The sequence below is a fragment of the Pleurodeles waltl genome, chromosome 4_2 (genome assembly GCF_031143425.1).
Source record: "Pleurodeles waltl isolate 20211129_DDA chromosome 4_2, aPleWal1.hap1.20221129, whole genome shotgun sequence".
In the NCBI taxonomy this organism is placed as follows: Eukaryota; Metazoa; Chordata; class Amphibia; order Caudata; family Salamandridae; genus Pleurodeles; species Pleurodeles waltl.
Genome location: NC_090443.1, coordinates 327930972 through 328075150, shown reverse-complemented (window position 1 = coordinate 328075150; position 144179 = coordinate 327930972). Strand labels below are relative to the sequence as shown.

The window sequence follows — 144179 nt, the reverse complement described above, 5'->3', positions numbered from 1 at the left end:
TCCTCAGGAGTTCTTGGTCCTTTTAGATGCAGGGTAGTCCTCTGAGGCTTCAGAGGTCGCTGGACCCTGTGGAACGCGTCGCTGTTGCAGTTTTTCTTGAAGTGGGGAGACAGGCCGGTAGAGCTGGGGCCAAAGCAGTTGGTGTCTCCGTCTTCTCTGCAGGGCTTTCAGGTCAGCAGTCCTTCTTCATCTTAGGTTGCAGGAATCTATCTTGCTAGGTTCTGGGAGCCTCTAAATACTCAATTTAGGGGTGTGTTTAGGTCTGGGGGGTTAGTAGCCAATGGCTACTAGCCCTGAGGGTGGCTACACCCTCTTTGTGCCTCCTCCCTGAGGGGAGGGGGCACATCCCTAATCCTATTGGGGGAATCCTCCATCTGCAAGATGGAGGATTTCTAAAAGTCAGAGTCACCTCAGCTCAGGACACATTAGGGGCTGTCCTGACTGGCCAGTGACTCCTCCTTGTTTTTCTCATTATCTCCTCCGGCCTTGCAGCCAAAAGTGGGGCTGTGGGCGGAGGGGGCGGGCATCTCCACTACCTGGAGTGCCCTGGGGCACTGTAACAAAGGGGGTGAGCCTTTGAGGCTCACAGCCAGGTGTTACCGTTCCTGCAGGGGGAGGTGAGAAGCACCCCCACCCAGTACAGGCTTTGTTACTAGCCACAGAGTGACAAAGGCACTCTCCCCATCTGGCCAGCAATATGTCTGGTGTGTGGCAGGCTGGTAAAACTAGTCAGCCCACACTGGAAGTCGGGTATGTTTTCAGGGGGCATCTCTAAGATGCCCTCTGGGGTGTATTTCACAATAAAATGTACACTGGCATCAGTGTGCATTTATTGTGCTGAGAAGTTTGATACCAAATTTCCCAGTTTTCAGTGTAGCCATTATGGTGCTGTGGAGTTCGTGTATGACAGACTCCCAGACCATATACTCTTATGGCTACCCTGCACTTACAATGTCTAAGGTTTTGCTTAGACACTGTAGGGGCATAGTGCTCATGCACCTATGCCCTCACCTATGGTATAGTGCACCCTGCCTTAGGGCTGTAAGGCCTGCTAGAGGGGTGACTTATCTATGCCATAGGCAGTGTGAGGTTGGCATGGCACCCTGAGGGGAGTGCCATGTCGACTTAGTCATTTTCTCCCCACCAGCACACACAAGCTGGCAAGTAGTATGTCTGTGCTGAGTGAGGGGTCTCCAGGTGGCATAAGACATGCTACAGCCCTTAGAGACCTTCCCTGGCATCAGGGCCCTTGGTACCAGGGGTACCAGTTACAAGGGACTTACCTAGAGGAGTCAATCTTCCCAATAGACTCTATGTGTTCCAGTGATTTTTCCTTTGGACTCTTCAGCAGCTTGCTGCCTAAGGCCTTCAAGAGAGGGACAGGTTTCTTGCCCCTTACACAACTGTTTCCTTGTGGGTCCCCCTGGGCCTAGGAGCTCAACCTGATAAGGTTCTAACTCCATGGGCTCAGTTCCCTCAGAGGGCAGAACTTCTTCCCGGGAAGAGAGGTTCTCTTTCTCTTGTTGTGTTGAAGCTGGTTCCCCTGTCTTCTTTCCTTTTCTCTTGGAGGGTTGGGCCCTTTTACCAGGCTCCAACACCACTTTTTCACCCTGAGCCTTGCACTGTGCCCTTGTCTTGACACACACCAGTTCAGGGATACCCAGCATGGCTGCATGGGTTTTGAGTTCTACCTCAGCCCATGCTGAGGGCTCAAGGTCATTTCCAAGCAAACAGTCTACAGGGATATTTGAGGAGACCACCACCTGTTTCAGGCCATTGACCCCTCCCCACTCTAAAGTTACCATAGCCATGGGATGTACTTTAGTCTGATTGTCAGCGTTGGTGACTGGATAAGTTTGTCCAGCCAGGTATTGACCAGGGGAAACCAGTTTCTCTGTCACCATGGTGACACTGCACCTGTATCCCTCAGGCCTTCTACACTAGTCCCATTAATTAAAAGTTGCTGCCTGTATTTTTGCATATTAGGGGGCCAGGCAGCCAGTGTGGCTAAATCCACCCACCCTCAGAGACTAATGTAGCTTCAGTTTGAACCCTGATTTGCTCTGGGCACACTGTTGATCCCACTTGGAGACTGGCCATTCCAGTGTTAGCTGGAGTAGAGTTAGAAGTGGAACCTTTCTTGGGACAGGCCTTGTCTCCAGTTTGGTGTCCCTGCTGATTACAGCTACGACACCAGGCCTTTTTGGGATTTAAGTTTTTACCCTTGTACGAAAAATTGGATTGTGAAGAGGCTTTGGACCCTCCCTCCTGAGCAGGTTTTTGGGGCCCTGTAGAAGACTCTTTACTTTTTCCCTTGCATGTCTCAACACTCTTCCCCTGGGGAGTCTTTGTGACCCCTTTCTTTTGGTCACCCCCTGTGGAAGTCTTGGTCACCCTAGTCTTGACCCAATGGTCCGCCTTCTTTCCCAATTCTTGGGGAGAAATTGGTCCTAGGTCTAGCAGATGCTGGTGCAGTTTATCATTGAAACAATTACTTAACAGGTGTTCTTTCACAAATAAATTGTACAGCCCATCATAATCATTTACACCACTGCAATGAATCCAACCATCCAGTGTTTTAACTGAGTAGTTAACAAAATCAACCCAGGTCTGGCTCGAGGATTTTTGAGCCCCCCTGAACCTAATCCTGTACTCCTCAGTTGAGAATCCAAAGCCCTCAATCAGGGTAGCCTTCATGAGGTCATAGGATTCTGCATCTTTTCCAGAGAGTGTGAGGAGTCTATCCCTACACTTTCCAGTGAACATTTCCCAAAGGAGAGCACCCCAGTGAGATCTGTTTACTTTTCTGGTTGCACAAGCCTTCTCAAAAGCTGTGAACCATTTGGTGATGTCATCACCATCTTCATATTTAGTTACAATCCCTTTAGGGATTTTCAACATGTCAGGAGAATCTCTGACCCTATTTATGTTGCTGCCACCATTGATGGGACCTAGGCCCATCTCTTGTCTTTCCCTTTCTATGGCTAGGATCTGTCTTTCCAAAGCCAATCTTTTGGCCATCCTGGCTAACAGGAGGTCATCTTTATTGAGGCTGCCCTCAATGCTTCCAGAGTTGCTGGGCTCTCCTGTGAGAGAAGCAGCATCTCTGTCTATCACTTGTGGAGTCAGGGTTGGAGGAACCCTGGTCTCCATAACTAGGAGTGGGGGTGGGAAATCCTCCACATCACTAGCTTCTCCCTCTGGGAAGGTATCATCTCCTGGAGCTGTACTTTGGTAGGGTTTGAACCAGTCTTTATCTTTTTTATTTTGCAGAGAGACCTTAACTCTGACATCCTAAGATGCAGGTAAGGGGTGAGGTGAGTTCCATCACTATCTCTTCTGCAGCAGACATTATGGTGGTCATTACAACCCTGGCGGACGGTGTTAAAGCGGCGGTAAGACCACCAACAGGCCGGCGGGAAAAAAATGGGAATATGACCGTGGCGGAAACCGTCAACAAAGACAGCCACTTTAACACTCCGATCACCACAGCGGTACAGACAAACAGCGCGGCGGTCACCGCCAACAGACAGGCGGGAGACAAAGTACCGCCCACAGTATCACAACCTACCAATTCGCCACCTTTTCAGGGGCGGATTCACCGCGGATAAAAACACGGCGGAAACAGGAATTTCAAAGGGAAAACGCTCACCTCTACACACGCCACGAGAAACGACGACACCATGGAGCCGGAACTCCATATTCTTCCTGCGCTAGTCTTCCTGCTCCTATACGACGATCATCAACGCCGGCGGCGAAGACAACGGTGAGTACTGCACCTACGACATAGGGGAGGGGGAGGCAAAAGACAGGGACACACATACGCAACACCCCCACCCCCACCCCGACCCTCACCCACTACAACACACACACCAATGCATATCCAAACATTACAGTAACAACCCCCAACCCCCCGGAAGAATTTAAAGACAAAAGGAAATGAGTGGAACCATTGTAATATATCAAAATATAGAAACCAAATAAATACATATATATATATACACATTAAACAAAATATACACCACGATTAGTAGTGCAGGTAATGCACCATTCATTGTCCGTGAACCACTGGGCCCAAAATGCATGGGCGAGGCCCACACTAGATACCTGATCAAAACAGAGAAAACACTGCTGGGGCATCAGATAGAAATACAACAGGCACCTCAGGGGGAAGGGAAGGGGGGGCACCTCAGCCGGATGAGTGCACCACGCCAGATCCACGAGGGGGCTCCATGCCCATTGATGTATCCTGGGGAGTGCAAAGACACAGTCTCTCAAGTCTCTACAGTGGGTGGTTTGCCCACTGTACCATCCTGGGGAGTGCAAAGCCACAGTCTCTCAAGTCTCTACAGTGGGTGGTTTGCACACTGTACCATCCTGGGGAGTGCAAAGCCACAGTCTCTCAAGTGGATAACAGTCTCCACAGGTTCTGGAGGGGGACTGGTGCCCAGAGTGCTTCATCCTGTGAAGGACAGAGGTAGTGGATGCATGTCTCCACTGGTTCTGGAGGGGGACTGGTGCCCAGAGTGCTTCATCCTGTGAAGGACAGAGGTAGTGGATGCATGTCTCCACTGGTTCTGGAGGGGGACTGGTGCCCAGAGTGCATCACTCACCCCGTGACGGTCCCAGTTGCATCACTGCCCCTGCCGCCCATGGGCTAGCGGGGCTTGATTTGGCGGTCTTTGCCCTGTTCAGCGGTGCTTGAGTTTGCAGTTTCTGACCTGTTCAGCGGTGCTTGTCCTGTTCAGCGGTGCTTGCCATGGCGGTCTTTGCCCTGTTCAGGGGTGCTTGAGTTTGCAGTTTCTGACCTGTTCAGCGGTGCTTGCCCTGTTCAGCGGTGTTTAAGTTTGCAGTTTCTGACCTGTTCAGCGGTGCTTGCCCTGTTCAGCGGTGCTTGCCATGGCGGTCTTTGCCCTGTTCAGCGGTGCTTGAGTTTGCAGTTTCTGACCTGTTCAGCGGTGCTTGCCCTGTTCAGCGGAGCTTGCCATGGCGGTCCTTCATTGCCCAGCTGGGCTGGGGCTGGTGGTACTTCATTGGGCAGCTTGGCTGTGGCTGCCGGGGCCCTCCTGAGCAGCTGGGCTGTGGCTGGCGGTGGCCTCCTGGGCACTGACTCTGGCGGTGGCCTCCTGGCCAGTGACGATTGGGCTGCCCTCCTGGGCGCTGACTCTGGCGTTGGCCTCCTGGCCACTGACGATCGGGCTGCCCTCCTGGGCACTGACTCTGGCGGTGGCCTCCTGGCCAGTGACGATCAGGCTGCCCTCCTGGGCACTGACTCTGGGGGTGGCCTCCTGGCCACTGACGATCAGGCCGCCCTCCTGGGCACTTGGCCTCCTGGCCACTGACGATCGGGCTGCCCTCCTGGGCACTGACTCTGGCGGTGGCCTCCTGGCCACTGACGATTGGGCTGGCGATGGCCTCCTTGGCAGCGGGGATGATGGCGGTCGTCTCCGCCGTGCTGCTCCTCCCAGACTTTGGCGATTTCTTCTGCCCCTTCCCCACCTTGGGAGGAGTCACAGCTGAGTCAACACTCCCCCCAGGACCCTTGTGAGCGGCTTTGCTGGCTGGAGTCTTCACCCTCTCCCGCCGGGCACTGTCCAACTTCTGGTGCTTCACGGGGGGACTGGCTGTGCTGTGGCTCCATGTCACACTGGCTGCCCTGGTGCCCGGTGCACTCCACATACCTGTAACAACAGGCACCACTGGTCCCAGAGATTTTTTGGCTGAGGTGCTAGTACGGGACCTATGAATTGGAGGGGGGGGTGGGAAAGAGGTCAAGCTTGGTCAGGAAAAGTTTCTTAGGAACACTGGGACGGGTAGCTGGAGGGGGTTTGGGAGTGGAGGAAGAGGTAGTGGTTGTAGGAGGTGTACATTTGGTGACTTTGGGTGAAGGTGCATGCGCTGGAGGCTGTTGTGAGGTGGATGGCTGTTGGGTGGGTGTGTGCCTGCGTTTGTGTACTTTGGGAGGGGGCATCACAGACACACTGGGAGAGGACACAGGGGACGTGTAAATGGTAGTGGGGGTGGTGAGTGCACGTGAGCGGGGTGTGGTGGTAGGTGTGCTGGTGCGGGACGTAGTGGCTGTAGTGGTAGTGCATGCAGGTGAGAGTGTAGACGAGACTGGGAGGGTGGAGGGAGATGACGAGGAGGGGGACACAGTGGAGGCAGTGGATGTTGCTGTGTTTGTATGTGTGTGATGCTTGCGTGAGTGCCTGTGGGATGTGTGGTGCTTATGTTTGCCTGAGCTTCCCTTGTGTGTTGACGTGTGTGCAGGCTGGTCTGATGGTGTGCTTGGGATAGGCTGGGGTACAGGGGATTGGGTCTGCGTGAAGGAAGTTGGAGTGGGGAGGCTAGACACAGGGACAATGGCTGCCATCAGTGCTGAGGCCAGAGTTTGCAGGGTTCGATGAAGGGCAGCCTGACCAGAATGAATGCCCTCCAGGAATGCATTTGTGTGTTGCAATTCCCTTTCTACACCCTGGATGGCATTCAAAATGGTAGACTGCCCAACAGTGAGTGACCTGAGGAGGGCAATGGCCTCCTCACTGAGGGCAGCAGAGGTGACAGGGGCAGGGGCTGAGGTGCCTGGGGCGAAGGTGATGCCCACCCTCCTGTGACCGCCGTGAAGCTCCCCTCGCCCTCCATCCCACTGGTGTATTACGAGTCTGTGGTGTGGCCCTCCATGGCCATGTGGGATGCAGCTCCCTCGTGCTCCAGTGCCACTGTACCTCCGCCTGATGATGCTGTTGCACACAAGAACAGGGAGACCACAAAAAGGGGGGGACGACAAAAGAAAGACAGGTTGAGTGCATGGCTTACCACTACCGTTGGCGGACAATACAGACACAGCAGCCCCCTGCACTACGCCGCGCTCTTGGGCTCTACAGATGCAATTCCTGGGATATGGCCTACATGGCTATGGTCGACATCTGCACACATAGATGACACAGGGGCATGTATACCTGTACTTGGCACTCTACAGAGTTGGGGTGTGGTGACACATTGCCTGCATTATGGAGGGGCCTAGCCTACAGAACTCTCCCTGGCCTAGGGAAACACACAGCCCTCCTCCCCCACCCAGACACCTTCACTGCGCGCAAAGTCCGCTGAATGATGTTGTACTCACCCCCTTGTGTCTGCTGTGATGCCCTCAAGCGCCCATCCAACTCAGGGTAGGCCACAGCCAGGATCTGGAACTTCAGGGGGGGTCATGGTTCGACGGGCACCCCTCCCACGTTGGGAGGCCATCCCCAGCTGAGCCTCCGCCCTTTTCTTGCTCCAGCGGCGAATGTCCTCCCATCTTTTACGGCAGTGGGTGCTCCGTCTCTGGTGGACCCCCAGGGTCTGGACGTCCTTGGCGATGGCACGCCAAATATCCTTCTTCTGGTGGGCACTGACCTACATGAAATGTACAGGGGAAGAAGAGAAGTCATTAGCAACTGCACCTTCGAAGTGAGTGGCCCACATCCCTAGCCTTGCCATGTGGCACATGCATTCACAGTCCTTCATGCACGCAGAACTGTGCCCCCTTCCTTCTTACAACCAGCCCTCTCCACACAGGCATAGCCCATACAAAGTGCTCCCTGTGTACTTACCTGTTGGTCTGGAGGACCGTAGAGTAGCGTGTACTGGGGGAGGACCCCGTCCACGAGCTTCTCCAACTCCTCTGCAGTGAAGGCAGGGGCCCTTTCCCCAGATGCACGAGCCATTGTCTCTTCCAGACCGAGGTCGCAGAAGCACTTGCAGTGTAGGTCCTCTCCTGTTGAAAATCAGGTATTGAGTGATTGAACAGCTAGAAAATGGCGGTCACATCCGCGGCAGTCACGTCCGTGGCGGTGCATAGCATCACCGCCGGCGTACATCGTCATTGGCTCCTGGGACCCATAGGGTCCAACGTTAACCAATGCAGCATTGCGCCGCGGTTTTCGACCGCCTACCGCGACGGTGTACAACGCCGGCGCAGTTACCTCACATCCCATTGTCCCACTTTAGAGGTCAGGCAGCCGCCATTTCAGGGTCCCACATGGCCTAATTACCAACTGCGTCACACAGACCTAGGCCTTGTCGCACAACACAAATACAGGCCAGATTCTGTGTATGAATGGTGTTCTGTGTAGACTGGGGGTACATACCTCTGAGTTGTTTGACTCTGTGGTCGCTGTTGTCCTTCATAGGCACCGTCCGCTGGGACATGTGAGGAGATGGCAGAATCCTCCGTTGTACTGACCGCTGGTGGACCTGTTGACAATGGAGGAGCGACATTTGATCATCACCTACAGGTTTGACCGTGCCACAATCCAGGAACTGTGTACCCAGTTGGAGCCAGACCTGATGTCAGCAATCCGCCATCCCACAGGGATCCCCCCTCAAGTGCAGGTGCTATCAGTGCTCCATTTCCTTGTAAGTGGGTCATTTCAAACAACAGTGGCCATGGCATCAGGGATGTCCCAGCCTATGTTTTTCAACGTGTTGTTCAGAGTGTTGTCTGCCCTGCTGAAACACATGCGGAGCTACATCGTTTTCCCTCAGGTGGAGGATTTGCCTACAGTGAAAGGTGACTTCTATGCCCTTGGACATATCCCCAGCATCATAGGTGCCATTGATGGGACACATGTAGCTCTGGTCCCCCCCACAGGAGTGAACAGTTGTACAGGAACCGGAAGAGTTATCATTCCATGAATGTACAGATGGTATGTTTGGCAAACCAGTACATCTCCCAGGTAAATGCTCTGTTCCCTGGCTCTGTGCATGACGCCTACATCCTGCGGAATAGCAGCATCCCTTTTGTGATGGGTCAACTCCAGAGGCACCGGGTGTGGCTATTAGGGGACTCTGGTTACCCCAACCTGTAATGGCTACTGACCCCAGTGAGGAATCCCAGGACCAGGGCAGAGGAACACTACAATGAGGCCCATGGGCGGACTAGGATGGTGATCGTACGCACCTTCGGCCTCCTGAAGGCCAGGTTTAGGTGCCTCCATATGACAGGTGGATCCCTATTCTACTCACCAAAGAAGGTGTGCCAGATCATCGTGGCCTGCTGTATGCTTCACAATTTGGCTTTGCGATGACAGGTGCCTTGTCTGCAGGACGATGGTCCAGATGACGGTGTGGTGCCAGCTGTGGAGCCTGTGGACAGTGATGAGGAGGAAGAAGAGGAAGAAGACATTGACAACAGGGACTCAGTTATCCAGCAATATTTCCAGTGACACACAGGTGAAAATACATTCCTGCCTACTACAAGTACTTTCATACTTCTACCTCTATCCTGTCTGTCGATTTCAACCAGTATATGGTAACTGAGTTGTACATTTCCATTACGGTTTCACAGGTGTGTTTCCAACGTGTGTTATCTGCTTATATTCCTCATGGACTTGAGATGTGTGACATAGGTATGTTGACATTACATTTGAGAACGCATTTTGTCACTGTCATTGCTAATACACATTTTCAAAATCACAGACTGACTCCAGATTGTTTTGTGCTTCAAGGGTGTTTATTGCAGTGCTCAATATTGGAGGGAGGTTGTAAAATGGTGAGGGGTGATGGTGGAGGAATGTCCATGGCAGAGTCCAGTCTATTAGTCTCACAGGTGCATTGCCAATATGGGCATAGGAAGTGGAGCTGGGGCAGTTTCAATATGGACAGGGTTACAAAGTGGGGCAGTAGGATGACAATCAGGGTGGTCTCATTTCTTGGCGGAGGTCTTGGCATCGTGCTCTGTCTTGTTCCTGGATCTCAGGGACCGTTTGTGGGGTGGTTCTCCATCTGCAGGGGGTGGGGTGCTGGTGTGGTGGTCCTGTGGCGGGGCGTCCTGTCCACTAGCGCCGGCGGAGGTCGTGGGCAGTTCATCGTTCATGCTAGTGTCAGGGGTCCCTTGGAGTGCCACAGTGTCCCTCCTGGTGTTAAGTATCTCCTTCAGCACCCCTACGATGGTGCCCAGGGCGGTGCTGATGGTTCTGAGTTCCTCCCTGAAGCCCAAATACTGTCCCTCCTGCAGGCGCTGGGTCTCCTGAAACTTGCCCAGTACCGTTGCCATCGTCTCCTGGGAGTGGTGGTATGCTCCCATGATGGAGGAGAGGGCCCCTTGGAGAGTGGGTTCCCTTGGCCTGTCCGCCCCCTGTCGCACAGCAGCCCTCCCAGTTCCCCTGTGTTCCTGCGCCTCCGTCCCCTGGACTGTGTGCCCACTACCACTGCCCCCAGGTCCCTGTTGTTGTTGGGGTGGTGGGTTATCCTGGGTTCCCTGTAGTGGTGGACACACAGCTGATTGACGTGTCCTGGGCACAGAGGTATGGGCCCGCTGGGTGGGTGCTGTGCTGGTGATACCAGAGGGTGGAAGGTCTGTGGTGGCCTATGACTGGGTGTGGGGAACCGACGGTCCCGAGGCCCACGATGGTCCGGGCTGGTCAGCTGGATCCAGTTGGACAGAGCTGCTGTCATCACTGTGGGCCTCTTCTGTGGGTGGGGTGGAGATGTCTGGACCCTCCTGTCTGGTGACGTTGAGTAGTGGTCCTGCAGGGGTGCAAAGGCATGATTATTGCATCTGTGTGTGTCATGGTGTGCAATGGGTGGGTGAGCGTGTACCCCAGTGCTAGCATTCCTGTGTGGGGGCTTGTGTGATGATGGTTGAGGGGGGTGTTATGGGTATGTGCATTGGGCATGCTTTAGTGATGGGTGTCCATGCTTTGTTGTGTCATGCAGGGCTTGGTGTTGGGATGACTGGTTTGTGTTATTAGTACATTAGTGAGGAGTTGGAGTGATAGGGGAGGGGGCAAGGGTGGGGGTCTGTGATAGCATGCAGGTAGGGTGGGGGATATGATAGTTAAGATTTGACTTACCAGAGTCCATTCCTCCACCGACTCCTGCGAGGCCCTCAGGATGCAGAATAGTCAACACCTGCTCCTCCCATGTTGTTAGTTGTGGGGGAGGAGGTGGGGTTCCGCCGCCAGTCCGCTGTACCGCGATGTTGTGTCTGGAGACCACGGAACGCACCTTCCCCCGTAGGTCGTTCCACCTCTTCCTGATTTCGTCCATATTTCTTGGGTGCTGTCCCACTGCGTTGACCCTGTCGACTATTCTTTGCCATAACTCCATCTTCCTAGCTATGGAGGTGTGCTGCAACTGTGATCCAAATAGCTGTGGCTCTACCCGTACGATTTCCTCCACCATGACCCTGAACTCCTCCTCCGAGAACCTGGGGTGTCTTTGCCGTGCCATGGGGTGGTGTAGGTGATGTGTGGGGTGGTGTATGTGGTGATAAGTGTGGTGATATGTAGTGGTGTGTGGTGTTTTGTGCGTGGAAGTAGTGTGGGTGATGGTGTTGAGTGCCTGTGGCTGCTAGTTTGTGGATGGTGGTGTCTCTGGCCTTCTTTCAGATTTTTTTGTCGTAGGGGTTTGTGGGTGATGTGGGTGTGTGTTTTATATAGTATTGAGTGTGTGGGAGTGGTATGTGTATGTGTATCAGGTGTGTGTCTTTCGAATTGTCCAATGTGGTGGTGTTTTGGAGACGTGTGTGTATTTTGAGCGTGGCGGTGTGTACCGCCAATGGAATACCGCGGTTGAAAGACCGCCGCGTGGATTAGTGGGTCGTGATAACATGGGCGTATTTCTGTTGGCGTGACGGTGGAGGTTTTGTTTTCGCCAGTTTATCACTGACCTTTGGTGTGGCGGACTTGTGTGGGTGTCTGAATTTTGTCGGATTTCGGGATGTGGGTCATAATAGCTGTGGTGGATTTCCGCGGCCACGGCCGTGTGTTGGCGGTCTTCTGCACGGCGGTAAGCGGCTTTTACCGCCAATGTTGTAATGACCCCCTATGTTTCTAAAAGTTGGAATACTTTTTAAGAATCTAAAACTATCTCTAGAACTTAATTCAAACTTTTATAAAACTTTTAAACTCTAAAAGAAATGCTAACAGGGACTAACACAAGGCCCTAGCAGGACTTTTAAAAATTTTGAAAAATAGCTCACATTTCAAAAATCAGTTTCTAATGACAATTTTTGGAATTTAGTAGTCTGATCAGGTATTGGCTGAGTAGTCCAGCAAATGCAAACTCTTGTACCCCACCGTTGATCCACCAATGTAGGAAGTTGGCTCTGTATGTACTATTTCAAAGTAAGAAATAGCATGGACAGAGTCCAAGGGTTCCCCTTAGAGGTAAGATAGTGGCAAAAAGAGACAATTCTAATGCTCTATTTTGTGGTAGTGTGGTCGAGCAGTAGGCTTATCAGAGGGTAGTGTTAAGCATTTGTTGTACACACACAGGCAATAAATGAGGAACACACACTCAAAGACAATTCCAGGCCAATAGGTTTTTATATAGAAAAATATATTTTCTTAGTTTATTTTAAGGACCACAGGTTCAAGATTTACAAGTAATACTTAAAATGAAAGGTATTTCACTTAGGTACTTTAGGGACTTTGAATTAGCAAAATAGCATGTACAGATTTCACAAAAATGGCAATAAGCTATTTTAAAACTAGACAGTGCAATTTTCAACAGTTCCTGGGGGAGGTAAGTGTTTGTTAGTTTTGCAGGTAAGTAAACCACCTACGGGGTTCAAAGTTGGGTCCAATGTAGCCCACCGTTGGGGGTTCAGGGCAACCCCAAAGTTACCACACCAGCAGCTCAGGGCCGGTCAGGTGCAGAGGTCAAAGTGGTGCCCATAACACATGGGCTTCAATGGAGAAGGGGGTGCCCCGCTTCCAGTCTGCCAGCAGGTAAGTACCCGCGTCTTCAGAGGGCAGACCAGGGGGCTTTGTAGGGCACCGGGGGACACACAAGTGAGCACAAAAAGTACACCCTCAGCGGCACGGGGCGGCCGGGTGCAGAGTGCAAACATGCGTCGGGTTTACAATAAAGTTCAATGGAAGACCCAGGGGTCTCTTCAGCAAAGCAGGCAGGCAATGGGGGGCTCCTCGGGGTAGCCACCACCTGGGCAAGGGAGAGGGCCACCTGGGGGTCGCTTCTGCACTGGAGGTCGGATCCTTCAGGTCCTGGGGGCTGCGGATGCAGTGTTTTTACCAGGCATCGGGTTCTTAGATGCAGGCAGTCGCGGTCAGGGGGAGCCTCTCGATTCCCCCTGCAGGCGTCGCTGGGGGGGGCTCAGGGGGGTCAACTCTGGCTACTCACAGGGTCGTAGTCGCCGGGGAGTCCTCCCTGTAGGGTTGTTTCTCCGCAGGTCGAGCCGGGGGCGTCGGGTGCAGAGTGCAAAGTCTCACGCTTCCGGCGGGAAAAGTGTTGTCTTTAAAAGTTGCTTCTTTGTTGCAAAGATGTTTCTTCTTTGGAGCAGAGCCGCTGTCCTCTGGAGTTCTTGGTCCTTTTAGATGCAGGGTAGAGCTCTGAGGTTTCAGAGGTCGCTGGACCCTGGGAGATGCGTCGCTGGTGCAGTTTTTCTTGAAGTGGGAGACAGGCCGGTAGGGCTGGGGCCAAAGCAGTTGGTGCCTCCGTCTTCTCTGCAGGGCTTTCAGGTCAGCAGTCCTTCTTCGTCTTCAGGTTGCAGGAATCTATCTTGATAGGTTCTGGGAGCCCCTAAATACTCAATTTAGGGTGTGTTTAGGTCTGGGGGGTTAGTAGCCAATGGCTACTAGTCCTGAGGGTGGAAACCCCCTCTTTGTGCCTCCTCCCTGAGGGGAGGGGGGCACATCCCTAATCCTATTGGGGGAATCCTCCATCTGCAAGATGGAGGATTTCTAAACGTCAGAGTCACCTCAGCTCAGGACACCTTAGGGGCTGTCCTGACTGGCCAGTGACTCCTCCTTGTTTTTCTCATTATCTCCTCCGGCCTTGCCGCCAAAAGTGGGGCTGTGGCCAGAGGGGGTGGGCATCTCCACTAGCTGGAGTGCCTTGGGGCGCTGTAACAAAGGCGTAAGCCTTTGAGGCTCCCCGCCAGGTGTTACAGTTCCTGCAGGGGGAGGTGAGAAGCACCTCCACCCAGTAAGGCTTTGTTACTAGCCATAGAGTGACAAAAGCACTCTCCCCATGTGGCCAGCAACATGTCTGGCGTGTGGCAGGCTGGTAAAACTAGTCAGCCCACACTGGAAGTCGGATATGTTTTCAGGGGGCATCTGTAAGATGCCCTCTGGGCTGTATATCACAATAAAATGTACACTGGCATCAGTGTGCATTTATTGTGCTGAGAAGTTTGATACCAAACTTCCCAGTTTTCAGTGTAGCCAATATGGTGCTGTGGAGTTCGTGTATGACAGACTCCCAGACCATGTACTCTTATGGCTAACCTGCACTTACAATGTCTAAGGTTTTGCTTAGACACTGTAGGGACATAGTGCTCATGCACTTATGCCCTCACCTATGGTATAGTGCACCCTGCCTTAGGGCTGTAAGGCCTGCTAGAGGGGTGACTTACCTATGCCATATGCAGTGTGAGGTTGGCATGGCACCCTGAGGGGAGTGCCATGTCGACTTAGTCATTTTCTCCCCACCAGCACACACAAGCTGGCAAGCAGTGTGTCTGTGCTGAGTGAGGGGTCCCCAGGGTGGCATAAGGCATGCTGCAGCCCTTAAAGACCTTCCCTGGCATCAGGGCCCTTGGTACCAGGGGTGCCAGTTACAAGGTACTTACCTGGATGCCAGAGTGTGCCAATTGTGTAAACAAAGGTACAGGTTTAGGGAAAGAACACTGGTGCTGGGGCCTGGTTATCAGGCCTCAGCACACTTTCAAATCATAACTTGGCATCAGCAAAGGCAAAAAGTCAGGGGGTAACCATGCCAAGGAGGCATTTCCTTACAGTCATCATGTAGGTGTGCACTGTGTAGGCACTGGAAGGGACAGAGGGTATATTGAGTAACTGAGCCATCTGACATCAGCATGCCATCAATGCACCAGTGTACAGAGGGAAATTACCTAGTAGGTATCCTTCACCAAACTCCCCAGCTAGCAGTCTTGTGTGAATGCCGCTGTGGCGAAAGATGTATGAATCATGGGTGCTCCCTGGGTACCTGGCCACGAGATCAGTTATGATGTATGAGTCATTGCATATCACCTGTATATTCATTGAATGTTGGTATTTACGGTTGCGGTACACATACTCTGTGGCTGATGGTGGACAGATTGCAACATGTGTCCCATCTATGGCACCTAGGACATGGGGGAACTGTGCTATCTGGTAAAAATCGCTTTTTGTCTGCTGTTTTTCCTGTGGGGTGTGGGGGAATCTGATGTACTGGTGTATTCTGCTCAGCATGGCGTTAATAAATGTATTGAAAAATCTAGAGAGGGTACTCTGTGAGACCCCTCCAGCTGCTTCTATGACCCCTTGATAGCTCCCTCAGGCAAGTAGGTGGAGGGAGCATAATACCTGCACATGGGTGGGGATGCTATGAGTCCTATGTGTTCTGCGCTGCAGTATGGGTTGTAGCTCAGCTATCAGATCAAGTATCATGGCTGAGTTCAACCTATACCTCTCAAATATTTCCTCCTCACTCTGGTCAAAAAGTGTAATTCGCACTCTGAAAATGCCCTCCAGTCTCCTCCTCCCTCTCCTCAAACCTGCCAAGATCCTCATCCTCCTCGCCATTACGTAGAGTGCAGCCATTGTGGAAAAGAGTCTCAGGAACTCTGGGCCTCTTTATATAGGTTGCACGGGGTTACCACCTGGTCTCACTTAGTGGTATTTTGCATGTGTAAAATGCCATTCTGCGAAAAATCGCAATTTTGCGATTTTTTGATGCATCGATTTGCGACTTGGATTTTGTGAATCGCATTTTGCGCCTCGCAGTTTCCTACTTGAAATACTGAATCGCAAAATGCGACTCGCAAAAACAGGCCGCAACGCAAAAAAGCGCAATTTTTGCGATTTCTTATTTTTGGGCTGCGAATGCCTTTCATGCATCGCAGACCACGTTTTTGCATTCGCAAACGGCCGAATTTTGCGATTCGCACCGTTTGCGAATGCAAAAAAGTTTCATACATCTGGCCCAAAGTATGAAAACTGCTATTCCATTGGATGAAGCTCACAATTTGTTAGATGCTCCACTGACAATTTCAGTACGAAATAAAATAATTCACCTTGCTTCAGCTGACAAGCGAGTAATAATGACCTTCCTAATTAATCAGACAGGGCAGAGAATAAAAGATGTGCTGGAGGTGGTTCGTGAGCTGGAGAGCTTGGAGACTGGAATACACCTGAGAGAGCCTCAGGTCTGAGGGTCGCATAGATAATAACAGAGTATCTAGGAGAGGCATGTTTATTGCATTACTGAAGGAAGGTGTCACCAAGGAGAAGATTGATGGAATAGATACTAAAAGCTTGGGGGAGATGTACCGCAAGAGAAGGCTGGACCGAAAAGAGGGCAGTAGAAAGGTAAACCAGCAGGATAATAAACAAGTAAATTAGGACAGACACAGAAGGATCAAAAAGAAATGTTTCTTCAAGAGGGAATTAGGAGGATGATTTGGACAGCAAGTGGTTAATTGCTGACAGCAGGGAAGGAGGAGAATCTACTAGCAGATATGAAAGCATATACCCAGACCTGACTTGGACAAAAGTTGACAGGTTTAAATCAGATTAGGAAACAGACCAAGGCCCAGTACAAGAATGGGCTTGTGAAGATAACAGATCCCATATTGATTTAGAAATACACTGGAAACACAAAAATGTTCAAAGAGTCCGAGCATTAGTTGACACTGGAGTGGAGACGTCTTTAATTTATGGAAATCCAAAAATGTTTACTGGTCAGTATTGCACCATCACAGGGTTAGGTGGAAAAGAAACCCCTGCCATGTAGACTACCATTCAGATAAAAATAGGTAGAACACCAAAAAGAGAATATAGTGTTTTGATTGTGCCCCTCCTAGAATATATACTGGGAATTGACATTCTAAAGGGGGTGACCTTATATTTGGATCAAAGAGATACATTTCAGTGGCAGCCATGAGGGTGGGCCATCTGACGATATCCCCAATGAAAGTGTAACCGGCAACCAAGGTAATTCACTTGAAGCAATACCGCATTCCAGGAGGGCATGAGTAAATAAGTAAAACTATACAAGAACTTATTGAGGCTAGTGTGATAGTTTCAACCACCACTGAAGGGAATGATCCTATGTGGCCTGTGCACAAACCAGACAGGTGCTATAAAATGACGGCTGATTACCACGAGCTGAATAAATATACACCCCGTTTGACAGCCGCGGTCCCCGACACCATCTCTTTGATTGAAAGAATACAAAAGCATAGAGGGACCTGGTATACAACCACTGATATTGCTAATGCTTTCTTTTCAATACCATTGGCCCCTGAGTGTCACTAACAATTTGCTTTCTCACATTGAGGGAGACAATTTAAGATGCTATCTTTGCCTACGGGGCATATACATAGCCCCACCATTTGTCACCGGCTGGTGGCAAAGCACCTGGATGAAGTCTCTGTCATTCCAGGGGTGCAATTGACAAATTAAATTGATGATGTGATGATTCAAGGAGAGACACAAGTACAGGTGCAGACTCAGTTGGAGTGGGTTTTTGAACTCTTGCAGAGTAAAGAGTGGATGATTAATCCAGACAAGACACAGGGAGCCTCTCAACATGTGATGTTTCCAGGAATTCAGTGGAATCAGGGACAGAGAGGTGTTGTCGCAGGCAAACCAAAAGATTTTAGAGTTTGCTACTCCCCCCACTAAGTAGGAAACATAGCGATTTATTGGACTGTGTGGTTTTTGGAGACAGCATATCCCTCACTTGAGCCAGATTTTGGCCCCTTTGTAGAAAGTGATACGAAAGAAACTTGAGTTTGAATGGGGTGCACAGAAGAAGTGTGCTTTTGACTTGGCAAAGGAGGCGATTCAACAGACTTATAGCCAGCACAGGAAGGAACATTGAGTTGCATGGAACCGTTCAGGGGCAATATGCCAATTGGAGCATGTGGCAAGAAAAGGGAAGAACGAGGGTGCCCCTGGGTTTCTGGGCTAAAAAGCTACCTGGTGCTGGAGAATGATGTACTCCTTTTGAGAAACAGTGCTTGCTTGCTACTGGGCTCTAGTGGATACTGAGCAAATGACCCTAGGTCATAATGTGATTCTGAGACCTGAGATTCCAATAATGCACTGGGTGATGAGCTCACCTAAAACTCACCGTATAGGACATGCACAAGAAGCTAGTATCATATGTCAGTAATGGTACATACAGGAGAGGGCCCGAGTGGGACCATCAGGGACAGCCGCTCTTCATGACGTCCTAGGAATGCAGCGATCTTTCTGCCCCAGTTTGAGGCAGTGGAAAGAAAGTCTTCAGCACTATTGGCTCGTTGATGTGTTAGTCAGATGGCACTCTGGAAATACATTTTGGGTTTGTTCGTAGGATGACTTAATCATCTGTAAACTTCATGAAAGGCTCCTGGATGGTAAAAGCTTGGATCTCGCTTACTCTACGAGCAGATGTTACAGCTAAGAAGTGCGCTACCTTACAGGTAAGAAACTTAGGCCCTCATTACAACCCTGGCGGTAAATCCCGTTTACTGCCGTGCTGAAGGCCGGCAACATACCGCTACAGGTATTACGACCCACATCTCGTAATCCGCCACTATACAGACACCCACACAAGTCCGCCACACCAAAGGTCAGTGATAAACTGGCGATACCAAAAACCACACCGTCACGCCAACAAGAATACACCCACAGTATCACGACCCACAAATCAACACAGCGGTCTTTCAACTGCGGTAATCCATTGGCGGTACACACCGCCGCGCTTAAAAGACACACACACACTTACAGAACACAACCACATTGGACAAATCAAAATACACACACCTGATACACATACACACACCACACCCACACACTCACAACACTATAAAACACACACCCACATTACCCACAAACCCTTACAACAACATTTTTGTGAAGATGCACAGAGAGAGAATAGCTAACACTACACCAGCATCCACTAGCACACCACACCATCATGCATACAACATCCACGCACCTCAAACAACACAAACCAACACAACATTTCACACAGCACAACAAACATCACCTCACACCTCACCCACACCACATCATAGCACCTCAAAGACACCTCATGTTTTATGAGGAGGAGCTCAGGGTCATGGTGGAGGAAATCATCCGGGTAGAACCACAGATTTTCAGATCACAGGTGCAGCACACCTCCATTGCTAGGAAGATGGAGCTATGGCGGAGAATCGTCGACAGGGTCAACGCAGTGGGACAGCATTCAAGAACACGGGATGAAATCAGGAAGAGGTGGAACGACCTACAGGGGAAGGTATGTTCTGTGGTATCCAGACACCAGATTGCTGTACAGAGGACTGGCGGTGGACCCCCACCGCCTCCCCCACAACTAACAACATGGCAGGAGCAAGTCTTGGCAATACTGCATCCTGAGGGCCTCGCAGGAGTAGCAGGAAGACTGGACTCTGGTAAGTCATATCATTATTACCATATCCCCCACCCCACCCCACCTGCATACCATCAAATACCCCCACCCTCACCCTCACCCCATCACTCCAACATCTCACATATGCCCCACTATCAGAACCCATCCATCCCAATACCAAGCCCTGCATGCCACATCAAAGCATGTCCAGTACAAACACCCACACAGACCCCAAAACACTAATCACACAACGGCAAACACAACAAGGCAAGCACAGGAGTAGAGGGTAACTCACCCTATGCACACGATGGCACACACAGATACTGAAACTATGCATTTACACCCCAACGGGACCCATACCCAACGTCACTGGACAGGAGGTGCCAGACATATCCAGTCCCGCCACAGAAGAGGCCCACAGTGACGACAGCAGCTCTGCACGCCTGGATCAAGATGACCAGCCCGGCCCATCAGGTACCTCTGGACAGTCGGTTCCCCTGCCACAGTCACACGCCACCACAGAGCCTCCAGCCTCAGGAGACACCACCACAGCTCCCACCCAGCGGGCCCATCCCTCTGTGCCCAGGACACATCAATCAGCAGTGTGTCCACCACTACAGGGACCCCAGGCAAACTCACCAACCCAAAACAACCAGGGACCGGGGGTCAGTGGCAGTGGGCACACGGTTCAGGGGACAGAGGCACCTGATAACAGGGAAACTGGGAGGACTGCTGTGCGACAGGAGGAGGACAGGCCCAGGGAACCCACTCTACACGAGGCACTCTCCAACTTCATGGGAGCATACCATCATTCCCAGGAGACCATGGACACGGTACTGGCCAAGTTTCAGGAGACCCTGCGGCTGCAGGAGGAACACTACCTGCGGATCAGGGAGGACTTGAAGTCCATCAACACCACCTGGGTCACCATTGCAGGGGTGCTGGCAGACCTGGCCAACACCATGAGGGACACAGTGGCACACAAACGGGCCCCTGACACTAGCCTAAACGATGAACAGTCCTCCACCTCTGCCGGCGCTAGTGGACAGGAGACCCCGCCACAGGACCAACAAGCCACCTGCACCCCACCCCCTGCAGAAGGAGAACCAGCGCGCCAATGGTCCCTGAGATCCAGGAACAAGACAGAGAACATTACCAAGACCCCCACCAGGAAATAACACTCTCCTGAGTGTCACCCTTCTGTCCCACTTTGTCACCCTGTCCACCTTAAACTGCCATTGCTCCCCTTCCTATGCCCACTTGGACAATGCACCTGTGAGACCAAGAGACTGAACTCTACCATGGACATTCCTCCACCATCACCCCAGCCCATTGCACACCCCCCTCCACTTATTAGCACAGAAATAAACACCCTTGAATCACAAATCAATCTGGAGTCAGTCTGTACTTTTACAAATGTGTTATTGCAACCTTTCGGAAACCTTTCGAAAATATAGCAATGTCAATGTAACACAGTTGTTGGGCAGCAGTAAACATAGCAGAGGGCACAAAGTGGGACCCAGATCTGTGAAATGGAAAGCCAAAGTGACACGTCAGGGTCCATACCATACACAGAGGTAAAAAAGCAGAATTATGCTATGTCCTACAGTAGTATGAGATGTGAGAAGCAGTGCCATCCTCTTACCTGTGTCTCACTGGAAATATTGCATGATGATGTTGTTTCGGTTATCTATATCTTCTTCTTCTGCCTCGTCTTCTTCACTGTCCACAGGCTCCACAGCTGCCACAAGACCAGCATCAGGCCCATCCTCCTGCAGAAAAGGCACCTGGCGTCGCAAAGCCAGGTTGTGTAACATACAGCATGCCACGATGATCTGGCACACCTTCTTCGGTGAGTAGTATAGGGAGCCAACTGTCAGATGGAGGCACCAGAACCTGGCCTTCAGGAGGCAGAAGGTGCGCTCTATTATCCTCCTAGTTCGCCCATGTGCCTCATTGTAGTGTTCCTCTGCCCTTGTCCTGGGGTTCCGCACTGGGGTCATTAGCCATGACAGGTTGGGGTAACCAGAGTCACCTGCAAATATCGAGGGACAACTGTTAGACGTCCTCCAAACATTAGGGACTCTCCCATACCCAGACACCTATTTAAACTGTGTGGGGACCTTGGGCTCACCTATTAGCCACACCCGGTGCCTCTGGAGTTGCCCCATCACATAAGGGATGCTGCTATTCCTCAAAATGTAAGCGTCATGCACAGAGCCAGGATACTTGGCATTCACATGGGACATGTACTGATCTGCCAAACACACCATCTGCACATTCATAGAATGGTAGCTTTTGCGGTTTCTGTACACCTGTTCATTCTGTGGGGGGACAAATGCCACATGTGTACCATCAATGGCACCAATGATGTTGGGGATATGTCCCAGGGCATAGATGTCACCTTTCACTGTGGGCAAATCCTCCACCTGAGGGAAAACGATGTAGCTGCGCATGTGTTTCAGCAGGGCAGATAACACTCTGGACAACACGTTAGAGAACATTGGCTGTGACATCCCTGATGCTATGGCCACTGTTGTTTGAAAGGAGCCACTGGCCAGGAAATGGAGTACTGACTGCTCCTGCACTAGAGAGGGGATTCCTGTGGGATTGCGGATAGCTGACATCAGGTCTGGCTCCAAATGGGCACACAGTTCCTAGATTGTGGCACGATCAAGTCTGTAAGTGATAATGATGTGTCTGTCTTCCATTGTCGACAGGTCCACCAGGGGTCTGTACACCGGAGGATGCCACCATCTCATCACCTGCCCCAGCGGACGTGCCCTATGGAGGGGAAGGGTGAGCAGAGGGTCATACACTACATAGGTTTCACAAGGCTGTTTAGCACAATAGTGAACTATTCTTTGTGTGCCTTTGTCTGTCCATATTCATGGCCAAAAGTGCTGTGACGCAGTTAGTTGGCCTGCCATGTGGCCACCTGAAATGACGGCTGTCTGACCTGTAAGGAGGGACAAGGGGAAATGAGGTAACTGCGCTGGCATTGTGCTGCGTTGCGGTAGGCGGTCGAAGACTGCTGCGCTATTCAGTATTGGTTATCATTGGGCCCTATGAGTTCCAGGAGCCAATGATAATATTCGCCGGCGGTGCCGGTACGCACCGCCGTGGACGTGACCGCCATTTTCTATCTGTTCACTCACTTGATACCTGACCTTCAACAGGAGAGGACCTACACTGCAAGTGCTGCTGTGAAGCGACAATGACTACAGTGTCTGGGGAAAGGGACCCTGCCTTCACTGCAGAGGAGTTGGAGAAACTGGTGGATGGGGTCCTCCCCCAGTACACGCAACTCTACGGTCCACCAGACAAACAGGTGAGTACACTGTGTGCATGGTGGATGGCACATGATTGTATGGAGTGTCGTGGATGGAAGAGACAGGGGGTGCACAGGCCAGCATGTGAGGATGGTGAGTGTATGTTTTTCTGGGCCAGGGTGGGAGGTTTGTGGCCAATGAGTGAGTAGAACTGGACGGGGGAGTAACATCCATTTTTACTTCACTATTCCTCTGGGTCAGCGTCCACCAGAAGAAGGGTATTTGGCGTGCCATCACCAAGGAAGTGCAGACCCTGGGGGTCTACCATATACGGAGCACCCACTTCCGGAAAAGATGGGAGGACCTGCGCCGCTGGAGCAAGAAGATGGTGGAGGCCCAGCTGGAGATGGCCTCCCAACGTGGAAGGGGTGCCCGTCACACCGTTACCCCCTGATGTACAGGATCCTGGCGGTGGCATATCCTGAGTTGGATGGGGCTTGAGGGCATCACAGCAGCCACAAGGGGGTGAGTACAGTCTTATTCAGCTGACTCAGCGCACTTGAAGAGGTGTCTGGGTGGGGGCGGTGGGCTGTGCGTTCCCCTAGGGCAGGGCAGACGCGCCAAGGTACATCCATTGTTTTGCAGGCTCAGTGCCACTCCAACCCCAAAGGTGGTAGTTGCCCTCTACACCTAGTCAGGCTCCTAGGGGTGCCAGCTGTGCATTAAATGGGTCTAGGCAGAGTTCCCCATGGGCATGTGCTTTTCCCCTGCACTGTTAGTGCATGCGCTAGTGCATAGGGCTGCTCCCTGTGTGTTGTGTCCGCCAACGGTAGTGGTGTCGCAGGCATTTCCCCCCCCTTTTTGTTTAGTCACCCTGTCCCCGTGTGCATTAGCATCATCTGGCGGAGGACCATTTGCACTGGAGCAGGAGGTAGCTGCAACCCACATGGCCCTGGAGGGTGAATTTACAGAGTCTGAAGGCACCAGTGGGAAGAAGGCTGAGGGGAGCTCCACGCAATGCTACCTGTACCCAGGCAATCTCGTGGCACACACACCCAGGTGAAGGGATGGGACCTGCCACACTGCTTGTGAAGCACTCTGAGCACCTAGCCCCCTCCAGAACCAGTGGAGTAAAGCATCCACTACCCCAGTCCTTGGCAGGATGAAGCACTCTGGGCACCAAGCCCCCTCCGGAACCAGTGGAAAAAAGCATCCACTCCCCCAGTCCTTGGCAGGATGAAGCACTCTGGGCACAAAGCCCCCCCCAGAACCAGTGGAGAAAAGCATCCACTCCCCCTGTCCTTGGCAGGATGAAGCACTCTGGGCGCAAAGCCCCCTCCAGAACCAGTGGAGAAAAACATCCAATACCCCAGTCCTTGGCAAGATGAAGCACTCTGGGCACCAAGCCCCCTCCAGAACCAATGAAGTAAAGCATCCACTACCCCAGTCCTTGACAGGATGAAGCACTCTGGGCACAAAGCCCCCTCCAGAACCAGTGGAACATGTCAACAACTTGAGAGACTGTGGCTTTGCACTCCCCAGGATAATGCAGTGGGCAAACCACCCACTTGAGAGACTGTGGCTTTGCACTCCCCAGGATAAAGCAGTGGGCATAGGGCCCCCTCGTGGAGCAGTGGCATCGTCTGTTCATCCAGCTGAGGTGCCCCCCTCCCCTTCCCCCTGAGGTGCCTGTTTATTTTCGATCTGATGCCCCAGCAGTGTTCTCTCCGTTTCAAGTCAGGTATCATGTGTGGGCTTTGCCCGGCATTTTGGGACCACTGGTCCACGGACAATGATTGGCACACTATCCGGACTTGTGTAGTTGCTGTACATATTTGTATATACTGATGATTTAAAGTTATCTTGGCCTATCTGAATTTTCGATAATTACACTTGTTACAATCATTTTGTTTTGTCATTGCGTTCTTCTAGGGGGTGACGGGGTGTAAATTTAATGTTGCTGCATGTATTTGTGTATATGTTGTTGTGGGTGAGGGTGGGGGTGGGGGTGTTGCGTGTGTGTGTGTGTGTGTCACTCTCTCTTTCCTCCCCCCCTCCCCTGTGTGCTAGGTGCAGTACTCACCGTGGTCGTCGCCGGCGTCTTTGCTGCTCCTGGTAGAAGAGGAAGTAGACCAACATGGGCAGGACCTGTAACTCGGGCTCCATGGCGTCCTGGTTCCTCAATGGGTGTTGAGAGGTGAGTGGTTTCCGTTCAAAGTCCGCTTTTGATTGCGTTGGTACCGCCCCGGAAAAGGTGGCAGATAGGCCTGTTGTAATACAGTGGGCGGTACATTGTGTTCCGTCTGTCTGTTGGCGGTTAACGCTGCGGTGTTTGTTTCTACCGCCGTGGCAGTTGGAGTGTTAAAGTGGCTGTCTATGTTGGTGGTTTCCGCAATGGTCGTGATTCCATTTTTTTTTAACCGCTGGCCTGTTGGCGGTATTACCGCTGTGTTAACACCGACCGCCAGGGTTGTAATGAGGACCTTAATGTCTGATTCATGAATAGGCTTGAATGGCTCCTTCATCAACTGACTCAGGACTGTATTGAGCTGCCAAGACTGAGGAGGCCGTTTGGCTGAAGGAAAAGATCGGAACAAACCTTTCATAAACTGCTTGATAAGCCGATGAGACCAGAGGGATGGTCCTTTGGATAGCCGTCTATATCTGGAGATGGCAGCCAGGTGCACCTTAATGGATGCATGTGCGAGACCAGACCTCGCCAGGTAGAGAAGGCAAGACCTGCTCTGGAGCAGATGTAAGCAGATGAATGTCATTTGCAGTAACCATAAACAAAACCTCTTCCATTTTAAGGTACAATCTTATTGGTACTATCTGCACGTGCTTTGACTAAAATGGTTTGACAGTCAACGGGAATATCTAGATGGCCGAATTAATTGAACTCAGGAGCCATGCACATAATCTGAGAGTCTTGGGATCCGGATGCCTCACTTGGCCCTGGCTGATGGTGAGCAGGTCCAGTATAGGTGCTAACCTGATGGGAGGACACAAAGACAGCAACAGAAGCTCTGTGTACCACGGTTGACGTGGCCAGGCTGGAGCAATTAGAATTATCTGGCAGGGCTCCGATTTGATCTTGCTGATGACCTGTGGAAGAAGAGGTGTCGGAGGAAAGGTGTAAGCATAAATTCCTGACCATGCTATCGAAAGGGCATTTCCCCATGACCCTGGTTGGTGATGCCAGCTTGCATAAATCCGGCATTTTGCATTCTGAGATGTCGCGAAGAGATCCAGGTTCGGTGTTCCCCATTTGCGAAATACTGTGTCCAGTGTTGTCTGGTTCAGCTCCCACTCGTGTGAAGATGTGCTGAGCCTGCTTAGTGAGTCTGCTGTGGTGTTGCTGACTCCCGGGAGATGATCCGCCCGTATGTGCACCGAATTCTGAATGCACCAGGTCCAAATGACTTGAGCTTCTGTGGAAAGCAAGCGAGACTGAGTTCCGCCCTGTTTGTTTATGTAGTGCATGGTGGTCATATTGTCCGTCCGGACAAGCACCGACAAACCTCGGATCCTCAGTAGAAAAGCTTGCAGTGCAAGGTACACAGCTCTGAGTTCGAGGAGGTTGATGTGCAGGGTTGCATGAGAATGGGGCCACCTGCCACTGACTTGAAGATCCTGGAGACATGCTCCCCATCCCTCCATCGAAGCATCCATTGTGATCGTAAATGGAGGGACGTGAGCCAGGAATTCTAGACCTTCTGAGATGTTTGCAGGTGTTGACCACCAGTGGAGGGAGTCGACCATCCTTGTCGTTATCTGAATGATGTCACCGACGGAACCTTGCATCTGCTTCCACTGTTTGTCGAGCTGTTCCTGAAGAGGGCGCATCCGAAGGCAACAGTGCAGAACTAGATTGATACAGGAGGACATCATCCCCAGTAATTACTTGAACCTTCGAACTGAAAGAGACTTTTTTCTTCTAACTGAGTCCGCCAGGGTCAGAAGCTTGAGTTGGCATTCCTCGGCTGGGAAGGCTTTTACAAGAATCGTGTCCAATATAGCACCCAGAAACACTATCCTTCTGGTAGGTTGAAGCTGTGACTTGTCTCTGTTGAGAGTGAGACCTAGTTGCTGGAAGAGACTTAGGGGGTCATTACAACCCTGGCGGACGGTGTTAAAGCGGCAGTAAGACCGCCAACAGGCTGGCGGTCTTTGTTTGGAGTATTATGACCATTGCGGTTACCGCCATGGTCATCCGCCGCTTCACTGTTCCGCCCGCCAGGGCGGAGACGACCGCTGGGCTGGAGACGACCGCTGGGCTGGAGACCTGGGTCTCCAGCCCGGCGGGCGTCACAATACCGCCGCCGGTATTTCAACCCGGCTTACCGCTGTGGATTTCCAGCTGTAGGAACCGCCATGAAATCCATGGCAGTAAGCCCTATCAGTGCCAGGGAATTCCTTCCCTGGCACTGATAGGGGTCTCCCCCACCCCGACTCCCTCCCCTACACCCCCCACCACCCCTGCCACCACCCAAAGGTGGCAGGGCCCCCCTCCCCACCCCGACCCCCAACATCACATAACTCACACACGACACGCACGCAGGCACCACCAACACACATACACGCATACACACCAACATACATGCCTACATCCACAAGGTCAGACACGCACACACATATACAGACATACACGCACACATCCATACAGACATACATACACTCATTCCCAAAACACGCAACACACCCGCAAGCATACACGCACTCACACCCCCCTCTACATACACAGACGCACACCCCCATGCACCCACACAACACCCCCCACCCCCCTCCCCTAACGAACGATCGGCTTACCTTGTCCGTCAATCCTCCGGGAGGGGACGGGAGCCATGGGGGCTGCTCCGCCGATACCACACCGCCAACAGAACACCGCCGCGCCGAATCACAGGACGTGATTCTCTGGGCGGTGTTCTGTTGGCGTGGCAGTGGAGGTGGAGCAACCTCCACTTCCCCGCCGCCCACCAGTATGGCTGTTGGCGGCTCTCCATCGTAAAAAGGACGGAGAGCAGCCAACAGTCATAATACGCCGAGTGGCAAACCGCCACTACTGGCGGTCTTCCGCACGGTGGTCCCTCGGCGGTCTTGTTAAAAGACCGCTGAGGTTGTAATGACCCCCTTAATGTGGTCCTGAGAGAGTGGCGTAGGGTAGAGATGTCTGGAGCCTTTAGCAACCAGTCGTCCAGAAATGGGAATATCTGGTGTTTGAGGCATCTCAGATATGCTGCAACTAGGGCTAAGCATTTCGTGAAAATCCGGGGGGCGGATTTGAGTCCGAAGGGTGGCACTTTGAACTGAAAGTGCCGGCCGGCTACCATGAATCTCAAAAATCTTCTGTGTTTGGGATGAATGGGTATGTGGAAGCAGGCATCCTGCAGATCTAGGGAAGCCATGAAATCTCCTCTGTTGGGAAGCTGTAAGACATCCTTCAATGTTACCATACGAAAGGATTGCCTTTTGAGATATTTGTTGAGCTGCCACAGATCCAGGATGGGTCTCCACAAACAGGACTTCTTTCTGAAGAGGAAGAACCGCTTCCTCGTTGCGAAGAGGGGACCACCTCTATCGCCCCTTTGGATAACATGCCCTCTATCTCCAGGAGGACAAGATGTAGATGTTGTTGATGCTCCCGGGAAGGTGGAGTTTCAGGAGGCCTGCAAGTGAATTCTAGCAGGTGGCCATAAGTTATGATATTCAGAACCCACTTGTTGGTTTTGATCTACCTCCAACGTTGCAAGTGATGAGTCAAGGAGGGAGAGGTAGCCGGCCCCTGGAGGTTGTCATTGCCTGCGCGAGGCGTCCTTAGACTTAGTCTTCCCGATCTTCCTCTAGGAGGAGGCCTGCTGTATACTGCCACCGGAGGCTGCCTCTGATGTTACTGGGGTCTGGATGATTGGTACTGGGAGGAGTAGGCTGGATAGCGAAAAGATTGGTAACCACCCTGAAAGGGGGAATGGCCTCTATCCCTGGCTCCTCGAAAGCGAGTACGCTTGTACTGTAGGGACCCCAAAGACCTGGCAGTATCAGTATCAGATTTAAGCGCCTGAAGAGCATCGTTGACATGCTTGCAAACAGGTCTTGACCATCGTACAGGAGGTCCAGGATCTTGGTTTGGACGTCCGGTCTGAAATTTGTGGCCTTCAGCCATCCCTGGTGCCTTAGGAAGGCAGAACCAGCCAGAAGCCGAAATCCCATGGCTGCAATGTCCAGGGCGCAGTCAATCACTTCTGCAGAGGTCCGCTGACCCTCCATAAGGATCTTTTTTTGCTTCCGACTTGCTGGAATCCGGAAGGTCATCCACAGAGTGCGAGATGTCGGACCACAGCTGCCTATCGTACCAGCCCAGGAGCGCCAAGGAATTCGCAGCACAGACTACAATCTCAGACATAGATGAGAACCTCTTTCCGATATTGTCAAGGCGCCTTCCGTCTTTGTCAGGAGGGGCCGATAAAGGTGCTAAAGGGTTCTTAGAGCACCTCTGGGCAGCCTGAGAAACCACTGAGGGCCTGATTCTAACTTTGGAGGACGGTGTTAAACCGTCCCAAAAGTGGCGGATATACCACCTACCGTATTACGAGTTCCATAGGATATAATGGACTCGTAATACGGTAGGTGGTATATCCGCCACTTTTGGGACGGTTTAACACCGTCCTCCAAAGTTAGAATCAGGCCCTGAGTCTGGTTTTGGGTGGCCCACCAGACATGCAGGAGCATCCTTTGTCGCCTTATATCTTATATTTTTTGTCCAGCTTTGGTAACAGCGCTGGTATTGTCGCTGGGTTCTTCATTATCTTAAGCCCTTGATTCGAGACATGGTCAATAATCGGTATAGCCCTGACCGATTTTCTGTGCGGCTCTTTGAAATCATATAGAAAGCAGTCCTGCTGCGTAGATGTCATCTGCAGCTCAAACCTCGCCGCAGCTTTTTCCAACAGGTTATGAAAAGAGCCTATATCCTCAAGAGGAGACTCGACTGCCATTGGTTCTGGTGAAGGGGGTACTGGGAGTACATACTCATCCCATTCGTCCTGGTCTGAGAGAACCTCCCCTTCTTCTGCCGCCTCATCCGAAGAGGCCTGGACCTGGGGACTCTGTGGAGCCTGAAGAGGAATTTGTGGCGTCGCAGGAAAACTGGCAGAGGTGCCGGAGCATCTGGTGCAGTCACTGTTGGCGTGGGGTTCTTCCCCGGCTGAGGGTAGAAGCGCTCTCTATAATCTGCCAGCATAGCCTGTGATCGAACACAAGACCGGAGGGCAAAGATACTGTTCCCTGTTGTTGTGGTACTGGGTCATAATACTGCTGACCATAATATTAATCGTCATCCAAATATTCCTGGCATTTGACGTGCAACTGCGAAGGACTCCTAGCCACTCCAAACAGTGCATCCTGATCTGAGTCCTCATCATCATCATTGCCATCCAAAAACCTAGATGGCAAGAGCCTTGATATCTTGCTTGGTGACGTGATAGAAGGTGTCAAATGAGTCTTAGAGAGCCTATAGAGAGGAGTATGCTGTGCAGATTGACTCAAAGGCAATGTAGATGGTCTTTGCCTCTTCTTTGGCAACAATTTAGCAGTTGAAGACAAGAAACCAGCTGTCGTCGATGGGGGAATTGACAATATAGTTGTCGCTGGAAACATTGTAGCTGACGATAGTTGAACCACCGGCGAGATAGTTGTCGACGGAGGTGTCATCGACAAGAGCGTTGTTGACGAGGGCATCATCGACTGGGGTGCGGTTGACGGGAGTGAGGTAAGATCAATCGTCGCCGGGAGTGTCGTCGGCAAGAAAATTGACGACGAGATGGGGCGCGCCATCGACGAGGACGACAATGTCATCATTGAAGATCCTGCAGCCGCTGCCGTCGACATGGAGTTAGTTACTACCACTGGTGTCACCGATGAGACAGTCGTCGATGAGGGTACCGACTACGATGGCGTCGTCGACGGAGCTGAACCAGGCTTCTTAAACTTGTGAAGCACTTTAGGAAGAGGAGTAGCCGGTTCCAAAGCAATTTTCTTTCCTTTCTTGAGGGATTCTGCGCCCGCTTTCTTTTTCTGTGGAGAGCCATGGCTCCTAGCAGAGGCCTCTGCTGTCTTTTGTGCCATTTTTCTAGGTGACTCTTGAACTTCAGAGCTTTCCTGTTTTCTTTTCACAGGTGTTTTAGGGGCAGAAATAGAAGAAGAGGCACTGTCCTCATCAGAGGCAGAGTGTCCAGTCTTACCTCTTTGAAGCCACAACAGAAGGCGACCCTCCCTGTCCTTCAGGGTCTTTGTAGAAAATGTTCTGAAGATTTTGCAGTCCTTAGTCTTGTGGCTGGGGTACAGGCAATAAATACACTCCTCATGTGGGTCCTCCACATATAACCTTTTCTTTAAACATGAGGCACAGTATCTGAAAAGGCCTTTTTTGGTGTCTCTTACATGGCAGCCAGTTTGAATCACCAGAGTACAACATAAATGTCCAAAAGCTGTAGAAACAGATCTTCTGAGAGAATATCTTGAGCAGAGCTCAAAGGAGACTCCTCAGCACAATGTGCAGTGGAAAATCTGAGGGAAGGCAGCTCCTCACAGGAGGTTCTAAAGGGGTGAGGCAATCTAATTGGTTCAAGCTTGAGATTGGGTCTATTTTATAAAAACGACTATGATGGGTTATTATTCTGAGGCCTAGTCTATGTATTGTGTGCATACATCTTCAGGTCTGATTTTATATTCCACCGGGGACTCTCATCTCGACGACAGGGAAGTATTCAAACATGTGAATCTATGAAAGTTCCAATACTGGAGTAAATTAAAATAATTCTTCTGAATAGTGGAGGCACTGACTTGATAATACAATCTGGAGGCCGAATTGCACAGTTTCTGATTATCCCAGTGTATGGAGGAATCGTGAAAAGGGAGACTGCGCCAGCCCTTCTTACAGTACGTGGGAAGGGAGGTTTTGGTTTAACTGACAAAAACCCTTGTGCTAAGGTGTTAGTACAATCCAGAATCGTCCTCCTGAACCAGTAGAAATCATAGCGAAAGGCCAGGAGAACATACTCCTAGTCATGAAACCGGGAAACGAAAAGTGGGAATACATACCAGCTGGCAAATGTTATTTGCAAGAATGATCATACTATGAGGTGTCTGTGTGCTAGTTGTGCTACGGTGTCTCCTTTCGGGTGCATGCGTGTGGGATCAGGAGGGACTGAAAACCCGCAGATCCAAAATAATTGATCGACCACGCCGATCGATATCTTTACTGCACCAGACTGAAAATGTCTGGACACTTCTGGCACAAGTCGTACTGAACAGGTTGGACTTTTGTATGGGAGCTATGCAAAGTATGGTGGACGTCATATCCACCTGCCGAGTGGCAATCCCAACGCCTGCAAAAGTTTTATTAGAGATATTCAACTTCACCAACAAAGATAAAGATGTCCAAGAAAGTGACATATTAACCAATTTTAGTCCCTACGAGTCCTGTAGGTTTTGCCAAGAAACAACTGATGAAAAATGGCATAATTTAACCCAGGTGATTACTTACAATATCAGCACCAGTAAATGTCATGTAACTCTCACGTTATCTGAAAATGCGCTCAGCTGCGCCTAGAGGCAACAATGGGGTCTCCTCTATGTCACTACCGAACAGATAAACATTGCAAAAGGATGACAAATTACATGTCCTGTCTCCACATTGTGACTGCTACTAGTCACATCAAGCATGTCAAACTACCAGTAGGATGGTTATTCTCTTGTGGAAATACCACCTTGACATACATTCCTGCTAATATAACTGGTGGACCATGTACATTTACATGATTAGGACTCATGATGTTTTCATTTCATTCTGTACATTCTCGCTGTCCAAGAGAAACAGTTCCATTGAGCGGGGAGTGTAAGGAATCTGTGCTAGATAGAGGCCCTCATTACAACCCTGGCGGTAAATCCCGCTTACCGCCACGCTGACAGCTGCCAACATACCACTGCGGTGGCGGATATTCGTTCACCTTATGTAGGAAGTTGGCTCTGTATATACTATTTCAAAGTAAGAAATAGTGTGCACAGAGTCCAAGGGTTCCCCTTAGAGGTAAGATAGTGGCAAAAAGAGATAATTATAATGCTTTATTTTGTGGTAGTGTGGTCGAGGAGTAGGCTTATCAGAAGGTAGTGTTAAGCATTTGTTGTACACACACAGGCAATAAATGAGGAACACACACTCAAAGACTTACTTGAGGCCAATAGGTTTTTATATAGAAAAATATATTTTCTTAATTTATTTTAAGAACCACAGGTTCAAGATTTACAAGTAATACTTCAAATGAAAGGTATTTCACTCAGGTATTCTAGGAACTTTGAATAATCACAATAGCATGTACATTTTTGACAACAATGGCAATAAGCTATTTTAAAAGTGGACATAGTGCAAAAATCAACAGTTCCTGGGGGAGGTAAGTATTTGTTAAGTTCACAGGTAAGTAAAACACTTACAGGGTTCAAAGTTGGGTCCAAGGTAGCCCACCGTTGGGGGTTCAAGGCAACCCCAAAGTTACCACACCAGCAGCTCAGGGCCGGTCAGGTGCAGAGGTCAAAGTGGTGCCCAAAACACATAGGCTCCAAAGGAAATAGGGGTGCCCCGGTTCCAGTCTGCCAGCAGGTAAGTACCCGTGTCGTCGGAGGGCAGACCAGTGGGGTTTTGTAGGGCACCAGGGGGGACACAAGAATGCACAGAAAGTACACCCTCAGCGGCACAGGGGCGGCCGGGTGCAGAGTGCAAACAGGCATCGGGTTTCTGATAGGAATCAATGGGGAGACCTGGGGGTTTCTTCAACGATGCAGGCAGGCACGGGGGGCTCCTTGGGGTAGCCACCACCTGGGTTAGGCAGAGGGTCACCTGGGGGTCGCTCCTGCACTGGAGTTCGGTTCCTTCAGGTCCTTGGGGCTGCAGGTGCAGTGCTGGTTCCAGGCGTCGGGTTCCTTGTTACAGGCAGTCGTGGTCAGCGGAAGCCTCTAGATTCCCTCTGCAGGCGTTGTTGTGGGGGCTCAAGGGGTGTGACATTTGGCTATTCACGGGCTCGCAGTCTCCGGGGAGTCCTCCCTGTAGTGTTAGTTTTCCGCAGGTCGAGCCGGGGGTGTTGGATGCAGAGTGAAAAGTCTCACGCTTCCGGCGGGAAACGTGTGGTCTTTAAAAGTTGCTTCTTTGTTGCAGAAAGTTGCAGTTTGTTGAACAGGGCTGCTATTCTCAGGAGCTTCTTGGTCCTTTAGATGCAGGGTAGTCCTCTGAGGCTTCAGAGGTTGGTGGACCCTGTTGGATGCGTCGCTGTTGCAGTTTTCTTCGAAGTAGGGAGACAGGCCGGTGGGGCTGGGGCCAAATCAGTTGTCGTCTCCGTCTTCACTGCAGGGCTTCAGGTCAGCAGTCCTTTCTCTTCTTTAGGTTGCAAGAATCTATCTTCCTCGGTTCTGGAAGCCCCTAAATACTGAATGTAGGGGTGTGTTTAGGTCTGGGAGGGCAGTAGCCAATGGCTACTGTCCTTGAGGGTGGCTACACCCTCTTTGTGCCTTCTCCCAGTGGGGAGGGGGGCACATCCCTTATCCTAATAGGGGAATCCTCCTTCTACAAGATGGAGGATTTCTAAAAGTAAGAGTCACCTCAGCTCAGGACACCTTAGGGGCTGTCCTGGCTGGGGGGTGACTACTCCTTGTTTTCCTCATTATCTCCTCCAGCCTTGCCACCAAAAGTGGAGGCAGTGGCCGGAGGTGCGGGCATCTCCACTAGCTGGGATGCCCTGTGGCGCTGTAACAAAGGGGGTGAGCCTTTGAGGCTCACCGCCAGGTGTTATAGTTCCTGCAGGGGGAGGTGAGAAGCACCTCCACCCAGTACAGGCTTTGTTCCTGGCCACAGAGTGACAAAGCCACTCTCCCCATGTGGCCAGCAGCATGTCTGGTGTGTGGCAGGCTGGCAGAAACTAGTCAGCCCACACTGGAAGTCGGGTATGTTTTCAGGGGGCATCTCTAAGATGCCCTCTGGGTGTAATTTACAATAAAGTGCACACTGGTATCAGTGTGCATTTAATGTGCTGAGAAGTTTGATACCAAACTTCCCAGTTTTCAGTGTAGCCATTATGGTGCTATGGAGTTCGTGTCTGACAGACTCCCAGACCATATACTCTCATAGCTACCATGCACTTACAATGTCTAAGGTTTTGCTTAGACACTGTAGGGGCATAGTGCCCATGCACACATGCCCTCACCTGTGGTATAGTGCACCCTGCCTTAGGGCTGTAAGGCCTGCTAGAGGGGTGACTTACCTATGCCACAGGCAGTGTGAGGTTGGCATGGCACCCTGAGGGGAGTGCCATGTCTACTTAGTCATTTTCTCCCCACCAGCACACACAAGCTGGCAAGCAGTGTGTCTGTGCTGACTGAGGGGTCTCCAGGGTGGCATAAGACATGCTGCAGCCCTTAGAGACCTTCCCTGGCATCAGGGCCCTTGGTACCAGGGGTACCAGTTTCAAGGGACTTACCTGGATGCCAGGGTGTGCCAATTGTGGAAACAAAGGTACAGGTTAGGGAAAGAACACTGGTGCTGGGGCCTGATTAGCAGGCCTCAGCACACTTTCAAATCATGACTTGGCATCAGCAAAGGCAAAACGTCAGGGGGTAACCATGCCAAGGAGGCATTTCCTTACACCTTATTATGACACACACACGCCAATCTGACCGAATACAGCCACATACACAAATCCGTCAGCCCAAAGGTCAGTGATAAAGTGGCGGTCCCAAAACCCATACCGTTATGCCAACAAAACAACACCCATCACATTATGATCCACGAATCACCACGGTGGACATTCAACAGTGGTAAACCATTGGCCATACATACCTCTGCGCTCAGAATGGACACCCACATACAAAACAACACTACATTGACAGTACCAAAAACACACACCTCACACTCATACACATACCACACCCACACCACTATAGAATACACACCCAAATTACCCACAACTCCTTACGAACAACAATTGCCACCAGGAGACTGAGAAGAGGAACACAGAGACAACTAGATACACACACCACTTACACACATACACCCCTCACACACTCAACATCACACATCCCACCACATCACCCAACATACCCTTCCCAACACACATCACACATCACACAACACCCATGGCACCACAAAGGCACCCCCGTTTCACTGAGGAGGAGTTCAGGGTCATGGTGGAGGAAATTGTCAGGGTAGAGCCACAGCTCTTTGGAGCACAGGTAGAGCAGGTATCTATAGCAAGTAAGATGGAGCTATTGCGTAGAATCGTGGACAGGGTCAACGTCGTGGGACAGCACCCAAGAACAAGGGACGACATCAGGAAGAGGTGGAACAACCTACTGGGGAAGGTACATTCCATCTGCAGCAAGACACTAGCTCGCTATATAGCGGACTGGCGGTGGACCCCCACCTCCTCCCCCACAGCTCACAGCATGGGAGGAGTAGGTACTGGCAATACTGCATCCTGAGGGACTCGCTGGAGCTGCCGGAGGACTGGCCACTGGAAAGTCAATATTTACTACCTATCACCCCACGCAATACCTGCATGCCATCTCACACCCACACCCTCACTCCCATCACTCCATCCCACACACTGCACATACACATCTCACTAACCCCAATGCCGTGCCCTGCATACCATACCAATGCATGGACAGCCCTCCCAGCCCTACATGGACACCCATCACTAAAGCATGCACAGCATAAGGAAACTAACAATCCCACAAAACATCACCATACACAAGCAAGAGCTAGCAGGGCAACACCAACCATAGAGGGGAAGCCAGGAAAGTACAACTGGCATACACTTGAAGCATAATACATCATTTACATGCCCACTGGTACCCCAGCCAATGTCAGTGGAGAGGAGGTGCCAACACTATCCAGTCCCCCAACAGAAGAGGCCCCCAGTGATGATGGTAACTCTGGACATCTGGATCTGAAGGACCTACCTGGCCCATCAGGGACCACTGGACAGCCGGTCACCCAAGCCCACTCACAGACCACCACAGAGCCTCCCCCATCAGTATTCAACACCACAGCACCCACCCACCGTACCCACACCTCTGTCCCCAAGACACATCAATCAGCAGTGTGCCCACCTGTACAGGGATCCCAGGCCACACCTCGCCCCCAAGACAATCAGGGACCTGGGGTCAGTGGCAGTGGGCACACCATTCAGGGGACAGAGGCACAGGCCAACAGGGACACTGGGAGGACTGCTGTGCACCAGGGGGAGGACAGGACCAGGGAAACGACTCTCCAGGAGGCATTCTCCGAGATCCTGGGAGCCTACCAACATTCCCAGGATATGATGGGCCAGATCCTTGACAATGTGCAGGAGAACAGGTGCTGCAGGAGGGACAGTATGAGGGGATCAGGGAGGACTTGCAGGTCATTAACAACACCCTGATCTCCATAGCAGGGGTGCTAGCAGACATGGCCAACATCATGAGGAAGGCAACAGCACACCAGCGGGCCCCTACCACTAGCAAGTCCATTGACCAGCCCTCCACTTTCGCTGCCGCTAGTGGCCAGGAGACCCCGTCGCAGGACCCACAGGCCACCAGCATCCCTCCCCCTGCAGACTGTGAACCACCCCACAAATGTTCCCTGCGACCCAGACAGAAGCCAGAGACACTTGCCAAGACCACCGCAAGGAAATGAGACTCTCCTGATTGTACTCCTTGTGTCCCACTCAGTCACCTTGTCCACCTTGAACTGCCATTGCTCCCCTTCCTATGTTCCCTTTGGACACCGTACCTGTGCTACAAACAGACTGGAACAATACCCTGGTCTTTTCTCCATCATCACCCCATTCCATTTCACTTTCACCTAAATTTATTAGCACTACAATAAACACCCTTGGATAAAACTCGACTACTAGTATTTCATGTATAGCAAATTTGTATTGAATGAAACAGGTACAACCATTGCAAATGAGCTGTACATAGTGGGAGCATAGAATGAATGACCTGTTGCTGGCTGTAGCGATCACATCAGGACATTGTTGTCCTATCACCAACATTTGTAAAATGATAATCCATAGGTGACAGTAAGTAGAGGTAACAAATGGGTAATGCCAGCATGCCACTGCCACACAGAATACAACTATAGTCATAGATATATTAAGTTGCACTCTCTCACCTTTGTGTCATTGGATGTACTGACGGATCACTAATGTTCTGTTGTCCACATCCTCATCCTCACTGTCCTCAGGGTCCACTGCTGCTACAGGGGCATCTCCAGTCTCCTCCTCCTGCAGAAAAGGTACATGTTGTATGAGGGCCAGGTTGTGCAACATGCAGCATGCCACTACTATCTGGCAGACCTTCTCGGATGAGTAGCACAGGGATCCACCTGTCAGATGGAGGCACCTGAACCTGGCCTTCAGAAGGCCGAAGGTCTTCTCAATAATCCTTCTGGTTCGCCCATGTACCTCATTATAACGTTCTTCATCCCTTGTCCTGACATTCCTCACAGGGGTCAGCAGCCACAATAGTTTTGGGTCGCCAGAGTCACCTGTAACCACTGAGGGACAAAATTTAGCCACACACTATCCTATTTGGCTAACAGCAGAGGCATACACTAACACACACTGGGTGGGGACCAAGGCTCACCTATACGCCACACCCTGTGTCTCTGTAGTTGGGCCATCACATTTGGGATGCTGCTATTCCTCAGAACAAAGGTATCATGCACCAACCCAGGATACTTAACATTGATGTGGGAGATGTACTGGTCCGCCACGAACACCATCTGCACATTCATGGAGTGGAAACTCTTACAATTATTGTACATCTGTTCGTTCTGCTGGGGGGGGGGGGACACAACGCAATATGTGTCCGGTCAGTCGCACCAATGATATTGGGGATATGTCTCATTGCATAGAATCCAGCCTTCACTGTGGCCAAATCTTCCCCCTGGGGGAAAGCAATGTAGTTGCACATGTGTTTTGCCAGGGCAGACAACACTCTTGCCAGCACGATTGAGAACATTGGCTGTGGCATTCCTGCTGCCATGCCCACTGTCACTTGGAAAGAACCTGTTGCCAGGAAATGGAGCACTGATAGAACCTGCACAAGAGGGGGGATCCCAGTCGGATGACGGATAGCTGAGATCAGGGCAGGCTCCAACTGGGCACACAGCTCTGTGATTGTGGCCCTGTCCAGTATAGAGGGTGTATAGGTGAGTATTATGTGCCTGTCCTCCAGTGTAGCTAAGTCCAACAGGGGTCTGTACACGGGGGTATGTGTCCATCTCCTATTCATCCACAGCGGTAGGTATCGAAGGGGCACAACAGCAGTCCACATCGTGCATTCATGTATTGGGACAGTGTAATTTTCAAAGTATGTGCCTATTTATCCTGTGACGAAGCAATTATCGATAGGCCTGTTCCCGCCCCCGAAATGGCGACCGCCTGTCCTGTGTGGAGGATAGGTGGAAGTGAGGTAATTCCACCGACGTTGTGCGTCGTGGCGGTAGGTGGTCGAGAACCGCCATGCAATTCCTCATTGGATAATATTGGGCCCTATGGGGTACAGTGGCCAATGGAGATATACGCCGGCGGTGATGGTGTACACCTCCGTGGACGTGACCGCCATTTTCTCAATCTTTCCTTACTTGTTTCCTGACCCCCACAGGAGAAGACCTACATTGCATGTGCCGCTGTGACCTGTGCCTGGAGCATACCATGTCCCGTGTGACCGGGGAAAGGGCCTCAGCCTTCACTTCTGAGGAGTTGAAGCGACTGGTGGATGGGGTCCTAGCCCAGTACGGACTGCTGTATGGGCCTCCAGACCAACAGGTGAGTACACTGTGGGCACGATACATGTGGCATGGATGCATGGGGATATGTGTGAAGGCATTGTGTAAGGGTGGGGGGGATTATCTGTTGGTGGTGTACATGTCGTGCGCTGGGCAATGTGTGTGCCATTGGTGATGGAAACAGGCATGGTGGGCCATGTGTGTGACAGCCTGGACTATTAGTTTAATGGTGTTTTCCTGTCTTTATTGCTTCTGCAGGTCAGCGCCCATGAAAAGAAGGGAATATGGCGTGCCATCGCCAAGGAGGTGCGGACCCTGGGGGTCTATGGCAGGCGGAGCACCTACTGTCGGAAACGGTGGGAGTGTCACGGTTGACTCGTTGCTTACCAGATTTATCTGCAGGACGGCCTTGCTGCTTGTAGGACCTGCCTTGGCCGAGATACGGGCGACCATTTCTGGTAGCCACGGTGCTGCTGACAAGTGGACGTCAGGGCAGTTCGTGCCTTCCAAAAGGAGTCTCTGAGGAAAAACCTGAAGAAAAAAACCTCAAAGGCTGGAACGCCCTAAAACAACAAAAAGAAAAAGACACAGGCAAGATAAGTTTTCAATAACAAAATATCACTGGAAGTGCCGGAAAAAGGGTACCAAAAGCTGGAAAAAATGGAGCGAGATCACCACCAAAGGAAATGTTGCAGCGTAAGAAGATCAAGTGTCAGACCTTATATACCCAAGAACAGGAAGTGACCCTCAGGAAGAGGAAAGACGCCATGTTAGTTTGGGAAAAACTACCATAGGAATGTAGAAGAATTCACCATGTTAGATAGGAATCCTGATGTATGCAGGGAAGAGAAGGACATGCTGGGGAAAAACAGAGCAAAAACCTGGCTCCACCCAAAAGAGACAGGAAATAAAAGAAGGAGAGAAAACAGAAGAGAAAAGAACAGAAGAGAACAAAAACCAGGTAAGTGTTAATGTGGGGGGAAGGTCCCGTCACTAGCTCCCAGGCCGCGCCGCACCAGCACTCGCTGAGGCCTGAGAAAACCCCAGGGCCTCGGGCAAGGAATACACAAAAAGGGAGCGCGGCACGACCGGTGGACCAGAAGCTGAACTGCGGCCGCCACGACCTGACTCGCAGCCTCCGAGCGCCCGGCGGCAGCCCGTGGCGCAACAGTAGGTCCCCCCCCCCCCCGGATGCAGACGGAAAAATTGATGAATCAAAATGGGGGCGTGAACAGAGGAGGCATCTTCCCAAGAACATTCGCTCAAAGGGTAGCCCTTCCAATAGATAAGGTACTGGAGGCAATTGCGGAACAGACGAGAATCACAAATTTCTTGGACCTCATATTCAGGTTCATTGTTCATCAAAAGGGGAGGAGGACAGGTGAATTGTCTGCCAAAAGGATCAGATCTATACGGCTTCAGTTGCGAGACATGAAAGACAGGATGAATCCTCCAAGTCCGAGGCAAACGCAGCCGAAAAGAAACTGGATTGATCTTTTGAAGGATAGAAAAGGGTCCATAATAACGGGGCTTGAATTTGTTTTGTGTTAAGCGTAGAGGTAAAAACCGGGAGGAAACCCAAACTTTGTCTTGTACTTTATAGGATGGAGCCTCACAGCGTCTCCTGTCAGCCATCCTTTTCATCTGTTGCTTGGTAACTAGAAGGTTAGAATGGATGAGGCGTTGAATAGTGCGTAATCTTCGAGTAAAGGAAGTAACCGTAGGAAGTGTAGAATCTCTCATTGCAGAAGCAAAAGACTTGGGATGAAAACCGTATGAACAGAAAGAACAAGTTACTTACCTTCGGTAATGAGGTATCTGGTAGAGACTCTATCTAGCTGCAGATTCCTTACCTTAGAATTCTCTGGCGTCAGCTTTGAATCCGGAGTTTTTTCTGAGCAGTACCCTGCGCATGCCGTCGGGCGGTGTCGTTCAGATCCACGTGCGTCGACCAGCTCCGTGTGCGTCTTCAGCTTCTGTTCAGTATAGGGAAAGATGCGGAAGACATTGTAACGCGAAGGGTTAATTAGCTTGAGCAGTGTAGATGAGTGTAATGCCTGTTGAAACCCCCTCCCAAACATCGTGGAAAAGTTCATGATATTATTTTCAAGCTTGTTTGTGTAGAAGACTCCGCCTCAACCTTGAGAACAAGAGTACAGGGAGAAGATGGAATGAAAATAAAGGCTGGAGAAGGGCAGAGCAGCCAAGTACTGATAACATAGCTAGAAAATGCCAGAATGAGATACAATCCAAGCTTCGAGTTATTTAAGCACTGAAGTGTGGGTGAGGGATTTGGAAGCTCATGTGGAAGCTGCCATGGCCCAGCGCTGCCTCCCTGTTTGCTTGTGGTGCTTGAGGGGGAGAGAGGTCCAAGCAGGCGGTAGAGGGCTTCCCAGCATGTCGTGGACTAAGTTAAGTTTCCACACAGGGATGAAAGGCCTTTGTTTCTCTGCTCTATTATTATGACTGATTATTTATGCTTGCACTGTGTTTATAACCTGAAGTATTCAGCTCATTTATATTTTGCTTTCTAAACCTCTTAGTGTGAACTGCTACAATAACTGAAACATGCATTTTGGTGTGCAGTAAATCAAAGCTTATCTGAAGTATTCAGTTTGTTTATATTTTGTCTCCTGGACATCGTAGTGAGAGCCTGCTGCAGTGATTGAAACATGCATTTTGGTGTGCAGTAAATCAAAGCTTATCTGAAGTATTCAACTCAATTATATTCTGCTTCCCGAATATCGTAGTGTGATGCATTTTAGTATACAGTTAATCAAAACTTATATCTGTCAATCAACTCTTTGCTTATATATATATGTATATATATATATATATACATACATACATAGATGCTCCTTGTAGTGTACTTATATATAAATATATGCTTTTCATTGCTATTCTTATTCTACTATTGTTAATGTGCTAAATGCATTTTACCTGCAATTCTAAAGCTAAATTGTATTTATAATTGGCGTGTGGTCCTTCATTGAGCGTCCTTATTGACTTATACCGAACAGGTGTCAACCAGTCACCTAGATAAGACAGCTTTGTTGGAGCCGTCTATGACGTCACGGTTGTCTATATAGATGCCGTCTCGGCGCGTACGTCAGTTCTTTTCCACAACTTCCCACGCCAGAAGCGCAGAGTCATGGAAGAACCAACAGTTATGGATTTGACCTCTTTGACTGTTTGAAGTAATAATTCTTTCATGCCTTTAAGAAAGGCAAAAATGCCAAAATCATATATATAATATGTATATATCTAAATATATATATATAGCTGTATAAAAAAATATCCGCAGAGCGGGGAGGCTTGGGTGGGTGTAAGGAATCTGCAGCTAGATAGAGTCTCCACCAGATACCTTGTTACCGAAGGTAAGTAACTTGTTCATCTGATAGAGACTTCTAGCTGCAGCTTCCTTACCTTAGAATAGATACCCAAGCTATAACCCCTGGCAGTGGATCTGAAGGAGATTTTTACATTAGGAAGTCCTGCAAAACAGACCGGGCAAAATGCCCCTCCCTTCTCACCTGGCTATCCAGGCAGTTGTGTTTTGCAAACGTGTGCATAGAAGCCCACGTTGCAGCCTGACAGATGTCCAGCTCCGGTACGCCACGTGCTAACGCAGTGGTAGCAGCTTTCCCCCTAGTAGAATGAGCTATCAAGCCCGCAGGAGGCTGCTTCTTTGCCAAAGCTTAGAAGATCTTTATACAGAGAACGACCCAGCGCAAAATGGATCGTTTCTGCACCGCCCGACCCTTCTTTGCACCAACGTACCCCACAAAGAGTTGGTCGTCCACCCGGAACTCATTAGTGCGGTCAAGGTAGAACGATAATGCTCTTTTTGGGTCCAACGGATGGAGACGCTCCTCTTCCTTAGAGGGATGCAGTGGTGCAAAGAAGGTGGGCAGGGTGATATTTTGACCCAGATGGAAAGGGGTCACCACCTTGGGGAGGAGAGAGGCACAAGTTCTTAATACTACCTTGTCAGGATATATCGTGAGAAACAGTGGCTTTGAAGATAAAGCCTGCAGCTCACTCACTCTCCTGGCAGATGTAATTGCCACCAAAAAGGCTGTTTTAATAGTGAGCAGTCGGAGAGGACAGTTATGTAAGGGCTCGAAGGGAGCCCACATAAGGAAGGTAAGAACCAGATTAAGATCTCACTGGGGCATAACGAAAGGCACAGGCGGGAACAGATGCACAAGCCCTTTCAAAAACCTCTGTACTATAGATGATTTAAACAGAATGGTTGATCGGGCAACTGAAGAAAAGCCGATAAGGCTGAAAGATAGCCCTTGCGAGTCCCCAAGGAGGAACCCTGCTGGGCGAGAGACAATATAAACAAAAGGATGTTAGACAGAGAAGAAGAAAGAGGATCAATAGACCTCTCTGTACAATATGAAACAAAACGTTTCCAACGGCAGGCGTAGATCGACTTAGTAGAGGGACCCCTGGCTGCCAGAATGACATCACAGACCTCAGGAGGGAGGTCATAAACCATCAACTGTCGCAGCTCAATCTCAACGCATGAAGGCCCAGAGTTGACAGGTTCGGGTGGAGAACATTCCCCTGCTGCTGCGACAGAAGATCCTCCTGAAAAGGGAGCCTGGTTGGAAGACCGATGCTCATTTTGAGAAGCTCTGGATACCAAACTCTCCATGCCCAATCCGGAGCCACTAGGATTACTTGGGCCCGGTCGTTCTTGATTTTCTTGAGAACTCTGGGCAGAAGTGGTATAGGCGGAAAGGCGTACAGGAGGCCTGAACTCCACTCGCGACGAAAAGCGTCGCCTAGCGATAGCCCCCTTAGAAACTCCAACGCGCAAAACTGCTGACATCGCGAGTTCTCAACGGAGGCGAACAGATCTAACCAAGGCTCTCCCCACTGCTGAAAGAGTCCTTGCGCCACCTCCGGATGGAGACACCATTCGTGATCCTCAAAGCATTTTCGGCTGAGCTCGTCTGCCCTGGCGTTCAGAGAACCTGCCAGGTGTTGAACCACCAGGGTCATGCCCTGCTGTACCAGCCATGTCCAGAGACGTAAATCCTCTTGACAAAGGGTCCACCCCACATCGCCCTGCTTGTTACAGTACCACATTGCCGTAGTGTTGTCCATGAACACCTGCACCACCTTCCCTTTCACAACAGGAAGAAATGCTTTTAATGTTAGCCGGATCGCCCGAAGCTCCAGCAAGTTGATGTGGAGCCCGGATTCCGCTGGAGACCAGTGACCTCTGACCCCCACCTCCCCCAGATTGCCGCCCCATCCCAGAAGTGACGCATCTGTCACTACCGTTAGATCTGGTTGGGGAAGGGAAAGGAGTCTGCCTTTGACCCAATCGCAGTTCACTAACCACCACTGCAGATCTTTTGCAGTCCCCTCCGAGATCTGAACCACTTCGGTAAGATTTCCCTGATGCTGTGCCCATTGGAACTTCAGGTCCCACTGCAGAGCCCTCATGCACCATCTGGCATGCTTGACCAATAGGATGCAGGAAGCCATGAGTCCCAAAAGCCTCAGCGTCTGTCTCACCGAAATCCAGGATAGAGGCCGAAACATCGGTATCATAACCTGAATATCCTGGACCCGCTGTTCGGGAGGATAAGCCCGATATTGCACTGTGTCCAGAACAGCTAAGTTGAAAGTGAGCTTCTGAGAGGGAGTCAGGTGTGACTTCGGCACATTTATAGTGAACCCCAGTGAATGCAGGAGGTCCGCTGTTGTCTGAAGGTGGGTGACAAGAGCCTGGGGCGTAGAAGCCTTCAACAGCCAATCGTCCAGGTAGAAGAAGACTGAAATCCCTGACCTGCGCAGATGAGCTGCCACCACCGCCATCACCTTTGTGAACACCCGAGGGGCACTGGTGAGACCAAAAGGAAGCATGGTAAACTGAAAGTGCTCGTGGCCCACCTTGAACCGCAGGTAACACCTGTGGGCTGGCAGGATAGGAATGTGGAAATACGCATCCTGCAAATCCAACGCTACCATCCAGTCTCCTTGGTTTAGGGTATACAAAACCTGAGCAAGAGTGAGCATCTTGAATTTCTCCTTCTTGAGGAAGAGATTGACGTCCCTTAAATCCAAGAAAGGGCGAAGGCCTTTGTTCTTTTTGGGAATCAGAAAGTAGCGGGAATAACAACCACTGCCTATTTCTATCGGGACTCTTTCTATGGCTCCCTTGGCCAAGAGAGCCAAACTGCCTTGCGGAGAAAAGCTAGATGGTCCTCCATCAGCCATTCCTTTGTCGGAGGGATAGAAGGAGGGAAAGACTGGAAGGGAAGGGAGTAGCCCTTCCGTATGATCTGCAGGACCCACTTGTTTGTGGTGATGGAAAGCCAGTGAGGTAGATGAAAACGAATCCTAGACGGACGTGATCCCGCAGAGCCATACTAGGAGGGCATGGGTGCAGTGGAGGGAGGCTGTGTGGCGGCCGACCTCTGGCCAGACCCTCTGGGTCTGATGGTACCACGACCACGTCCTCTTCCGGGATGCTGTGAAGCCTGAGGACGGTGGCTGAACTGTGGCTGGCGTGGTACCACACCCCTTCCGAAGCCTCGAAAGGGGCGAAAGACAGACTGCTGTCGTGCTGGCTCTGAAAGGCCCAGGGATCTGGCCGTGGCTCCAGAATCCTTGAACCTCTCAAGCACAGAGTCTGCCTTTTCGCCAAAAAGGCGAGAGCCATCAAAGGGCATGTCCATCAAGCTGGACTGGACATCCCCTGAGAAACCAGTAGAACGTAGCCAGGTGTAGCGACGTAGGACCACTGACGATGAAATCGCTCTGCCCAGCGAGTCGGTCGTGTCCAAACCACACCGGATCGTAAACTTGGCTGCATCTCTCCCATCCTTGACAGCCTGGGTGAGAGTGTCCCGTACGCCCTCCGGGACCTGGGGCAGCACCTGTGCCATCGTATCCCATAAAGTATGGGAATAACGGCCCAATAGGCAAGAGGTGTTTACGGACCTCAATGCCAGGCTGGTGGAAGAAAACATCTTCTTCCCAAGCTGATCCAGCCTCTTGGATTCCCTATCCGGGAGAGCAGAAGGGAAGGCACCAAGGGAAGTAGAGGCTTGGACAACCAAGCTCTCAGGAGTGGGATGTTGTGTCAGGAAACTGGGGTCGATCGGAGCGGGCCTATGGCGGCGGCCAACTGTCCTATTCACAGGAGCGCCTGTGCTGTGTTTGGACCACGTACCCAGAAGGACGTCTGTAAGAGCCTCATTGAAAGGCAACATCGGCTCTGATGTTGTCACCCCCGGCTGAAGCACTTCTGTTAGGAAATTCGTCCTGACTGGCACCGTAGGCAAATCTAGGTCCAAGACCTTAGCTGCCCTACGCACCACCATAGCAAAAGAAGCACCCTCCTCCGTAGCACATTAGAAGGAGAGAGCATACCAGTATCTGGAGACGTATCCAGTCTACTGGCCTCCCCTAGATCCTCATACCAGTCCTGTTGTAATCCACATCTCAAGGGTCCTCAGACCCCTCCCATTCCTCTCCTGAGTCTGGCTGATCTAAATAATGCTCAGACAATGATCTGGGCCGAATTGGCTCAGTAGAAGTCAGAGTCGACGTCGTATGACGTCGCTCCGGCTCCGGATCATCCGGATCATCCGGAATAAGGATGGGGCTGCCACTGGTGGGCGCCGGTGGCAGAATCGTCGACGTCGGACCCGGCACCGAGGCTGAAGCCGCCAGTGTTAAATCCGAAGGGGCCCCTGGTGACCGCGCGGGGCCTTAGACCCATCCCAGGGTGCAGGCCGCTCAAAAACGAGATGCATGGCCTCGTAAAACTCTTTTATATGAGTGGGGGTCGATCCGGTCCCCAGAAAGGGGGGAAGACGCGGAGTCGACCCTGGCGACGGCTCCGCGGAACCGCGCTCGGAAGGTCGACGTTCCCTAGATACCTCGTTGGCCAACAGGCGTGGCGAAGACGAAGTCCGCTTGGACTTCTTCTTTTTCTTGTGCCTTACCTTCGGATGACCTCGAATGCGAGGAAGAGGACTTGGGGCTCCAGGAGCGATGCCACGACCTCCTCCTGCTGCGGGACCGTGACCTCCGCAGAGTCCAGAGACGATTGTCGGGCTGCAAGAAGCTTAAGGGAGCTCTCCCTCAAGACCTTCGGCGCCATGGCCCGACAGTCGGAGCACGAGGTGGAATCGTGGTCCTTCTCCAGGCACCAAAGATAAACACGGTGCAGGTCCGTCACCGACATGGTGCGATGACACGCACCACACGGCTTGAACCCTGTCTTTCTCAAAGACATGACTTCAAACAGTCAAAAAAGCCTCGACAAACTGTCGAAGAAGGGTAGCTCTTTCCAGAACTGTGCTTAACCGGCTCGGAAGGAAAAGAACTGATGTATGCGCGCCGAGACGGCGTCTATATAGACAACTGTGATGTCATAGATGGTTCCAACGACGTTGACGACGCACGCGGAGCTGGTCGACGCACGCAGATCCGAACGATGCCGCCCGACTGAGCGCGCAGGGTACTGCTCAGAAAAAACTCCAGATTCGGAGCTGACGCCAGGGAATTCTAAGGTAAGGAAGCTGCAGCTAGAAGTCTCTATCAGATAAGGGAGTATTCTTTGAGGTGCTGTGTATTGTGTTGTTGTAGGAAAATTCATCCATAGGTAAATATGCGGACCAATTACTCTGAGTTGTGTTACAGAAGCAACGTAGGTATTGTTCTAGTCCTTGATTTAGACGTTCTGTCTGGCCATTTGTCTGAGGGTGGAAACAAGAAGACAAGGCTTTCTCAATCTGTAAAGTCTTGCAGCAATACTTCCAAAAACTTGATATGTATTGCGGACCACGATCGGAGAGGATAACATGAGGGAGACCATGGAGACGAAATATGTCCTGTATAAATATTTGACTTAATTCTTGTGAAGTTGGTAGTTTCTTCAAGGCGGTAAAATGAGCCATTTTAGTGAAGGAATCCACAGTCACCATTATCACCCGGTTACCTGCGGAAGGTGGTAAGGAACACATAAAATCCGTTGATATTGTGTGCCAAGGAGCGGGTGGCACAGGTAATGGATTAAGTAATCCTGCGGGTTTGGTATGAGGTGTCTTAGCTTGGGCACAGATGGGACAAGATGCCACATAACTTTCAGTATCTTTTTTAAGCGTGGACCACCAGTAGGAACGAAGAAGTAGTTCTTGCGTGGCCATAATTCCACGATGACCTGCTATAGGGGAATCATCACACATTTGGAGTGCTCTCCTTTGTACCTTTTTAGAAGGGAGAAATAATGCGTTTTTGTAATAAAAGAGTTCTTTGACCTTGCGTAATCTTGAGCCTAGTCTTTCCATTTCCGAATCGGAGAGAGTGGAGTATTCAGACTGTACTTCATCAAGAAAAGACTGTACTAGACCAATGATTCTTTGGGGGTCAATAAGATGTTGTGAAGGAGAAGAGAGAACTTCAGGGTAATGTCATGACAAGGCGTCTGCAAGTATATTCTGAGAACCAGGGATATATGTAATATAAAAATCAAATTGACAAAAAAAAAGGCCCAACGGGCTTGGCGACTGTTCTGACATTGGAAGTTCCGTAGATATTGTAAATTTTGGTGGTCGGTTCGTACTTCAAACGGTTCCTTGGATCCCATAAGGAACTGTCTTCATTCGTTACATGCTGTTTTAAGTGCTAGAAGTTCTCGTTCCAATACAGAATAATTACGTTCGGACTCTGATAGCACATGAGAAACAAAAGATTGGATGTTCTAATCCATCGTCAATTTGTTTTTGTAACAAGGCAGCCCCTATAGCTCCTTCTGAAGCATCAGTAACCACGATAAATTGTTTTGTGGTATCAGGATGTCGTAGTATAGGAGCCTGGGTAAAGGCAGTTTTTAAAACTTGGAAGCTTCTATCTGCAGTGTCAGACCACTTAAACCCATTACGTAAATTCTCCTTCTTAAGAATTTGTGGTAAGTGGCTGGTTTGCTGAGCGAAATTGGAAATAAATTGACAGTAAAAGTTGGCCAATCCTAAAAAAAAACTGTGGCCCTCATTACAACCCTGGCAGTCAGTGTTAAAGCGGCGGTAATACCGCCAACAGGCCGGCAGAAAAAAATGGGATTACGACCATGACGGAAACCGCCAACATAGACAGCCACTTTAACACTCCGACTGCCACAGCGGTACAAACTAACACCACCAATAGACTGGCGGGAGACAATGTACTGCCCACTCAATCACAACACGGCTATCCGCCACCTTTTCCGGGGCGGAACCAATGCGAATAAAAACACGGCGGAAACAGTACACAGAAGGGAAAACACTCACATCTCCACACCCCACGAGGAACCAGGCGCCAAGGAGCCCGAATTGTAGATCCTGCCAGCAATGGTCTTCCTGCTCCTCTATCAGGAGCTCCAGCGACGGCGGCGACGACCACGGTGAGTACTGCACCTACAACACAGGGGAGGGGGGGAGGGAAAAGAGAGTGACACACACACGCAACACCCCCACTCCCACACACAACACCATACACACAAATACATGCTGCAACATTACATATACACCCCACACACCCCCCTTGAATAATGCAAGGACTAAAGGAAATGATTGTATCGATTGTAATCAATAAAAATCCATTAGTCAAAAGTCAAAATCCAGTATATACAAATATGTACACCAACTACACAAGTCCGGTTAGTTCACCAATCATTGTCCGTGGACCACTGGGCCCAAAATGCAGCAGCGAGGCCCACGCATATGATACATGACTCCAAACGGAGAGAACACTGGAGGGGCATCACATAGAAAATAAACAGGCAACTCAGGGGGGGGGGGGGGGGCACCTCAGCCTGAGGAACGCACAACGCCACTGCTCCATAAGGGGGCTCCATGCCCATTGATGTATCCTGGGGAGTGTAAAGCCACAGTCTCTCAAGTCTTTTCAGTGGGTGGTTTGCCCACTGCTTTATCTTGGGGAAGGCAATGCCACAGTCTCTCAAGTCTTTTCAGTGGGTGGTTTGCCCACTGTTTTATCCGAGGGAGGGCAAAGCCACAGTCTCTCAAGTCTTTTCAGTGGGTGGTTTGCCCACTGCTTTATCCTGGGGAGGGAAATGCCACAGACTCTCAAGTCTTTTCAGTGGGTGGTTTGCCCACTGCTTTATCCTGGGGAGGGCAAAGCCACAGTCTCTCAAGTCTTTTCAGTGGGTGGTTTGCTCACTGCTTTATCCTGGGGAGTGCAATGCCACAGACTCTCAAGTCTTTTCAGTGGGTGGTTTGCCCACTGCTTTATCCTGGGGAGGGCAAAGCCACAGTCTCTCAAGTCTTTTCAGTGGGTGGTTTGCCCACTGCTTTATCCTGGAGAGTGCAAAGCCACAGTCTCTAAAGTGGATAACAGTCTCCACTGGTTCTGGAGGGGGCTTTGTGCCCAGAGTGCTTCATCCTGCCAAGGACTGAGGTAGTGGATGAGATACTCCACTGGTTCTGGAGGGGGCTTTGTGCCCAGAGTGCTTCATCCTGCCAAGGACTGAGGTAGTGGATGTATCTCTCCACTGGTTCTGGAGGGGACTTTGTGCCCAGAGTGCTTCATCCTGCCAAGGACTGAGGTAGTGGATGTATCTCTCCACTGGTTCTGGAGGGGGCTTTGTGCCCAGAGTGCTTCATCCTGCCAAGGACTGAGCTAGTGGATGAGATACTCCACTGGTTCTGGAGGGGGCTTTGTTCCCAGAGTGCTTCATCCTGCCAAGGACTGAGGTAGTGGATGAGATACTCCACGGGTTCTGGAGGGGGCTTTGTGCCCAGAGTGCTTCATCCTGCCAAGGACTGAGGGTAGTGGATGCCTTTCTCCACTGGTTCTGGAGGGGCCCTGGTGCCCAGAGTGTTCCACGTGCAGTGTGGCCGGTACAATTCCCTTACCTTGGTGTGTGTGCCACGAGATTGCCGAGGTACAGGTAGCATGATACGCCATGGAGGCAGCGACATACCCCGCACTGCTGCGGCTTCGCATTCCATATGCAGGTGACAACTGTGATGACAGTGATGCTTCATGGAAGCTGCCCAGGGTCCTGAAACTCACCACCAGCCTCGGACGACTAACCACTGGGGATGGTAGCCATGTCTGCGGTGGTGCCACTGGCTGAGGATGTCGCAGGCCGCTGGCGGTGGCAGTCGCGGCAGTGCTTGCGGCGGTGGCAGTCGCGGCGGTGCTGGCTGCGGGGTCTGTGGCAGCGGTGCTGGCTGCGGGGTCTGTGGCAGTGCAGGGGGTGGTGTTCTCCGCCATACAGGTTGGCGTCGACGTGGACAGAAGGTGTGACACTGGTCCCTCCTCAGTCGGTGCCACCATGCCCTCTCCTGACCTGCCCTTCAGTTTTTGGCCCTTCCCCACCTTTGATGGTGGCACAGCTGTCTTGCCACTATCCCCTTTCGTTTTCCCTGACCTCTTGGTGGCAGGTGTTTTCGGCTTCTCCCTCTGGGATGTGGATACCTTTTTCACCTTGGCAGGTGGTGGAATGTCCTTGCCCTCGCTCCGTGGCACACTGGCAGCCCTGATGGTTGGCACACTTCAAGACCCCGAAGCTGCTGGTACCACTGTGCCTGGGGATGTGGTGGCTGAGGTGCTGGGCTGGGCTGGGACCTGGAAAGCCTGGCCCTAGGTGAAGGACGGGGGAAGATGGGGAGGTGTAGGAAAGAGGTCAATATTAGCCAGGAAAGGTTTTTTAGCCACACTGGGACAGGTAGATGGAGGGGGTTTGGGAGTGGAGGTAGTGGTTGTAGGAGGTGTACGTCTGCTGAATTTGGGTGAAGGTGCATGGGATGGAGGCTGTTGTAAGGTGGATGGCTGTTGGGTGGGTGTGTGCCTTCATTTGTGTACTTTGGGAGGAGGGCTCACAGACACACTGGGAGAGGACACAGGGGATGTGTGAATGGTAGTGGGGGTGGTGAGTGCACGTGAGCGGTGTGTGGTGATGGGTGTGCTGGTGATGGAGGTAGTGGTTGAGGATGTAGTGCATGCAGGTGCGAATCTAGACGAGACTGGGAGGGAGGAGGGGGACACAGTGGAGGGAGTGGATGTTGGTGTGTCTGCATGTGTGTGATGCTTGCGTGAGTGCCTGTGGGATGTGTGGTGCTTATGTTTGCCAGAGCTTCCCTTGTGTGTTGACGTGTGTGCATGCTGGTCTGAAGGTGTGCTTGGGATAGGCTGAGGTAGAGGGGATTGGGTTTGGGTTAGTGGCTAACATGGTTTTGAAGGAAGAATGTGCCCGTTGTTGTCTGGGTTATTTTCCTTGAACTTGTTTTTCTATTGGTTTGTTGGGTATTTATGATTTTGGTTGTACGATATCAATTTAATGAATATTTTTTGTACTTCTAATTCAATAATATTATTTGTCAAGGAGTCTTTATAGCCTTCTTTTTTCGGCTTTTCCCTTTTTTCATTTTCCCTTCCCCCCAATCTTTCCCCCTTTTTTTCCTGCTCTTTTTCAACCCCCCCCCCCCCACCCCCCATCTTTCCCTGCCCACCTTCCCCTTTTGATCTGCCCTTCCTGATTGATGTTTGTATAATATGTTGAGGATTTTGACTGGCCGAGAGAGGGTTAATGAAATTGAACTTCCCGGACCAGGTCACAGGAATTGGTTTCCACTTCTGCGTTTGTTACGTATCTGACGTGAATATAACTTCCTTGGGTGCTAGCTCTGTTTCCACGCTAGAAGGAGACCGGTAACGGCGTTACCATTACAACGGATGCCGGTGAGTTAGTATTTTGTTTAATGTGGCAGTTAGTAAAGGTATTTTGGACTCAATGTTGAGTCACCGGTATTTTCGAGGCGGCTGATTTCTGTAATCACTAAACGCTTTGTGTTACATATATTGAAGCCACATTTACTTTGTGGTTTTCGAAGACATGAACGTTTTGTGGTTGATAATAACACTGACGTTTCGTATGCCACATACCCTGATGGAATAGATAAATTTACATAGATCGAAGCCGCATTTCCTTTTTGAGGTTATGAACGATTGGTGGCTGAGAATAAAAACGTGCATCTCCTGAGTTATGAGTGTATATGTTTTTTTTTTTACTTTTTATATTTGGGAGGGAATGAAGATATGATGGTGAATTATTGATTTGTTGGAATGTGATATAGAGACACTGTTTTTTATGTATGGGCTAGGGCAGTGGTTCCCAACCTTTTGACTTCTGTGGACCCCCATTTTATCAATACTAGAGCCCAGGGACCCCCACTGAATCATTATTGGAACACAGGGACCCCCACTGAGTCATTACTGATAGCTGGGACCTAATATTATTAAATTTTTTAAGCAGTCGCGGACCCCCAGGGTCCCCGGCCCACAGGTTGGGAACCACTGGGCTAGGGTTTATGGAAAGATTGGTTTATTTTTAGTGCACATAATTTATGAAATGGAAGGTGTCCTTTTGGATTGCAGTATAAATATTGAAACATTGTGGATGTGATCTCCCTGATTTTGGATAACAGGGTGCTATTTGAGGAGTCGTCTCCTTTTATAAATAAATTTAAGGTGAGTTTATTTGGGTACTCATTGTTATGATCGTAATGATCGAACTTGGTTTGGTTTGGCTGTCAAGGAATTGAGATCCTGGATTGTATGTGGAATACTAAGGATGATGAACCGGATGTAAGTATGATGTTATGTTGTTTCCTTGTATACATGCAGCCGACCACACTGGGTGGAATAGGTGACTAAGGTTAGTTTTCTTTATATTCCAAATAGGTTGCCCCGTTATTTGGTTGATGTCCTCAGGAAGACACGCAGTTGAGGCAGAGAGTGGGCCCTATATATTTCGTCGGGGCAAAACGTCAACAATACAGATTGAGCTTGGATTGGATTTCTCTGTTGATCAATAAGGGGCAATAGTGATCTGGTCTTTTTACCCGTACGAGATTGTGATACATAATGTTGTAAAATGGTCACCTGACAGGCTCCACTGTAAATATTTTGTATTTTAACACGGAACTTGGTTTTTGATATTTTTTCTATTCTTTCTTCCACAAGCACTTTTATCCAACACTATTTTGGGTGTCCTGGGGCAACTAACTGATTTTAATTAGTTTTGTACATATAACTAAGTTGTATAGTCTTTCAAATTGTTGAAAATAAAACATAAAAATGACTGATGAATTGATGAAAATAAAACTTAATAATGATTTGAATCTCAATATTTGAGTGGATGCTGCATGTTTTGGGGAGTATTGAAATCTCTTTTGTGTTGAATAATTTCCATTTGGACCACTGTAGTTGCATTATATGATTTACCCAGGTCCTTGTGGCTACTAGTGGGTTACCCTCTGTTTATCTAATATTCTTTTAATGGAGGCATAGAGGGAGGGAAAGACTGGAAAGGGAGGAAATAGCCCTTCTGTATGATCTGCAAGAGCCATTTGTCCGATGTTATGGATCACCAGTGAGGGGAATGAAATAGAATCCTCCCTCCAACTGGATGCGTGTGGTCTTGCGGAGTCATACTAGGAGGACTCGGTAGCTGAGGAGGAGGGGTCTGGGTGGTGGAAGACTCCTGGCCAGACCCCCTGGGTCTGAAGGTACCACAACCTCGTCCTCACACAGGATGCTGACCTGACGGTGGCTGGCCTGTGGATAGCATGGTACCCCATTCCTTCCGAAGCCTCGAAAGTGACAAAAGGCAGACTGCTGGCGAGGGGACGCCAAGAGGCCCAGGGACCTGACCGTAACCCGTGAATCCTTGAAGCGCTCTAGTGTAGAATCTGCCTTTTCGTCAATTAAGCTTGAGCCATCGAAGGGCATGTCCATAAGGTTTGCCTGGACATCCCCCGAAAAGCCAGATGAACGTAGCCCAGCATGAAGACGAAGGGCTACAGTTGATGAAATCCCCCTACCCAGCGAGTCAGTTGTGTCCAAACCACACCTTATTGTGAACTTCGCTGCATCCCTCCCATCTTTAACAGCTTGAGTGAGAGTGTCCCACACGCCCTCTGGGACCCGGGGCAGCACCTGTGCCACTGTATCCCATAAAGTATGGGGAAAAACAGCCCAATAGGCATGAGGTGTTTACAGACCTCAATGCCAGGGTGGAGTAAGAAAACATTTTCTTTCCAAGCTGATCCAGCCTCTTGGATTCCCTATCCGGGGGAGTGGAAGGGAAGGCACCATGGGAAGTGGAGGCCTGGATAACCAAGCTCTCCAGGGTGGGGTGTTGGGTGAGGAAACTAGAATCATTTGGAGCTGAGCGATGGCAGTGGCCAGTTGTCTTATCTACAGCGGCCCCTGTGCTGGGTTTGGACCATGTCCCCAGCAGGACATCAGTGAGGGCTTCGTTAAAGGGTAACATCGGTTCTGATGTGGAAACCCCTGGCTGAAGCAGCTCCGTCAGGAGGTTAGTCCTGACCGGCACCGTAGACAAATCCAGGTCCAAGACCTTAGCTGCCGTACATACCACCATAGCATATGAAGCTCCCTCCTCTGTGGCCACCGTAGGAGGTGAGAGCACCCAAGCATTTGGGAAGGTGTCCAATCCGGTGGCTTTGCCTAGTTCCTCATACCACTTCATTTGCTCCAAACCATACCCTATAGGATCCTGAAACCCTACCCATTACTCACTTGTGCCTGGTTGTTGATAAAAAAATTTAAAAAAAGACTCAGGCAATGATCTGGGCCCTGTCGGCACCATCGGAATCTGTATCGTACGATTCTATTCTGGCTCCAGATCACCAGGTATGAGGATGGGGCTTGCACCACCGGTGGGCGCCTGTGGTGTGGGGAGCATTGACATCAGGAACGATGCCGGAAGAGGCCGACTGAGTTAAATCGGTGTCGTTCCAGATCCTGTATCGGATCCAAGAGCCCCATCAGAGCTGAGGCGGAAACCACCGGTGTGGAATCTGATGGAGCCCCTGCTGACCCCGGGGGGCCAGAAGGCGCACCAGCGGGGCCAGTCCATTCGAATACAATACACATGGCCTCGTAAAACTCATTGAGTTGAGCAGGGGTTGCTCCGGCTCATGGGAAGGGGAGGGGGGGGGCTCGAAGTCAACCATGGCAAGAGTTCCACAGAACCGTGCCTGGAAAGTTGACGTTCTAGAGCAACGGTACTCAAAGTACGGCCCGCGGGCCGCCAGCGGCCCCACGGACCTAGCTTGGCGGCCCGCGAGACGCACACCAAACGCCACATCATAATGGCAGCAGTATGTAAACATAGAAGAGGGCCGCGGGAGCATGCTCCCGCGGCCCTCCTCTAGGTTTACATACGGCGGCCATTGTTTATGGCGTTGCCCTGACGATCCTGGAAGCCAAAGCCCCATAAAAGTCAGCGCTTGCAGCTAACTTTTATGGGGCTTTGGTCGTCTGCTTCCTGTCACCGGCTCCACGTCTGCTGCCCGCCTGCCTGCTGTTCCACATTTGTGGCATCTTTACAGTGCTTTGAGTCAGGTAAGGCTCTTTGGTTATTTATTTATTTGTTTTTAATGTAGTGTGTGTTACTGGGGTAGGCGTGAGAGCAGATTGCGCTGTGTGTGTGTGTTACTGGGGTAGGGGTGAGAGCAGATGGCGCTGTGTGTGTGCACGCTGTGTGTTACTGGGGTAGGGGTGAGAGCAGATGGCGCTGTGTGCAGATGGCGCAGTGTGTGTTACCGGGGTAGGGGTGAGAGCAGATGGCGCTGTGTGTGTTACTGGGGTAGGGGTGGGAGCAGATGGCGCAGTGTGTGTTACTGGGGTAGGGGTGAGAGCAGATGGCGCTGTGTGTGTTACTGGGGTAGGGGTGGGAGCAGATGGCGCTGTGTGTGTTACTGGGGTAGGGGCGAGAGCAGATGGCGCTGTGTGTGTGCGCGCTGTGTGTGTTACTGGGGTAGGGGTGAAAGCAGATGTCGCCGTATGTGTGCGCGCTGTGTGTGTTACTGGGGTAGGGGTGAGAGCAGATGGCGCTGTGTGTGTTACTGGGGTAGGGGCATTGTTTTGAAAAAGGGGGTGGGGTTGTTGTTCCCCCTCTAAGCCCCACCCCCCCGCTGTCACTTCAGTGCGGCCCTCGGCCGCAAACCATACTGCAATTTTGGCCCCCGAGAAAAAGTTTGTGAGAACCAATGTTCTAGAGTCACCTCATCAGTTGACGTGCAGGGCGAAGTCGAAGTCCATGGGGACTTCTTCTTCTTGTGCGTCTTCCCCGAGTGCCTGGAGGATCTCAAGTGCGAATGAGAGGACTTGGGTCTCCTGGAGTGGTCCCATGACGTTCTTCTCGATCGGGACTGTGAACCCCTAGGAGTCACGCCAACAGATGTCGACAGCCGGGCTGCCATAAGCTTCAAAGGCCACTCTCTCAAAGCTTTCGGGGCCATGGCCCGGCAGTCGCAACACGACTTTGCGTCATGGTCTTAGTCAAGGTACCAGAGACCTACGTAGTGTAGTGTTCACCGACATGGCAGGCGCCACGCGGCTTAAACCCCATCTTCCTCTATGTCATCCTGCACTGACTTCAAAAAGTTTGAAAAAGGCCTGTCGAAAAAGACAGAGGGTAGCTCGATTCCGGATCTGCTCTTAACGGCATTGAAGGAAAAGAGCTGACATACGCATGCCAGGGTGGTGCCTTTATAGGCGACTGTGATGTCACAGACCGCTCCAACGACACCACGAGGATCCGAACTTTGCCACCCAACTGCGCACGCAGGGTACTGCTCAGCAAAAATTCCGTATTCCAAGCGGACATCAAGAAATTCAACGGTAAGGAATCTGCAGCTAGAAGGCTCTATCAGAAATTCAATTATTATCTAAATCAGAATATATAAGCTTAAGTCTTTCCATTTTAGGAGTTCCAGGATTAGCTGCTTATAATACTCACATTATTAACAAGTTAGCATGTTTAATGCTTAAAAATATCAATCATACTTCCATCGCTTTAGCTGAGTTATGACTAGATATATGTGGTACTAGAAAAGCTGCATTGCAAAACAGGGCCGCTTTTGATTATTTCCTCTTAAAGCACGATCATTGTTGCTCAGAATTTGAAGGTCTGTGCTGCTTCAATTTGTCAGACCACTCTAAATCCATCCAGTCCCATATTGACACTTTACATGAATTGGTGAAATGAGTAAAAGAAGATGTAGATAAAGGATGGTAGGACTGGTTGTTTAATTGGTTGCCCGATTTTGGGCAATTACGCAATGCTTTAGGCGGGATAATTGTAGTAATTTCCATCATAATAATGCTATGTTGCTGTGTACAATGCATGCCTAACCTGCTTACAATGTTTAAACCGAAAATAATTAATTTTAGACCAGTATTGTAAGAAAATGCCTCCTTGGCATGGTTACCCCCTGACTTTTTGCCTTTGCTGATGCCAAGTTATGATTTGAAAGTGTGCTGAGGCCTGCTAACCAGGCCCCAGCACCAACGTTCTTTCCCTAAACCTGTACATTAGTTTCCACAATTGGCACACCCTGGCATCCAGGTAAGTCCCTTGTAACTGGTACCCCTGGTACCAAGGGCCCTGATGCCAGGGAAGGTCTCTAAGGGATGCAGCATGTCTTATGCCACCCTGGGGACCCCTCACTCAGCACAGACACTGCTTGCCAGCTTGTGTGTGCTAGTGGGGATAAAACGACTAAGTCAACATGGCACTCCCCTCAGGGTGCCATGCCAACCTCACACTGCCTATAGGTATAGATAAGTCACCCCTCTAGCAGGCCTTACAGCCCTAAGGCAGGATGCACTATACCATAGGTGAGGGCATAAGTGCATGAGCACTATGTCCCTACAGTGTCTAAGCAAAACCTAGACATTGTAAGTGCAGAGTAGCCATAAGAGTATATGGTCTGGGAGTCTGTCATACACGAACTCCACAGCACCATAATGGCTACACTGAAAACTGGGAAGTTTGGTATCAAACTTCTCAGCACAATAAATGCACACTGATGCCAGTGTACATTTTATTGTAAAATACCCCCCAGAGGACATCTTAGAGATGCCCCCTGAAACCATACCCGACTTCCAGTGTGGGCTGACTAGTTTTAGCAGCCTGTCACACACCAGACATGTTGCTGGCCACATGGGGAGAGTGCCTTTGTCACTCTGTGGCTAGTAACAAAGCCTGTACTGTGTGGAGGTGCTTCTCACCTCCCCCTGCAGGAACTGTAACACCTGGTGGTGAGCCTCAAAGGCTCCCCCCCCCTTTGTTAAAGCGCCCCAGGGCACTCCAGCTAGTGGAGGTGCCCGCCCCCTCCGGCCACGGCCTCACTTTTGGCGGCAAGGCTGGAGGAGTTAATGAGAAAAACAAGGAGTCACTGTCGAGTCAGGACAGCCCCTAAGGTGTCCTGAGCTGAGGTGACTGACTTTTAGAAATCCTCCATCTTGCAGATGGAGGATTCCCCCAATAGGATTAGGGATGTGCCACCCTCCCCTCAGGGAGGAGGCACAAAGAGGGTGTAGCCACCCTCAGGGCTAGTAGCCATTGGCTACTAACCCCCAGACCTACACAACCTTAAATTGAGTATTTTGGGGCTCCCATTGAAACCAATTGCAAACCAGACGCCTGTTTGACCTCTGCACCTGTCCGGCCCTGAGATGCTGTGTGGTAACTTTGAGGTTGCCCTGAACCCCCAACGGTGGGCTACTTTGGACCCAACTTTGAACCATGTAGGTGCTTTACTTATCTGTGAAACTAACAAATACTTACCTCCCCCAGGAACTGTCGAATTTTGCACAGTGTCCAATTTTAAAAATAGCTTATTGCTATTTTTTGCCAAAACTTTACATGCTATTGTGATGATTCAAAGTTCCTAAGATACCTGAGTGAAATACCTTTCATTTAAAGTATTGTTTGTAAATCTTGAACCTGTGGCTCTTAAAATAAACTAAGAAAATATATTGTTCTATATAAAAACCTATTGGCCTGGAGTAAGTCTTTGTGTGTGTGTTCCTCATTTATTGCCTGTGTGTGTACAACAAATGCTTAACACTACCCTCGGATAAGCCTACTGCTCGACCACACTACCACAAAATAGAGCAGTAGAATTCTCTTTTTGCCACTATCTTACCTCTAAGGGGAACCCTTGGACTCTGTGCATGCTATTTCTTACTTTGAAATATTACATACAGAGCCAACTTCCTACAATGACCTTGCACAGCATCACCGAAAGAAAGTGACTACCTTGTTACTCGAAGACTTCAAAGAAAAACAAAAATTGTATGTCTAGAGCAAACACTAGATGGCAGAAGTACGCATATCATGTGTATCTACAGCCACACATGCCATTGAACATAGAGGTTTCCCTTGATTGATGGCATGAGGGTTTCTAGTAGGAAGCAGGAGTTTCCCTTCTCTCATTCCAGAGATAGTCCATGTGTCCACTGCCCTCTTCACAAAGCTGTTATGTGATGTCACTGGGGGCAAGGCTTCGAAGGGTAGCAGTCGACATCCTCTGAGCTCAGTTTCAAGGTCATTCCAGTTGCCCTCAAAACTCAGTTACTCTTCTTCAGGGTCATAGAATGGCTCATCTTCATGAGGATTTGGGGGGGGGGGGTTTGCTGGCGCCTCGAGCACAGTCCTCTCCTCTTCGAAGCTGGTCGCCAGCAAGGGTTTTAGCTGGATTCAGAATTTCTTTAGTACATCACTTTCTTTGGAGGAGTGGTTCCATTAAGACCTCTAGACACCTCTTTCTCCACCTCCAATGACTGACATCTTGTACTGTTGGTCGTTTATCAGTGTTTATTCCTCCAATGGCTTCAGTTTCTTTCCCCGTTGAGGGTTTCACCAGTTTTGGCACCCAGCGTTTAGTATCCCTGTTCTGGGATGCGTGGGGTTCCCTTGTCCTTGGCTGGCCCTCGATTGTCATTTTCTTAGACATCAGGGCTGCCTTGGAGAACTTTTTCTCATGGATTTTATTCTGAGATAGAGTCGATACTTGGTTTTGAAGGGGGATGTGGCTTACGCTTGGCCTTTGTAGACAGTTGGGAGTGTTGTCAGTCCAAAAGCTTCAGACATTGCGGACCATTACTAAGGGAGTAGTGTCTTGGTAGGTGCAGACCACATTCATGGTTAAGGTGTTTGGGACATTTTAGCTGTTCTCACTCCAATTCAGTGTGGCTTGTGCCTCCGAATTGGAGTGGATCATATGGGCCTCCAACTGACTGACCTCTTTCTCCACCTGAATGTCCGATTCCCCAGGGGTTGAGAGGGGGGGCTGGGTCACCGCTGCTCGTGTCAGAACCAATGCCTCTTTCCAACCGGGCAGCGAGGCGGGCCTGGCACCATGCTTGGTTGCAAGGCAGATATTAAAGACCTGATGGTCTGTCCATCCAGAGGAATTAAAGAGGGCCCTTGGGAGTGCTGGAAGGGTGTTTTTTTGTTTTTTTAATCACTGACCGGGTACCAGAGAGCCTAAGCAGAAGGTACTGGTGGCGAGTTTAGATTCCGTGTTCGCTGACTGAATAAGTAGCAGAATTCGCTATAGTATTAACACAGGAGACAGCCACAGAGTGGGACCAGCAGGAAATGCTATAAGGTGTCAAAAGCATGAGTCCCTCCATCGGGCCTACATTGAGCTAGTCACTATAAGGTGTCTCGAAAAACTTATTTTAGAAAAAAAAGCTTTTTTTTTTTTTTTTAAACCAACACTACCTGAGGGTATGCTGACCTTTTATATCCAGCCACACATTCGACAAACTTTTCTTTTGTGAAATCTGCAACTGTGCAGCAGATGGTTTATGAAGCAAATGGGACAAATCTTTAATATGGAAACAAGACAGAGGATGCAGATTTACTTAATTTCTGTGAACCAATTCAGTCTTTGGCGTGAAGAAAAAAATACAAAAGTAAAACGCAAAACACAAATTTAACTTACGACCAGTATTTTATTCATATCTACAGAGAAAAACAGTATAAAAACGGACCATTTACATTTGGGATATTTTAGTTGCCGGAGGGATGGGGAGGGAACAAAGCAATCTGGCGTTTATTTTATTGGGTACAAAAGTACAGTTCAAGTATTGACTGACTCACAAGATGAAATGTTCATCCCCGGCAAACACTGATGGCCATTAATTCACAACTTGCTACATATACCTTGAGTTAACTAGAGACCAATTATCTGGGGCTACTCATTCAGCGAGATGAAGAAATTCATGTTGTGTAGGTTAAACCTAACAGAAGACTAGCTTCTAAGGTAAAAAAAATTTAATCTGCTTCACTAGCAAATAAAAGCTCTCCCAAAATACCTGTGATCAAGTAATCCAAATGGCAAGAATAGGGGTTGGACAGTATTTGAACCTCCCCCTGAAAAAAATACCAAAAAACGAGCCAGCAACAATTTGTAGAGCTGCTACACTACAAATGTGAGATTAATTGCCTGCTGTACCCCAGCAATCAGCACCATCGACATTAAAACCAATGACGTGACAGTGCCTTGAACGCCTTTTAATGTGCGGCAGAACTTTGCCATCCTAGATGTAGCAACGTGGACAATTGGCTCAAATTCTCCCTCAGATTCACTGCATAAAGACTTGAGGGATTCACATGCTTGACACTACACTAGGAAATGGGGCAATTTAGGGAAAACAAAGACTACCTACCTTGGCCTGGAAAAAAAAAAAAAAAAAAAAAAGTAACAAAAAAAAATGCTTGGCAGTTTTATCCAAACATCTGCTTGCCCTAAGTTCCATAAAGAGCACAAAATAAAAACATTTAAAACAGGTAATGGACATCGCACGGCAAGAGGCAACCTTCATTTAACATTCATTTGCGTGCAGCAGGAGGGGGTGGAGGAGGGGGCTGGTACTGGTAAGAGCCAGACTGACCCATATAGTTCATCCCAGATGGTGGTGGGGGCGGGGGTGCAAACTGCTGGGCCATGAGTGGCTGTGGTGCGTTTGGACGTGCACCACCACCAAACTGTTGTTGCTGTGTTGGTTGCTGCGGTTGTTGCTGAGGTGGTTGAGGAGGTTGCGGTGGTTGGGGTGGCTGGCCTGTGCTCTGCACATTCCTCCCACCACCAGCACTGCTAGAGTTGGCACCAGTGTTGTAATTAGTATTATAATCTTGACCGCCAAAGTTATTTGCACCATATGGGGTTCCAGAAGTGCCATAAGATGGCTGGTTGTACCCGTACTGGTTTGGTTGACTTCCCATACCCCCATAAGTGCTGCGGTTGGCCCCGTTAAATGCACTGGAGTCGCCCCGATCCCTGCCACTATCACGGTCCCGGAAGCTGCTGCTACCACCAGCTCGCCCTCCATCTTTTCCTCGCATTCGTCTGTTGCACTCATCCTGGTACATCAGGTTGGGGTTGTTTGAAGTCGGAATGCTTCGATAGCGGGAACGACCACCTTGAGGGGAAAAAAAAAACAAATACATCACTCCAATTAATTTTTAGCTTTTATAGTACCGGTCACACTTGCCTTTAAAATGAATTCTGGGGTAATTTGTCAAGAAGAAAATTCCACCAAAAAGAGTTGCAAAATAAAATAAGGCTGCTTTTTTGTATGATGGACGTTAATAATTTAACTGTTTAAAGTACAATTATTATCCCGGAAAAGTTGGACACAAGATGAAGTATCCCTAATGGAGACGTCTCAAGATTCGGCTTTTAGATATGTTGACCATTAGTAATCACTCATTTTAAGTTTGAAGAGAATTAAGAGCCTCTGCTTTTTTTAAAAGGCAATTTGAAATTAGCCATAATGGATAATCACACTAGCACAAAACCAACCGAGCACGAAATATCGAGGACTAGACTGCCTTACCAGTCGATGTCTATAAACTTCATATGCGTATATTTGGGTCACATTTAGTGATATTCAAAATTATGTCTGAATCTAGTACTGGTAACAGACAACCCTTGAATAGAATAGCAGACCCTTCCACATGAAAAAAAATGACAACAACTAAAACCTTTTTTCTTGATTTGGTAGGTAACTAGCTGAGTAGGGAGGTGGACATTTCATAAAGCATACCTGGACCATTAGAAATCATCTCTGCATTGGGTGTCAAGTAATCAAACCAGCTGCACAATCCAGAATTCAAGTTCAAATGAATCCAGGAGTGAGGCACCGAAATAATAATAAAAAAATAAAATAAAAATAAAAACTAAAAAAAGCAGCCCCTGCGGGATAGAGGGCATGAATGCTCTTGTGAGGACACCATGAAAAGTGCAGGAACGGGATTTTCTGTAGAGTGAAGCATCTTAATGAATCCTACACAATATTTAATCGATTTTTTTTTATAATTTGTTTTCTTCACGCCATACATCAAGAATACGTTTAAAAGCAAAAGTCACTACAACCATGAGGCACAACTCAGCACCCCCCCCCCCCCCCACTGCTGCAAAATGTGTTTCTGCCCAGATTTTATGTATTATTTAAATATTATTTTGCTGCTGTCTTCACAAGTCTTTGTAGCTAGGGGTGCAGCCACACAATGAAAACATCGTGCACCTTCCCGACACAGAAACCGTAAGCCAGAATGAACACGTGGGCTGTGTTAGCGTCTCCAATAATCCATTTAACTAAAGATTTTAAATACGCATTATTGCAACATGCAGTTGTCGGCTATACGTACCACCTCCTCCACCACGGCCGTGGTCCACCAGCTGCATGAGTTTGGGGTTGATGGCCTGGTTAGCCTCCTGCAAAACTTTAATAAGCTCCCGAGCCTGCTTCAGGTTGCCTGGAGTGAAGAAGGTGTAGGCCGTACCCTTATTGGTGCTTCGGGCAGTTCGACCAATCCGATGTACGTAGTCCTCGGAACTGTTGGGGTAGTCGTAGTTGATAACAAATTTGATGTCTTCGACGTCTGCAGAGGAAAAGTTCCCGGACATGGCGGGATAGCGAGTGCGCCAAGGAGGAGCACATACGCAAAAGGAGAGTCGTGGAAGGAAAATGAGAGTCAGAGAATGCATAGGAAACCGCACAGGCAGGCTGGTCCAAACAGAAGCCCATCTCCAACATCTAGGCTTGCAATCACCTGCTACTGCTCTTGTTAAGGATAGTGCCTTGGTTCACGTGTGGAGAGTTTAAAAAAAAAAAAAGTCACACCATCTACCATCCCAAGGGCAGCCCACATGTATTTCAACCCTATTGTGTTCTCATGCACCAGATGTAGCTGCCAACACCACCACATTCCCCGTATTTTAAATTGTGTGCATTATACGTAGGTCAAATAAGCATGGTAATTTGGGCTAGCACACACCGTCACACAATACAAAGGAAATGTCATTGCCCTGTCTACACCAAGGGACTTTACAGAGCAGAAGCAAATCATGTAGCCAGAATACATTATGAAAAACGGGAGCGGACGCTGTTTAGAGAAGCCTGCTCACAACAATTTGTCGTCTACTTACCTTACAACCTGTTTGGCACAGGAAGCCTCATGTTACACCCCCCCCAAAAAAATTATAACCGTCCCTTAAACTGAAGCCTAAGTGCATTTGTCCGTTAATTTAGAAATAACTACTGGAGTCTTTAACCCAACCTGCTCTTTCATACAGCTCCCCTCCCATCATATTCCATAATGCAGCAGCTATAACGCGCTGCCAAGCCTTCTTTACCCGCAGTATTATATGCACTAGCTAACGCTGCAATCTACGCATAGAGGGTTAAATTGCGGATTGTAGTTCAAGAAACGACTCCAGCACATATAATGGCACATGATACTCGGATAGAGTACTCAAATCAATCACCGTGACATTACTGGTACCTGTGGAAGCCCGACCACTAAGAATCAAAAGGTCTACAACATGTAAACTCAAACAATGACCTTCACTACACCTCATTTACCCTTCCCACCAGCCCGCAGCCCAGGTATCATTTATCAGGCCGGTTCTGCTCATTGCGCTCAATACATACACCTCACAAATCAAATACCTTAAGATTTTTCAAACAGTACTCGCAAGATGTGCAGAAGACATTTACATGTACCAGACCGATGCACACTCCCTCCTGCGGTGAGAAGCAGCTGCAGCCGATCCCGTCTCATGGCGGTCCCCTCAGAAGACTCCGCCCTCTGGGACACGGGACCGCGGGAGCATGCATCGACAGTCCATGGCTTGGCGAGAAGTCTCCCACAAGCTCGAGTCGTTTAGATGCTTCTGTCGCCCATTGGGATGCCAAGCGCAGGAGAACCAGGTCACTGGGAGAAACACAGATCCGGTCCTCCAACGCTTTTATCCCCTTCACCTCGGGGGATAAATATTGGCTTCCCTAAGGGCCCATCTGTTGCCCAGACTCATTTCAAAGGGAGGGTGGGGTTCACAGGAGTAATTGCGACATTTATCATATGGACGGGGAAGCAACGTCTGTTTCTTATTACAGAAAAAGGGCTCCTCGGTCTTAGCTGACATTTGAGGGCAACGGGCTGCTTTTTTAAAATTATTTTTTGAAGAGTTCAAACAATATATTCAGCAGGCATGGTGCGTTGGGGACTTGAGGGCTTTCCTAGACGGGATTGGGAACTGTTCAATAGCACTTCTTTCTGAACACCATGAGAAAGGTAATCTCCTAGCCTAGTGTCTCTGGTTCAAGATTTGTGGGCCGAGTGCTCAAGTAAATAATATTAAAAAAAAAAAAAAAAAAAAAGGAACTCCAGAGTGAAGGATTAAGCACACAAACACTGAGGGGCTTGAGGCAGCAGAGCAGTTTTTCTTTACGTTTAGCTGTACTGCTACTGTTGCCAGAATGAGGCGGCTAAACAAGCAGCCCCTAACTCCAAGTGTGAAGGCTACAACAGACCTCAATTGAGGAAAACTAATTGGAGACCGGGCCAAGTTTATTTTTTTTTTTTTAATACCAGAAACAAGTTTTAGCTCAGACATGCTTTTAATTCACCCACACTGTGACAACCGGTTTTCATCTCCAGGCAAGCCATTCAACGTCTTAGTAGGGAGGTGCATACTTCAGAAGTTACCCAGATCAGAGCTAGGTACTATCCATTAAACCGAGGGTCGCAAAGGTATAACTTCTGAGCAGTAGACACGGTAGTTGCTTAAAATGCTATTCCCTGGTGAACTTAGGAACAAGCAGCATTAGGTACCAGAGGAAATGGGTCCTTGAAAAACGATTGAAACTTGGAAGAGCCGCCCGGGAGCAATATGAAAGCATTGCTTGTACTTAACAGCACTACTGGAATTTGGTTTTTGAGCCAGTTTGCCAAAGTCAAGCCCTTGACAAACTGAAATCGCTAGAGGCCCCCCACCCCCCATATTTTTATCTATATACCCCTGTACACCCAATTACTGCAAAGCACTAAGGTAACAAGTGCCACCGGACAACCAGGGGGAATACACTGCATGGACTTTTGGTACTAGTGCACAGACAAAGGCTCTTGCCACCTGTGCAACATATTCCAGCCGTGACGTTTCTGTTACTGCTCCGATACCGAAGGATTCAAATGCCCATATGGAGCAGGGTCCATAAGGCAAAGTAAAGCTGAGGCAGCCTCCGGCAGGGAACGCATGTACACATACAGACAAGCCACAAAAGGAAGAGGTAGATGTTTGGAAAAAAGATGTTCAACCTACCCATTGTTATGCACCCGGCAGATGCTCATTCCGAAGCCCCAGTGGCTGTCTGCAGTGTCGTTTTGGATGGCGCCGGGGCTGCCCAGGTTGAGTCGCATCCTCTCCCACGCTCACAGGTGAGCTAGGTGCTGCTGCTGCCCCACCCAGTGTCACTCACTGAGGTCTACTGCAGTGATCACAGATAGGTGCTGTGAATGGTGAACACTGGGCAGATGCTGAAATTTGTCCTGCCGAATTAAGGCAGCACGGGATGGGGACAAGGGCAGGGGCAGACAAAAGGAGTTTTAAACCCCACAAACGGCAAGAGATTTTTGTCGAGTTGCAGACCATAAAAACGCCTCCAGTACAAGACCTCTTAAGGGTCAGAGTGGTCACCACACTCAGAGAGCAACTTCAGTGCCCTCCATTCCGACAATCCCAGGCCCTGTACTGAGAGGGGTCTACAGCTCCTGTTCAAAAGAAAAAAGAAAAAAGTTTTAACGTTAAAAGGAATAGAATCCGGAGTCGTGCAACAAGGTTAGGGGATAACTTTGCTATAACGTTACTGCTATACACTATGTCTACAAGCACAGGAACTTACCTGCTTAATAAGGTGCTCGCTTTTAAGGAAGGGGCACAAATTTGCACCACCTCATGGGATTTGGGGGTTACTTCTCCAACTGGGATAGCAGGATAGGAAAGTGGTTATGCTAAACCAATGTGCAGTTTGTGTGAGCTGCAATTTGTCAGTAAAACCAGTTCCTTCAAACTAGTTCATCATGAATGGAATCTGTTCCGCAGGGGCGGCAGCCAATTTATACACCCCCTTTAAGACCAGCCAAAATGAAGTAACAAGAAACAGACTGTACCTGTCCACGAGGTGAAGTGAGGGAAGGGACGGGGAGCTTTAACAAAAGCAATTTTTTTTTTGTTGGTAGGTTTGTTTGAAACATGTCTAGGCAAGATGCACAGAGAGAAGCAATCCAGCACTCTGCAAGCTTCATTAAAACAGTAAAGAAAAGAAAAACAAACGAGAGATCAGTGGATGAGACCAGTCTGCTCTCAGTCCTCCATCCGAAGGACAGGCCCTAGACATGACCCGGAAACAGAAATTAGCCAGAGCTGCATTTTAACGCAGGGCCCCTTTAATGGTGACCCGCTGGGTTAGGTTAGAGACAAGGGAATGAGCCATAGGAAATAAAGATGCGCCTGGGGAGGGAACAGGGTCGTCGACATTTCTACCCAAGGGATTCCTCCAATCCACTTCTAACAAATTAAAATTAAATTAAGGGACTCCAACAACTGCACCCCCCCCCCCAAGGAAATCTACTCCCTGGTCACAGTAATTAACAAAGAAGCTAATAAAAAATAAAACAAATATTTTAAAGCCTCTTTGGTTAAGAATTTCCGAGTAAGTACGAATCCTTCACTTAAACAGATACATCTATTTCAAGTCCACCTCCAACATATACCACCTTGAACACTAGACAGGACCTTTGTTTGGCGCTGTAATTTTACATTTTAAGAACCTTTAAGGAGGTTACAAGACTTATTTGTGCATGTATTGTAGACGGTCCCTTCAACTCCCTCCTTGGAGCAAACTGGTCATGCCTAGTCACTGCCCAAACTAAGGAGACTTTCAAGGGCATCTATCACGTGGCAAGAGTATTCGCTTACAAAGTTATCGAGTTAAAATATATAAAAAAATAAAAGTTAAAGCGGCATTGTTACAGTTTATATACGCACCTAAACCACGGGAGGCCACGTCAGTTGCTATGAGGATGGGGGCCTTTCCTGAACGGAACTCTGTAGAGAAAAGCAGTCGGAAAACATTAGTTTAGGAGTCCACCCCCCCCCTCCCCCCCAACACACAAAAAAAGGGGGGGGGAGCGTATTTGTCACATAAACCCCATCATCCTCCGTGTTAAATTCAGACCTTTTGCAGCCCAGCCGAAATACATCATGAAAGTGCGCCCAGAAATGAGTGACAAGCTACTGCCTCCTAACAGTAGCAAGCGAACGCCTCCCCACAAGGTTCACAGTAGTTCTAAAGGATGTTCAATAGCATTTAGGGAGTTAATGATATGTATTAAAGCCAATTTGAGGTATCCCTTAAAACAAGGCCTCTCCCTCTGGATGGACATTTTTCTTCAGTTCTGCTCGGGGATCTAATGCTTAACTATACATCTGCAAGTATGAAAATGTTCCAACAGAACCAATTCGATTGCTAACAACAAGTTACTTACCCGCAAGAACCCAGTCTCGCTCTGGCTGACTCTTGTCTCCATGAATGCACATTGCTGGCCACCTAAGAGAAAATATCTTGGTGTGAAAAATGGCAGCTTCTGCAGCACCAGCATCTACCATAGATTACATGAAACCCATTGAGAAAGTGAGGTAAAAAAACACCATTAGTCCTCCTTAAATCAATTATATGAACACAAAGGGGTACGGGCGCAAAGAAGCTACCGAAACACCCCACTTCTATTTAGGGGTACGTGTCAGCCCTATTTGGTTTATCTGGTTGTCATGTGAAAGAAGGAATACTTTCGGGAGAAAAAGCCTCACATACTAATCATGTCAAGATTCAACTTTGGCACTCTCCCCACTTTAGTAGGCCAATATTATTGGGAATCGCGGGTATATTTAAAAAACTTTTTGGGATGGTTCACGAATGACTCACACCATCACTTAGGCCAACATGTTTGTGCACCTATGCAAGCTTAATTGGTCTTGGGCACCAGTCAGGGCCTAGGAGGTAGAACGTCGCATCCAAGAGCATGGCGAGAGCAATACTCTTGAGCCATTATAATGGTCGTCGTTTAGTATACTTAAGTATAAGCAAGCGCTACAAATTCCTTACATTTAATTAAAAGGCCTAACAGTCTATAGAAACACCACAGCTCTAACGAATGGAGCTCTGCATAATCTGAATCATTGTCATGGACACTAACCCATCACGTCGCATCCTGCGTGTAAGCTCATCACAGCGGCGCTTTGTTTCTACGAAGATAATGGTCTTATTCTCCTTCTCAGCCATAATTTCCTCCATTAGCTGGATAAGCCTTCAAAAAAATTAGAGGAAATAGAACTAGGTTAACCAACGGCTGTAGAAATACAACCATGCACGTCAGTCCAAGGATGCAGTAAATAAAGAGCGAAGGACCGAACCAACAGCATTTTATGTCTGACAACTGGCACTGAAGTCCGAGCAAACCACTTCAGCATAGCTCTTACTTATTATCTTTTTCGCTGTCCTGGCATACATCAACGATCTGCAGAATGTTGTGGTTGGCAGACAGCTCCAAGTTGCCCACATTAATTTGGACGTAGTCACGAAGGAAATCTTCAGCCAACTGTCGCACTTCCCTAGGCCACGTTGCACTCCACATCAGTGTTTGCCTGTCCGGCTGCGGACGAGATAAGTACAGAAAGTGATTAATGTGGTGTCTGTGGGAAAAGGTGGGTTTACAAGTCAAAGAGCAAACTGTCAACTAGAAAATTGGGAAAATAGGGAAAAAGAAACCAAATGCAAATTGAAATGGATAGCTGGTCCAATATATCATACAAGATTAATTTTAAAACAATCAATGGGGGACAATACGGAAAAAAACGAGCATTGGCAAAGCAATACTGGCGAGATACTGACTTTGTTCATGTTTTGTTTGTCGGTTATGGCACTGTAAGCTTAGCATGATGTTTATATATGCACAAGTCGAAGCACACGTACACATACAGTATGATGCAGCCGCCGTTTTGGTTTTCTATTGCCTCTGCGTACACAATGGTGCAGTTAATAAAAAAACATGCATTGGCAAAAAGAGAAAGTCTGGGTAAGACGGGTGTAGAACTGCTCCTTGCACGTGTTGTGGTACTTATGAGTGCTAAAACCCATCATAGCCGCCTTTGCTTTCTGGGCAGATGCTTAGATGGTGGATTGTTCCAAAATTACCATGTCACAATTGATTCATTCTAGGCCAACTCCCTTGTGGCACCTTCATAAATGGGGACTTAAATCCTATCCTGGCATTAAGCAGGCAGATAAAAACAAAAAAAACACAAAAAAAACACACTACATCAAGTTAAGGGCACGCATGTGGCACAATACACATTTATCTCAAAGGTGTAGCACACCATACAACCCATTTTATTTTGGTGATTTACACACACATGTAATAATGCCCTTTCAAATAATTTATTTTCCATTACATCGAGGCTAGCACTGCCCAGAAACAAGTCAGGAATATAATTGTAGGGGACTTTAATACGACTGTTTCCAACCGTCCTGTAAGACTTTTCTAGTAATGAAAAGATGGAGTAAATAAAAGGTTTCCCCTTCTGAGGCCATTACTGTAAATGGTACAGTAAATGACACCCTGGCTTCTGTGACTCACCAACACACACCACAGTACTTTGATGATGTATCTGTGGCTGAGCAGCTAAGGCTTAGATCTATGAGACATGCAAGGCTCATGCAATACCACTGTAGTCAGAGCACTTACACACATGAAAGTACCACACAGTTATAAAAGTACTTTATTATGGTAACAAAAATACTAGATAGGCAGTACCTAAATAGGAGATAAGTAAGCTCACTAAGTGTGTACAGTAACAATTAGGATATACGCATAAAAAGTAATAGAAAACAGTGAAACAAAATAGGCAATACTGAAGGCATTGGGGGAACCACGCCATATGCTAAAAATAAAAAAAATAAGTGGAATGTGAGGGTCGGGTCCCCACCCAAGTAAGTGGAATTGAATTGGTAGAGGGGCTGGAGGAACTAAGAAACCCAAAAGGTAAGTACTGGAGTAACCCCCAGTGACCAGGAGGAAAGAGGTAAGATACTGGTTCTACCCAAACCAACCCACAGGACTTCAGAGAAGGCTATTGAACACCCAGACAAGATTGCAAGCAACAAAATGGTGGAACCTAAGAGGAAGGCCTGGAAAAGAAGGGGACCAAGTCCAGTGCCATTAGAGTGTCTGGTGGGGACAGGAGCCAGTACCACCCAGTCTGTGGATGCTGGAGTTGGTGACAAGAAGACAGTCAGCAATGCAGCCCTGGAGCAGATGAGTTCCTGGACGTTGCAGTGGACATCCCACGATAAAGGATTGCAATCAGTCTGGTGTTGAGAAACCACCAACAATCCTTAGAAAAGGCAAATATTACAGCTGTATGCATTGTGCAGGTATTTTCTGCTGTCTGAGCTGCCTGGGACCTTGCTGGTTCCCAGGGGACTCTCAGGCAACCCTCAGCAATACAGAGTCCGAAGAAGAGGCAGCAACCACAGAAGACCCACAAACAAGGAGCCCAGGAGTCATAGAGAAACCCACAGCGCACAACTGAGGAGAGGTCCTATGTCACAAAAGGAGCGCTGAGCCTGAAGATCCCGGGGGTACTGTCCTACGTGGGAAGGGCTTACCATCTCGCAAGTTGGACAGCTGGCAGAGCACTCCAGACCACCACCTGTGATGCAGGATCCATGCAGTTCTGGAGGAGAGCAGATCCACACAGCCAGACGTTGTTGCAGTTGGTGCCTGCAGATGCAGGGTAGTGACTCCTCCTTGCCAAGGGAGATTCCTTCTTACTTCTTGTGCAGGCTGAAGACTCTTCATCCTTAGGAGGATGCACAGCCAGGGAAATGTTGGTTCCGTGAGGGTCCAGTTGCAGCCCTAGTGGCCAGAAGATGAAATAAACAGTGCAGAAGAGTCCTGCTGGTCAAATCTGGGAACCCACCCAAGAGGGAGACTCTAAATAGTCCAGGAAGGGGGATTGGTCACCTAGCAGGATGACCACCTATCAGGAGGGAGATGACACTGGCCACTCAGATGCTCCCAGAGCCCTCTGCCAACCTTGGATCCAAGATGGCAGAATTAAAAGCCCTCACAGGGGAGTGGTCACTGCCCTTTCCATTGTCCAGTTTCACAGCAGAGCTTGGACCGAAGTCCCTGAACAGATGTAGACTGGTTCATGCATGGAGGACACCAAATGTGCCCCCCATCCCAAGCCACGTAACACCTATTTCCAAATAGAGAATCCCCCCCATTGGTTCTGCTTTCCTATCTGAGGGGTGGCAAATGCTTGGGCTGCCTGGCAAACCCCAGAAGGATGAGAGGACCAATGCTGGGGGTCCTCTAAGGAGCCCAGAGTGTGCATGGAATCATAATCCAAACACTGGCAACAGTATTGGGGTATGATTCCAATATGTTTGATACCAAACTTGCCTAGGTTTGGAGTTACCATTATGTAGCTGGACATAGGTAGTGACCTATGTACAGTACATGCATAAAAGGGTACCATCAACACTCAGTCTGTGAAAATGGCAAGGGAGTTTGTGGGGGGGCACCTCTGCTGGTGCAGGGGTGCCCTCACACAGGTATTAACACTGCTGCCCTCTGGGCTAGAAGGGCCTGCCATAGAGGTGACTTAGTGACCTGTGATGAAAAAAAAAAAGGGTGCATGCACCCATTCACAGGCTGCAATGGCAGGCCCACAAAACACTGCATGGGCTCCCCATGGGTGGCATAATATATGCTGTAGCCCATGGGGATCACATGTCTAATGTCTGGGTACCTGTGTACCACATACTAGGCCCTTCCATTAGGGCACCAGTGTGCCAAATGTGGGTTTAAAATGGCACAAATTGCCAATCACTGGGGTCCTGGTTAGCAGGTGAACACAGTCAAGCATACTGACAAAAACAGGCAAGTTTGTGTGTGTGTGTGTGTGTGTGTGTGTGTGGGGGGGGGGGGGGGGGGGGGGGGGTGTTACCATGCCTGGGAAGAAAAAATACTTTCCTACAATTTGAAAGACCAAGTTTTGCCTTTTCATGAGTCTTAGGAAAAAAAGGGTATGGGGTGGGGCTCGAGCTGGTCCGGTCTTACTTATTTGGGTTTTGTTTAGTGTACACATGCCCTTAAAACCCCATGTTAGCCATGCTGCTTTCGAACTCAACTTGGAGGGGGGTCTTACATAAAGTATATTGTGTTTTGTACACTAAACCTATTACTCCTACACTTTTAATATGATGCCATGATGTAATCCATATAAGGGTGATGAACAGGCAGTAGATCATGTTTTGTTTGTCCTGCTCTAAAATCCCCTAGAATTCAGTGTTCCCCAACCCCCGGGCCGCGGACCGGTGCGCGGATCAATCGGCACCGGGCCGCCCGAGGTCTTCAAATCTTGAAGGCATGTTTAAATACAATTAAATTAAAATTATTAAATCAAAACAAGCGGCCCACGGGAAAATTATCAAACATTTACCGGTCCGCGGCGATAAAAAGGTTGGGATTCACTGCCCTAGATGTTTAAAACTCCTTTTCCTGAACTATGGTATCAAGTCAGCTAAAGCAGCACCCTAGATGCTATACAGCCCAGTGAATGAAATGTGCTGGGTTTTTTTTATACAATTAAAAAAAAAAAAAAATGTGAATAGTGTGGGTTAAAACATTTCATAAAAAAATGTCAGATCTCTCTTTTTAAAAAAAACTCTTTCCTGTAAAATACGGTACTATGAGCTAAAACCTAAAACGATACGTTAAATGTTTTGATGTTCCATAAGGTACTTTCTTTTGAGGTACCAAGTTCTGAATCTTGTATATCACCGTTGATCTTAGGTTACATTTTAATACAAATCTTTATTAATACAGTAAATGGAGTAACAGCGATTAGTCCTTATAAACAAAAACCGGGATATTAGCTTTAGAAAGTGATCCGTTGGCTGACAATGATCTGCGTAAAGTTCTCGGCCTACAGTCTGAAAATAGGGCTTCCAGGAAGCTGACTTGAACAGCAACCTCACGTTTGTCTGTTTATGCAAAAACTGAATAAACAAACAAGTAGACTAGACGAGAAAGCCCTCACGTTTGACAGTTCTGTTAAGTCTTCAACTAAGCAGAAGAGCAAGTTCACACATGCCGTTCTGCATGACAGATACTGCTAAAATGCTAATTAAGGGAGCCGACACCCGAAAGGAAACTGGGCAGCAGGTTGTTCTCTAACTGTTGTCGGCTCTGTCAATGTTTTTGGCAGCACAGCTTAAAGTAAAAAAAATAATAATAATAAATCCTAAATCATTACCCGGATCTGATCAACAATCTTCCTTATCTGAGGCTCGAAGCCCATGTCCAGCATTCTGTCGGCTTCGTCCAGCACTAGGTAGGTACACCGACGTAGATTGGTTTTACCAACCTCCAAGAAGTCTATCAGGCGTCCCGGAGTGGCTATGCAGATCTCAACCCCTAGGAAAGACAATCAATAAGTGTCTCTAGCTCTCAGCTTGTGAAAAATGCCCGGTACGGCACAATTTTTAAAGGTCATCAACTCACCTCTCTCCAAATCGCGGATCTGTGGCCCCTTTGGAGCTCCGCCATAAATACAGGTGCTTCTCAGGCGAGACGCCTTTCCGTAGTCGTCAGCCACTTGCTGCACCTGCTGAGCAAGTTCTCGAGTAGGCGCAAGGACAAGGCACTGAAAGAAGAAAACGCGGATGTAGGAGCATTTTCAAGTTTAACATGGAATATTCTTTAAGCTCAACTCCACTTCTGAACGAGCCCCACAAACACACACAGTGCAAAAAAATGACCATAGTCAAACGTTATATGTGTACGTTAACCAATGAACACTACTAAATGTCCCCCCCCCCCCCCCGCCCCCAAGTCTTACCCAGTTATGCAAATAAACTACAAAAACTTACAATAGGGCCGTCGCCCCTCTCCAGATACGGCTGGTGGTTGATATGTACCATCGCTGGAAGGAGATACTGGAAAAACAAGTGAACATTAGCGGATTTCCTAATGTGCATTGCGTAGACGTTCATTTGACTCAGCATCACTTCCAATATCGGAGATAACATTGAGAGCATGCCTGTTTATTTAAGACTAAACACACACTCATGCTCGATTAAACCCATATTTCTATTAAAGTGCGACACCTATTGATCCAACTGCAGAAACTTACCGCCAAGGTCTTGCCGGAACCAGTCTGGGCAATGCCCACCATGTCCCGGCCACTGAGTGCTACGGGAAACCCTTGACACTGGATAGGGGTCGGCTCTGTGAAGTTCAGTTCCATCAATGTATTCATTACATATTCTAGAAGAAAAAAAATGAACCAAAAAAGCATATTCGTGTGGATCCAGGGGGATTTCAGAAACGATGTATGTTTAAGGAGTGCAATCACACGCGACCAACAAGGTGGATAAAGAATCGTGCTTAAAGAGCCAGCTTACTTACACATTTGCCCTTACTTAATTTGGTATATTGGGGGGGGGGGGGGGGGGGGGGGGGGGGGGGGCGGCGGCTGAGGGGCATTTAAAAACGTACTTCTCTTGACCAACCCTCAACAAGATCACCACACCATAACCTGCTTACATGTACACTAAACTCCGACAGGTTTTCAAATATGAGCAACACTCACGTGGGAAGTTATTGTGATGAAAGCTGTACACTGGTTTAGGGCATTCTTTTCCTCTCACGGTTATCTCCTTCTTTCGACGCAATTCGTCAACTTCATACTGTCAAGACAAGGTTAACATCAGGTTGATAACGTTGCACTTCAAAATGCTGCACGCTCCCTCCCCCACCCAGCGTCTATATAAACGTACAGGCATCATGCGGGCCACATCAGGGTGCTCCACATAAAAGTTCTTCTCAAATTTTGGCAGCTCGCTTAAGTCCCATTTCTTTTTGCGCAATCGCTCTCCGGGATTGCCAAACTTTTTGGGTGGTGGTGGGGGTCCACGACTTGAACCGAAGCGAGGACTATAAAGAAACAAAAAAACAATTGTAATGGGTACTGTGCATATGTATTTCTACTTAAGTTAGAGGTAAATCCACGAGGGGGGGTTTAAATGAAATGCTCATAATTCAGGGTGGGGCGGCATCAAAATCCAGGGATCAGGCGATCTACGCAATACACGGCACAAACTGAAGATATCAAAGGTGAAGCCCAGTTCGTTGACGTGGAGAATGAAAGTGTGCTGATGAAGGCAAATGTAGGGCCAGACGAAGAACATACGGGGTCGAGAGAAACCACCGGGACGGTCAGTAGGAAAGCAGAAAAACAGGTATCATACAGTTAGAAAAGTCCTGCTTACAGAAGGAAGTGAAATTGATCACACCAGATATATTCCGTATGTTACTTTATTTAACCAAACGGGTATTTCCCATGTCAATTTCAAAATTGTTTGGCCCACGGAAAAGTAGATGGATAACATGCACGGTGAAGTGCGACATGAACAGTCGTAGGAGACCCACAAACAATATTTCATCTACCAGCTCGTTGTAGAAACCTAAATATTATTATATATAAAAGTAACTCCGCCTAGGGCCTTACCCTCCGCGGTCGCGCCCGCCTCGGTCTCGATCTGCGAAACTTCCCCTCATGCTTTTGCCAACGGAATACAAGGTGTAGTCGACCGTTTATTTTATGGATTCTTCCTCTTTACGAACAACGAGCTGCTCAATTTTCAGCGCGTATCTTCTCTGCAGAGCCTCTTAAACCGTCTACCTTCTCCGTTCCGACCAAGCAGAAAATGGCCGACTCTTCCTATTTTGTTTCTTCAACAAACCTCTCTACGCAACAAGCGTAGGACGCCCCTCCCATTCGAGGCGGTACCAGTAACAGGTTTATCGAAAAGTTGATACAGACCCACCACCCAGCTGCAGGATTCTCGACCTTTCACTGGGCGTGCGCCTACACGGAGTAGCCTGCGTGGCTTTCGTAAACGGCGTCCAAACAAAGGGTTATCGCAAGGGCGTGGCTTGCTGTTTTAGTTACGCTAATCGCGTAAAAGCCACGGACGAGGATGGCGGTTCTGCAAAATGGCGACCGCGCAGATAGCTGGTAGCTTTTTGCTCAAAAAGTATAAAACAGCGTAAAACGGGCATTTTCCGTTATTCTTCTTTGCTTTGCGCGCGCAGGTTATTCCGTGTTATGGTTCGGGTACAGCAGGCTGCATGATTCTTGCCGCGTCACTGGATCTTTTCTTTATACAAAATGGCCGAAAGAACCTTCGTCGTAACGCAATAGCCAAGTGATCTTATTCGAGCTTTGGAAGAGACAGCTAATCGTCTTTCTTGATCAAGTCTACCCTGAGCCTTCATTGGTTTAGACAGTGGGTTATCCTAAACCGCAAGTACGTCTCACACCCCCTTGCAGAGTGGTGCTAGGGCAATCAACTTGTCCCAAAGACAACGCCGAAGATTACAAATTGATGTGCACCAACTTATAGCGTGTCCCGTGACAGAAATTCAAGCACGATCTAAGAAGGTGTCAGGTGAGCTCTAATGTGGCAGATAAAAAGAGGAACTGCTGTGTACCAAAAACGAATGAGTTGAGAAAAGATGCCGATAGAGTGCTAAGAAACAACGACTTGTTTGTTCGACACAAGGGGTTTATCGTATCTTCAAAGAACACGTACACACATAACAGACGCAGAAGACACCAGAAAGGAATAGCATTTCAGAGTTCGCATTGGAACACCATATTTAAAAGAGATGGACTTGTCAAACGAAAGTACCTCGCCTAGTTGCAGAGCACTAAGGGTTCACACGTTACAAGAAAAGTGTTCGAGAAAACGTCAGAATAACTCAGTCTCAGGAGTGGGTCGAATGACGCAATTTGTTTGTAAAAGCAGGCCCAAGAATGTCGCCTATTATTGAAAAATGCTATTGTGTCACACAGAAGCACTAATCGTCTCAAGCATTTCATGCAAGAAGAACTACAATTGCCAGTTAAACAAACAGTAGTGCCAAGGGACGCTAACATGTAAGAGAATATCAAGTGTCTTCACCCTGTTTTGATAAAGTGACACGCACGGCAGGTTTGTTCCTAAGAGAGCAGATAGAGGAGACAAGTATCTTTAAAGCGAAAGCCATGCTACAAGAAAGTCCAAGACGACAATATTGAGTCACGGGTGGATCTGAAATATATTACCGTTTATCACTTGTAAAATGAAGCTAAGGCGCCATTTTATGATAAATGAGTGGCAAGGACAAGGAAGACAAAAGAAAGGGGCACGCGTTTTCTGATAAAGTGTCAAAGTTTTCCCAGCAGTACATAAGAGAAAGCCAGCATGTTACTGTCATAGAAAGGCATACAAATGATTTATATTTGGGATCAGCAGTGTCATTAAGTTGTGACAACTGTTATAGAAGAACGGAGGGACCGTTGCAACAGTGGCTGATTGGTGTAAGCAAAAGTTGATGTCAAATTGCACAAAAAGTCTGCAACGCACTGATCAAGTGTTTCAGCCAGCCGGGATTTTCGTGGGGGGAAACAGCCTGATAAACAGCATGTCCAAAATAGGCTTGGCAAATACACATGAGTAATTTTCTGCGCAGTTCACCATGGAAATAAACTTGAACAAAAGCAGATTCTTGTAAAAAAAAAAGGAAAAGTTGAAGGTAAAAACAAAAATAGACGTAATATATTTAGAGCTAATTTAGGATGTCCAAAGGAATACGTGCATATGTACATTATATTTTTTTAATGTTTTTCCTGATACGGTTCACATGACGAACTGTGCGGTCCTGTTTATAGGACATAGTTGTCATTTTCAACTGCCAGTCGTCCTTTCTGACCATGGCAGCATTTTTTATCCTTGCCATCAGGAGACGCAGACTGGCTGAATTGGAGTATAATTTTTCAACTGAGGGTAGACGTAGAAGAGGTGAAAGGGTCTTCCGAAACCGCATCACAATTTTTAACATGCCTGAGGAGGACATCGTGAAGCGCTATCACCTGAACAGTAAGATAATCCTAGATCTATTACAGGAGCTGAAGCCGGATCTAGAACCTGCCACCTCAAGAACACATGCCGTGCCAGCCCATGTGAAATTGCTGTGCTCTTTGCATTTTTTAGCCTCTGGGTCGTACCAGAGCACTGTAGCAGCAGCAGGAGGCATTTCACAGCCAACATTTTGCCGTGTTCTGAAGCAGGTTCTTAGTGCGCTGGTAAAAAGAGCAGGGAATGTAATTTACTTCCCCAAAACAAAGATGGAGATGAGCAACCTGAAGGCTGACTTTTACAATTTGGCAGGCTTCCCCAATGTCATCGGTGTGGTGGACTGCACCCACGTTGCAATTGCTCCCCCCAGCGAGTCAGAACATATTTTCAGAAACAGTAAAATGTTCCATTCCATTAATGTACAAATCATTTGTGATGCAGACAACATAATCACTGATGCCCTAGTGAAGTACCCTGGATCCACACAAGATTCATTTATATTTCAACAAAGTACGATCTGTTCAAAGCTAAAGGAAAATGTATTTGGTGATGGATGGCTTTTGGGTAAGTAGTTACATCAACTCCTAGATCCGCATTGTTTTGTCTTTAAGAATGGCGTCCCTAATTTATTTTGCTTACGTGTCACGCCTAGTGGTTTTACTCGGGAGTTTCCGTTATTATTGTAATTTGTTTTTAAATAATTGCATGCATCAACATATTTTATTAAATTAATATTTCGAGAAATTACATTGTACCATAATTTAGCAATCCTGTAACCTTTATTCGTTTTTTTCCCAAGTTGCAAATATATTTTGGGAACATTTTATATTTAACTGCAGACAGTTGCTTATCTTGCTTCCATTCTCCTACCTATATCTGCACTCTATCGAGGCACATTCGAGAGAAATGATAAAAGACAACCAGTAGTTATATATTTGCAATCCTGTGTAAATGTTTTTATATTGGAACTACTGTCTGTAAAGCCAGCTGGTCTTACGGCTCCCTGTATTTCCTAGGAGTGCTGTACTAGAACTAATGGCAAAGGCTATGTGTTAATGAACCATATACAGAAATTTGAAGATCTTATACGTTGGAATACATATGCTGCCTTAACAAAAGACTGTAAACATGCAATCAAAAAACGTGAGCTGTCTTGTGCCTACTGGCCTTGAGCACAAAACATACATGGAGACCTGTCTTTGGATCCAAACAATGTATCCTTGAGCATCTGGCAATAGGAATTCCAGAAACTAGTCTTGCTCAAAGCTCCTTGTACTCTTGTCCTGCCAGCATCACCATCCTGCTCCCATCATACGACTTCTTAGTTATTTAATTTATTTTACTAAATATTCGCCAACCGTAGGTTGAATGACCCTGAAACCAGGAAAAGGCCTTAGTGGGAATTTAAACTTACTGGCTCATGTAAACCACAATTAATATGAAGAGAAAACGCAAAGAAATTACATTTGTTTTCCAAATTTGAATGTGGAGGAAGAGTTCCCTTCAAATGAGTGCTCCAATCCTATCTGATGTATCCTGCCTTCCACTGAATTATAGTCCAACTTTTCGTCCTTTGCTCCTGCTGCTTCTTCCTGATTAGGGTTCAAAATCTAAGGCGAAAAACTCGGTTTTGTTAATTTTTACTTTTGTTTTAGTTCTTGATAAAACACAATTAAGACTTTGGATACAGAGTGCCAAAGCACTTTACAACATGGTGCAGTGGTACAAACGTCAGGTGGAAATAGGGCAGTTTAATTATCGGCAGGAATTGACACTATAGAGGCGGGGTTAGAGAAACATTCAGCATTGACTATGACATTCACCATCATCCAGATTGAAGTGATGGGTGGAGTATATATAAGATCTCCAAGAAACTGATGTGTGAGGTTTTCTTTTGAAGGCAAAGATTGGCATGGTCTGTCTGATATATACTTGATGTCAGCCTATATCTTTAGTTCATTACCAGTGAAGGATTGTTTAAAAGAGGAGCTCTTTCTAAATCTGTGCTCAATGTGAGTGAGTCTTGACTCCTGAAGATTTTCTTTCTGCAAGTGATCTGATGGTTTTTGAGATGCACATAGGCATGTTCTGATAGTTCATACCTTACTAATATGACCAAAGTCCTGCTCACATTTCTTTTTTCTTTTTTGAGATATAAAGTCTTTCTGTGTTGACTTTAGGTTGTGTGCAGTACCATGGCGTATTTCAATTCATCTTTTCAGAATAAGAGCTCTTTGTTTTACAATTCTAAAATTATAGTTTGGGAATATGTTATTGCAGGAAATTGGTGTATCATGCAGTGATGTTGGTTTGGTTTCATTATGCAATACTCACAGTACCCTAAAGATGGTCCTTGGATTCACAATAATAAATCCTTAGCTCAGTCATTGTAGTGTGGTTTACTAGAGGAACGTGTTAAGCTTTTCAGAGTACCAACATTAACAATAAGTAAATGACACAACTGTAAGAAGTCAGACACCAATTTATAAAAAGAAAGCAGTTTTTTATATTCATTTCAACACCAAGATGAGATAAGATATTTTATGTGTATTTTATTAAATATTTATGAGATTCTAAATATTGTGGTTGGAGCATAATTGGTTATTGTTTGAGATCGAAGTTATGTCTGTTGTTCTTGTGTTGATAATTAAACCCCCAATAGCGACATTTTGGATTATAAAAATAAGTCCAGGGGAAAACATTTGTATCGACCTGCAACGGCAGGCCTGCTGTCAGCAGCTTACTTGGGTCACTCAGGGTGGCACAAACAGTGCGTCAGGCCCTGGTGACCCCTTTAACACCCATGCCCTCAGTGCCACTTGTACCATACACCTGGGACTTATAAGGGCGTGGGGTTTAAAAGCTTGCCAATTGAGGATACAAATTCACATATAACAATTTAGGGAGAGAACACTGTCAGTGGGGCCTGGTTATCCGGGTCAAGTGTGCCCTCAGTCAAAAGCCAGTAGTCCAAATGGGGGCAAAAAGTGTGTGTGGTGGGGGAGGGGGAGGATTGGGGGACTGCAAAAAGCCTGCTTTCCTACAGTCATTAGAATTTTTTTTTCTTCTTTTGTTTTCCACGGATCCTCCATTGTACCATCACTGTAAATTGTTTTTGTTGAATATAATTATCTGGATGGTATTTAAGTATTGTCTCATTTTTTAAGTTGTATCCATTATTTTGTGCCTGCAGAGTGCTTCCATTGAGGAGGTTTGGCCTTTGTCTCATCACTAACAATGAGTAGCAGTGACTTTGAGGAGCCATTTCTACTTTATTGTTACTTCATTGTTACATAGCGACTGAGCCTAGTTTGGTGGGCGCTATGGTTTAGGATACTTCTTCCTGGTGGTTGGGCTCAAAGCTCAAAAGCAAAACAATTCATGTTGTTTTCCATGTCTATTTTTCAGGTGACAGTGCATATTCTTTAAGTCCTTTGCTTCTGACACCATTCCTGCAGCCATGCAGTGCGGCACAGCAAGCTTACAACAAAATGCACAGCTTGACCTGCTCTGTGATGCAGCGGACCCTTAGGATCTTGAAGTGCCGGCTACGGTGCCTAGATCACAGTGGAGGTGGGGCATTACAATACAGCCCAGACACTGCTTGTCAAATCATCTTAGCTTGCTGCATGTTGCATAACCTAGCACTGCGTTCTGGGATGCAAGTGGATGGCAATGGGACCATACCCACTTCTGTGGAGATCCCGCCCAGCGTAGATCCACCTGGTGACAGCGAAGAGGGCATCCAGACCAGAGAAGATTTAGTAACAACCATTTTTGCTGGTAAGTTCTTCCAAAATGATTAGCGTTTCCACTCCTATTTAAATTTTTCATAATTGAAGCCCCCTTTGGTTTTCAAGTAGCCACATTATTATATAAATGGATTTGCTTCTTTTGATTTTTCTTACTACTTACACATGATATGATTTAATGAAAATACACTGAAAATGATTGCATCTAATTAACCCACCATTTGGAATTTGCTGCACACTCGCCCCTGCTATCACCATGCCAGATCCCTCAACCACACTTTCCTTCACCAATACCAACGTTTGAGTTCCCTGCCATGCTCCTTCCTTCTCTTATTTGCCTATCTGTCCTAGTTCCTTAAACAGTTTGTGTGGCACTGCCCTCACAATTCCGTCCTTGCTGAGCTTCCACCATTCTTACAATGCTGCATGAGTTAGATCTCTAGTTACAGTACCAGATAAGTTTGTAAATTAAGTTTTGTCTATATCATCACTACCAAAAATAGTTTGGTCCCCTAAGTTGCAAACTGTATTTTGACAAGACCAGAGATCCAGTCATCTTTTGTCAATATAGCACAGTTTCTTTAATTTTCCTTAATTCCCAAATGTTTTTTAAGATTGCAAGCCAGAAATCTGTTCTGTGTGCCAATAGACTGTGTGAGACCTCATTCCTCCAAAACTCTGAGCCAATTCCCTGATTCTTCTAGTCAGACATTGTAGGAAGCCAGCCTGGTGTGTAGTGGGTACCTATGGTACTTAAACCAGGTCCAGGTATCCCCTCTTAGTGAAGTGTAGGCAGTCTAGAAGCCAGGCTCTCTAGAGGTAGCTGTGGATGAGCAGCCAAGGCTTATCTAGGAGACATACAAAGCTCATGCAATACCACCGTAGTCATACAGCACTTACACACATGAAAGAAAACACTCAGTTGTACAAAAATAAAGGTGCTTTCTTTTTGGCTCAAAGCACCACAAAATACTAAACAGGCGACCCACCCTTACGAGGTAAGTAATACACTAAATATTGTAATAGTATTTATATAGCGCTTACTACCCCTGACGAGGCGTCGAAGCGCTTTTCGGTGAGTAGCACACTACTCCGGAACCCAACAAGAATTAGTGATGGATTCGTATCGGGAAATATGAATACAGTTTTAGTATTATTATGAGTTAATTTGAGCTGCGGATATGGGAGTTTGTTAGTTAGATTGACTGGAGTAATGGAAGGGTGGAGGAGGAAAGAAATCCAAAAGTGTTAATTGGGAGTATATCCCTCATTTACTCATCCCAAAGGCTTGGGATGAGTAAAAGGGGGATGGAGGAGGGAAGAGTCTGTGGAAGGGTTTGGGAGATCATAGTAGCAGGGTGAGAGAAATGAGGGCGAATTTAGTAGGGTTGTTTGAGAGGTCATGGTGTAGAGTGAGGTTTGGTGAGTTAGATGAGGAAGCGGAGGGAAGAGCTTATGCAGAGATATTTAGGAGATGAAAGTAATGGAATGGATTTGGGATGAGTCAGAGTGGGAATGGAGGATAGATTGATAGACATGACATATGATAATGGGTCCGAGTGACTCCTCCTTTTTTTCGGCTCTATTGCGTATGGGCATCGACTCCATCCTAGACTGTTTTCTTTCCACCATCGGGTTCGGACGTGTTCCTCTTCACTCTGGTTGTTAGTCGGAACATTCTTACAAACCATCTAAATTCGTAGGTATTGTTTTCGATTGCTTTAGGAAGTTGGCTCTGTATATACTATTTCAAAGTAAGAAATAGTGTGCACAGAGTCCAAGGGTTCCCCTTAGAGGTAGGATAGTGGCAAAAGCAGACAATTCTAATGCTCTATTTTGTGGTAGTGTGGTCGAGCAGTAGGCTTATCAGAGGGTAGTATTAAGCATTTGTTGTACACACACAGGCAATAAATGAGGAACACACACTCAAAGACTTACTCCAGGCCAATAGGTTTTTATATTGAAAAATATATTTTCTTAGTTTATTTTAAGAACCACAGGTTCAAGATTTACAATTAATACTTTAAATGTAAGGTACTTCACTTAGATACTTTAGGAACTTTGAATGAAAACAATATCATGTACAGTCTTTGTAAAAATGGCAATAAGCTATTTTCAAAGTGGACACAGTGCAAAAATCAACAGTTCCTGGGGGAGGTAAGTAAAGGTTAGTTTTGAAGGTAAGTAAAACACTTACAAGTCTCAAGTTTGGGGCATAGGCAGCCCACCGTTGGGGGTTCAAGGCAACCCCAAAGGTAACACACCAGCAGCTCAGGGCCGGTCAGGTGCAGAGGTCAAAGAGGTGCCCAAAACACACAGGCGCCTATGGGGAACAGTGGTGCTCCAGTTCCAGTCTGCCAGCAGGTAAGTACTTGCGTCCTTGGGGGGCACACCAGGGGGGTTTTGTAGAGCACCGGGGAAGGGGGGGGGGGACCCGAGAAGGCACACCAAGTACACCCTCAGCGGCACAGGTGCAGCCGGGTGCAGTGAGCAAAGCAGGCATAGGGTTTTAGGTTGAAAACAATGGAGAGACCCGGGGGTCACTCTAGCATTGCAGGCAGGCACAGGGGGTGCTTCTCGGGACAGCCACCACCTGGGCTAGGCAGAGGGTTGCCTGGGGGTCACTCTTGCACTGAAGTTAGGTTCCTTCAGGTCCTGGGGGCTGTGGGTGCAGTGTTGGTTCCAGGTGTCGGGTCCCTTGTTACAGGCAGTCGCGGTCAGGGGGAGCCTCTGGATTCTCTCTGCAGGCGTCGCTGTGAGGGCTCAGGGGGGTCGTCTCTGGTTACTCACGGGCTCATAGTCGCCGGGGAGTCCTCCCTGAGGTCTTGGTTTTCTGCAGGCCGAGCCGGGGGCGTCGGGTGCAGAGTGTAAAGTCTCACGATACCGGCGGAAAACGTGAAGTCCTTGGAAGTTGCTTCTTTGTTGCAAAGAAGTAGCTGGCTTTTGAACCGGGCCACTGTTCACTGGAGTTTCTTGGTCCTTTAGTCCAGGGCAGTCCTCTGAGGCTTCAGGGGTTGCTGGTCCCTGTCGGATGCGTCGCTGGAGCAGGTTTTTGAAGTTGGAGACAGGCCGGTAGGGCTGGGGCCAAAGCAGTAGTCGTCTTCTTTCTCTGCAGGCTTGTAGGTCAGCAGTCCTTCTCAGATTTCTTCAGGTTGCAGGAATCTGATTTCCTGGGATCTGGGGAGCCCCTAAATACTGAATTTAGGGGTGTTTAGGTCTGAGAGGACAGTAGCCAATGGCTACTGTCCTTGAGGGTGGCTACACCCTCTTTGTGCCTCCTCTCTGTGGGGAGGGGGGCACATCCCTAATCCTATTGGGGGAATCCTCCAAACTCAAAATGGAGGATTTCTCAAGGCAGGGGTCACCTCAGCTCAGGACACCTTAGGGGCTGTCGTGGGTGACTCCTCCTTGTTTTTCTCATTATCTCCTCCAGCCTTGCCGCCAAAAGTGGGGGCAGTGGCCGGAGAGGCGGGCATCTCCACAAGCTGGGATGCCATCGGGCGCTGTAACAAAAGGGGTGAGCCTTTGAGGCTCACCGCCAGGTGTTACAGTTCCTGCAGGGGGTGGTGAGAAGCACATCCACCCAGTACAGTCTTTGTTCCTGGCCACAGAGTGACAAAGGCACTCTCCCCATGTGGCCAGCAACATGTCTGGTGTGTGGCAGGCTAGCAGGAACTGGTCCGCCTACACTAGAAGTCGGGTATGTTTTCAGGGGACATCTCTAAGGTGCCCTCTGGGGGTATTTTACAATAAATTGCACACTGGCATCAGTGTGCATTTATTGTGCTGAGAAGTTTGATACCAAACTTCCCAGTTTTCAGTGTAGCCATTATGGAACTGTGGAGTTCGTGTTTGACAAACTCCCAGACCATATACTCTTATGGCTACCCTGCACTTACAATGTCTAAAGTTTTGCTTAGGCACTGTAGGGGCATAGTGCTCATGCACATATGCCCTCACCTGTTGTATAGGGCACCCTGCCTTAGGGCTGTAAGGCCTGCTAGAGGGGTGACTTACCTATGCCACAGGCATTGTGAGGTTGGTATGGCACTCTGAGGGGAGTGCCATGTCGACTTGGTCATTTTATCCCCTCCCGCACACATAAGCTGTGAGGCAGTGTGCATGTGCTGAGTGAGGGGTCCTTAGGGTGGCATAAGACATGCTGCAGCCCTTAGAGACCTTCCCTGGCATCAGGGCTCTTGGTACCAGGGGTACCAGTTACAAGGGACTTACCTGAGTGCCAGGGTTGTGCCGGTTGTGGAGCCAAAGTTACAGTTTAGGGAAAGAACACTGGTGCTGGGGCCTGGTTAGCAGGGTCCCAGCACACTTTCAAATCATAACTTAGCATCAACAAAGGCAAAACGTTAGGGGTAACCATGCCAAGGAGTCATTTCCTTACAATGATCCAGTCTCAGACAGTAGTCCAGAGTGCTATCCATCAAAGCCATCACCCCCTGAGGATAGCACCTCATATGCACAGGTTCTATCCAGGGCAGCAGCATTTCACAACATGGCCATGCACACCAAACCTCTGGAGGATGACTTCTTATTTAGCACATTGTCCTCAACTCACGCCACATACCAGAGTCTACCCATGCTTCCTGGCATGCTAAAACATGCGCAGCAAAACTTCCAGGAACCAGTTAAGGGAAAAGCTAACACTCCAAGGGTAGAGAAGAAATATAAGCCACCACCCTCAGACCCCATTTTTATTACACAATAGCTACCCCCAGATTCTGTAGTGGTGAGCGCAGCAAGAAAAAGGGCTACTTCACAGTCCTCTGGAGACCCCCCTGCCTCCCTCCAGATAAAGAAAGCAAGAAATTTGATGCTGCAGGTAAAAGGGTGGCATCACAGGCAGCCAATCAGTGGCGTATAGCCAATTCGCAGGCCCTACTAGCCAGATATGACCGGGCTCACTGGGATGAGATGAAGGACATTATTCGGTATCTCCCCAAGGACCAACAGAAGAGAGCCCAGCAGGTAGTAGAGGAGGGACAAGCAATCACAAATACCCATATAAGGTCGGCGCTAGACTCCGCAGACACAGCCGCAAGAACTATTAATACGGCTGTCACCATTAGGCGACATGCATGGCTTAGGTCATCAGAATTTAAACCTGAAATCCAGCAGGTTGTCCTCAACATGCCTATTAATCAACAACAATTATTTGGCACACAAGTTGACACAGCCATCGACAAAATGAAAAAAGACGCTGACACTGCCAAAGCTATGGGTGCGCTTTATTCATCCCAATACAGAGGCTCATTTCGAATGCCTCAATATAGGGGAGGCTTCAGACCTACAACCATCAGAGCCATCTATCTCACAAGCCAAACCCTCTTACCAGACGCAATACCAGAGAGGGGGGTTTCAGGGATCCTACAGAGGACAATTCCCCAGATCTAGAGGAAAATACCAATCCTCAAAACAACCCACTAATACCAAACAGTGACTTTACCACCACCTTCCCTAACCACACTTCCCCTGTGGGAGGAAGACTGCAAAAGTTCCACGCCCACTGGTTACCCATCACAACAGACAATTGGGTATTATCCATTATCCAACATGGTTACTGCATAGAGTTCACACAAACTCCTCCAGACATTCCCCCAAAAGCGCACAAACTTCATCTCAACACATTTCAATGTTGCAAACAGAAGTACAGGCACTATAACTCAAGCCATAGAACTTGTGCCCCATCATCAAAAAGGAACAGGGGTTTACTCTCTGTACTTCCTCATTCCCAAAAAGGACAAAACATTAAGACCAATATTAGATATCAGGACTCTCAACCTCTACATCCGATCAGAACACTTTCACATGGTAACGCTACAAGATGTAGTCCCACTGCTGCAACAAGAAGAATTTATGGCAAAACTGGATCTAAAAGATGCGTATTTTCACATACCCATCCATCCAGCTCACAGAAAATATATCAGATTTGTAATATAGGGAAAACATTACCAGTTCAAAGTATTACCTTTTGGGATAACAGCTCCCAGAGTATTTACAAAATGCCTTCCCGTAGTCGCAGCATACATAAGGAGACAACATATACATGTCTGCCCATATTTCGACGACTGGCTAATAAAAGCCAGCACTCAAAAACAGTGTCAACATCACACACGTTATGTAATAAACACCCTACACACACTAGGGTTCTCAATAAATTACCACAAATCACACCTACAACCAGCACAAATTCAGCATACGTAGGGGCCACATTAAACACCCAAAAAGCACTTGCAAGCCCAAGTCCACAAAGAGTGCAATCATTCCGCACCATATTGCCAAAAATCCAGCCAAACCAACCGGTACACTGTCCGATTTGTCATGAAACTGTTGAGTATGATGGCATCATGCATCGCCATTGTCCAAACGCAAGATTACATATGCAGCCCTTACAACAGTGCCTTGCAAAACAATGGTCGCAGGCACATGGTCATCTCCAAGATCTAGTGTTGATATACCGCCAAACGCACATTTCGCTTCAGTGGTGGAATCCCACAAATTTAAACAAAGGGCAGCCATTTCAAGACCCTGTGCCTCACGCCATTCATACAACAGATACATCAATGATTTAATGGGGAGCACACCTCAACAATCACAATATTCAGGAACAAAGGAAAACAAACAAAAACAACTTCACAAAAATCGCTTAGAACTGCTAGCAGTATCCCTAGCACTAAGAGCCTTTCAACCTCTTCTTCTTCACAAACACATTCTTGTCAGAACAGACAATGTGGTATCAATGTACTACCTAAACAGACAGGGAGGAACCCACTCATCACAACTTTGTCTTCAAGCACAAAATAATTGGCATTGGGCAATTCACAGCAACATACACCTGGTAGCTCAATACATTCCAGGAATTCACAATCAATTAGCAGACAACCTCAGTCGAGATCACCAACAAACCCACGAGTGGGAAATTCACCCCCAAGTACTTCATAAATACTTTTGTCAGTGGGAGCACCAGACATAGATCTGTTCGCCACCAGCCACAACGCAAAATGCCAAAACTTTGCATCCAGGTACCCACACCCTCAATCCAAGGGCAATGCTCTATGGATCAACTGGTCAGGGATATTTGCTTACGCTTTCCCCCTCTCCCGCTCATTCCATTTCTGGTCAACAGACTGCATCAAAACAAACTCAAACTCATACTTATAGCACCAACGTGGGCACGTCAACCATGGTACACCACATTGCTAGACCTGTCAGTAGTACCACACATCAAACTCCCAAACAGACCGGACCTGTTGACACAAAACAAACAAACAGATCAGACACCCCAATCCAGCAATGCTCAATCTGGCTCCTGAAATCTTAGAGTTTGGATATGTAAATCTTCCACCTGAATGTATGGAAGTGATTAAACAGGCAAGAAGACCTACCACCAGGCAGTGTTATGCAAACAAATGGAAAAGATTTGTATTATACTGCCAAGCAAAACGCATAACACCCTTAGACGCAACCATACAAGATATTGTAGGTTATTTACTCCCTCTACAAAAAGCAAATTTAGCTTTTTCATCCATTAAGATACATCTCATAGCAATTTCTGCTTATTTGCAAAATAAACAAACCAAATCTCTATTTAGAGTGCCTGTCATCAAAGCTTTCATGGAGGGTATTAAACGAATCATACCTCCAAGAACGCCACCAGTACCTTCATGGAATCTTAACATTGTACTCACACAGCTCATGGGTCCACCCTTTGAACCCATGCCCTCCTGTCAGATTCAATTCCTAACTTGGAAAGTAGCATTTCTAGTGGCAATCACTTCATTACGAAGAGTTAGTGAAATACAAGCATTCACTATTGAACCCTTTATACAAGTACACAAACATAAGGTTGTACTTCGCACAAACCCTAAATTTCTACCTAAAGTCAGCTCACCGTTTCATTTAAATCAAACAGTGGAACTTAGTCTTCTTCCCACAGCCAGACTCAGTGGCAGAAAGAGCACTACATACATTAGATATTAAGAGCTTTAATGTATTACATCGACAGAACAAAATCATTTAGGAAAACTAAACAGTTGTTGGTCGCATTCCAAAAACCCCATACTGGTAATCCTATGTCAAAGCAAGGCATAGCCAGATTAATAGTGAAATGTATCCAAACTTGTTACCTAAAGGCTAAAAGACAGCTGTTAATTACACCAAAAGCACATTCTACTAGGAAAAAAGGAGCAACAATGGCATTTCTAGGAAAAATACCAATGACAGAAGTCTGTAAAGCAGCCACTTGGTCAACACCTCATACATTTACCAAGCATTACTGTGTAGATGTGTTAGCAACACAACAAGCCACAGTAGGACAGGCTGTACTAAGAACACTATTTCAAACAACTTCAACTCCTACAGTCTGACCACCGCTTAGGGGAGGAGAACTGCTTTGTAGTCTCTGCACAGAATGTGTATCCGCAGCTACACATGCCATCGAACGGAAAATGTCACTTACCCAGTGTACATCTGTTCGTGGCATGTTCCGCTGCAGATTCACATGCATCCTCCCCTGGAGCCGTTTAAGTTGCATTTAAATTTGTACATATGTATATACATCTCTATTCCATTGCATGGACATCTCTTTCTTTACACTCTATCACTCCTACCTTACCCTCTGCGGGAAAACAATCTAAGATGGTGTTGATGCCCATGCCCAATGGAGCCGAAAAGGAGGAGTCACTTGGTCCTATGGCTCGAAAAGACTTCTTCAAAGAAAAACAACTTGTAACACTCCGAGCCCAACACTAGATGGCAGGACCTGTGCATAGCATGTGAATCTGCAGCGAAACATGCAACAAACAGATTTACACTGGATAAGTGACATATATATATATGTGCCTCCTATAGTTGGGGGGTAATGAATTCCATAGTTTGGCTGCTTGAACGGAGAAGGATGTACGACCTATAGTCTTTTTCTTGTATGGTGGTGTTCTAAGGCGGGGTGCCAATCTTGAGCGGAGGTTTCTCTGTTGGATGTATTTGGTTATTTTGTTTTTGATAAAAAGCGGTCCTGTTCCATGTATAGCTTTGTGGGTGATGCAAAGCAGCTTGAAAGTGCATCTTCTGGCAACGGGTAACCAGTGTAGTGCTCTCAAGGCAAGGGAAATGTGGGCTTGCGGCTATACAGGTAATAGTAGCCTGGCTGCAGAGTTCTCAATACGTTGTAATTTTTTCATAATAGATAGAGATGATCCATGGTAGAGGCCATTGGCATAATCCAGTGTGGATAGTACAAGCAAGATAGTAGCTTGCGCCTTGTGTGGAAATCCGAGGTGGGGGACGATGCGTCGTAGAGTCTTCAAGGTGATGAAGCTTGTTTGTGCTAATTTGTCCGCTTGGGCATTCATGGTTAACTTGGAATCCACGGTGATTCCAAGGTTTTTAGCTTCCTTGGATAATTGAGGAGGAGGTCTGAGATCGTCAGGCCAGACGCACACAGGGTCATAACTTTTCCAGTCACCACATATGAGTATTTCTGTTTTGGAGAGATTTCGTTTGAGATGGCTCCAGGTCATCCACTGATCAACGGCTCTGAGGCAACTGAAGATTTCTGAGTTTTCAATGTTTTTGGGGCATTCTAATTTAAGTAGTATTTGTGTGTCATCTGCATAGTTGTAGCATGTGAGATGGAAATCATTGAACAGTTCTGGTAATGATATCATGTAGATGTTGAAAAGCAAAGGTGAGATGATTGATCCTTGGGGGACCCCTGCTTTTGTGAGGTTGGGTTTCGACAAAAAGGGGGGGCGAGTAGATGATATTAGATCTTTTTTGAAGATAGGAAGTAATCCAGTCGAGAGCAGTCCCTTGTATGCCGGCTTCGTGGAGTCTTTGAATTAGGATGTCATGGTCAACCGTATCAAAGGCAGCCCAGAGGACCAAGAGAAGTAGTGCAGCAACTCCATTGCGTTAGACTGTGTTTTTAAGATCATCCCAGATTGCTATGAGTGCCGATTCAGTGCCTCTTCCTGGGCAGAATCCAGTTTGGAAGTCTGTAAGTATAGAATTGTCTTCAATGAATTGTGACATCTGGGCAAATGCTGCTTTTTCTATCAATTTGCCCAGGAAAGGTCCATTTGTGATAGCTCTGTAGTTGTTGGGATCTTTCGGGTCTAGGTTTGTTTTCTTTATTAACCCCTTAGCTGCTGGGCCTTTCCCCCCCCCAGTGCTGAGCCCTTTTTTGGCTATTTGGGGTAGTTCGCGCTTAGGGCTTCATAACTTTTTGTCCACATAAGCTAACCACGCCAAATTTGCGTCCTTTTTTTCCAACATCCTAGGGATTCTAATGGTACCCAGAGTTTGTGGTTTCCCCTGGAGGAGACCAAGAAAATAGCCAAAATACAGTGAAATTTTTGTTTTTTCCCAAAAAATGGGAAAAAAGGGCTGCCGAAGAAGGCTTGTGGTTTTTTCCCTGAAAATGCCATCAACAAAGGGTTTCTGGTGCTGAAATCACTAGCTTCCCACCTTTCAGGAACGGGCAGACTTGAATCAGAAAACCACTTTTTTCAACACAAATTTGGCATTTTACTGGGACATACCCCATTTTTACTATATTTGGTGCTTTCAGCCTCCTTCCAGTTAGTGACAGGAATGGGTGTGAAACCAATGCTGGATCCCGGAATGCTAAACATTTCTGAAAACTAGACAAAATTCTGAATTCAGCAAGGGGTAATTTGTGTAGATCCTACAAGGTTTTCCTACAGAAAATAACAGCTGAAATAAAAAAATATTGAAATTGAGCTGAAAACAACAGCCATTTTTCTTTATGTTTTACTCTGTAACTTTTTCCTGCGATGTCAGATTTCTGAAAGCAATATACCGTTTTGTCTGCTGGACTCTTCTGGTTGCGGGGATATAAAGGGCTTTTAGGTTCATCAAGAACCCTAGGTACCCAGAGCCAATAAATGAGCTGCACCCTGCAGTTGGTTTTCATTCTATACTGGGTATACAGCAATTCATTTGCTGAAATATGAAGAGTGAAAAAGAGGTATCAAGAAAACCTTTGCATTTCCAAAATGGGATCAAGATAAGGTTTTGAGGAGCAGTGGTTATTTGCACATCGCTGAATTCCGAGGTGCCCATACTAGCATGTGAATTGCAGGGCATTTCTCAAATAGACGTCTTTTTTACACACACTCTTATATTTGGAAGGAAAAAATGTAGAGAAAGATAAGGGGCAATAACACTTGTTTTACTATTCTATGTTCCCCCAAGTCTCCCGATAAAAATGATACCTCACTTGTGTGGGTAGGCCTAGCGCTCGCGACAGGAAACGCCCCAAAGTGCAACGTGGACACATCCAAATTTTTTGAAGAAAACAGAGGTGTTTTTTGCAAAGTGCCTACCTGTAGATTTTGGCCTCTAGCTCAGCCGGCACCTAGGGAAACCTACCAAACCTGTGCATTTCTGAAAACTAGAGACGTAGGGGATTCCAAGGAGGGGTGACTTGCGGGGCTCGGACCAGGTTCTGTTACCCAGAATCCTTTGCAAACCTCAAAAAGTGGCTAAAAAAACAGGTTTTCCTCACATTTCGGTGACAGAAAGTTCTGGAATCTGAGAGGAGCCACAAATTTCCTTCCACGCAGCGTTCCCCCAAGTCTCCCGATAAAAATGATACCTCACTTGTGTGGGTAGGCCTAGCGCCCGCGACAGGAAACGCCCCAAAGCGCAACGTGGACACATACACATTTTTGGAAGAAAACAGAGGTGTTTTTTGCAAAGTGCCTACCTGTAGATTTTGGCCTCTAGCTCAGCCGGCACCTAGGGAAACCTACCAAACCTGTGCATTTCTGAAAACTAGAGACCTAGGGGAATCCAAGGAGGGGTGACTTGCGGGGCTCGGACCAGGTTCTGTTACCCAGAATCCTTTGCAAACCTCAAAAAGTGGCTAAAAAAACAGGTTTTCCTCACATTGCGGTGACAGAAAGTTCTGGAATCTGAGAGGAGCCACAAATTTCCTTCCACCCAGCGTTCCCCCAAGTCTCCCGATAAAAATGATACCTCACTTGTGTGGGTAGGCCTAGCGCCCGCGACAGGAATGGATCACACAAGGGTCAATGGTAGTCATTGCTTGAGGTCTACTGTTAACCCTGGAGTGATTCATTCCTGAAGCATGCACTAGGTGCAGGCACACAAGCGGGGTTGTGTTTTTATCAGGACAAGTGGGGAAACACTGGGTGGTAGGAATTTTGAGGATCCCTGCAGATCCCTGGACTTCTGCTCATTGAAATGCAAGGAAATGTGTTTTTTAAGCACATAATGTAATTTCAAGGGGATTCTGGGTGAAGGAAAACTGGTGAGAGCCATGCAAGTCCTGCACCCTTGGACTCCCCTGGTACTAGTTTGTTAAAGTTAACCCACCACTCACACTGGTTGGTTTTAGCACCACCAGAAATTATGGTTTCAAAGCATGATTACTTATCAAAGTATCTGAATATTGAAACCAAGCCTTCTGAAGGTGGGCCATAAAGCCGCGTCCAGGCACCAACCTCTTTATGGTCCATTCACACGCCATTCACGCACAACAAACAACCCTTTCATATCGCCAGCCACGGGCCCAATCCAATCAATCACTCCACTCGCATTAACTTACCGCTGCCAGACATGGGCCCATCACATTCACACGCCACAGAACGGAATAAGTTTGACTACATTTTACCACCTGTCAAGTAACTGCCTCCTTCTTCCTTAACATTAAAAAAAATGCATGCGTAACAAACCTTTACTAATGACTCCTGTGACAGCCACCTGAGGCTCAGGAAGACATGTTTTTGATGCGCCTTTAACGCACTCTCTGCGCTAAATCCAACTCCTTCCAGTTTGTGGATGCAAGTTGGGGGTGTCCGAGTATGCCGTACAAAGCGATTCCTCGAACTGAGTGTGCATATCTACCTTTGAAACTAAGGGAGACATGCTGGGGATTTCTCATGCTGTTACCTAAAGAGAAGGTCATAGGCTACCTGCCTCCTTCTTCCTTAACATTACCAAATGCATGCGTAACAAACCTTTACTAATGACTCCTGTGACAGCCACCGGAGGCTCAGGAAGACATGTTTTTCATGCGCCTTTAACGCACTCTCTGTGCTAAATCCAACTCCTTCCAGTTTGTGGATGCAAGTTGGGGGTGTCCGAGTATGCCGTACAAAGCGATTCCTTGAACTGAGTGAGCATATCTACCTTTGAAACTAAGGGAGACATGCTGGGGATTTCTCATGATGTTCCCTAAAGAGAAGGTCATAGGCTATGGAAAAGGGTAGTGTTTGGTACATAGGGGAGTCCATGAGAACGTAGCATATGTCCCAGCCAACATTATGTGCAGTGATGTGACTATAATGCACTTATACAGCAAACTGAACATCTACTAAGTTCTGATGGAGGATGAACATGAAAAGCAGGTCAAACACTGACCTATACAAGTCATTCTCCTTCAGTGCTGGGATGGCACCAATGGGTTTGAATCCATAGGTGTAGATGATGTACATCTGTACTACCTTTACTATCTGCCTTCTACCTGTGCAATAACCCTGTGAAGGCACTCCTACCATAAGCTTTCCTTACCCATCCATGTCTCTGTTCTCATCAGAGTCCTGGCTAATCCTGTATAATAGCCAAGTGAACCTATACTAGTTTGTGGAAGCAAGTTGGGGGCTTCCAAGTATGCCCTACAAAGTGATTCCTCGAACTGAGAGAGCATATCTACTGTTGAAAGTAAGGTAGACATGCAGGTGAAGAAAGGGTACTCCATGGCAATGTGGCATATGTTCTGTCCACTAGTATATGCAGTAGGGAGAAGAAAATGCATGTTAATTGAACAGAACACCGACCACGCCAAAAGGAAGTCCATGATGAAGTAAAATTCTGTGGCTCCTTGCCTAACGAAGCAGTGGCACATGGACGTTCGGTATCCATGCACTGCCACTGAAAGGATTACCCAACAGCAGCTCAACCTCAGTCGATTTCCCAGAACTTTGCTTTAGTATGATACAACGTAAAGCAAGTAGGGATACAGAGGCCTGGTTGTGATGGACACTGGGGACAGTAATACCGACTCTCCTGCCGCTTTCCATGCTTTGAGCACACTTTACAGCGACGACATGGACGATCCTTTTTGGGTGTTTTAGGTATGCGATCAGCAAAGTGTCGCTCCTGCAGCCTTGCCACATCCTCCAGAACATATGAGGTGGAGGCTGCTGCTTCTTCTGTAACAGCAGTGAGGCTTTCAATTACAGACAACTGGAAGTCAAGGAAAGTCATGAGTCTTCCTGTTGTTGTCTGACGGTAAACAACATACGCATTATATGTTGCCATCTGAATCAGGTGGGTAAACAGTTTCTTGTACCAAGTGTGAGTTTTACGACACGCATTGTATGGTTGAAGAACCTGGTTGTTCTTGTCCACTCCACCCATGTACTTATTGTAATCAAGTATACAGATGGGCTTGTGGACTTCGGCCATCTGACCCCAAACCGTGATGGGAGAAGTGCTCTCATCATGAATTGTAGTGAGCACGTATACATCACGTCTATCTAGGAACTTGACTGCGAGCAGTTCGTTAGAACGCAATGCAGTACTCTGTGATTTCTGGAGCTTCTTGCAAACAAGCTCCCGCGGGAATCCTTTGCGGTTACAACGAACTGTACCGCAGGCCACAGTGCCAGCTTTGTATAGCTCACTGAACAGCTCTACTCCTGTATAGAAATTGTCCACATAAAGGTTATAACCTTTGTGAAGAAGTGGCTGGACAAGTTCCCATACAATCTTACCTGTGACCCCTAACACAGGAGGGCAACCTACAGGGTTTAGGGTAGAATCCTTCCCTGTATACACTCTCAGGCTGTACACATAGCCAGTAGAGCTCTCACACAGCATGTACAGCTTTATGCCATAGCGAGCTCTTTTGCTCGCAATGTACTGTCTGAAAAGCAGCCGTCCTTTGTACAGGATCAAGGACTCATCGACTGCTATATTCTTTCCAGGAGTATATATCTCTGGAAACCTGGCAGACAAATGTTCCACGACAGGCCGAATTTTGAACAACCTGTCATGATCTGGATGGTCCCGGGGCAATGCAGCAGAATTGTCATTGAAATGCAGCATGCGCTGCAGTAGCAAAAAACGATCTCTGCTCATGTATGGTGCGAAGATGGGAGTTACCCAAACCGTGCGAGTCGTCCAGTAGGACTGCAAGGTGGGTTTCTGTACTAACCCCATTTTGAGCGTAAGGCCCAAAAATATCTTCAACTCCGCCAGCGAAGTGGGAGTCCACTGGCGTGCCCTAGAACGGGGCCCTAGAGTGCCTCCGCGCTCCCTCAGAAATTGGTCTGCACGCAAATTTGTTTGCTGCACAACTTTCTGAAGAAAGTCAACATCCAAAAACAGATAGATGTAGTCGACTGGCAAAAAGTTAGCTGTATCGACTTTACATCCAGCGTCACCAGTAAAAGGTGGAATTTGGGGCTGAACCAAACAGGGGGGCTGCCAAGAGAGCACTCTCTCTGTGCTTGCGGCAGCAAGCACGTGCTCTCTGGGTTCGGCTAACCCAATGTGGTCCCGCTGCCCCGAATGTGCTTGCGAAGGGACAGCACGGATGTCGTCATTGTCTCCTTCAGACTCACTGGAAGAGGTGTCGTCAGATGGGACTCCGCCGACTGAAAAACCACTCCCAGAATCTGCCCCATTGTCCTCTCCCTCAGATGCTGTCTCAGTGTCTGCTGTCGCAGTCTCTGAGCCTACATCAGAACTGTCCTCCATAACCCGAGCTAGGGCTTGATCAGCAGTCATCCAACGAGACGCCATCTCTGCAACTGGCTAAACTGTCCCTCTAAATTACTAGCCTACGTAGAAGGCAGATAGTCACAAAATTGCGTGTGCGTATGTTTGTTGTGTACAACAGGAAATGTCGTCACCTTACCTTCGCTTCTTCTCCAATTCTGCAGATTTTCTGAAAACACTGAAAAAAACAAAAAAAGAATGTATTACTTCACCTTACCACACACCCTGTGCAACAGTCATTTTTGGTGCTCTGCCTCCCATTACCTTCTCTTCTAATTCCCTCAGTACTACCCAGCAAAAGTGCCACTCATATCTCCATAGTCCCCCTGGCATTACATTTGTTTTAAAGCGCAGGTAACGCTTGCCTTTACTAATCCACTCAGCTACTTTATGGCAACTGCCACTACAGAAAAGACATGCATGCATATATATATATATATATATCATATTGTGTGAACAAGATTCTCACCCCACTACACGAGGTTCAAATTGACATCTTTTATTGCAAGCAACAGCCACGTACGCGTTTCGACTCTCAAGGATTCTTGATCACAGTAAATGAGTCCCTCTTTTCTTTCATTGTTTATACTTGCGATAAAACATGTCAATTTGAACCTCGTGGAGTGCGGTGAGATTCTTGTTCACAAAATATTTTCGAGGTTGCTCTCCTCCATCACTGAGCACCGGCAGTGGAGTGCACTGCGCAACAGTCTTTTTAACCAATTTGTGTTGCTTATATATGTTTAGAAACAAAGTGGTTGAAGGGTTGCTGGGCGGCACACTCCACTGCTGGTGCCCAGTGACAGAGAAGACCAATCTAGAAATTATCTAATGCCGAAAAATGTCACTGCACTCCACGAAGTACAAATAAAAGTGTATTTTATTGCAGTCAATAACCACCAACGTGTTTCAACTCACCAAGGAGTCTTGATCACGGTCCTCGTGGAGTGCGGTGAAATTGTTCACCATTATAAAACAACACACACAAGAATAACAAGCATTTACAATGTAATGGGTCTCGCATCTGCTCGAGTTAGAGCTATTAGCGTTATAAACTCCTAACCCAACTTTTCTTGCCACATAAATTGATAATTGAAAGTTAAACTCTTTCACATAAGAGAGCCGATTCACAGCGCCACGGCCACCATGAGCATCATGTGAAGAGTTACACAAAAGGAAAAGAAGTTCGCTCGCAGTTAAACATAACTGCAAAAGTGCACTTAGCCTTGTACCAGGGGCGATGGCCAAGGCGGTAACAAAACCTCCCCAAGGAGGGACAAAGGTAAATCATTTTCCAATGTCATCAAAGGATTTTTGAAGGGCAAGCCCACGAACGAGTGGTAGTGATGGGCGTGAGGTGGGCGTTGTTAGAAGCCCAGATACACACCAACAAGTCAGAAAAGCAGCACATGGATGCTGCAATGCTTGTCCTGAAAAAAAAAAAAATATATATATATATATATATATATATATATATATATATGTGTATACACATATATATGAGAGAGAGAGAGAGAAAGAAAACACAACACTCCTGTCACAAACCTTTTTTTTTTTTATACATGTGTGCTTGCCCTTGCCAAAGCACACATGTATAAAAAAAAATTGGCCCCATTGATGGTCACCCTAAGGGCTGACCAACAAAATGTTTTTTTTTTTTTTTTTTCTTTTTTACCCTGGGGGGGCGATTGCCCCCCCCCCCCCCGGCAAAACTACATGTTTTTTTCCCCCCCCTGGGGTCGGCCCGTGTTCCAAGGGCCGACCCCGCCATTTATTTTTTTTATTTTTATTTTTTTAATTGTGGGGGGCGCGATCGCCCCCCAAAACTGTGTAAATTATTAATTATGGCCCCTGGGGGGCGGCCCGTTTACGAGGGGGCCGACCCTCCCAAAGAAGATCCCTGGTGCCTAGGGGCGTTTCCTGGCCGTGGATCGCAGCCGTGCTGCGATCCACGGCCAGGAAACGGTGCCAGGGAGGCATTGATGGAAAGGGGAGAGCCTCCCCTTTCCATCGATGCCTCCCTGGCATCTGGGGAGGCCGTTTTGGCCTTTTTTCCCCCACCGGAGAAAGAGAGAACGCTTACCTGCTTCTCTCCTTCTCCGTGGGGAAAAACTGCACATGGACGCTGCAATGCTTGTCCTGAAAAAAATATATATCTATCTATATATATATATATATATATATATGTATGTATATGTATGTATATGTATGTATGTATGTATATGTGTATATATATATATATATATATGTGTATGTATGTATATGTATATGTATGTATATGTATATGTATGTATATATATATATATATGTGTATACATATATACACATATATATGAGAGAGAGAAAGAAAACAAGACACTGAAGTCACAAATCTTTTTTTTTTTTTTTTTTTTTATACATGTGTGCTTGCCCTTGGAAAAGCACACGTATAAAAAAAAAATGGCCCCATTGATGGTCACCCTAAGGGCTGACCACCAACTTTTTTTTTTTTCTTTCTTTTTTTAACCTGGGGGGGCGATCGGCCCCCCAGGCAAAACTACACGTTTGTTTTTGCCCCCTGGGGTCGGCCCGTTTACGAGGGGGCCGACCCCCCCAAAGAAGATCCCTGGTGCCTAGGGGTGTTTGCGATCCACGGCCAGGAAACGGTGCCAGGGAGGCATCGATGGAAAGGGGAGAGCCTCCCCTTTCCATCGATGCCTCCCTGGCATCTGGGGAGGCCGTTTTGGCCTTTTTTCCCCACCGGAAAAGGAGAGAACGCTTACCTGCTTCTCTCCTTCTCCGGTGGGGAAAAACTGTGACGTCAGCGCGCCTCGCGGCGCGCTGACGTCATAAGGGGGCGGGAGGGGGGTGGGATGGAGACGCGGAAGCTCTTCCGCGTCTCCTACCGTGGGGAAAAAAATAAATAAAAATCCTCCGGTGCATCGCACCGGAGGATTTTTAACCCCCTCCCTGGTGTCGGCCACTGGTCGTGACCCGCCGACGCCCGCACCAAAGGGGTTAATGGTCGTATGAATGCCTTTTTCAGGTCTACAGGAAAAGTTCCTGTAGTTAAAGAGTTGTTGATTGTTCTTACAGGTGTGGCAGCAGAAGTAGATAGAAGAATGTTCTTGAAGATTTGTGGTGGGCAAGGGTCAGAAGGGCAACCGGAAGGCCTGCTTGCTTTGACAAAATCCATAAATTCACCTTGGGATATTTGTTGGAAGGACTGTAGAGGCTGGGTTGGTTTATTCTTAGAGGGTATTTTAGGAAAGGAGTTGGTGCTGATGGTTTTCCTCTCTTTCAAATAGGAGTCAAATGTGTCTGTCTTCGTTGTGTAATGAGTTGCTAGTTTGTTTGTGAAATCTTGAGTAGTGGGATGACTTCCTTCCATGCATGTAGGTTTTCGAAATTAATTGAGAATTTTGTAAAATTCCTTGGTTGTAGATTTAGTATTGAATTCTGTCAGAGTAGTGCCTTTTTTTTTAGCTTTTTTGATTGATGATTTGTATATTCTGTTAAGTTTGTGTAGCTGCAGTTTGTCTTGACTGTTGTTTGTTTTGAGCCAGGTCCGCTGCAACTTTCTGATTTGTTGCTTTATCTTTTTTAGTTCTGTGTTTCTCCAAGGTGTTGGTTTTCTTTTTGCCGTGTTTAGTTTTTCTGAGTGATATTAGGATATGAAAAGCTTCCTGTAGCCACTCATAAAGTTTTGGCACATAATTAATTGTATCTATATCTGTGTTGGCTGTTAGTTGTGTTTCTAAGTCATCAAAATTGAGTTTGCTCCATGGTAGATAGGTGCATCTATGTAAGTAGTTGTGTGGTGTGTTGATTTGTGGAGTTTTATGTCGGAAAGTTATCAAATGGTGGTCTGACCAAGTGATTGGCGTGATGCTATGAACGGTAACTAGTTCAGGCTAAGCAAAAATTATATCTAGGATGTGTCCAGCGATGTGTGTGGGATTGTGTACAATCTGACTTAGGTTCAATGCGACTAGGCCAGTGGAGATAGCTTTCAGATGGGGCATATTGTTTTTGTCAAACCAAATGTTTATATCCCCAAGAATGCATAGGTTGGAGTATAGTGTAATAAGGTTTGAGACTGTATCTAGAAAAGCATCTGAGAATGTGAAGTTGTTAGGTGGAGGTCTGTAAAGGAGCAGAAAGTTACAGGATGAAGTTGGAGTAGATATATGCATTAGCAATCAGAAATAGGCAAGGAAAGGGTTAGAAAACAGTGCAAATAGCAATAACCAATAGGGATCCTAGGGGGAGCACAAACCATATACTAAAAAAATGGAATGCAAACAAGGTACCCCCACCTAGGTAAGTAAAATGTGTAGGGGGGAGCTGTGGGATATTAGAAAACCACAAAGGTAAGTAACACAGTACTCCCCAGCGACCGGGAATGCAGGTGTAAAACAATGGATTTTCCCTAAATCACCCAAAAGGAGGGAAAGCAGAAAAATAAGTCACCAAGAGAAGACTGCAAGAAAACCAGCAGTGGATTCCTGAAGAAAGAAGACCTGTGGGGAGAGAGGACCAAGTCCAAGAGTCACAGTGGAGTCCAGGAGGAGTAGGAGGTGCTACCCACCCAGCTGTGGATGCAGGAGTTGGTCGACAGTGATGAAGAACAGGTCAGCACTGCAGCCCTGGAAACGGAGAAGAATTCCTGATGGATGCAGATGAAGCCCCACGCTGGAAGGAAAATTGCAGACGGGTGTCTGTGCAGGAATTCCACCAACAAGCCTTGGCAAAGGCAAACTCGTGGTTAGTGGAAAAGAGGTGCTGCCAGGGCCAGCAAGGCACAGGAGGACTCAACCCAGGAGGGGGAAGCACAGGGGACGCTCAGTGTTGCAGAGAGTCCACAGGCGCAGAGGCAGCACCCACAAGACGGGACACAGGAGTCGCAGTCCTGCGTGAGAAGGCAAAGGCTTACCTCCACCAAAGTTGGACAGATGGCAGAGAGGACCAAGATGACTACTCTGGACCACCACCTGTGATGCAGGATCCACGCAGCTCAGCAGAAGAGGGGATCCACGCAGCCAGTCGTCACTTATCATAAGTGCCTGCAGTTCCAGGGGAGTGACTCCTTCACTCCAAGGTAGAGTCCTTCTTCTTGTGCAGGCTGAAGAGTTGCAGTCTTCTGAGGATGCACAGCGAGGAAATTGTTACAAAGCTGGCAGGAACCCTGGAAACAATGTTGCAGAAGAGTCCTTTTCTTCTTGGAAGCAGCTTGTTGGGTCCTGGAGGTTTCAGTCGCAGTTCTGGAGGCCAGAATTCGAAGCAGAGGTTGCAGAGGAGCCCTGCTGGAATCTTGCAAGCCGAATCTGAGGACCCACCCCATAGAGAGACTCTAAGTAGCCCTGAAAGGGGGATTGGTCGCCTAACCAGGTAAGCACCTATCAAGAGGGGGCTCTAAAGTCACCTGCCTGGCCTGGCCACTCATTCTCCCAGTGTTCTCTGCCAACCTTAGAACCAAGATGGCAGAACCCATGGACCCTCTGGAGGAGCTCTGGGCACCACCCCTGGGGTGGTGATGGGCAGGGGAGTGGTTACTCCCCTTTCCATTATCCTGTTTCACGCCAGAGCAGGGTGTGGGGTTCCCTGAACCGGTGTGGACTGGTTTATTCACAGAGGGAACCAAATGTGCCCTTCAAAGCAAACCAGTGGCTTGGGGAGGCTACCTCTCCCAAGCCAGTCACACCTATTTCCAAAGGGAGATGTTGTTACCTCCCTCTCCCAAAGGAAATCCTTTGTTCTGCCTTCCTGGGCTTGATCGGATCAAGCAGCAGGAGGGCAGAAACCTGTCTGAGGGGTGGCAGCAGCTGGGCTGCCCAGAAAACCCTGTAAGACTGGGTGTAGCAATACTGAGGGTCCTCTATGTACTTCCAATACTTGCAACAGTATTGGGGTATGATTCCAACATGTTTGATACCAAACGTGCCAAGGTTCGGAGTTATGTAGCTGGACATAGCTACACATGTAAAATGGTGACCCTGCACTCATAAAGTCCAGGAAAATGGATCTGGAGTTTGTGGGGGCACCTCTGCTAGTGCAGGGGTGCCCCACACACAGGTACCTTCACCCTGCCCTCTGGGCTGAGAGGGCCTACCATTGGGGTGATTTATAGTGACCTGTGGTGAAAATGGGTGCATGTACCCGTTTCACGCAGGCTGCAATGACAGGCCTTTAGAACCCTTTGCATGGGCTCCCTATGGGTGGCAGAATGACTGCTGAAGCCCATAGGGATCCCCTGAAACCCCAGTGCCCTGGGTACCGCGGTCCCATATACTAGGGACTTACCTGGGGGACCAGTATGCCAATTGCGGGAAGAAAAGGTTAGTAGCAACCAAATTTAGAGGAGAGAGCATAATCACTGGGGTCCTGGTTAGCAGGATCCCAGTGAACACAGTCAAGCACACTGACAACAGGCAGAAAATGGGGGTAACCATGCCAAGAAAGAGGGCACTTTCCTATAGACATCCATGTTACCCTGTCTCTGTTAGACTTCAAAATAGTACTGAAAATTCACCTTCTACAACTCACAAGGCGAGGGAAAAGAAGGGGTAGATGTTCTGTTCTCTCCCACAGTTGAGGGCTGCCCTAAGCTGAGAAGCAGGTTCTATAACTCAAGGTATGTCATTGCATGAACTTCACCACTCTTTCTCCCCCCCCCCCGCTCCCCACCTTTGCAGGCTGTGCATGGCAAGTTGCTGAAAGTGATATTATGGGTGTGGACAACTATAGATGCCAGATGCAATTTCTAGTGCACAGCTGCTGGCAGGAAGCATAAAGCTGCCGGGCACTAATAACCAGCGCTTCAGATGGGCATGGGCAAGAATAAGAACGTAAGTTACTTACCTGTAATTGTAGTTTTCCAAGTTCAGATTCAGGTTTATTTTTATTTATGTTGAGGAATTCTCAAAGAGATCAACATAAGAAAAGCAATGGGTAAATAGCCTCCCTTCAAACATTACACATATAAAAGTTTAAAAGTCAGTAAACTCAAATTCATTGCACTTAATAAAAATTTTCGAAAACACTTCAAGTTGAAAATCCTTAAACAAAACATTTTGTTAGGAAGTGCATAAAATGACTGTAGTAACTCCAAGGCCAAGAGAATGGCAACTGGAGGCAGATGGGTCTCAAACATTTGCGTTGAAATAGTGAAAGTGCAGGAAAAATAAATAATACATGTAGGGTTGCACTTTTTGTTAACTAAAATGGAGTCTACTATGTTCTGAAAGCCTCTCTTTTTCAGACACACTTCCTTATCCACTTGAAAACTTAGGGACCACATAGCCTGTTTTAGACTGGCTTTTAGTTGCAGCGGTGTTAGAGCAAATACCCAATTACGATCTAACTCTAGTATCTCTAAGGCGTAAGAGAAGTTTCTGTAGTTAGTAAACATTCGGTTATTATCAGCCCAGATTTATTTTTCTGACAGGGACCCTAATGTGTCTTCCTCGCTCCTTTCAAGGCATGCAACCCCGCGTACCACCCCTGCCAGACCCTGGGCAAATGCACTTCTTAGGCCTGTCTCCAACCTTAGGACTGCCACTGAGGTAGCAGTGTTAATAGAGGTGAGCTTTCTAAGGATTCTGCCTTCCATTGAGTTCAAAAAGCCCCATTTCGAAATGTCAATCAGTTCCAGACCATAAAGGCGAGGCGCTGGAAATTTTGTCCAATAGACCACTAAAAGATGCAAAAAGTGCCTCCTCTGTCTCCCTGTATTAAGCCCCTAAACCTCTTTCTTGGGAACTTGCTTTACACACATTATTTTCCATATGGGCCTTATTGCTAAGATTCCCACACATTATCTTCCGCAGGAAGGTATATGAACTCACGATTTCTAGCTTTTGTGCCTGCAGGGACCTTTGAAAGTTACAATATTTTGGTTTCCTTTTCCCATGGAAGCACATAATTTTGCTTTTTGAGATGTTAATCTTTAGCAAATGGGCATCTGTGCACTGTCAGTGTCTGAAGATGATTATTTAATCCTTTCAGGGTAAGGTCCAGGATTATTATAACATCTGCATTTAATAGGCAAATTACAGATTTAAAGCCCTCCCTCTGAGATAAAGGAGTAGGAAGATCTGAATATATAAACAAAAAAAAAGTAACGGAGCTAAAAGCCACCCTTGTTTTAATCCATTCAAAATAGATATTGCTACAGACAGGCCTCTATCACCACCTAATAATACTCTGCACCTGGTGGACGTATGTAGCGCAATAACTAAATCTGATAGGGTGCTCGGCATACCCAGGTTAGCAAGCTCTCTCCACAGAAAGACCCGATCCACTTTATCAAACGCAGTCGAGAAGGCTGCATAAACCACTCCAACTCCTTGTTTTTACATTTCTTTTCATTAATCACTTGGAGGGCATGTAGAAAGCGGGCCTGGTGTGTGGTGAGCACCTCTGGTGTTATCACCTTATACCAGGCATCCCCTAATAGTGAACTGTAGGCAGTGTCTAGGAAGTCTGAGCTCTCTACAGGTAGCTCTGGATGAGCAGCCAGGACTTATCTTGGAGACGTGTAAAGCTTATGCAATGCTGCAATAGTCACACAGCACTTAAACTCATGAAAGAACCAGCAGTGTTACAAAAATAAAGGTACTTTATTATGATAATACAAACACTAAAATACTGAATCGGCAATACCCCAACTGGAGGTAAGTAGACTCGCTATTCTATATACATTAATAATCAGGAAAAAGCATAGAAAGCAATAGGCATTGGTAAAAACAATAGCAAATAGTGAGGGCCCTGGGGCGGGCCAAACCATATACTAAAAAAGTGGAATGTGAAAGGCATCCCCTCACCCAAGGAAGTGGAATCAGTAGAGGGGCGCTGGAGGAACTAGGAACCCCAAGTACCAGGGTGCCCCCAGCAACCAGGAGAGAAAAGGTAAGTACCTGGTTTTCCCCAAACCGAACAGAAGTACTTTGGAAAAAGACTGTGCAAGACACAGACATGACTGGAAGAAACCCACGGTGGATCCTGTCAGAAGAGGACCTGCAAAGGAAGGGGACCAAGTCCAGTTCGAGTTGGAGTGTCTGACTGTGGCAGAAGCCACTACCCACCCTTCTGTGTATGCAGGACCAGGTCGATGGTGGATTAAGAAAGTCAGCAGTGCAGAAGAGGAGTTCCAGAAGTGATGCAAGTGATGTTCCACATCGGCAGTCTTGATGCAGTCTGTCAGTGGTGCTGGAAAACCACCAACAAGTCTTTGCAAATACAAGGGTCTGAGAAGGTTTTGCAAGGCTGAAGAGGACCAGCAAGGTCCAGGGGACTCGACCCAACAAGGGGAGTCCTGGGTGACCCTCAGCAGTCGGGAAAGGTGCAAGAGGAGGCGGCCCCATAGGCAACACACTGGCTGTAGGTTCAACATTCTCAGTGAGGCCCACTCAGCACAACTGAAGAGGAGTCCCACGTCGCTGGAGCAGCAGGAAGGAGACTATGCTTTGCAGGAAGAAGTGCTGGGGCAAGGGCTACATGGAGTCTGAAGATCCCTTGGAGCAGCAGCAAACAAGCCTTGGTAGCTGCAAGAGTTGCGGTGCACAGGGGCACTGTCCTGTAAGGAGAGGCAAGGGCTTACCTTCTCCCAAGTTGGACATCTGGCAGAGAGGACGAAGGGGAACCAGTCCAGATCATCACCTGTGATGCAGAATCCATGCAGGTCCGGAGGAGAGCAGATCCACTCAGCCAGACGTTGTTGTAGTTGGTGCCTGCAGATGCAGGGGAGTGGACTCCTTCACGCCAAGGGAGATTCCTTCTTCCTTCTCGTGCAGGCTGAAGACTCGCTGCTCTCAGAGGATGCACAGCCGGGGAAATGTTGCAGTTGCTGGAAGAAGCGGGAGACACAATGTTGCAGAGCAAAGTCGTTGCTGTAGCTGCAGATTATAGGTTCCTGTGGAGTACAGTTGTGGTTCCAGAGGCCGGAAATCGAAGTAAACATTGCAGAGGAGTCCTGCTCGAGTCTTGCACGTCGAATCTGAGGACCCACCCAAGAGGGAGACCCTAAATAGCCCAGGCATATCCAGTTTAGATAGTAAAAAAGAGAGTACCTGCACCTTGTGTGGAAATCTGAGGTGGGGGAAGATGTGTTGCAAAGTCTTAAATGTAATGTAGCTTGATCGTGCTAATTTGTCCACTCATTGTTAACTTGGAGTCCATGGTAATTCCAAGGTTTTTAACTTCCTTGGATACTTGAGGAGGTGGTCCCAGATCGCCAGGCCAGGCACACAGTGTGTCATAATTTTTCCAGTTGCCACATGTGAGTATTTCTATTTTGGAAGCATTCAGTTTGAGGTGGCTCCAAGTAATCCACTGATCAGCGGCTCTGAGGCAACTGAAGATTTGTGAGTTTTCAATGCCTTTGGGAGATTCCAATTTGATTAGTTTTTGTGTGACATCTGCATAGTGGTAGTCTTTGAGTTGAAAGTCATTGATCAGTTCTGGTAATGACATCATGTAGATGTTGAAAAGCATAGTTGCTTTGATTGATCCTTGGAGGACCCCTACTTTTGTGAGGAAGGGTTTTGACAAGAAGGGGGTGGGGGGGGGGGGTCATGCGGGTCTAGCTTTGTTTTCCTTAATTACAGACGTATATATGCCTTTTTCAGGTCTTGAGGAAAAGTTCCTGTATTTAAAGAGTTATTGATGATTCTTCTTCGAGGTGCGGCAGCAGAAGTAGATAAAAGAATGTGCCTGAAGATGTGTGCTGGACAAGGATCAAAAGGGCAGCCGGAAGGCCTGCTTGTTTTGTCCAAATCCATAAATTCACCTTGTGATATTTTGTTTGACAGAATGCAGAGGCTGGGCTGGGTTACTCTTGGAAGGGGATTTGAAGAAACGGGTTGGTGCTGATGGTTTTCTTCTGTTTTAAATAGGAGTCCAATGTGTCTGCCTTGGTTGTGTAATGAGTTACCAGTTTGTTTGTTAAATCTTGAGTAGTGGGATGACTTCATTCCATGTATTTAGGTTTTTGAAATTCATTGAGAATTTTATAAAATTCTTTAGTTGCAGATTTAGCATTTAGAATTCTGAGTAGTACCTTGTTTTTAGTTTTTTTGATAGACGATTTGTATATTTTGTTAAGTTTGTGTAGCTGAAGTTTGTCTTGAATGTTGTTTGTTTTGTGCCAGGTCAGTTGCAGCCTTCTGATTTGTTGCTTTATCTTTTTAAGTTCTTCGGTCCTCCAAGGTTTTGGTTTTCTTTTGTCCTGCTTAGTTTTTCTGAGTGGTATTAGGATATCGAAAACTTCCTGTCGCCACTCGCAAAGTTTTGGAACATAATTGTGTCTAGTTCTGCGTTGGCCGTTAGTTTTGTTTCTAAGTCTTCAAAATTTAGTTTGCTCCATGGTCGATAGATGCATGTAAGGTCCTATAGAGTGTGTTGATTTGTGTTGGAAAAGTTACCAGATGGTGGTCTGACCATGTGAATGGTGTGATGCTTTGAATGGTAATTAGTTCAGGGTTTCCAAAAATTATATCTAGGATGTGTCCAACGATGTGTGTGGGATTGTGTACAATCTGATGTAGGTTCAATGTAACTAGGCCAGTGGTGCTAGTTTTTGGATGGGGCATATTGGGTTTGTCAAACCAAATGTTTAGGTCCCCAAAAATGCATAGGTTTGAGTATAATGTTATAAGGTTGAGACTGTATCTACAAAAGTGTGTGGGAATGTTGAATTGATAGGTGGAGGTCTGTAAAGGAGGAGAAAGCTACAGGAGGAAGTTGATGTAGGGTTGCATCTAGTGTGGAGGGCCTCACAACCTTGTATGGAAATGTCTGTTTTACAGAGATTTATTGCTTATTTGAATATAATAGCTAGTCCACCTCCTCTCTTGCCTATATGGTTTTGTGTGATTGGTTGATAGCCTGGAAGAATGGCTTCATGCAACTATGGGGCCATGTCCTCTCCCAACCATGATTCTGTTAACAAATAGTAAGTCAGGTTGTGTGTCAGTGAGCAGGTCATAGATGTAGTGCTTGTTTTTTTAGAGTGATCGAGCATTTATGAGCAGGCAGTTCAGAAAATGTGTTTGTGGCGGTGTCGTTTTGTTTTGGAGAAGGATGAGCAGTAGATTTTGAGCTTGTAGCAGGTGTGCTAGTTGTGATAACTGCATGAGGGTCACAATAGTCCTGTTTTTCTATATAGTGTTTCTCTTCCAGCAGGCTTAGGAGGCATGTTGTTGGGTCTGTGTGAGTTGGTGGTAGACTTGGTGGAGTGTATTTTTTTTTGTAGAGTAGCCTTATTGTCTAATAGACAAGGGGATGCAAAGTTGTTAAGAGTGGCATGTTGTTTATTTTGTTTCCATCAGTTTACTGTGGAAGGAGTATGGGTTAAGGGTGGTGGAGTAGCATGTGGATCATAATGTAAGGCTCTAAATTGTGCAATGGATGAGAGGTGGGTGAATGAATGTTGCTGTGTTGGGGTGCTTGTGGTAGATGTTTGTGAAGAGTGTGAATTTAGGAGTAAAGATTGGTCAGGATTTGTAATATTTGGGTAGTCATGAGGGTGGGAGTGGGTGTGACGGAAAGTATGAAAGTGTGTTATTTTGATGTGCTGATGTGTATCTTAGTTTTTGTGGAATAGTGAGAGGAGATATTGATGTGGTATTCTGTGAAGAATGTATATGTGAGTTAGTGCTGGTGAGTGGTTTAGAATACTACAGGCAGTGTTGATGTGTTTTGGAGAAGAGTATTTGAAGTGTGTAAGAGGAGCTGGACAAGGGTTAGGGGTGTTTGTGTTCTCTTCACTGGAAGAGGTAATGTGTGGTGGAGTGCAGTTCAAGGATTGTATGGTTGTGTGTAACTGGTGAAGAGAGGGGGAGGTTGTTTGTGGATGGTGTGTTGGAAGGCTGGGTTTAGGTATTGTTATGATAAAAGGTGGTCTGGCGGGAGCAAATAGAGGATAGTGCTGTTGGTTTATATAAATGGGGTGTGTATCTGAATGGCTGAAAGTAAAATATAACGTGGTTTTGAGTTGTGTGGGTGATAGCAGGACCTGTTAGTGGGAATAGACAGAGTAGTGTTTGGTTTGAGAATGACTGTCTTACTTTTGTAGTTGTGGTGGATATGTGTATAGATGTGGTATGTGGGGTTTTGTGCTGGTTGATGAGACATTGCAATCTGTATGAGGTCTGTTTGTGGTGCATGTGTTGGATGTATTTGCTGATGTTGTGTTTGGATGTTGGAGGATGTATAGGGAATAAGGTCCTTTCTGGTAATTGGTAAAATGGCCAGCATTTCTGGCCATAGGCCCCGCCAGGCCCGAACAGGCAACTGCCCTTGTCCTCTCTGTCCTTAGCTTAGACACCCTGAGTCCTAGGCTTAAATATCCCTACTGATCAATAGAAGCCTAGTCCTAACCCTAACCAATCCGATTTGTAACCCTAAAACCTAGAGCCAATGGGAGACCTAGTCCTGACTACCTATCACAACAGTAACCCTAAAACCACTAACCAATAGGAATCTCAACTCTGGTACCAATAACAACACTAACCCTAATTCTTAAGCCTATAGAAATGCTAGTCCGAGCAACCAATCACAAAAACATTTGCTATAGCCAATAGAAACTTATATAAGGGCCAAGTTAACTGAAGCCCAAGCCCCTGTGGGAGGGAGGAGGAAACTGCTGCTCGATTCAGAATCTCCTGGGAAACAGACCAGCAGAATCCACACTTCAAAGTTAGCAGAGTCTACTTTCTAGGTAAGGGACAGATTGAAAAGCACTGAAATACTGCTTGTTGCGCACTCAGATATTTGGCTTTTTCAAGGCAAAAAACAAGTGGTGCAGACACTTTCTAAACACAATTTAAATCACAGAAACAGATTAAGCAGTCTCCTAAACACACTCTGGTTAGCCACTGAGGTGTATGTATCCTTTTTATTTAAACAAAAGAGGGGGGTTGGCTTCATGCAGTCTTTTGCTACAAACTACGAGGGAAATTTCAGACAGCCACGGGTAATGGGAAAAAAAACAAAAAAACTGCAGTTTAAAAAGGCCAAGTTGGCTGAAACACAGGAAGCATACAGTAAACAGGCACGGGTAGCAGTACAAACACTTTTTAACAAATAACAAGACATCCCAGAAAGTCTGGGGCTCTTACCAGTCTCCTAGGATTTCTTGATCACTGGGCTGTATTAGGGCACAGGGAAAAGCTGGACTCACAAAATCGAGGTGGCTGTCTGGGTGTTCCCTCCACAAACTTAAAGGCCCAGTTCAGGTGGTATAGGTGGGCTCGGGTTGCTTGAGCGGTAGAGAGCCAATCACCAAGCCAAGCCCCTGTGGGAGGGAGGAGGTAAATGCTGCTCTGTTCAGAATCTCCTTGGACACAGATAGGCAGAACCCACACTTCCAAGCTAGCAGAGTCTACCTTCCAGGTAAGGGACAGATTGAAAAGCACTGAAATACTGCTTGTCGCACACCAGATAATTGGCTTTTTCAAGGCAAAAATAAGTGGTGCAGACACTTTCTAAACACAATTTAAATCACAGCAACAGATTGTGGTTCTTTTTGTGGGTAAGAGCTGTGTGACTACAGTGGTATTGCATAAGCTTTGCATGTCTTCTTGATAAGTCTTGGCTGCTCATCCATAGCTACCTCTAGAGAGCCTTGCTTCTAGACACTGCCCACACTTCACTAATAAGGGAATACCTAGACCTGGTATGAGATGATAATACCTTAGATATTCACCATACACCAGACCAGCTTACTACATCAGTAATGAAGTAATTGATAGAGTTGTCGTTAGGAGGACTGTCAACAGAGTCAAGTCCGTGTTGGTGTCAACGACGGTCCGACCCATGAAGTCACCTTTGACATGGACAAAGTTTATTTAGCCACCAGCCTAGATTGCTTATTGATTGACAAGGACTTTGTCTGACTCTATCAACAAGGGTTTCATCTACTGAATTATTATTGATAGTCAAAGTGGTGTCTTTGGAAGCATGAGAAGAGGATAGCAAAGTGACTGAGCACTTAGATATGACCTTTTTGAGTGTTGGCTATTCACACTAGGAGTTTGTGTGTTAGGGGCTGGCACAGAGGGACTTAGGGTGGAGGTCGTGAGCCTTAGATGAGGCTGTGACCAAACCTTATTGAGCCTGGTAAGAGGTGTGCTTTTAGATAAATATGCCCCAGGTGGCATCTCCTTAAGAAAGCGAAGTGACTTGTCATTAATTGTCTCATACTTGGAAGTTTCGCATATTTTGAATTTCTCCACCTGCTGTTCTTATCGGTGAAGGCACACTAGACTTTTTTTGTGTCCTCAAAATAGAGCTACCTGGTGCTCCAGGCTTGGATCTGCAAGGTTTGAAAAGTGCTCTAGTTTTCAGAGAGGTGTCAAACATTTGGAAGGATCAAAGGGCTCAACCCTGGCCAAGGAAATGGATCACCTTCTGTAAACGGAGGTGATAGAATTCCCTAGGAACAAACACCAGAATTAAAGGAAATTATACTTCTGAAGCAAAGAGCAGAGCTCTGGGAATTCCTTCAGCTTACCTGCAGTACAAAACCTCTGCAGCGTAGCCTGTGTGGGAGTTTAGAGCGCTGTCTCTCTCAACCTCATTAGCCAGAGGTCACATAATGATGGGTGGGTGGGCAAGGCATATAGTATTTGGCTGTTATCAATGTTATTTGAGTCTTGTTATATGAATTCTTGAGAAAGCTGTTTCAATGTTCTTTGAGTCCATGAGAATGTTGCTGTATTAATACAAATTAATGAAGATTCCCTCTCTGCCTAACAAAAGAAAATATTGAGGCATGTGAATCTATGAAAGATCCTGTACCGAAGGCTATAATATGCTCAATAAATGGGCAGCTATATCATACAGTACTGAAAGGAATACACTTTCTGAAAAAGCGAGGGAGCAAGGTGTGGTTTTGGGGTTTAAGGAGGTCAGAAACACACTTCAGCAGTCAAAGAACAGTTTCTAGTGCTTGCCACATGGTTGTGGTTTTGGTAATGTGTGGAAGAAGTATACTGTTTCTGCTGCCAGTATACACTGGAGCCACCTTATGAGTGGAATAAATCAATGGTTCCTTTTAAAAATTAAGCAAAAGCACAGAGCATTTGGTAGACCCCATATCTGGTATCAGCAAGGACGAAGTTGACGCCAGGTTCTCTGTGTGGGATTCCCACCCATTGAAAACATTTTGGTGTCATTGATGACCGTTTTTTTTAGTGGCGGCTATTTATTTTTTTGCAGAGAGAAGAGATTTTTATTTTGGCAGCTGACCCACCTTAGAGTGTTCACAACATGATGGTAATCTGTGCTGAAATAGTATGATTGACATAAATTTAGTTGTATTCTTACCACATATTGTTTGGTGCGCTGATGTTGTGTGGACTTTTTTTGGTACACTTTCAATGTGAGTTGCTCACTTTCTCACTGTCTCCTCCCGTCTTACCATTTGTTCTACAGATGCTTGAGTGATGAAAGACCCACTCTGCTACTTCTCCCAGAAGACTAATAGCACATAGAGTGCTAACACAGGAAGCAAGAAAATCCAGTGAGGACACTGAAAACCTCATGTATTCAAAGAATTGGTCTCATGACTTTTGGTGGACTTCCTAAGACCGAACATGATTTGCCTCTAACACAATATGTGACATTTAGACATGGTTCATTCTGTTTCTCTAGATCATGTAGTATGAGTGCTGCATCGCTTGTGTCTTTTACGAGAGTTACCCTCCGTTACTTGCAGTTTCTGGGAGCTGGTATCTCTGTCTTCAGGCTTGTTATAACACAACTGGTGGAGGACCTGGGTTCATGAACCAGTGATCTTCAGTCACGATTTTGCAGACATAAGAGGTTAAGGGCCACATGTACGAAGATCAGGTTTTACGACTCGCAAATTGCGAGTCGCTAAGAGACGCAATTTGCGGGTCGCAAAACCTAATGTACCACAGTGTCAATTACACTGTTTCGATTCTCAATGGGGTCGCAAATGACTTAACTCATGAATATTCATGAGGTAGGTCGCAATTTGCGACCCCATTGGGAATGGCGGCACTCACAGGGATGGAGGCCTGCATGAGTCAGCATACCACCATGTCTGTGACTGCTTTTAAATAAAGCAGTTTTTTTTTTTTCTTTTTTTAAATGCAGACCGTTTTTCTTAAAGGAAAACGGAATGCATTTCAAAAATGAAAATTTTTCTTTTCCCTTTTTCAGAACAGGCAGTTGTCCGTGGGGCCACTGCCTGCTCTGAATTTTTTTTTTTTTTTGGCACGCTTTCATAAAGGGGAAGTGGTCCCATGGGGACCCCTTCCCTTTTGCAAATGGGTTAGCACCAATTTGAAACTGGTGCTAACTGCGATTGTTTTGTGACCGCATTTGCGGTCACAAAACAAACATACATCGGACTGCGATTCGCAATTAGGAAAGAAACGCCCCTTCCCAAATGCAACTCGCAAACCCTTTTTGCGATTTGGTAATGTGACTACCGAATCGCAAAATTGTGTTTGAGCATTGGAAAAAGCTTTTTTTCTCGTCACAAACGGCCTGATTCTGCGAATTGGGCCATTTGCGACGAGAAAAAAAGCTTCATACATGTGGTCCTAACTTTCTTGCGCCACTCTGTGGCAGGGGCACACAAAACCTACTTCTGTTAGGGTTATTAAGCTAAAACTGTGCTATATTGGTCACTTTTGGCCATATTTTCTCTCTATGCTTAACTGGAATGAATTAACAAACCGATTCCTCTATACACTTATTATTTGGCAGCCATTTCAGTTTGGTAGTAAGCATCACATGGTTTATTCAGCTTGAACCCCTTTAGATTGACTGACTAATTTTGCTGTTTCTAAACTGTAGAGTGCAGCAAAACTGCATATTTGATCTTTTTCTAAACCGTTTGGTTTGTTTTTCTATCTTGACAACTATGATTTTTTTATTGGACAGAAAAATTAAATAAAATAAAGTGAGAATTAGCAATAAAACTGACATTGTTATCCCTCTCTCATTGTCCCCTTAAAAATGTGGGTATGGCTAAGAAAATGTTACCTCTAACAGAAGCTGTAACACCAGGCATTGGTATCCTTTGTAAATTAATATGCTGTTTTGAATATATTTACTATCAGGTCGATCATGCTAGACATTAACAATTTAGATGCATTCCTCTTACGTCTCCATTCTGTCCTGCTTACCCCATATTCATGGAATACCGTCTTGGCAGTTAAGAACGGTTCTATACAAAGTCGGAAAGAAATCTGTAGCTCAGCTGAATGTCCAACCCAATGCTGCAGCATGCCGTCAGCTGTCAGAACCCCACTGCTCACACTTCATTTTACAGTACTGTCATCTGTATAGTGCTCATATTTTCTCATATGTTGGCTATTTTTCTGATTTGAACCCATTTTTCACAGAGGTTCACAGATAAGTGGATCTTGCAGATCCTACATTTCAGAGGTTACTACACATATCGATGCCTTCCGACAACTTGCCTTCCTTCACAGTCTTTGCAGTCCTCTTTCAACCACAAGAAAACCTTTGTATGACATCAGTCTTTTCTGCATGGTCACCCCATATTTTTCACTTTTTGCTGGACTCCATAGTAATTGTTGATTTTAGAACTCTTTTGCATATTACCCCTTCTAGCCAGGGGTAAAGTACTTGTGCTTCTCCTTTCAACACAATGAAATTGTTCCACTTCTGACTGGCATATTTAACTTACGTCTAAGTCCCTAGTATATGGTACAACATTCACCTGGGCATGGAATTTAAATGCCACTATTGGACTGCAGCACCTGTTTTGCCATCTACTACAGTGACAGTATAAAACATTGGTTTAGGCCTACCATTGTAGCCTGCCTGAAGCAGTATAGAAATTGCAGTTCGAAGTGTCAAGTAAAATCCTTTTGACAGGTCAAAACCTCCCTTTTTAATATTAATAAGTCACTCCCACATATGCCCTGTGGTCACCAAGGCAGAGTACATGGTATTTAAAAGTAGGACATGTAGGCAATTAATGTTAACATGCTCTACAGTGACTAGCACCCAAAAGCGACCTTTTAGTGTGGCGGGCCTAGCTGTCCTATATAGAAAACCAGATTACAAATTGAAATCCGAACACTGTGTCTCTGGAATGGGACTTCCTAGAAAAGTAACTTAAATAGTTTTCATAGATTAAAATCAACTTTATAGTGAAGTCAGATTTTTAATAAATAATAAGGAAATATAACTTTCAGAAAGTTAGCTCTTCTGTGTCTGAAATTAATGGAGGCTGATTTGCATTTGCTCTCAAAGTTTTCCCAGGCAGAGATAAGCATTTGCCTAAGTGTGAAATGCCTCCCAGGAGCAAACAATAGGCTGACCTTAATGTGCACAGATGACTCCACTGAACCCTGAAGAGTGTGCAAGGTGGGTGCTGTAAGTGTCCTTTTTTGACAGAGTATCAAATTCTGCTTGACCGTTCTGCTAGGTTTACATATAACACTTGGGGGTGCTCTTAAAAGGCAAATAACAGATGGTAAGACAATTCTTGTGTATCCACTGTCCGGACGCTGGAAACCCCTAGATTTGTTCTACTAGACGTCTGCCTTTGGATTTATTGTGTGTACAGCTGCTGCCTCAAACTGGATTCTAGTGTTACATGTGGGAGGACACCAGGATTGCCTTAACACCATGGGTGTGGGCATCGGCCGACGCTTGCACACCCTCCCTGTTGCGGGTCACAAGGGAGGATTTTTTTTTAAAATGTATTTTATTTGACCACCCCCCCATCGGGAGACACAGAAGAGCTTCTGTGTCTCCCCCTGCCCCTTTGTAACATCATCGCGCCACGCTGACATCACACTTGTTTTCCCCACCGGAGCAGGAAGAAGCAGGTAAGGCCGCTTCCTACTCCAGTGGGGAAAACGGGCCCAAACGGCCCTCTTCACCGTTCAGGAAGGCCTCGATTGAAAGGCAAGATTCTCCCCTTTCAAACGAGGCCTTCCTGAAACCCCACTAGAAACCAGAGATTTCACTTGCCCCCCCCCCCCCCCCCTCCCCCGATCGGCCCCCAGGGAAAACACACCCACTTATAAAAGTCATTCATACATATTATATATATATATATATATATATATATATATATATATATATATTCGATGGCATGTGTAGCTGCAGATACACATGCTGTGCATTATCCTGCCATCTAGTGTTGGGCTCGGAGTGTTACATGTTGTTTTCCTTCGAAGAAGACTTTTCGAGTCACGAGACAGAGGGATTCCTCCCTTTTGGCTCCATTGCGTTTTTGATTCTGGGCTCAGCGGCCATATAGGGAAACTTACCAAACCCAGACCTTTCTGGAAACTAGACACTCTGGGTAGTCCACAGAGGTGTGGCTTGTGTGAATTCCTCAAAGTTTTCTTACCCAGAATACACTGCAAAGGTGAAATGTTGAATAAAAACTCTATTTTTCTTGCATTTCTGTCACACAGACTACAACAATATGATGGGATCCACAAAATTCCTACCACCCAGTGTTTCACCACCTGTCCTGATAAAAACGCTACCCCACTTGAGCGCCTGTACCTGGTGCCTGCGTGAGGAATGGATCACTCCAGGGTCAACAGTTGCCCTCATGTAAGGACGAACATTGACCATTGTCTGATCTATTCCTGACACAGGCACTAGGCCTATCCACACAAGTGAGGTGCCATTTTTATCAGGAGACTTGAGGGAATGCTGGGTGGAAGGACATTTGTGGCTCCTCTCAGATTCCAGAACTTTCTATCCCCGAAACGTGAAAGTATTTTTGTTTGCCAAATTTTGAGGTTTACAAGGGATTCTGGGTAACAGAACCTGGTGAGAGCACCACAAGTTACCCCATCCTGGGTTCCCCTAGGTCTCTAGTTTTCAAAAATGCAGAAGTGTCCAGGTTTGCTAGGTTTTCCTAGGTGCCGGCTGAGCTAGAGGCAAAAATCCACAGCTGCAAACTTTGCAAGAAACAGGTCTGTTTTCTTTGGGAAGATGTGATGTTTTCATATTGTGTTTTGGGGCATTCCCTGAGTGGGCACTAGGACTACCCACACAAGTGAGGTGCCATTGTTATCGAGAGACTTGGGAGAATGCTGGGTGGAAGGAAGTTTGTAGCTCCTCTCAGATTCCAGAACTTTGCAGCATCTAAATGTGAGGGCAAAGTTTGTTTTGGTCAAATGTTGAGGTTTGCAAAGGATTCTGGGTAACAGAGCCTGGTGAGAGTGCCACAAGATACCTCCATCCTGTAAATGTCCAGGTTTGCTATGTTTTCCTAGTTGCCGGCTGAGCTAGAGGCCAAAATCCACAGCACGTCGGAGTTCAATGTAAAAATGTGATGTGTCCATGTTGCGTTCGTTTCCTGTCACGCGCACTAGGCCTACCCGCAGAAGTGAGGTACCATTTTTATCGGGAGACTTCGGAGGGAAACACAGAATAGAACAAGTGTTATTGCCCTTTGTCTTTCTCCAAATGTTTTCCTTCCAAATGTAAGACATTCTGCAAAAAGGATGTTGATGCCTTGTAATTCACATGCTAGTAAGGGGACCCCAGAATTCAGAGATGTGCAAACAACCACAGCTTCTGAACACCTTATGTTGTGCCCATTTTGGAAATACAAAGGTGTCCTTGATACCTTTTTTTCACTTTTTATATTTCACCAAATGAATTGTTGCATACTTGCTATACAGATTACAAGGTGCAGCTCCTTTATTGGCTCTGGGTACTTAGGGTTCTTGATGAACCTACAAGCCCTATATGTCCCCGCAACCGACGAGTCCAGCAGACGTAACAGAATATTGCTTTCAAAAATCTGCCATACCTGGAAAGTTATAGAAGAAAATGTGGACAGAAATGGCTTTTTTTTTTTCCACATCAATTTCAATATTGTTTTTATTTTAGCTATTACTTTCTGTAGGAAACCCTTGAAGGAGCTACACAAATGACCCCTTGCTGAATTCAGAATTTTATCTACTTTTCGGAAATGTTTAGCTGTCCGGGGTCCAGCATTGGTTTCTCACCCATTCCTGTCACTAACTGGAAGGAGGCTGAAAGCACAATAGTAGTAAAATTAGGGTATGTCCCAGTAAAATACCAACATTGTGTTGAAAAAATGTAGTTTTCTGATTCAAGTCTGCCTGTTCCTGAAAGCTGGAAAGTTGGTGATTTTAGCACCACAAACCCTTCATTGGTGCCATTTTCAGGGGGCAAAAACACACTTTCTTCTGCAGCCCTTTTTCCAATTTTTCAGAAAAAAATGAAATTTTGACTAATTTCTTGGTCTCACAAACTCTGGGTACCTTTAGAATCCCTAGGATGTTGGGGGGGAAAAAAAGGATGCAAATTTGGCGTGGATAGCTTATGTGGACAAAAAGTTATGAAGGCCTAAGTGCGAACTACCCCAAATAGTTAAAAAGGGCTCAGCACATTGGGGGGGGGGGGGTACATTACACACACACTCCAGCCATCAGAGCCCAAGCAGAGTGTTGTGAAACCTTTTACCATCTTGAAATTGCATAAAGTTGGAAGGGCTGGCCTGAGAACATTTATCCCATAGTGCCCAAGAGTCATTCCCACCCACTAGCTCATGCTAGTGTAGCACCCCAAGGCTTCCACTTCAGAACATGCATACCTGATCAGAAAAGAACTGGCCCTGCTGTATGTGTCCTGAGAAGAGCCCTGAAAGACTAGCACTGCTCTCTTGTAGCCAGGACTAAGAAGTAGATTCCAAGCTGATCGGATCAAGCTATAGGGAGACAACAAGCTAACAGAAGCCTTTCCTGCAACCTCCCAGCTGATTGATTGCACCTGGCCCTGGACCAAACCATGCTGTTGGCCAATGCCTGACACCATATAAATCTCTTAAGAGCTCCTCTTGAGGTTCTTAATGTATTTAGAAGAGGTATCTCTGGTTTCCCTTATTGGATTTTTAGCTAGCAAAGAACAGTGGTCTGTTCATTCAGGAAGTGAATAAGCAGTAAAGATGTTTTTAAATCTTGTTTTTATTTGTCGCCTTCGCTGTGCGTTCAGAGACGAAGGTCAAATGTCAGCTTATGTCTTCTTACAAACTGATGCTTATTTTATCCTGGAGATTAGTGTTTATTTTTTTTACTCTCTAACTGCAAAATTAGAGGATTCTTTTTAAAGTGAACTGTTTGACAATTGTGCTAGGGTACATGCGGTGTGAAATGAAAGGATGTAGAATGCCCATTTCTCTTTTCCAGCACACATTTAAATGGCTTGTAAATGAGCTGTACAAATATTTATATTGTAATTTTGAAGTGTGGAGTAAACAGATTTTAATAGGATCAAAACAATTCAGAACACTTTACTTGGTGATGTGCAAATGATAAATATTTGCTGAAGCTCGATTTTCACACATTATTAGTACATTATATAGGTTTATCAGTAAAACTACGTCGGTGGGAAATCCTATGCACATTGCAGTGCAAAATGTGTTGTCTGTAAATTACAAAACACGATTACTTCATGCTTGCTTTACTAATATATTTTTCAAAAGTGAGAGTTCTTGAACATGAACTGAGAAATATTCCTGCCATCGCCCTGGTGATAATGCTATTAGCGAACTAAGGGGTAAGTAATGGGTCCTCTGTACCCTGTATTTGGGCTAGATTCTTATTATAAATGGAGCAAAAATGTAACCTTTTAAATCAAACAGAACAGTCTTTTGTACAGCAAACGTGCTGAACTCACATATTAGAAAGTGCTCTCATATGTGATAATGAAGAAAAAGGAGACTATGGAATAAAATATTGGCGTAAGATGACTCGATTTGATACCAGTTTATGCTCAAGCACCCCTACAGGTCTGGTGTTAGACATGGCACCCTTGGGATGGTTTTACCCTCAGACATTTTAGCCTTACCCTCCTGTTTTGTTGCTGCATCTTTTTGTTGGCCTTAGGACTTTCAGCACCTTACCACTGCTAACCAGTAATAAAGTGCCTGTGATTCCCCCTACAAACATGGTAACATTGGTATACTCACAATATTTAATTTCCCTGCAAGTCCTTTGTAGAGTGGTAAATCATACACCCAGGGTCTGTAAACTAAATGCTACTAGTGAGCCTGCAGCACTGATTGTGCCACCCACCTAAGTAGCTCCATAAACCTGTCTCGGGCCTGCCACTGCCGGACCTGCATGGGCAGTCCCACTGCCACTTGGCACTTAAAACCCCTTGAAAAGTCTTACACTCCCCTTTTGCTTACAACTAAGTCACCCCTAAAGTAGGCTCTAGAGAGCCCATGGGGCAGGGTGCTATGTAAGTAGAAAGACAGGATATGTACTTCTCTGCTTCCATGTCCTGGTAATGAAAAACCCCTCTAGTGCTTTTTCATTATTGTGAGACCTAACCCTCTCATAGACCAGCATTAGGAATTCCTCATAAAAACCTTAAGTTGTAATTCCTTATCTGAGAGGAGTGGCTGGATTGGGTTTAGTTCAATTGGAATGTTAATAATAAATCCTCTTTACTGGTAAGGTCGGATTTATTACTACTAGTCTAGAAATGCCACTTTTAAAAGGTGGACATTTCTCTGCACTCACTGCCCTGTGAGCCTACAGCCTCCTCCAATACACTTCTGTTTTGGCAGGGGTGGGGGGAGGTGACAGTTCCACTTGTGCATTCCCTTCAGACACCCTCAACACTGGACAGTCAGCCATATCTGCATACTGATCGGTCTTCCTGGGGAAAGGGTGGGGAGGATCTCACACTTACATTTCAAAGAGTAAGGGCTGTGATACAAACAAGAATGCCGATTACCTCCCACTGGCTGTCTGGACCGAGACTGACTTGAAAGGGAGACCTTTGCACTTCACAATGTTTCTTTGTGGTCACCCCCCACATCAAAGGCACTTTTATGTATATGTAGTGGACCCCTTGACCCACTAAGTAGTACACCCCTGGATCCCACTGCTGGAGAAAATACTGCTGTGTGCCATAATTGCCACCCTGCCAGACCTGATTGTTACCAGTAACTGCTCCTCTGACCTGCTGTTCCATGCCACCCTACTGCCTGCTGATCTCTGCCTGCACTTCAGAAGATACTTTCTTAGCAACCCCAGGGGGATTCCAGGGCCTGACCAGTGAGTCCTGTCTGCGTCAGAACTGCCGTCAGCAACCTGTGGCCATCTCCTTTTGGATTGACTGTCCCCCAGGCTGCCGTACGGTGCACAAGAGCCATTCGGGGCCTCACCACATAACAACGCAGCCTCCCCTCCCCCCCCCCCCCCCCCCCTTACAGCCCGTGCTGCAGCCAGGTTTGGTCCATTCGACGCTCTCAACCGCACAAGTGAAGAGAAGCATGACCAAGTGAAAAGTGCCATAGTATCTGGAGGTGAGTCACCTCCTGTGTCTCCTCTGTTCCATACCAGAACCGGATACTGCAGAGTGACTGCTTCCCGACCACCCAAAGAGATGAGCGTGTAGCCAGGAAGCAACCTAATTCCTACAAGCAAGGAGAGTGCCGGAATTCGCCCGGATAGCCCTGAGCTCTGCTCCTTCTGGCCCAAGGGCTCCAACGCCCAGCGAGCGGCCACCTTCCCACAGAGCCCGCTGGCACCGCTCCCCCTGAACTCCTCAACTGCCATAGATGACTGCCAGGGGCTCACGGATACCTCAGAGCCCCGCACTGCCTATTCAGCTCTACCGACACCTCCATACAGCAGGTCTCTTCCTCCTCTCTCTCCCCCCCCCTCCTACAGCAGCGAGGAAGCTGCATTTTGTTCTGGGTGTATACCTTCTTGGCTGCTTGAGGAAAGAGAGCTCGCCCCAAGGAAATTACTGCATTACACTGAGCGGGAGCACCCCAACAATTTCTTCTACAACCATGTGCCGGTGGGATCTCATTGCGTGCATATCCTAGAGCACTGCTATTTTAAATACTGTATTTCTGGGGAGTACTGCCAGATCGAATTGCTCAAGTCATATGCGAGGGAATATTACTAAAACAGATTACTGTTGCTTTTGCCTGAAGCACTACTACTTGAAACTGTATTTCTAGGAGTACTGCCAGATCGAATTGCTCAACTCTTATCTGAAGGATTATTACTAATTAGATTACTGTTAATTTTATCACATACCTAAGAACATTTAAGATTCTGTTTATTTTTTCTATAACCCTGTGTGGAGTCATTTTTGTGGTGCATGCAGGTCACTGTGGGGATAAATTGCACAAATACTTTACACGCTGCTATCTAAGTTTAGCCTGCCTGCTCTGCGCCAAGCTACCACAGGCTGGGCACAGGTTAGCCCAAGTTGTGTTTCTGACTTGCCTGACTAGAGTGAGTGGATTCTGCTTAGCTAAGGTACATACCCTAGCCAACCAGAAGCCCCTTTTCTAACATTGGTGATTAGCTGTGAGGATAGGACTTGTTTGTGCAATACCATACAGTGATTCAGTCAGCACCAGGGTTTCCACAAAGGTGTCTGGAGGGGCTCCCAAAAGGGTGTTCAGGGTTCCCACCAGAAGAGAGGGTAGGGGAGATAAAAAGGAGTTCTTCAAAGGCCCCCCAAAACCATTCACGAGGGAATAGTTGCTGTTCCCAATCTGGCCATCAGAAAACAAACTACCCTGACAAAAGCCAGCAGACCAGAACTCCCAAGTGCTATCAGTGTGGCAAGTATGGACATTACAAGGGGGACCCCAAGTGTCCAAAAAGAGCACACCCTCCCACTGGAGGTAAGAACCCAGTTTTGGCTAGCATAGTGCTGGGAGAGGAGTTTGTCCCAGTTCATGGGTGGGAGTTTAGTGGGGTTATCCTTAAGTCCCTGGGTGACCGGGAGATGGTTCCTAAGATCCATGTGCCACCCAATACTACCAAGTATAGGCAATGTGTAGGAAGTTGGCTCTGTATATACTATTTCAAAGTAAGAAATAGTGTGCACAGAGTCTAAGGGTTCCCCTTAGAGGTAAGATAGTGGCAAAAGTAGAATTATATTTTTTTAAACATCTTTTTTTTTTTTTTTTTCTGCACATCAAACGACAGCATTTACAATTTGTCATGATAAATTTTAGTTAATCCAACCATAGCATATAACATGAATAACACTAACAACGCAGGTCTAATCTCCATCCAATTCGCATATCTTACAGTTTGCAGTTAAATCACGTGAGATCTCTCCTATCATACTTAGCAGCTGGTGTATACCCTCTTTTTTTGGCATATTTAGCATATTTTTCTCAGGTGCTGGGTTCAGATCAGAAGTTTTTTTTTATTTTTATTTTTTGTGTATGTGTGCTCCACTAATGCATGTTACATCCGTGTAAAGTATTCTTGTGTCATGTGGGGTTATATATGGTCTGTGTCCTGTCTGTTATTCCGAGGTTCTGTCAGTTTTCATGGTGGGTGCTCATCATTTTTAACCTCCAGTTTGGCCACAAATATTTCCCAAGCTTCGGACCCAGTATGTTTCTGGCCTTCATCTACCAACTTACGTAGTACCCGATACTCTGCGTGCCCAGCGCAATGTCTAGGCGCGCCACGTTTTAAAGTCCAGTAGAAATTAACCTGTTATACATTACAAAAGCTAGATCTGCAAACCTATGTATGTGTTTATGCTTTTATCCCTTTTCCTGACCCCCAATAGGCAGGAGCCAGGATCTAGTGTGAATATCAGGTCTGTAATATCTGATGTATCCGCCACTACCGCCCGCCATTCCGATTCCAGGGGACCACACTCCCAAACCATATGGTAAAAGTTGACTGATGAGGAATTACATTGAGGGCATTGAAAGTCCGCCCTAGGAAACACGCGCTTCAGCCGCGAGGTATGTTTGATGTGTGTAATTAAATTGAGTGTATCTAAACCAGGGGGTTTCTTGACACACTGCGAGTATGATTTAAAGCCTGGGACCACTCTTCAGCTGTCAATAGGTTCGGCAACACAGTATTCCATAGAATTCTAATGTTTTCTAATCTGTTTACGGGGAATGTATTTAAGGCTTTATACATGTTTGTTATAACTTTATTCTGGTTATCATATGTTAACATGTGGTGTACTAAGGGGGAAGTAATAGGTTCCTGATCCCCCTGACAACCACACAATTTCTTGATTAAATGGCAAATTGAGTAATATGCCATAAATTGGCCTATTCCTACTGAGGTGAGTTCTCTCATAGCTCCCAACAACATTAGCTTTCCTTCCTTGAAGCAGTCTCCCCCTGTTAGTATACCTGTCTCTGCCCAGGTTGCAGCGGAGTACATGCCCAATGTGTTCCCTTTTCCTGGGATTTGCCCCAGTGGGATAAGGGGAGAGTATGGGGTTCCTTTTTGACCTTTTTGGACTTATTTTGTCCAGCATTCGTGTGCGGCTATCATTAATAAGTTACCGGTTGCCCCTTTTGCCAGGGCATTGAGCAGCCACACCAGCAATGATTTGCCATGTAGCTGCTTCATGATCCATGTGGTTTCAGCCGAATTAGGTCTGTTTATCCAGTTTAAGATCCACTGCAGCTGCGCCGAGGCAAAGTACAATTCGAAGCTTGGAGCTCCCAGTCCACCCTCACTTAGCGGATGCTGTAATGTGACGAGGGCAACTCGAGTTCTACGCTCCCCCATATGAGTCTTAGTAGGGCTGCGTTTCATTCTCAGAAAAAGCTTTTGGGTACTAACACCGGTAATGCCGCAAAAAGATATAAAAGTCAGGGGAGTAATAGCATATTTGCTATTGCCACTCTGCCTAGTGGCGATAGTGGCAGTGCACACCAGAACCGCAGAGACCCCTTTATAGAATTCAGTGCGCGTCCCAAGTTACCATCCCTCAAGTCATCAGGCTTGTGGTATATATTAACTCCCAGGTACTTGAAGGTATCAAAGCACCATCTCAAGCGCCCCTCTTGTACTGACTCCCTGCTCTCAGTGGGCCATTCAGTCAATGGGAACACACATGATTTATCCCCCCAGTTCACCTTCAGTCCCGATATTTTCCCAAATTCGTCTAATAGGGATATCGCCAACGGTATCGTTTATTTTCCCTTTCTGACATATATACATCGCCAATGGTTCCATCGCTATGACAAACAATAAAGGAGATGGAGGGCAACCCTGCCTGGTACCCCTTTCAATAGGAAAACTGTCAGATATAATGCCTCCTGTCTTTACTCTGGCCCTGGGTTCTGCGTATAGTGTCTGCACCCAGCCTATATAGTTGGGCCCGTACCCCATACTTTGCATCGTTGCGAATAAGTAGTTCCACCCCAGTGTGTCGAATGCTTTCTCAATGTCCAATGACATTGCCACGTTATCGTATGCCTCTGGTAAAGTAACACCTATTATACTTAGCAGTCTGCGAATGTTCAAGAATGTGTTGTGTTTTGGGATAAAACCATTCTGGTCCTCATGTACTAGGGTGTGTATTATGGGGGCTAATCTGTTCGCCAGGATTTTGCCCAGTATTTTACAGTCTAGATTTAGTAGTGAGAGTGGTCTTTAAGACTTAACATCTGTGGGCTTGCGGCTTTGTTTAGGCAGAACCACGATTAATGCTTCTTGCTGTGAGCACGGGAGTAATTTATGTGACCATGCTTCTTTGAATACCTCCAGCAAATGTGATTTCAAATGTTTGGAGTACATATTATAATACTCTGTTGGTAAGCCATCTAGTCCAGGCGCTTTATTCCTGAACATCTGTGCCATGGCCGCTTCTAGTTCCGCCATCGCCAGGGGGGGCCTCTAATATATCTATATCCAGTTGTGTTAAGTTCGCTCCCCTTAAAAAGGACCCAAGTTGCTGGCTAGTGCATGGTTCCCGTCCCTTGTATAAGCTTTTATAATACTTTTCAAACGCTTTATTGATTGCTTCTTGGCTAGTGGCCATGGTTCCATCTGTCTGTCTTATAGCCGCTATCTGAGCTTGCTGGCGGTCCTCTTGGAGTAACCACACCAGTAGTCTCCCTTATCTATCCCATTCTGTCTGTAGTCGCATTAGATAGTAATTATAGTTGTGGCAACGGAGTCTCAAAGCCGCCTCTTTGTATTTTAAGAGGGTGTTCCCTAATTCTCCCTGTGATGCCCCATTCTGTGCCACTGCAATTTCTAGCCTTCTCAGTTCTTTCTCCAACGTAGTGAGTTCGACGTGTAGTGAGTGCCTGACCCCCCAGCTGGCAGACAGACAATGCCCCCGAACAATAACTTTGTGTGCGTCCCACTCTGTTGCTCTTGTATCTGTGGAGCCCTTGTTAATTTCCCAAGAATTTTCTATTGTTGTGTTTAATTCTTCCCTGAAAGCCTGGTCTAGGAGAGCCTCCCCTTGCAGGCTCCAAGTAGGTATCGCGGATCTTCTCCTTCCCCACTGCAGCGTTAGTCGTAACAGTGAGTGATCAGATAACGTTTTAGCCTGGTATTTCACGTCTTTGATTAGTGAACATATTTCGTGAGTGCCCCACATGATATCTATCCTAGTATGGAATAAAACGAATATTTGCGTTGTGGTTTGTGCGCCAAATATCATGTAGTCTTAGATCTCCAGCCCATGCCACCAGTGGACCGGTAGCGTTTCTATGTGGCAATCCACTCGGAGGTGGGGTGGAGCGGTCGAGTATCTTATCTGGTGTGCTATTAAAATCCCCTCCCCATTCCGCTGGTGCCTCAGTATTGACTAACAGGGCCGGTGTAAGGGTACGCAAAAATTCAGGTAATGCACTATTAGGGGCATAGATCCCTACCAGTGTGAGTTGTCTGCCATCTAGTTGCCCCTCCGGCACCACATATCTGCCCCCTTGGTCTGTTCTGTGTGTATGTTGCACATATGGTACTCCCTGGGCTATCCATATAAGTACCCCCCCTCGCGTAGGCCGAATATGATGTGCCTATAATCTGTCCTCCCCAACGCCCCCGTAATCCTTATAGATCAACCTCTAGTAGGTGTGTCTCTTGGAGGATGGCAGTGTGTATCCCCTGGAGCTTAAGATGGGCGTGCTCACGATGTCTTTTACCCTGAGACACCATTCCCTGCACGTTCCACGTGATTATATTGTATTCATGCATGATATGATTTGTAATCTGCCCTGTGTGCTTTTGTACCAACTTTGCCCATGTATCTCGGCCCGGGCCACCAGCACACCCGCCATTATTTCCCCCTTCTCTGTGTTAGTAACATCAACTTCCGACTGTGTCGAATTATTTCATTGTTTGGAAAGACCTGAGAAACACAACTTCCTACCAACCCTCCCCCCTCCTCCCCCCGCCCCAACTAAGCCCCCACAGCAATGCTCAACTTGAATAAACAACACATACAAAACACTTCTAATTAAAAAAAAAAAAAAAAGGCGGTATCCATGCGGATACCTTCTGGGGATGCATAATAACAATTGGAGGTGACCCTTATAGGGGGTCTCCACCTTTGGTCAAGTTATAAATATAAAAAAAATGATAACGAATGTCGGCGCTTCCGGTGCTCACCGACCCGAGCAGCGACTCGATGCAGTGGTGCTTCTTCTTCGGTTATCCCACTGGGCGAAACTTCCCACTGTGCCTTAAATGTTAAAACCGTGTCCCATTTGTGCTGGCCTGAGCTTCAGCCTCAGTACTCTGTGAAAGTCCCACTGTGGCCGATAAGGGATGAGAACTCTTTAACCCCTTCTTTTACTACAATTACAACGCATCCGCTGATCTGGGAGTTACCTTAGGACCTCTTAGCGCCTCTAGTAGCGTTGAGTCGGAGCTTTCTGAGTCTGTATGGTCACTTACATTGGACCGCAGTGCGCTGAAGCAGTTTTGTGTGTGTAAGGACGTCTCTTGCAATACCTTTGCCCTCTCGGCCGCCGCTTGTTTTACAGAGGTTTGTGATTTAGAGCGCTTCCTTGTTTTCCTTCGATCGGATGGTGTGGTCCATTCCTCATCTTTTCCCGTGCCCTCTCGGGGTTGTGCCAGCTCCTTGGCATGCAGCCATGTCCATGCATCTTCCGGAGAGGGTAAAATATGTGTTTTGTCTTCTGATATTACTCGTAGTTTAGCAGGGAACATTAGAGCATACTTAATGTTGTGTTCTCTGAGACGTTGTTTGATCCTCAAAAAGGAGTTACGTTGTTTCTGCACTTCTTGAGTAAAGTCTGTGTCAGCAGTGATAGATGAGCCCTCATACTGGACGGGGCCTTTATTACGGAAGTGTTGCAGTATGGCGTCTCTGTCCCTGTAATTCAGAAATCTGGCTATTAGTGGCATAGGCTGCATCCCCAGCGTCAGTTGTCTCCCCGGTATCCTGTGTGCTCTCTCCACTGAGAAAAACTCTGACGGGTCACCCAGCATAACTTCGTTGATTAACCATTGTTCCAGGAATAGTTCAGAACTTTGGCCTTCTGATCTTTCGGGGAACCCCAGGAAGCGGACATTATTGCGTCGGGATCTACCCTTCCTTCGCCACAGGACCTTCACTTCAGATTCCAGGCGACAAATCAGTTTTTGATTTTCTTGTGCTAGTGGGTTGAGTCCGCTTAGTGTGTCTTCCACTGTGCCCACTCTTTCCACCAAAATTATGATGGTCCACTCTTAGCAGGTTAAGATCTTGGGACACTGTATCAATTCTATTTTCTAGTGAGGATTTAGTGTCCAATATCGCCTGCAAGATTTTCTCGAATTGAGTTGAGTGGGCTTGCAATGTGGATTCTAGAGAGTACAGGCTGGACGTTGTTTGCTGATCAGCTAATGTTGACCGAGTGTGGACCGCTCTTGGGCTTTGGCTGCTTTCGATTTTCCTGGCATAGTCACTGCTTTGCGATGCTCCACTGTACTTGGTTAAAGATATTACTGTGATCAATAATTTCCAAGGGGGGGGGGTGGGGACTGTCTCTCCGGGTTGACTTGGGGACACTCCCTGCGCAGGTCAACTGGGTGGCCAGTAAGCAAAGTCTCTACAAGTTTGGGGAGTTTCTGCTGCTGCAACACTCCTGTTGAGTTTTGCTGTCCTTGCTTATTCGCCCTAAGCAGTAGCAGCCGCTAAGGCAGAGATGAACAGCCCCGGCAGGCTGTGCGCTTGTGTAAACAATTCAACATTCGCAAAAATCCAACAGTCCACTGCAGCTCCGCCCACCATATTTGAGTCCGTGCCACCGGGACAATGCTCTTTTTCTATGGGGTGTGTTGATTGAGGGCCCCCCCCCCCACCGTTAATTCACTTTTGTGCCTCTCTACCCCTCTGATCTTCAGGAAGGAGTGGGGGGGCTTCTATGTGCCCAGCGTGGGCACCTTTTAATTAACTTGGGCCCCAAATACCGTCTTGTGGAAATTATCTTCCATTCTTGTTTCCGCCTAGCACCTTTCTGCCACCAGTTTCTGTGCTTCCACTCACGCTGGGAGGCCTTCCTGCTGCCTTTGGCCGACCCAAGCGCGGTGGGAGTCCACCTCTTGGCCTCCAAGGCCTGTTGTCCTGGGTGTTTGGTCTTTACTCAAATTAGCGCGGCTCCTCCAGGAGCAGCACACGGTTGTTGTGTTGCAGGGTGGGGGGAGGGGGAGAGGAGGGAACGAGAGACCAACCGGAGGGGGCCGGCAGGGCAGTGTCAGCCCCCTGCAAGTCCCCCCCCACCCCCCCACTCAACTCACCGAGTCGCGCAGGGGCTCAACAGCCCGGGCGCCACCGGATGGACGGCTCCACCTCCCACTTCCTCTCGCAGCGCGAGAGCTGGGAATCCTTTGTTATGGAGGCCGCGCGCATACCGCAAGCCTCCGGAAGCAGCTCGCCTCTCCTTAAGCCCTCCGTGGGGCACCACTGGAACCCCGGTGCTCGGGGAGACAGCACCCGCCCCTCAGCAGCATCCCCGAAGGCGCCGGCCATGATTTTTGGTGGGCCCGAGACGGAGCCTACGTATCAGGCATCCGTCGCTGCCACCATCTTGGCCACTCCTAGTGGCAAAAGTAGATAATTCTAATGCTCTATTTTGTGGTAGTGTGGTCGGGCAGTAGGCTTATCAGAGGGTAGTGTTAAGCATTTGTTGTACACACACAGGCAATAAATGAGGATCACACACTCACTTACTCCAGGCCAATAGGTTTTTATATTGAAAAATATATTTTCTTAGTTTATTTTAAGAACCACAGGTTCAAGATTTACAAGTAATACTTTAAATGTAAGGTACTTCACTTAGATACTTTAGGAACTTTGAATAAAAGCAATATCATATACAGTCTTTGTAAAAATGGCAATAAGCTATTTTCAAAGTGGCCACTTAGTGCAAAAATCAACGGTTCCTGGGGGAGGGAAGTAAAGGTTAGGTCTGCAGGTTATTAAAACACTTACAAGTCTCAAAGTTGGGGCCAAGGTAGCCCACCGTTGGGGGTTCAAGGCAACCCCAAAGTTACCACACCAGCAACTCAGGGCTGGCCAGGTGTAGAGGTCAAAGAGGTGCCCAAAACACATAGGCTTCAATGGAGAACAGGGGTGCCCCGGTTCCAGTCTGCCAGCAGGTAAGTACCCGCGTCCTCGGGGGGCAGACCAGGGGGGTTTTGTATGGCAGCAGGGGGTGGGGGGGACACAAGCAGGCACAGAAAGTACACCTTCAGCGGCACCGGGGCAGCCGGGTGCAATGTGCAAACAGGTGTCGGGTTTGAGATAGAAAGTAATGGAGGGACCCGGGGGTCACTTCAATGATGCAGGCAGGCACAGGGGGGCTCCTCAGGGTAGCCACCACCTGGGCTAGGAAGAGGGTCGCCTGGGGGTCGCTCCTGTACTGGAGCTTGGTTCCTTCAGGTCCTGGGGGCTGCGGGTGCAGTGTTGGTTCCAGGCATCGGGTCCCTTGTTACAGGCAGTCGTGGTAAGGGGGAGCCTCTGGATTTCCTCTGCAGGCGTTGCTGTGGGGGCTCAGGGGGGGTCGTCTCTGGTTACTCACGGGCTCGCAGTCGCCAGGGAGTCCTCCCTGAGGTGTTTTTCTGCAGGTCGAGCGGGGGGCGTCGGGTGCAGAGTGGAAAGTCTCACTCTTCGGGCGGGAAAGGTGAAGTCTTTAAAGTTGCTTCTTTGTTGCAGATTGTTGAACAGGGCCGCTGTTTACAGGAGTTTCTTGGTCCTTGGTTGCAGGGCAGTCCTCTGAGGCTTCAGAGGTTGCTGGTCCCTGTTGGATGCGTCGCTGTTGCAGTTTTCTTCAAAGTTGGGAGACAGGCCGGTAGTGCTGGGGCCAAAGCAGTTGTCGTCTCTTTCTTCACTGCAGGGCTCCAGGTCAGCAGTCCTTCTTCTTGTTAAGGTTGCAGGAATCTGATTTCCTGGGTTCTGGGGTGCCCCTAAATACTGAATTTAGGGGTGTGTTTAGGTCTGGGTCCTTGAGGGTGGCTACACCCTCTTTTTGCCTCCTCCCTGAGGGGAGGGGGGCACATCCCTATTCCTATTGGGGGAATCCTCCAAACTCAAGATGGAGGATTTCTCAAGGCAGGGGTCACCTCAGCTCAGGACACCTTAGGGGCTGTCCTGACTGGTGGGTGACTCCTCCTTGTTTTTCTCATTATCTCCCCTGGACTTGCCGCCAAAAGTGAGGGCTGTGTCCAGGGGGCGGGCATCTCCACTAGCTGGAGTGCCCTGGGGCATTGTAACACAAAGCCTGAGCCTTTGAGGCTCACTGCTAGGTGTTACTGTTCCTGCAGGGGGGAGGTGTGAAGCACCTCCACCCAGAGCAGGCTTTTGTTTCTGTCCTCAGAGAGCACAAAGGCGCTCACCCCAGGGGGTCAGAAACTCGTTTCTCAGCAGCAGGCTGGCACAGACCAGCCAGTCCTGCACTGAAGGATTGGGTAAAATACAGGGGGCATCTCTAAGATGCCCTCTGTGTGCATTTTTTTAATAAATCCAACACTGGCATCAGTGTGGGTTTATTATTCTGAGAAGTTTGATACCAAACTTCCCAGTATTCAGTGAAGCCATTATGGAGCTGTGGAGACACACTCCCAGACCATATACTTAATATGGCCACAACTGTACTTACAATGTCTAAGAATAGACTTAGACACAGTAGGGGCATATTGCGCATGCAGCTATGCCCTCACCTGTGGTATAGTGCACCCTTCCTTAGAGCTGTAAGGCCTGCTAGAGGGGTGACTTACCTATGCCACAGGCAGCATTTTGTGTGCATGGCATCCTGAGGGGGATGCCATGTCGACTTTGCCTTTTTCTCCCCACCAACACACACATTCTGCAATGGCAGTGTGCCAGTGTTAGGTGAGGGGGTCCCTTAGGGTGGCACAACATATGCCGCAGCCCTTAGGGACCTTCCCTGGTCACAGGGCCCTTGGTACCACTGGTACCTTTTACAAGGGACTTATCTGTGTGCCAGGGGTGTGCTAATTGTGGAAAGAATGGTACATTTTAGGTGAAAGAACACTGGTGCTGGGGCCTGGTTAGCAGGGTCCCAGCACACTTCTCAGTCAAGTCCGCATCAGTATCAGGCAAAAAGCGGGGGGTAACTGCAACAGGGAGCCATTTCCTTACATAATGGGTCACCATCAATGGGCAGGTTGTTCAGGCTCTGAGGGATACAGGTGCCAGTATGAATATGGTAAGGAGTCAGCTGGTGTCCCCAGAGCAGGAAATTCCCAATGCATTCCACCAATTTGTGGTGGCTGACATCAGTGAGGGTCACTATCCAGTGGTCTGATTCCATTTGAGTGGGGGAGGGGTTTCAGGCCATCTGAGAGTTTCTGTAAGCCCTGCCATGCCTGTGGACTGTTTGCTGGGTAATGACCTAGAGACATCTTCCTGGACTGAGGTAGAACTCAAGGCTCACATGGAGATGTTGGAGGGGCAAGGGGGGGGGGGGGGGGTCAAGAAGGGCTGGAGCCTGCAACAATGGCCTAACCAGCTGCTAAAGAAGGGGAAGGCAGAGGGAATGGTAAACCAGCTTCTGAGAGTACCCCTGTGTGAAGTATGGGGTGCCCCCTGAGGGCCACCCAGAGTCAACTGAGGAGGGCACTGCTTTCCCTGGCGACTTACCTGCCCCTGGAGACTGGCAAGTGTAAGGAGGTCCCGGCAAGGAGGGGTTCTGTAGGGCACAAAGGGAGTGTCCCACTCTTGAGGGAATGAAGTGACATGCCCAAGCAGCAGGTGATGCCTCAGGAGGCTATCACATTTACTGGGCGGATGACCTATATAGCGAGCCTAAGGCTCCTGTGCATGGGACAACTCAGGACCTGGTGGTCCCCGATTGTTACGGGGCCTTCCTACTTGGACTTGCTCATGAGATACCCCTGGCAGGACACCTGGGCCAAGACAAGACCTTTGCAACGCTTGTCCCCCACTTTTATTGGCCCAAGATGAGGACCGCCTAAGACACATTCTGTAGAACCTGTGTGACCTGCCAGGCCAGTAGGAAGACCGGGTAGAAGCTGAAATATCCCCTAGAAACCTTGCCTGTCGTTAGCACCCCCCTTTGAATGGGTGGGCATCGACATTGTTGGGCCTATGGATCCCCAGACTGCTTCTGGTCATAGGTTTAACCTGGTTCTGGTGGATCATGCCACAGGGTACCCAGAGACCATACCTCAGAGGACCACCACTGCACCTGTAGCGCCAAGATCCCTTATTGGGATTTTCACCCGGGTGGGGTTCCCCAAGGAAGTGGACATGCAGTCCACCTATGATGTGGACACAGGCGACAACCTCCCTGTCGAGCACAACTCCTACAGGTTGTCAGATAAGGTGAGAGCCAGCATCAAGAGCGAAGTCGCTAAGATGCTGGACTTGAAGGTGATAAAACTCACGAGTAGCCCCTGGTCCAGTCTAGTGGTTCTGGTGCCAAAAGCTGTCCCACCTGGCACCTCATCTGAGCTACGTTTCTGTGTGGATTACAGGCGGGTCAAGTATGTAACAAAGACTGATGCTCATCCCATCCCCTGGGCAGGTGAGCTGACTGATCAGTTAGGGGCTGCCGTGTTCTTAAAAACCTTTGATCTCACCTCTGGGTACTGGCAGATTGCCTTAACTGAAGGAGCCAAGAAGAGGTCTGCCTTCTCCACCCCAGAGGGCCATTTTCAATTCAGAGTGAAATCCTTTGGCCTAAAGATCGTCCCTGCCACCTTCCAGAGGCTGGTAACCCAAGTACTCGCCGGTTTGAAGGCCTTCTCTGCTGCTTACTTGGATGACACTGCTATCTTCAGTAGCAGCTGGGAAGACCACCTCTGGGAAGTACTTCAGGCCCTGCAACAGGGATTGGCACTTTTATGTTTTTTTGAGGCCTACAGTTTAGCTCAGAGGAAGGTTAACCCTAGGAGGAGATGTTAGAGTATACCCTAGTATCCCTTAGTTGCAAAGTAGACAAAGAAAGTAATCTGGCGATCCCGGACGGTGGTAGCAGTTATCTCCAGGAAGTCCCTGCAAATGGGGGTCACTGTCACTGCCCTTTGAGATACCGGAGTCTGTCAGACCATGGATGGTGATAGCAAGGCAGGGTTCCCCAGAACAGCATCTGCCAGGACAGGTCTATAGGGTGACCCAGGCCCATGCGCAGGACTTAATCCACTCTGTGGCTGTGGTATCCTTAGAATGGCTGGTTGTAAGAGAAGAACAAGTTACTTACCTTTGATAAACTCTTACCTGGTAGAGACAGTATCTAGCCGCAGATTCCTTACCTTTGAATATTGCCAGGCTGCAGATTGTATCTGGAAAAAGTTTGAACAGTACCTCTGCAAGCCGGTAGGCGGTAGCGTTCAGCTCCGGAACGGCATTGAACTCGCCATAAGTCAACTATAAAGATGCCACTTTGGCATGCTGATGTCAGTTACTTTTGTGAATTTCCACACCAGAAGTGTGGAGAGATGATTAAAACTGACCACTGGTGTGGAAAAGACTAAGGTCCTATAAAGAGTGTCCCTTACACCTGAACCTGTTTGCAGAGCAGGGAGTATGGGAGCGTCGGTAAGAAATCTGCAGCTCGATAGAATCTCTCCCAGATAGGGCATTACTGAAGGTAAGTAACTTGCTCATCTGATATAGACTTCTAACCACAGATTCCTTACCTTTGAATAGATACTCAAGCAATACCTCCCTGGAGGTGAGTCTGCAAATCCGATTAAACAAAAAAATCCTGCAGGACCGAGTGGCTGTCACAATAGACTTGACTGTACAGGCAGGGATATACACATCGTTCCTGATAGACATTCAGAAGAGAAACGCTGCACACTAACACAATGGATGCAACCTGGTAACTGATAGAGTGAACCTGCAAGCCCTCAGGGGGCCTGCTTCTTGACCAGTGCATAGCAGATTGTAATGCACAGGTCAATCCATTTTAAGATGGTTCTTTTCTGTACAGCTTTCCCTTTCTTTGCTCCCACCCAACTCACGAAGAGTTGACCGTCCACCCAGAACTCTTGTGTGTGGTCAGGGTAGAACTTCAATGCTCTTTTTGAGTCCAGGCAGTAGAGTCTCCTCTTCCTTAGAGGTATTAGGTGGAGCAAGGAAGGTAGGCACAGTGATGTTCTGGCCTACATGGAAAGGAGTGACCACCTTTGAAAGGAAGGAAACACACATCTAGAGAACCAATATGTCTGGGTAAAAAGTACAGAGGCTGCGCCAAGAGCACTTGTGGTTCACTGATCCTCCTGGCTAATGTTATGGTCACACAAAAAAAAAGCATGTTTGATGGTCAGCAGTTTAAGAGGGCAATTGAGTAGAGGCTCGAATGGTGCACACATGCGTAACAAAGGACCAGGTTGAGGTCCCACTGAGGCATGATAAAAGGCTTAGGCGGGAACATACTTTGAAGTCCTTTAAGGAACCTAGCCACAACTGGTGACTTAAAAAGATAAGGTTTATCCGGCAGCCACAAAAACATCAAGATGGGGGACAGGCAACCGTTACCTGTGCCCAAAGCAGAGCCCTACCTGGCCAAAGACAATGGAAACAAAAGAGCTTGTAAGAGGTTCAGATAGGGGGCCAACATTGTGGAAGCAACACCACAATACAGATTTCTCCCAATGGCAGGCGTATATTGTCTTGGTGGAGGGACGCCTGACTGCCACAGCTGTCAGCTGTCGATGCTCAATCTTTACGCATGTAGGTGGAGGGTGCACAGCTTTGGGTGCAGAACCCTGCCCTGTTGCTGTCACCGAAGATCCTCCTGAAGAGGCAGCCTGACTGCAGGGCCAAAGGTCATGCTCAACAGCTTGAGAAACCAGATTTCATGACCAATCCTGATCTTCTTGAGAACTTTGGGCAGGACTGGTATTGGAGGAAAGGGATACAGAAGGCCCAAGCTCCACTCTAGATGAAAACCGTCTCCAAGAAAGGGCTGCCTTGGAAACTCTAGTGTGCAGAACTGCTGACATTCTGTGTTCTCGGAGGTGGTGAACAAATCTAAACAAGGCACCCCTCACTGCTGAAAAAAACCTTGCAGCACCTCTGAGGGGGAGATGCCATTTGTGATAGGCTAGGCATCTTCGGCTGAGTTCAAACACCCTGGTGTTCAGAAAGCTCCCTAGGAGTTGAACGACGAGGGAAAATGCCCTGCCGTTTTACTCATGTCCAGAGGCGTAAGCCTCTTGACACAGGGTCCACCTTCCACTGCGCCCTGTTTTTTGCAGTACCACATGGCAGTGGTGTGGTCCGTGAACACCTGCACCACCCTTCCCTTGGTCGAAGGATGGAAGGCTTTTAACGCTAAGCAGATTGACCAAAGCTCCAGCAGTTTTATTTGAAGCCTGGACTCCGTTGGAGACAAGAGTCCTCTGATCTCCATGTCTCCCAGATGGGCACCCCAGCTGAGAAGTGACACATCTGTCACTACAGTCAACTCTGGCTGGGGAAGGGAGAGGGGCCTGCCACTGACCCAGTCACAGTTAGCCACCACTGCAGGTCTTTTGCAGTTCCCTCCGAGGTCTGGACCATGTCAGAAAGATTCCCTCAGTCAGTCTCACTGAATTCCAAGATAGAGCCTGAAACTTCTGTCATAGCTTTAATATCCTGAACTTGCCACTCAGGAGGATAAGCCCGACACTGCACAGTGTCCACAACAGCTCTAAAGAAAGGGAGTGTCTGAATGGGAGTCGGGTATGACTTCGGCATGTTGATACCGAACCCCACCAAGTGCAGGAGGTTTGCCATAGTCTGAAGTTAGTTGACTGCCTGGGGTGAGTCCACCTTCAGCAACAAGTTGTCAAGGTAGGGGAAAACTGAAATCCCTGACCGCTGCAGATGAGCTGCAATTACTGCCATCGCCTTGGTCAACACCCGAGGGGCGCTGATAAGGCCTAAGGGAAGCACAGTGAACTGAGAGTGCTTGTGGCCCACTGTGAACAGCAAGTAGCGTCTGTGGACCGGCAGGACGGAATGTGTGGAAATAGGCACCCGGCAGGGCCATCACTACCTTCCAGTGTTATGGCTCCAGGGCAGACAAAACATGAGCAAGTGTGAGCATTTTGAATTTCTCCTCCTTCAAGAGGTTTAGAAGGTGCAGATATAGGGTAGGACAAAGGCCTCCGTCCTTCTTTGGTACCAGAAAGTAGTGGAAATAGCAACCACGACCTCTCTATGGCTCCCTTGGCCAAGTGACACTGCACTTCTTGACAAAGCAAGGAGAGCTGGTCCTCCATCAGCCGATCGTAGGTGGGTGGGATGGGTTTGTCACAAAGAGGAGGCGTAGCCTCTTTGGGCGGTCTAGAGTTCCCATATTACTGGCCACAAGTGGGGGAGGTGATATCCCCCACATCCCCTATCATGCCTTATACTGGGTGGCCATGATGGTCTTTGGGCTGGCTAAAGAGCCTTGGAGGCAGTGGCTGCTGGGATGTGGGGGGTGGACTGACATGGCCACATGTCCCATGTGATCTGTGGCACCCACGCCCTTGTCCAAGCAAAGGCTGGGAAGCCTGCTGGCCATTGTGGCTGAAGGTGTATGGGTGTGGTTGGAGACCTCTTCTTTAGCCATGAAAGGGACAGACAGACGGAAGGAGGATTGGGGTTGATGAGGGGCCATCCCAAGGACCTGGCCTTAGCTTTGTTGTCCTTGAAGTGCTCCAGCGCTTAATCCGTCTTGTTTTCAAAGCTGCAAAAGCCATCAAATGACATTTCCATGAGGGAAGCCTGGACATCCCCTAAAAAAACAGATGTTCTCAGCCAGGCATGGCACTCCAAGGCCACCAACGATTAAATCGATCGACCTAGCCAGTCATGTCAGTCTACATCTGCTTGATAACTTTGGTGCATTGCTCCCATTGGCAATTGCCTGAGCAAGTATGACCTGGGCCTCCTCCAAAATCATAGGCAGCACTTGTGCAACCAAATTCCATAGTGTATGAGAATAATGTCAGAATAGGCACATACTTTTCAACGACTACAGAGCCAGGCTGGTGGAAGAGAACATTCTCTTACTAAAGGTGTCCAACGTCTTGGATTCCATATCTGATGGGGTGGTAGGGAAAGTACCAGAGTGAATGCAGGGTGAGGTGGTTTGGACCACCATGCTCTCCAGGATGGGGTGTTGAGTAGGGAAACTGGGATCCCCAGGAGCGGGGCAATGGCAAAGGGCAATTGTCCTGTTCACAGGAGCCCATTTGCAGGACTTGGGTTAGTACCCAAGTAGGATATCTGTAAGTGCTTTTTTTAAATGGGAGTAAAGCTCTGCAGGGGGTGACTCGTGGCTGAAGCACCTCTATCAAGATGCTAGTCTTGACTGCGACTTAGGGTATGTTAAAGTCTAGGACCTCAGCTACCCTGCCCACCAACTATAGCAAAAGAGGCTCCTCCTCCATAGGTACAGTAGGAGAGGAAACCAGGCCATGTCAGGTGAGGTGTCCAACCCACTGGCCTCATCCAGTCCCTCATACCAGTTGTCGTCCTCAACTGCGTCTTCTCCATAGGGGTCCATAAACTCCTCCTAAACATCCCCTCTCCTGGTCTATCCATTAAATAAGGCACTGGCTCTGCCCTGGGAAGGATGACGCCCATCCGCCTCAGTCGGGTATGACGATGGGGATGGTGCCGCCACTGGAGCAGGTGCCAAGGGTGATCTCGGTCTTGCCGACAGCTCTGCTCCATATCTAGCAAGGGATTCTTTGGGCCGATTGGAGCAGAGCAAACCTGCTGGTGTGGTTCCAGTAGGGACCTCTTCCACCCCCTTTGGGCCCGAAGGCACTGCAAAGGGCCAAACAGCCCATAAATGAGGCACATGGCCTCATAAAAACCCTTTAGCTGGTAGGGGGGGGATCTCTCCGGCCTTGGGAGAATCGGGGGAGCACAAAGCAGACTCCAGTTCAGACCCCACCAACTCGTGGGACCTGTAGTGTTGACGCTCCCTCATCTCGTCCGATGACTTAGACAGATGTGAGGAAGTCGAAGAGTGTTTGGAGTTCTTTGATTTCTTGTGTTTGTGGGACTTCCCTGATGGCTTTGAATGCGAGGAGACACGTCGGGAGGAACTCCACGAACAGTCCCCAGACCTCCCACATGAACGGGACCTCAAGCATCACAGAATTGACCGACCTCAGGTGGCGAGGAGCTTGAGTGATTGCTTCCTCAGCGCCTTTGGTTGAACGGCATGGCGGTCCTCATACACCTTGGAGTTGTGTCCTGCCTCCCAGCCCCACAGACACACCAAGGGGGAAAATACCGCAAACAAGCCTTGCTAGCTGCAAGGGTTGTGGTAAAGGTTTTTGGGTGCTGCTGGGGACCAGGCAGGACCAGGATGTCGCCCCTTGGAGGAGGAGACAGAGGGGGCGCTCAGCAACTCAGAGAGCTCCCACAGAAGCAGGCAGCACCTGCAGAAGTACCGGAGCAGGCACTTGGAAGATCTGAGGACAGCAGTCGACTCAGTCACAAAGGAGGGTCCAATGACGTCAAAGTCCAACTCAGAGGGTTGAGCACTGCAGGACGGAGTGCTGGGGACCCAGGCTAGGCTGTGCACAAAAACATCCTTGGAGAAGTGCACAGAAGCCGGAGCAGCTGCAAATCACGCAGTACACAGGTTTGCAGTCTAGCGTGGGGAGGCATGGACTTACCTCCACCAAACTTGGACTGAAGGATCACTGGACGGTCGGGGTCACTTGGATCTAGCTCCTGTGTTCCAGGGACCACGCTCGTCAGGATGAGAGTGGACCCAGAGGACCGGTGATGCAGTCTTTTGGTGCC

At 47.7% G+C, this 144179-nt stretch overlaps 2 protein-coding genes across 2 annotated transcripts; one reads left to right on the top strand and one right to left on the bottom strand.

Moving 5' to 3' along the window:
• Positions 1 to 62242: 62242 nt before the first annotated feature.
• Positions 62243 to 78694, bottom strand: DDX17 (DEAD-box helicase 17). Its single transcript, XM_069231321.1, has 13 exons — positions 78240 to 78694; positions 77509 to 77665; positions 77322 to 77418; positions 76863 to 76996; positions 76600 to 76665; positions 76232 to 76373; positions 75984 to 76144; positions 71136 to 71308; positions 70853 to 70963; positions 70145 to 70206; positions 69645 to 69704; positions 64964 to 65197; positions 62243 to 63732 (listed from the first exon to the last, which is right to left on the bottom strand). The coding sequence occupies exons 1-13, from the start codon at positions 78287 to 78289 to the stop codon at positions 63143 to 63145; spliced, it is 2037 nt and encodes a 678-aa protein (XP_069087422.1). The 5' UTR covers positions 78290 to 78694; the 3' UTR covers positions 62243 to 63142.
• Positions 78695 to 78963: 269 nt separating this feature from the next.
• LOC138292618 (putative nuclease HARBI1) lies at positions 78964 to 118115 on the top strand. The gene is made up of 3 exons (XM_069231322.1): positions 78964 to 81198; positions 84043 to 84417; positions 116592 to 118115. Exons 1-3 carry the CDS (start codon positions 80490 to 80492, stop codon positions 116597 to 116599), a joined length of 1092 nt encoding a protein of 363 aa, XP_069087423.1. The 5' UTR covers positions 78964 to 80489; the 3' UTR covers positions 116600 to 118115.
• The last annotated feature ends 26064 nt before the right edge of the window (positions 118116 to 144179 follow it).

Excerpts from the sequence above, each read along its gene's own strand:
- DDX17 (XM_069231321.1), bottom strand. The coding sequence starts at position 78,289 with ATGAGGGGAAGTTTCGCAGATCGAGACCGAGGCGGGCGCGACCGCGGA. Across the intron at positions 77,666-78,239 it reads GGCGGGCGCGACCGCGGAGG|TCCTCGCTTCGGTTCAAGTC; the intron begins GTAAGGCCCTAG and ends GTTTCTTTATAG. Across the intron at positions 76,997-77,321 it reads TCATCACAATAACTTCCCAC|AATATGTAATGAATACATTG; the intron begins GTGAGTGTTGCT and ends TTTTTCTTCTAG.
- LOC138292618 (XM_069231322.1), top strand. The coding sequence starts at position 80,490 with ATGGCAGCATTTTTTATCCTTGCCATCAGGAGACGCAGACTGGCTGAA. Across the intron at positions 81,199-84,042 it reads TGGTGATGGATGGCTTTTGG|GTGACAGTGCATATTCTTTA; the intron begins GTAAGTAGTTAC and ends TCTATTTTTCAG.